This window comes from Culex quinquefasciatus, chromosome 2, assembly GCF_015732765.1.
Source record: "Culex quinquefasciatus strain JHB chromosome 2, VPISU_Cqui_1.0_pri_paternal, whole genome shotgun sequence".
NCBI lineage: Eukaryota > Metazoa > Arthropoda > Insecta > Diptera > Culicidae > Culex > Culex quinquefasciatus.
In genome coordinates this window covers 123940908-124085086 of record NC_051862.1, presented here as the reverse complement: position 1 = coordinate 124085086, position 144179 = coordinate 123940908, and the positions used below count along the sequence as shown (strand labels likewise).

The window sequence follows — 144179 nt, the reverse complement described above, 5'->3', positions numbered from 1 at the left end:
AATATAAACAAATTTTAGCTCTTTAAAGTTCGATGTCATGTACCAATGCACAGTAGGGTGCCCAGAATATGGGACTTTTTTTCAAAACCTCGCTCCACAAGCTGAATATTGTTCCTTGACCTATTTTAGGACTCTGGGCCAAATATGGGCAAAATCGGTCATCATTTACCCATTGATACTTAGAGGTGAAGTTTGTATGGGAAAAATCGAAAAAATGTATGGAAAATCCAAGTTTCTTACGGTTAGGTCTACACGTTGCGCTACTTCCATCCAAATATTCCCAAAAGTGAGATTCTTATTGAAAATTTAATGCTCTACAACTTTGTAGAACATACCAGTACTGTAATACTCGATCCTGAAAAGTTATTAGCGATTTAAAAAAGTCATTTTTTCATGAAAAACACTTTTTTCGCCAAATTTAGGCTCGGGTTTCAATGGATTAATCTCATCCAATGTGGTTCAAAATTTACACAGATGCTTAAAATAACCCAATAAACAGTTTTCCGCTTGTGGAGCAGGGGGTCATTTTTTCTGGGCACCCTAATGCACAGTGGTCCGAAACCAAAATCTAGCGCGACAAAATTGATAGTGGCCACACGTTATGATTTAGAGCTCTGGTGTCTTCGGGACAAATGATCAGTATCTTTAGGGGCATCTTTTGGTGTGGTGGACATTAGGGTGGTCCCAATTTTAGGGTGGTTCAGAATTTTTATTTCGGCGGAATGACAAGATAGCGCTTTGGTGTCTTAAGAAAAAATGTAGGGAACACCATTTTGAGCCACTTTGCTCAAGAGCACAAAGCTCTATCTTCAAACGGAAAGTTTAGAGCCATTTTTGTAATTTAGGTTGAGATGCTTATGAGAAAAAAATAGTTTTTTGAATTTATCAACTCAGGCTAGGGTAATGTCGTAGCAAGATGGTGTCTTCTAGACATTTGTAGATTTTATCAAAACACACATTTATCTTCCAAGAGAGCAAGAATCGGACATTTTAAACGAAAGTTATAGCCAAAATATGACGAAAAAAACGCCATTTTGAAATGTGAATAACTTGACAAGGTGGCGGAGTTTGACTTTGCTCGTAGAAGCATCTGAAAGTACATATTCTAGAGTACATTTGCTGAAAATATCTCGGAGGTATTTTTTGTTTAACTAATTAAATCTCAATTTGAAAATGAGAATTTTTATATCGTTTGTTGCCCATAACTTTTGATAGAATTGGGTACTAAAGCCCTATATCAATTTTTATGTACAACGGTAAAAAACACGATTAAAAACCATTTCTGATCACTTATTTTCATTTTAATGCAAAAAAATATTTGACAAGACAACATTTTTTCGATGGATCAACTATGGTTCCCTTGGAAAGAGCTGTCAAGAAGGAGCTTTTCTGTCAAGACCGCGAGGTTAATTTTTCCAAATTGATTTAAAAATCCGTCTTAAACTCTTTGTGGTCGTACAAAGGGTCATTGTACTCAGAAAAATAAGCTTTATCGCTGTAAACAATAATATCAGCAATCTAAGCTTTATTTTAGGACCCAATTGACCAAAATTCGTGTTTCAAGAATAAAATTGTTCATTTTGTCAAAATCTACAATTGTCTAGAAGGGCCCAAAAATGTACAAAATGATCAAGTTGTTGTATTTAAACGAAGAAACAAGTTTTAGCTTAAACTTTTCAGGAATAAATTTAATTATTTTGTTGTTGAATCCTTTGGCGGTGGAAAGATATACGGTCCAATCGGCACCAAACTTAGGATTTCTGTAAACTATCGATGAACGTTATCTCCAAGTTTGGTCTAAATTGGTGAAGGTCGAGTCCAAAAGTGTACCCTGTTGACCTGGAATGACATATATGCCTAATCTTGGCAAGGATCGCAAAATTGGCTTCCTCATTTTTAATGAATTATTTGTCGATTGTAACTTTTGATAAAATTTTCAATCTCAATAAATGATAAAGGGGATATTGAGCATGAGTAATGCGACCATTTTGATATTAAGATGATTTATACATTTAAAATCGTAGCTCTTTTCAAAAAAAAAAAAAAACATTAGATTTGCTGAAAATTAAACCAAGTATCCAAAAACTTTCTAAAATTCGAAAATTCTGGAGTTTTTTTTTTTTTGAAAAGGTCCATTAAACCAAATTTCCAGTTTTCGCTTTTTGGGTGTTTTTAAAACCGCCTTGAGTCAATGGTATTGAAAAACACCCAAAAAGCAAAAACTGAAAATTTGGTTTATTGGACCTTTTAAAAAAAACTCCAGAATTTATTCTGAACTGGTTCAGGATTAGCACACCAGCTTCAAATAAGTTATAATTACAAATGTTTACGGTAATCTAGCCCTTTGACCTTTGTCGTTTACATCAATTCAGGGTGTGTCAAGATAGCACGACAAGATTGAAACTTCACACGACAGCGACGGATTGGTGTTTTTGCAACAACAAAAAACTAAATCATTGCAAAACATCATAATTTTAGAAAATATCTTAAATCATAATCAAATCTAAGTTAACAAGATGATTTTTATTGATTAAGGTTTTAATTTGATTTAATCATTTTAATTAGAGAGCCTATATGGAGAGGCGAAATGTCACTCTCAGGGTTCCAATCGAACTGTCAAATCGGGGTTCCAATCGAGCAACAAGGTCATGTAAGAACAAGGTCGGAATCAATTTAAAATCATTTTGGCAAAAAAACGAGACTTATTACAATCAAAAGTATTGTAAAACTGTTGTTGATAATAATCTGATAGTTTTTGTTATGTTTGTGCTTGTTCGGTACAAGAAAAGTGCCAGCACCAAAGAAAAACTACAAGTTTTTCAACCTTAAATTTGAATGACTTTGAGTGTTTAAAATTTCTCCCAGAACATTTCATTTCCCTATGTAGGTCCCTAATTTTAATTTGTCCAACGGTGTAACCTTAAACATAAATCCGCTAACCTTCTCCACTTATCGCCCTGCCACAGCGCGAGACCGGCTTTTTCGGCTCTCAGCTGTTGTGTTTTGCCGTGTGTTTGTTTTGATGACATAACATTCTGGTGCAAGACTGAAGGAGGGCTTGGCAGTCTGCTGTTTTTGTGTGTCGTCCGGCGGTGTTTTAGTCTAATTTAGGACATTTTAAACAACAATGATGGAGAAAATATTGTTACGATCAAAGTTCCGAGGAAGTTTGCTGGGTGCCCTGGTGGGCGATTGCTGTGGAGCACCCTTTGAGGGTCAGCTGATGGACAGTGGAACTAAGATTGTGCTGCGAAATAATTTGAACAAATTGGAGGGTCCATTCTTTAAAGGTAGTTTGGTTGATTTATTGCAAGTCATTAACTAATAAAGCTTCGTTAACAGCTCCTTTCAAGAAATACACCGATGACACGGCAATGACCAAGTGTGTGGCTAACACCCTGTTGGATCCAAACGGATATTCGCAAAAGCTGCTCGCTAAAAATTTCGTCTTGGAATACTTCAAAGACCCTCGGCGTGGCTACGGCGCAGCCGTCGGAGATGTGTTTGACAAACTTCGAAAGACAAAAATAGCCAATCCAGTTGGTCCCGCCGCAGAACAATTTGGTGGCAATGGCTCGTACGGAAATGGTGCCGCCATGAGGATAGCTCCGATTGCCCTCTATTGCGCGAATCGGGACAAGAGCGAGTTGATAAAGCTGGTCCAGGAGTCTTCCCTTGTAACTCACAGCAATACTCTGGCCATTCATGGAGCGGTTTTACAAGCCCTGGCGATCCGACAGTCACTGCTGTGCGATCCAAAGGAAAAGTTTGATGGTTTGAGCTTCTTGCAACAATTAAAAACCGACATTGTTGAGCTGGAAAAGAGTAACGATCCCGATTTGGATGCCCACCACAACGCGTACGAAATCCAGTTGAGTCGCCTTCAGAACCTGCTGGAAGGTAAAATCGAACCCAGCGATGAAAACGTACTCAACATGCTGGGGCACAGCGTTGAAGCGTTGCACTCAGTTCCAACTGCGTTGTTTTGCTTCCTGAAAAATACCTCTCAGGAAGCGGAGAAGCCATTCCGTGCCACGCTGGAATACGCCATATCGCTGGGCGGTGACACCGATACGATTGCCAGCATGGCGTGTGCGATAAGCGGCGCGTACTACGGGGAGGAAGTTATTTCCGAAAGTCTTATCAAGCACTGTGAGGATGCGGAAACTATTGGCCAGCTGGCCGCTAAGCTCAGTGAGATGTGATTGCCTTTGGCAGATTAGTGTCGTTTGTAATCCTGTTTTTGTCGAAGTCTTTAAAGTCAAAATATAACTCCAAATTTAAATTCCAAAAAAGCCACTATTTTTTGACTCTCCAAACTATGTAAACAAACGCTTTTATCGAAAATAAACAATTCTTAAATGTTTTAAGAGGCAGTTTATCTAAGTTTTCAATTTAGTGGTTCCTGTTTTTCAGTACTAATGTCACAAATCGCTCAATCGGTGCCGATCAAATCGCTTGAATCTTCAACTCTCAATCAATCGTGAGCGACAACGATTCCAGAGCTATCACAATCTTCATGATTTGCTAGGCCTACTCCGCTCGTCAACGACACTCTCACAAGAACATGCTCAGGAGGGAGAGAATGGGAGAGAAGCAAGCAAAATACTCGCGCGTCACTCCGCAGCCGCAGCAAAAGCAAGCCAGAGGGGGTATAGACAAGATCCCAAGCCATTTCTTGACCCCTTTTCTTGGGAGGTGCGTATTAGCCCTTAGCCGTCAATTTGAAGTTGGGATGGTGTATGTGGGCGTTACATAAGGGTTATCCGCTTGGCAGAAATTTACTTTGATGGTTCTGGTCATTTGTTGGTCAATTTTGCATGCAAAAGTGGCCGAAATTTGAGCCAAATCCACGGAGGAGTGCTTTGTGTTAAAATCGGGTTTCTATTAGGATAAAGATTATGACAGTTTGAACTATTTGCTAATTCTCAGGAAAACATTAATTTTTCACAAATCCCGAATTCTCCCCTGCTACCTTTCAACACTGCAGGTTTTATTGAATAGTTACCTGTTGTCTCCAGGGTGTTTTTTGTCAAAGAAATTTGGTCGTTTAAAATGAGCGCAGCTAAATTCACACTATTACATTTTATTGACACAAAATCCATTCACATTTTAAAGTGTTATGCAGTGCGGATTCTCCTTTTCAAATTTGCATTCAAATGTCAAAAACAGAACAGAGTGGATTCGCTAATTCGAAAGGAACTGCTTTCGAATGACCGAATCCGAATTCGCTAATTATAAAAAACTGACAGCTGTCAAAAGCTTGGAAATCGTTAAACAATAAGGTTAAAATGTCATTAACAGTTTGGCAACTGGTTTTGACGTTCGAGCGTATTTTAGGTAGAAAACGTTCCTTATTATTATTCGAATTAATGGACAATGTCCACTGGACATACGAAGCAGCGACTTTCGAATTAATGAATCCGCTCTGTAGCCAAATGTTGATTACATTTCAACCCCATTGGAAAAATAGTGAAGTAATTTAAAAAGATTTCAGTAGTGCATTATGTGGCTTGTAACTTTTAGATAGAATCAACTTAGAATCCCTGCACACATCCCTGTTATGATCAAAATATCTGAGATCAGGCCTTTAAAAAGTAAACAAATAAAAACTTAAAGACTTATGACTTTTGTTAGGATTATTAGATCTTCAATCTTTTGGAAGGGACTTTTACCTTTCTTAAAAGGTATAACATGACGGGTTTTCATACAAAAATTACTCTTTTAGCATAACTTTTGAAGTACTTTCCAAAACTTTATAATTTTTAATATGGAATTATGGGACCTCAAGACGGATCGAATGAAATCAAAACAGTCAAAATCGGTGAAGTCAGTGCCGAGAAAATCTAGTGACAATTTTTGAGGTGAGTCTAAGAAATCGTATTAAGAAGTTCATTTTTCGTGGGATTTTATAGCCTTTCCCCAATAAGATGAGGAAGGCAAAAAGGATTGAACATTGCCTTCTTCAGCTAATGAGAACTCGTCAAAACTTTCTGCAAAGTTTTCCACGACACTGTCCCAAAACTGATACCGATAGCCCGCGGATCAGGCACTCGCTTCTGTTCGATGTTGACTCTTTTTTGTCGCTATTTGATTTCCAGGAAAACTGCTGAAATCCACGAATACAGGACAAACAGTTGGAGAGAAAAGCTTAAAGGTGACTCAGGGTCGTTTGATAGCATAATCTGTCTTTTAATTTACGACATCCCATCAGAGTTTCCAAAGAGAAGGGGAAGGGGAAGAGTTGACTGATTTTGTCTGGTTCGCTGGTTGGTTGGTTGGATGGTAATGAACGAGTTGTGGATAAAGCAAGATCAAAGGGAGCACCGGCAGCCCTTTTTAAATGCCGGTTGGCGCCGTGTTATAACGATAATGATGATGGGGCGATAGCGGAGATTATGGATACTAACTCGGATAGTAATGTTTTTAGTGCGATTCCGAACCAAAAGTGGTTCACGTTTCATTGGATCCCTTTGATGGAGCAGCAGCTGAAAAGGGCAAAAATGTTGAAAAGATGAAGAAAAATCCTGGTTGCATATAGTGTTGACATGTCTCACCTTTTTCTCATTGCATTAGGAAAATAGATTTTATTGACGTGTTAGAAGAAAACAATGAAGCAAAACGCAGAAAAATATAATTGTACTCTCATCTGTTATCATACACATAAAACCATGAATAAACAACCCAAGATATAAAATGACATTGTAGGATACGACTAAAATAATCCGATTAAAATCGTTGAGAACATCATGAACACATTAAACGCTAAATCTACAGCCCAGTTGAGCTTGAGTTGACGATAAAAAGAATAAAAAATGAATGTACAAGTGTTTATTCCATGACATATGATGTGCGAAAAATATATTTGTACAATAAAATAGTTAAAATCTTGTGTGGTTTTCTTTACAAATCCAAAATTCTTTCCCCCTAAACTGTGTAAAGAGATTCTTTATTCGGAACTATTTAGTACATGTATTTTAGGCACTTCATGGCTCTGGACGGATTCGATTCTACATCAAAATTGTGCACTCAATTTGGTGCAATGTTTCGTTACAGTGTTAAAAATAGAGTTCATAGTCTTACGGCTAAAAAACAATGGAATGTTTCGAGATGAAATGTTAAAAAAAAGCTCAACCTCATCTTCACACGAGGTATCGTTTCATCGCTAGGAAGCTGGCCCCCAGCAGGCACAGCAGACTGCTGGTCGCAATCGATACCGATCGGGGAGCGGAATTGCACCCGTTCTCGCCGCAGTAGCACTCCTCCCAGTAGACACCGTTCTCGTACACACCCCAGCTGCACACACCCGTGACGGCCGTCTTGGCCACCGAGCCGCACTTCCGGATCACCTGGCGCCATCGGCCGTCCCCTAGAAAAAAAAGGATTATGATTTGAAGTGCTTATTTTAATTTTCAGCATATTAGCCATCTTTAAATAACACTGAAGTTTGATGATGAGTTGTAACTTGATGTTCTGTGACTTTTCTTATCAAAACTGTCGAAATATTGTGTTTTACATAGCTAGAACATCGCTAATAACTTTTTAGGATCGAAATTAACAGCTTTGGTATGTTTCACATAGTTGTAAAGCATTAAATTTTCAATGTGAATCTTAATTTTAGGAATATTGGGATGAAAGTAGCACTACAATATTCAACTTGTTTTGCGAGGTTTTGAGAAAAAGTCTCATATTCTGGGCATCTTACTGTACATACATAGTCCGTAAAAGCTCGTGTTTGGACAAGGCAGGGCTGTTTAGGGAGAAAAAATTGTACTTTATTGTGATTTTTTAAATCCCTCCGCAAAATTAGCCAACAAAATTTTAAACCAAAACTACCAAAAAACTGCATGTTTTGTTTTGACCACATTATTGTTATTATTATTTTTTTTGTGGGACGCCCTATTGATCACGCTCCATAAAAAAAATGATTGTATACAGGGCTGCGGAATCGGGTCATATTTCAAGCGACTCCAACTCCGACTCTAACTCCAGCTTTCTGAGTTTATCCGACTCCGACTCCGGCTCTGGCTTTCAGCTCCAACCGACTCCAACTCCGGCCTACCAACTCCAGCCGACTCCGACTCCACATATTTTAAATATTTCAGTTAACTATTACGTTAAGTTAGTTAACTATTATTTTGATTAAAAATGATAAATAGGATTATTTTATTACTCTCTAAGCGTCAAGTTTTTCTCAAGGAAAATAAGTTCGAATCAAAAAACGGAAAAAAATTACGTTGATTAAAACAGAAATTACAAAAAAAGTTTGAAGGCATTTTTATAAGAACGATATTGTAAGTAAATTTGAATTTATTCACATAAACTCAAATTTACATTAAGTTAACAAAAAACTAATGCATTTAAAAATTAATTGATATTTTTTATTAATTTTAAAAAGAAACCTTAATGATCAATTTAACAAATAAATTCAATTTGCTCACTTTTAGGCTGCATTTACAAGAAGCACAGGAACTATCAAAGTCACATTGGATTTTTAAATACAATTTTAAACGAAACAATTTTTTAAAGCTCCATTGAGTTTTAATTAAGACATCACGCCATGGCTGAAGGAGATTATTATTGTAAATCAATGTACCCAAAAATGTTTCGTGACCTAGAAAGTTTTTTCCCAGGGATTTTTTATTTATTTTAATTTTAAATTTTCTATATATTTAGAAGGAAGCGCACGATAATTTTTGAATCTTCACCTATAACGAAGCTTTTTGAGAGATCGTGCGCCTCAGGTAAAATATTTTCTAGGACCCCTTAAGCTACCTTTCCAAAAAGATTTTTTAGGTACATTGATTTGCAATATAACGTCATATTGGCGTGGCACATATACATTATGAAAAAAATCTTACCGGTTGAATAATATTTTAAAAAATTAAAACATTTATGGGTAATTCTCTACCAACTCACACGAAATCGGGAAAAGTTGCCCCGACCCCTCTTCGATTTGCGTGAAACTTTGTCCTAAGGGGTAACTTTTGTCCCTGATCACGAATCCGAGGTCCGTTTTTTGATATCTCGTGACGGAGGGCGGTACGACCCCTTCCATTTTTGAACATGCGAAAAAGAGGTGTTTTCAATAATTTGCAGCCTGAAACGGTGATGAGATAGAAATTTGGCATCAAAGGGACTTTTATGTAAAATTAGACGCCCGATTTGATGACGTACTCAGAATTCCGAAAAACGTATTTTCATCGAAAAAACACTAAAAAGTTTTAAAATTCTCCCATTTTCCGTTACTCGACTGTAAAAATTTTGGAACATGTCATTTTATGGGAAATTTAATGTACTTTTCGAATCTACATTGTCCCAGAAGGGTCATTTTTCATTTAGAACAAAATTTTTCATTTTAAAATTTCGTGTTTTCTAACTTTGCAGGGTTATTTTTAGAGTGTAACAATGTTCTACAAAGTTGTAGAGCAGACAATTACAAAAATTTTGATATATAGACATTAGGATTTGCTTATAAACATCACAAGTTATCGCGATTTTACGAAAAAAAGTTTTGAAAAAGTTACTTTTTGCGTTTCTCTTTGTTTCGTCGTCCGTGTCTGTCGCGGGTGACCATGAACGGCCATGATCGATGACGACCAACTTTTTTAAAACTTTTTTTCGTAAAATCGTGATAACTTGTGATGTTTATAAGCAAACCCCTTATGTATATATATCAAAAATTTTGTAATTGTCTGCTCTACAACTTTGTAGAACATTGTTACACTCTAAAAAATAACCCTGCAAAGTTAGAAAAAACACGAAATTTTAAAATGAAAAATTTTGTTCTAAATGAAAAATGACCCTTCTGGGACAATGTAGATTCGAAAAGTACATTAAATTTCCCATAAAATGACATGTTCCAAAATTTTTACAGTCGAGTAACGGAAAATGGGAGAATTTTTAAAACTTTTTAGTGTTTTTTCGATGAAAATACGTTTTTTCGAATTCTGATTACGCCATCAAATCGGGCGTCTAATTTTACATAAAAGTCCCTTTGACACCAAATTTCTATCTCATCACCGTTTCAGGCTGCAAATTATTGAAAAACACCTCTTTTTTCGCATGTGCAAAAATGGAAGGGGTCGTACCGCCCCTCCGTCACGAGATATCAAAAAACGGACCTCGGATTCGTGATCAGGGACAAAAGTTACCCCTTAGGACAAAGTTTCACGCAAATCGAAGAGGGGTCGGGGCAACTGCTGTGTGAGTTGGCGGAGAATTACCCTTATATATTTTATAATTTTGTCTTTTGGAACTGAAATCTTGAGATTTGTTCAACGATAACACAGCGTAACAAAATATTTTTTTTATTTTTTGGCAGCACGAAAAAAAATGCTCCTCTAGGGATCGGCTTCCTGAACAAAATGCAACCTGGCGCATATTTTTATTGTTATCCTAACTCGAGATATTCAATGCAGAAGTTTTGCATATGAATCACCCCCCGTCGGAATATATTTTTAATTTTGTTTTCTCTGTAACTTCTGATCAATTAGGTCTTTTGGACGCTTCCGGTGTCATTCGACGGTAAATTGTTAGAAAAACTCAAGATTTGGTCCCATTGGCCGGTTCCGTAACCGGTTCCGGAGGAAATCCGAATATTGACCAAAACTGTGAAAAACTTCAAAATTTGAAGTTTTTGCTCTTAATGCGAAGTGAACGCACTATAGCATGAAACAATCCATACAAACTAAAAAAATGTTGGTCCCAGCATGTTTGAAGGTGTTTAATTGAAAAGGTGGCCATTGAGAACCGGTTCCGGTCAATCCGGATCCGGAAACTCCGGAAAAATTAAGCAATATTTTCACAATTCCAATGTGTCAGACAGATATAAATAAAAGTGTTGTTGAAGCATTCTTTGCTACTTCATATTCATATTACCACAAAAACATGGCCAAGTGGCCAACGGGAACCTGCTCTGAATGTTCTGGATCATGGAACCAGTGGACACTTGACATTTTTTAATTTAAAAGGCAGATTTTTATTAAGAAATTTTCAAGGTTTCTGGAAAAAATATGAATTAATCCGAAATCAGAATCAGAAATGTGGCCAAGTGGCCAACGGGAACTCGTTCTGAATATTCCAGATCAGAGAACCAATGGTCACTTGATATGTGTATTAATTTAAAATAGCATAATTTAATTAGGAAATTTTCTAGTTTTCTAGAAAAATCAGAATCAGAAATATGGCCAGGTAACCAACAGGAACCCGTTTTAAATGTTCTGGATTAGGGAACCAGTGAACATTTGAAGTTTTTATCAAGTTTTCAAAAAAAATATTTAGATTAATTAAATTTAAAAATTCCTGTAAAAATTAAGAACATATTCGATATCAGAATTAGAAATATTGCCAAGTGGCCTACGGGAACTCGTTCTGAATGTTTCGGATCATGTTACCAGAGGAAACTTGAATTTTTAATTTATTTTAAAATTGCATATTTTAATTAATGAAATTTTTAAATCCCTGGAAAAATCTGAATGTATTTAAAATAAGAAATAAAAATGTTGCCAAGAGGCCGACTGTTCCGGATCAGGGAGCCAGTGGTCACTTGGCATATTTTAATTAGGAATTTTCTAGATTTCTAGAAAAATCTGAATTAATTTGAAATCAGAATTGAAAATGTTGTCAAGTGGCCAACGAGAACCTGTTCTGACTGGTCACAATTTTTATTAATTTAAAAAATATATATTTATTTTACTGATTTTTTTTAAAGTTTTGGAAAAAATCACAGTTTATTTAAAATCAGATTTGAACATATAGCCAAGTGGCCAACGGAAACCCATTCTAAATGTTCCGGTTCTGGGAACCAGTGGTTATTTTTAAATGTTTATTAATTAAAAAAGCATATTTTAATAAGGAAATTTTCTAGTTGTCTAGAAAAATCTGAATTTATTCAAAATCAGAATCAGAAATGTGGCCAGGAACCCGCTTTAAATAATCCGGATTAGGGAACCAGTGAACATTTGAAGTTTTTAACAAGTTTTCAAAAAACATATTTAGATTAATTAAATTTAAAATTCCTGTAAAAATTAAGAACATATTCGATATCAGAATTATAAATATTGCCAAGTGGCCTACGGGAACTCGTTCTGAATGTTTCGGATCATGTTACCAGAGGAAACTTGAATTTTTAATTAATTTTAAAAACTTTACTTTTTTTTTGTTTATTTTATAAAGCATATTTTCATTAAGATTTTTTTTAGATTTCTAGAAAAATCTAAATTTATTTGAAATCAGCATTAGAAATGTTGCCAAGTGGCCAAGTGACTGATCACAATTTTTATTAATTTAAAAAAATATAGTGGTTTATTTGAAATCAGAATAAGAAATGTTTCCAAATGGCCAACGGGAACCCGTTCAGAATGTTCCGGATCAGGGAACCAGTGGTCACTTGAAATGTTTATTAATTTAGAAAAAAGCATATATTAATTAAGAAATTTTCTAGTTTTCTAGAAAAATCAGAATTAATTCAAAAGAGCGAGTTGTGGCGCTATAACCACGGCAAATAGTGTCCAGGGCATTCGTGGAAATACAATGTCCCATCCCAGAGGGTCCCGGAGTACCAAACCTTCTTAGCATGGTGCTCCCAACGAATACAACCAAAATCTCGGAGCGTATGGTGGTGTTTCCCCACGCTTCTTCCTCCCCTGTCGATTCAGAATTGTGTTGTTGTTCGAACACTCAGTGCTCAAACTCAACCCAATTACGGATCATCTCTGCGATACGGCTTTACGCAGTAGGCCTGTCCGCTATTACGCTTGTGATGTTTCAATGCATTCCGATGCAATGGTGCACTACAAATGTTAATAAATGACAAGAAGAGTGCTAGGCGTCATCTAACCTAAGGCACTCTCCAGGATCCCTTCGAAAGATTGGCTGCGCTAGGGTCTGATTAGATTAGATTAGATTAGAAATCAGAATTAATTCAAAATCAGAATCAGAAATGTGGCCAGGTGACAAACAGTAACCCGTTTTAATTGATCCGGATTAGGGAACAAGTGAATATTTGAAATTTTTATCAGGTTTTCAAAATCATATTTTGATTAATCAAATTTTAAAATTCCTGTAAAAATTCAGAATTTATTTAAAATCAGAATTAAATATGTTGCTAAGTGGTCAACTGGAACCCGTTCAGACTGATCCGGATCAGGGAAACAGAAGACACTTGATTTTTTTTTATTAATATTAATGAAGCATATTTCAATAAATGACATTCAAAAATTCCACTTATAATCTTAAAATTTTTATATTCCTTTAAAAATTCAGAACATATTTGAAATCAGAATTAGGCAAGTGGCCGACGGAATCCGTTCTGAATGATTTGGATCAGGGAACCAGTGTTCACTTGACTTTTTTATTTTATAAAGCATATTCTAATTATGAAATTTTCTAGATTTCTAGAAAAATCTAAATTTATTTGAAATCAGAATTGAAAATGTTGTCAGGTGACCAACGAGAACCTGTTCTGACTAGTCACAATTTTAATTAATTAAAAAAAATATATTTATTTTGCTGATTTTTTTTTTTAATTTTTGGAAAAAAATCACAGTTAATTTGAAATCAGAATTAAAAATATTTCCAAGTAGCCAACGGGAACCCGTTCTGAAAGTTCCGGATCAGGGAACCAGTGGTCACTTGAAGTGTTTATTGATTAAAAAAAAGCATATTTTAATTAAAAAATTTTCAAGTTTTTTAGAAAAATCAGAATTAATTCAAAATCAGAATCAGAAATGTGGCCAGGTGACCAACAGGAACCCGCTTTTAACAATCCGGATTAGGGAACCAGAGAACATTTGAAATTTTTATCATGTTTTCAAAAACATATTTTGATAAATGAAATTTTAAAATTCCTTTAAAAATTCAGAATTTACTTGAAATCAGAATTAGATGTTGCCAAGTGGCCAACGGGAATCCGTTCTGACTGTTCCGGATTGTAATATCTCAAACGTTCGACAGTGCGAGGCGTAAGAACCGCGGGGAAACCTGCAGGGACTTTCTTTGCATTAAGAGCTATCCAAGGTGTGGTAGACTGCGAGGAGCAGTAACCAGCTCGGAGCTCGAAATAAAGTAGACAAGTCGCCTTGATGTTCCAGCCGAAAAGACTCCTCTTTGTTTATTTGAACTCGGGTATTTATACTAGTCAAATTTGTTGCATCACATGTAATTTGAGTGGTGACACTTACGTGCTACAGTATAGACTTCTGGAGTTGGCTTGTACTGGGTTGAACCCTTGCGCTGGCTCAGCAGGAGTCAGCGTCCCGGCCAATTGTCGATGAACCGAAATATGGTTCGAAAAGGCTATACGCAAGCATCAGCAATTATGCTTGCGCCAAGTGGTTCTAACTGTGTGTGGGCTCTACAGCCAGGCAGGGTTTGTGTTTTGAAAGACAAAACCTGGTCTTGTTGTGCGAGGTCCGGGCATGGTAATAAAAATGGAAATTAAGTGTGAATGGGTATGTTGGGAATGCAGTGGTGTTCAGACTATTACAGGATCAAGAAACCAGTGGACATCGCAGGGTTGTTACGGGAAAGTCGAAAGAAAATCCGCGCCAAATCCGCGCTGACCGAAACCTCAATCCGCGCGAAATTCACGCCATATAAAAAAAATCGCGACAAACATTCAAGAAACATAATTTCCAAAGAAAAACCTAATTAAGAAAGTATTTGATAAAAAAATTAAACTCGTTTTATGTTTGAAGGAATGATAGCAAAAATCCTTTTAAAAATACCTAAAGAGACATCAAGAAAAGTGTCACCAAAAATTATTTTTGCAAATCAGAAAAACACTACAATAATTTCGACTAATATAAATGAAATAGAAAATTATAAACCAATATAAACAAAATTTAAAAATCTAATAAATGAAATTTAACTTCAAAAATATAAGCTCAAAAACCAAAATCTAAAATTTTAATATAATTGAATTTTAGATTTAGAAATCTAAACATTCAAAATCTTTAAATTTTAATACAGATTGTATTCCATATTCCACACTTAATTTCGAATAATTCCGAAACAAATTGCATTTCCAATATTTGACATATTTTCTTCCAAAAATTAAAGATTTTAAGATTTTAAGAATTTAAGAATTTAAGAATTTAAGAATTTAAGAATTTAAGAATTTAAGAATTTAAGAATTTAAGAATTTAAGAATTTAAGAATTTAAGAATTTAAGAATTTAAGAATTTAAGAATTTAAGAATTTAAGAATTTAAGAATTTAAGAATTTAAGAATTTAAGAATTTAAGAATTTAAGAATTTAAGAATTTAAGAATTTAAGAATTTAAGAATTTAAGAATTTAAGAATTTAAGAATTTAAGAATTTAAGAATTTAAGAATTTAAGAATTTAAGAATTTAAGAATTTAAGAATTTAAGAATTTAAGAATTTAAGAATTTAAGAATTTAAGAATTTAAGAATTTAAGAATTTAAGAATTTAAGAATTTAAGAATTTAAGAATTTAAGAATTTAAGAATTTAAGAATTTAAGAATTTAAGAATTTAAGAATTTAAGAATTTAAGAATTTAAGAATTTAAGAATTTAAGAATTTAAGAATTTAAGAATTTAAGAATTTAAGAATTTAAGAATTTAAGAATTTAAGAATTTAAGAATTTAAGAATTTAAGAATTTAAGAATTTAAGAATTTAAGAATTTAAGAATTTAAGAATTTAAGAATTTAAGAATTTAAGAATTTAAGAATTTAAGAATTTAAGAATTTAAGAATTTAAGAATTTAAGAATTTAAGAATTTAAGAATTTAAGAATTTAAGAATTTAAGAATTTAAGAATTTAAGAATTTAAGAATTTAAGAATTTAAGAATTTAAGAATTTAAGAATTTAAGAATTTAAGAATTTAAGAATTTAAGAATTTAAGAATTTAAGAATTTAAGAATTTAAGAATTTAAAATTTAAGAATTTAAGAATTTAAGAATTTAAGAATTTAAGAATTTAAGAATTTAAGAATTTAAGAATTTAAGAATTTAAGAATTTAAGAATTTAAGAATTTAAGAATTTAAGAATTTAAGAATTTAAGAATTTAAGAATTTAAGAATTTAAGAATTTAAGAATTTAAGAATTTAAGAATTTAAGAATTTAAGAATTTAAGAATTTAAGAATTTAAGAATTTAAGAATTTAAGAATTTAAGAATTTAAGAATTTAAGAATTTAAGAATTTAAGAATTTAAGAATTTAAGAATTTAAGAATTTAAGAATTTAAGAATTTAAGAATTTAAGAATTTAAGAATTTAAGAATTTAAGAATTTTAGAATTTAAGAATTTAAGAATTTAAGAATTTAAGAATTTAAGAATTTTAGAATTTAAGAATTTAAGAATTTAAGAATTTAAGAATTTAAGAATTTAAGAATTTAAGAATTTAAGAATTTAAGAATTTAAGAATTTAAGAATTTAGAATTTAAGAATTTAAGAATTTAAGAATTTAAGAATTTAAGAATTTAAGAATTTAAGAATTTAAGAATTTAAGAATTTAAGAATTTAAGAATTTAAGAATTTAAGAATTTAAGAATTTAAGAATTTAAGAATTTAAGAATTTAAGAATTTAAGAATTTAAGAATTTAAGAATTTAAGAATTTAAGAATTTAAGAATTTAAGAATTTAAGAATTTAAGAATTTAAGAATTTAAGAATTTAAGAATTTAAGAATTTAAGAATTTAAGAATTTAAGAATTTAAGAATTTAAGAATTTAAGAATTTAAGAATTTAAGAATTTAAGAATTTAAGAATTTAAGAATTTAAGAATTTAAGAATTTAAGAATTTAAGAATTTAAGAATTTAAGAATTTAAGAATTTAAGAATTTAAGAATTTAAGAATTTAAGAATTTAAGAATTTAAGAATTTAAAATTTAAAGAATTTAAGAATTTAAGAATTTAAGAATTTAAGAATTTAAGAATTTAAGAATTTAAGAATTTAAGAATTTAAGAATTTAAGAATTTAAGAATTTAAGAATTTAAGAATTTAAGAATTTAAGAATTTAAGAATTTAAGAATTTAAGAATTTAAGAATTTAAGAATTTAAGAATTTAAGAATTTAAGAATTTAAGAATTTAAGAATTTAAGAATTTAAGAATTTAAGAATTTAAGAATTTAAGAATTTAAGAATTTAAGAATTTAAGAATTTAAGAATTTAAGAATTTAAGAATTTAAGAATTTAAGAATTTAAGAATTTAAGAATTTAAGAATTTAAGAATTTAAGAATTTAAGAATTTAAGAATTTAAGAATTTAAGAATTTAAGAATTTAAGAATTTAAGAATTTAAGAATTTAAGAATTTAAGAATTTAAGAATTTAAGAATTTAAGAATTTAAGAATTTAAGAATTTAAGAATTTAAGAATTTAAGAATTTAAGAATTTAAGAATTTAAGAATTTAAGAATTTAAGAATTTAAGAATTTAAGAATTTAAGAATTTAAGAATTTAAGAATTTAAGAATTTAAGAATTTAAGAATTTAAGAATTTAAGAATTTAAGAATTTAAGAATTTAAGAATTTAAGAATTTAAGAATTTAAGAATTTAAGAATTTAAGAATTTAAGAATTTAAGAATTTAAGAATTTAAGAATTTAAGAATTTAAGAATTTAAGAATTTAAGAATTTAAGAATTTAAGAATTTAAGAATTTAAGAATTTAAGAATTTAAGAATTTAAGAATTTAAGAATTTAAGAATTTAAGAATTTAAGAATTTAAGAATTTAAGAATTTAAGAATTTAAGAATTTAAGAATTTAAGAATTTAAGAATTTAAGAATTTAAGAATTTAAGAATTTAAGAATTTAAGAATTTAAGAATTTAAAATTTAAGAATTTAAGAATTTAAGAATTTAAGAATTTAAGAATTTAAGAATTTAAGAATTTAAGAATTTAAGAATTTAAGAATTTAAGAATTTAAGAATTTAAGAATTTAAGAATTTAAGAATTTAAGAATTTAAGAATTTAAGAATTTAAGAATTTAAGAATTTAAGAATTTAAGAATTTAAGAATTTAAGAATTTAAGAATTTAAGAATTTAAGAATTTAAGAATTTAAGAATTTAAGAATTTAAGAATTTAAGAATTTAAGAATTTAAGAATTTAAGAATTTAAGAATTTAAGAATTTAAGAATTTAAGAATTTAAGAATTTAAGAATTTAAGAATTTAAGAATTTAAGAATTTAAGAATTTAAGAATTTAAGAATTTAAGAATTTAAGAATTTAAGAATTTAAGAATTTAAGAATTTAAGAATTTAAGAATTTAAGAATTTAAGAATTTAAGAATTTAAGAATTTAAGAATTTAAGAATTTAAGAATTTAAGAATTTAAGAATTTAAGAATTTAAGTATTTAAGAATTTAAGAATTTAAGAAAAATGTTTAAATTTAGAAAAAAAAACATTACTCAAAACTCAAAAGAAATTACATATTCAGAGGCAGACATATTAAGAAATGAGTTAAGTGTAGTACTAATTTTATTTGAGAAATTCTCAACCATACATTTAAAAAATAATCTCTACATAATCTTCATCTTAATTTTTCGACGGTTCGTATTAAGAAAATACAAACATTTTCAGAAAAAAAATCTATTAATGAGAAATTTACATTGCAATCAATAGAAAAAAACAAATTCGCGTAATTCTTGATAATATTTTTCATAATATCTTGAAAGTAATTCTATATATTAAATTAATAAACATTGTGACCAGTTAGAACAGGATCTCGTTGGCTACTTAGCAACATTTTTAATTCTGATTTCGAATATGTTCTGAATTTTAACAGGAATTTTAAAATTTCATTAATCAAAATATGTTTTTGAAAACTTGATAGTAATTTCAGATGATAACTGGTTCCCCAATCCAGAAGATTTAAAACGGGTTCCTGTTGGTCACCTGGCCACATTTATGATTCTGATTTCAAATAAATTGTGATTTTTTTGCAAAAATTAATAAAAAAAAAAATCAGTTTTTTTTAAATTTATAAAAAATGTGACCAGTCAGAACAGGTTTTCGTTGGCCCCTTGACAACATTTATATTTCTAATTTTAAATAAATTTAGATTTTCCAGCAATTAAAAAAAATAAAATATGCTTTATTAAAATTAATAAAAAAACAAATGTTCTGGGACTGGTTCCCTAATCCAGAACATTTAATACGGGTTTTTTTTTGATCACCTGGCCACATTTCTGATTCTGATTTTGAATAAATTCAGATTTTTCTAGACAACTAGAAAATTTCCTTATTAAAATATGCTTTTTTTAATTAATAAACATTTCAAGTAACCACTGGTTCCCTGAACCGGAACATTCAGAATGGGTTTCCGTTGGCCACTTGGCTATATTTTCAAATCTGATTTTAAATAAACTGTGATTTTTCCAAATCTTTAAAAAAATCAGTAAAATAAATATATATTTTTAAATTAATAAAAATTGTGACCAGTCAGAACAGGTTCTCGTTGGCCACTTGACAACATTTTCAATTCTGATTTCAAATAAATTCAGATTTTTCTAGAAATCTAGAAAATTCCTAATTAAAATATGCCAAGTGACCACTGGCTCCTGATCCGGAACAGTCGGCCTCTTGGCAACATTTTTATTTCTTATTTTAAATACATTCAGATTTTTCCAGGGATTTAAAAATTTCATTAATTAAAATATGCAATTTTAAAATAAATTAAAAATTCAAGTTTCCTCTGGTAACATGATCCGAAACATTCAGAACGAGTTCCCGTAGGCCACTTGGCAATATTTCTAATTCTGATATCGAATATGTTCTTAATTTTACAGGAATTTTTAAATTTAATTAATCTAAATATGTTTTTTGAAAACTTGATAAAAACTTCAAATGTTCACTGGTTCCCTAATCCAGAACATTTAAAACGGGTTCCTGTTGGTTACCTGGCCATATTTCTGATTCTGATTTTTCTAGAAAACTAGAAAATTTCCTAATTAAATTATGCTATTTTAAATTAATACACATATCAAGTGACCATTGGTTCTCTGATCTGGAATATTCAGAACGAGTTCCCGTTGGCCACTTGGCCACATTTCTGATTCTGATTTCGGATTAATTCATATTTTTCCAGAAACCTTGAAAATTTCTTAATAAAAATCTGCCTTTAAAATTAAAAATGTCAAGTGTCCACTGGTTCCATGATCCGGAACATTCAGAGCAGGTTCCCGTTGGCCACTTGGCCATGTTTTTGTGGTAATATGAATATGAAGTAGCAAAGAATGCTTCAACAACACTTTTATTTATATCTGTCTGACACATTGGAATTGTGAAAATATTGCTTAATTTTTCCGGAGTTTCCGGATCCGGATTGACCGGAACCGGTTCTCAATGGCCACCTTTTCAATTAAAAACCTTCAAACATGCTGGGACCAACATTTTTTAGTTTGTATGGATTGTTTCATGCTATAGTGCGTTCACTTCGCATTAAGAGCAAAAACTTCAAATTTTTGAAGTTTTTCACAGTTTTGGTCAATATTCCGGATTTCCTCCGGAACCGGTTACGGGAACCGGCCAATGGGACCAAATCTTGAGTTTTTCTAACAATTTACCGTCGAATGACACCGGAAGCGTCCAAAAGACCTAATTGATCAGAAGTTACAGAGAAAACAAAATTAAAAATATATTCCGACGGGGGGTGATTCATATGCAAAACTTCTGCATTGAATATCTCGAGTTAGGATAACAATAAAAATATGCGCCAGGTTGCATTTTGTTCAGGAAGCCGATCCCTAGAGGAGCATTTTTTTTCGTGCTGCCAAAAAATAAAAAAAATATTTTGTTACGCTGTGTAATTTGCAACGATATCAAAATAGTTTTCCCAAGGATCGACACTCTCCGATTTTAGTAGAGAAATAGTAAACATTAATATAGTCCTTATAGTTAACATATTCAATGATTACTTCAAAATCAGTTGCAACTCTTCTAATCTAATCTAATCTAATCTAATCTAATCTAATCTAATCTAATCTAATCTAATCTAATCTAATCTAATCTAATCTAATCTAATCTAATCTAATCTAATCTAATCTAATCTAATCTAATCTAATCAGACCCTAGCGCAGCCAATCTTTCAAAGGGATCCTGGAGAGTGCCTTAGGTTAGATGACGCTTAGCACCCTTCTTGTCATTTATTAACATTTGTAGTGCGCCATTGCATCAGAAGGCATTGAAACATCACAAGCGTTAAAGCGGCCAGGCCTACTGCGTAAAGCCGTTTTGCAGAGATGACTCGTAATTGGGTTGATTTTGAGCACAGAGTGTTCGAACAACAACACAATTTTGAATCGACAGGGGAGGAAGAAGCGTGGGGACACACTACCATACGCTCCAAGATTTGGTTGTATTCGTTGGGAGCACCATGCTAAGAAGGTTTGGTACTCCGGGACCCTCTGGGATGGGACATTGTATTTCCACGAATGCCCTGGACACTATTTGCCGTGGTTATAGCGCCACAACTCGCTCTCAAAATCAGTTGCAACTTTTCTGATATTTATTTTCAGTTTCAAATGTTTTAAATGCAACACTCTGTTTTTTTGTACTTAGTTATAAACAAAATGCGCATGTTGAGTTCTAAGTAGTAGATTGTTATAATTGTTGATTATTTGATAAAAGAGTGTTTTTTCAGATTTCCAAAAACAGTGGTTATTATTTTTGGTCTTTTTATGTATCTCGTAAATTTTTCCTGAAAAAATGATTTACATAAAACCTCTACGAAATACGCTATCGGGGTAAAAAAGACTATGTGTGTACTTTTTTAAAGAAAGATCTGGATTGAATTTTGTCAAATTTGAATTGAAAGGGTACATAAATATAGGCATAAGGGTGCAGTCAAGAATTGAATATTTCTGACTACAAAACCAATATTGTCAATTAATTTTTCAAGTTATGATACTATATATTTGGGTAAGAGAGAAATAACAGGTGAGTATTGAATGATCATAGTGATATTAATTAAAGCTTTTCAATCACAACAAAAATGCTTCAAAACATAATGGCATCTGATGAATCTCTTAAAAAAAATGAAAAATGGCAACACAGTGCAACCGACTTAAACAACAATTTAAAATATAAGAAGTTTTGTGAATTAACATGCATTTTAACAAATACTGAACGATTAAAAAATATTTTTTTGTTGAATTTTAGATAACTCCGACTCCAACTCCTACTCAGGGTTATCTGAAATTTTTGACTCCAACTCCGACTCCAGCTCATAAAATTTAGCCGACTCCGACTCCAGCTGTTCGAGTTTGTACGACTCCGACTCTGGGTCCCCAAAAAGACCCAACTCCACCGACTCCGGCTCCGACTCCGACTCCATAGCCCTGGACAATTGTCCCATGGGGAGGGGTCTAGAATTGTCTAAAAAGCTTTTAAGAATTCAGAAAGTAATTTTGAAAATATTTTGATAAGGGATTTGAAAAACTGTTCGTACAGTCGACTCTCTGGTTATCAATATCAAACAGACCACCGAGGGAGAGAAGCATCAGGTCACAGATCGATGACTTATGAAGACTCGATTGAAAATATTTTTTTCAGAGGCAACGTCCAGCAAACAAAAACAATAATATTATATTGACAAATTCCTGTCAAAGCTACGTTTGGCAATGACAAATGTCAGTGATAAAGAGAAAATGTTGACAACTGGTGAGTATTTTTGGAGCAAATGAAATCCAAGGAATTATCAAGGAAAGTATGCAGTTTGGCACTGAAACCCCTAATAGGTCATATCTACATAGGATACCCGTTGGCGGATAAGATATTTTGAAAAAGAAATCTAAAAAACATCAATAGATACAACACAATTGAGATAGCGAAGATCGCCACAGAGTATTTTTGCAATGTATTAGAGCAAAGTTTATGAAATATACTTAAGTTCCTTGTGGAACAATATTTTTATTTTCAAAATGATTCATTCAAAAAGTGTCAAACCATTAAACGCATAAATGTCTCCTAGGCATTTTCATCAATTTTGAGTTATTGATGCAGTTTGGTTCAAAAACGTGTGGCACTTTGTTCTAGAAATTGGGAGGAAATCCAGTTTCCAGAAAACTTAACACGTAGCATTATGTGTGGGACAAACATCAAATGCGTTTTTCTCAGCTTGCTGTTTTTGCATATGGGACATTTGTGCGAACATGGGCAGTTTAATAATTTTCTAGAAAATCGCTTTCTAAAGTTTGATGGTAAATATTTTCAAAACTATGAATGATGGAGTCAAACTTGTTGAAGCAATCGGTTCACTAAACAGACGCTCCATGTTTCAACTCGAACTCTAGACGACCAAAAACTGTTATAACAACAATAAATTTTATTAACAAAAATCGAAAAAAAAACAACTCATCTAACACACCTCTCCCACCAACGACTTTGCGTACTTCTGCACCAACCCAAGCGTCGGCACGATATCCACCAAACAATTCCGGAAAATGTAGTACAACCGCGTGGCATGATCCTCATCGCAGTGTTCCCTGGCGGATCGCTCGCAACACTCCCGCGTTTGCTGGCTCAAAATCTCCCGGTTACCAAACTGTGCGTAGAACGTTCCCAGGTTCACCCCCGTCTGCAAACTGTAATACCCCAGCCGTACACATCCAATCAGAAAGCCCCGCGGGAAACTCGCTCCGTCGATGATGTTCCCCCGGCTGTACTGGATCAGTTCATCGCGTGGAATACTAGCCAGCGTGAAGCAGTCTTGAATGAGTTGGTCGAACTCAAGGTGCTCGTTTGGAACGAATTTGGCTTCATGGACGAGGTCACCATAGTGGCGGAGGTAACACTTGAACACTGCGTACGCACGGCTGTTATGGGCTTCTGGGCTTAGAGGTAGCAACGATTCTTGTATACAGTTTTGGGTGACCTTCAGGAAGCAAGTGTCGTTGGGATGCGGTGCGAAGAAGCCTTCCATTACGTGCTCCTTTATTCCGGTGGTATCGTTCCAAGCACACAGATTAACCATAGCACAGTGGATTAACTTGTGGACAACGGCGCAGTCCGGGTATGAATCGTCCACGTACTGCTTCAGAGTAGTTTCGGGAATTTCCAAGTATTCTGCACATTCTCCAAGCGCGTTTGGAAAGCTCTTATATAAAATGTAGTGCAGCAATGTTCCCTGAACAATTGCAACGGAAGTTAGTCCAACTAGCAGATGCAGAGCTAAGCAACGCATCGTCGTATTTTTTGTATTGTACTAAGACGCGCTAGGAAATCCAGCTTGTTTTATGCTGGTAACAGTTGTTTAGATTTAGCTCTACGCACAAATACGTAACAACAAAGATAAGAAAGAAAGTTTGTCCAACCCTTTAAAAAAACATTTCTTGTTACTCAATTCCCCCCTCCAATCACTTACAAATGAATCCCCGCGGACTTTGCTGGACGATCTTGACGCAGAACGTTCCGGGCATATGCGACTCATCACTGTTGCAGTCGATGGCGATGTTCTGCGATACGTTGAACGGCTTGTACGCCCCACAGTTGTCCACCCCCTTGGGGTCAGTCTGCGAGGAACACTGGTAACAGCGGACCGCCAACGCTAAAATCAGTCAGGAAGAAAGCATCAATTAACGAACTCATTTGCATTTGTCTCGACGAAAACTAGATTCTTTGGAGTGTAGTGCAAAGGGAGTGGCACCTTCGCGTACCAACTACCTGTTTGTGTTGCAGTTTAGGGTGAAGGTGACTCACACCTCAACTTGGTAGACATACCTGAGCTGAACAGGGCCGACAGGATGACAAGGGATACTGTAGGATTCATTTCTGCTACCGAATTGTGATTTTAAAGCAGGTCAAATGAAGGAAAATGAAATTCTTGGTCGGAGATTCAAAACAAAATGCTACGCCATGGATGTTTGCAGTAAAACTAAGGCCAAACTAAGGAGATGGAGGAAACGTCAAGTATTCAAACATCAAACGCCGTTACGTCACTGTGTGCCATAAAACGGACTGATGGAGAAGGAATTGATGAAATTGCAGTTTGGAATGGAAATAAGCCCATACCGATTTATGGTGTATTGTTAGAGTGACCTGAGTTGTTGAAAGATTTTTTTATAATTAAATTATATTGTTCGACAAAAACGTGTTCGCAACACCCACTCCTGTCCACTATCCTTAAAATAAGTTACAACATGATTGCATAGCCTGATTACAAGGGAATATTGTGTCTAAGAAAAATAACATACTTGAAAAGCTGACTGATTAAGGCAAAAATTACATACATTATTGAGAACAAGATTATTTATATTTGAATAATTTCAAACTTCATAATATAAAAAGAAACGGAAAGGCCATCAAGAAAAGGTTCAGCTTCTGACTTTCTCTTTACTTAGCTATCGAATGCAGAAACGACCACAGTCATTTGATATGGATCGCAAGAAAGCTCAAGCCTCACAAGTAAATTTAAAATGACAACTTTAAAATTTAACAAAAACCTCGTTTCTTTGGGGTTTTAACAGGTTTAATGTGACTTTGCCAATGTTTTATTAACACTCAAACGCTCGGGTAGTCATTTGACCCCTATTTTTTTTCTTAAAAATCTCATAACTTTTGATAGAATTGACCAATTTGGATGCTTCCGGGTGCAAAAGATCCAGATTTGTCTATATTTTCAACTGTCAGACGGAGGACAAATGTGGTCCATTTTTACCGAAGATATTCCGGATTCTGTTGGGGTACCTCGGCCCTCCTAAATGGATATTTGGCCAATATAATAAAAACTTTTCAACAGAATAAAATCGGTAATGATGCAAAACTTCAAGGAATCATCCTAAAACATCATCCTGCATAAATACATGACATGCTGAAGACCTTCCGACACCGGAACAGGTTCTATCCGGAAACGGTTCACTGAGCTGATGTCAATTGTTGCCCAACTGGAACCGGCTCCGTTGCCCCGTAGGACTTAACCATGTCAATTATTTTTGCAGGATGATGTATTAGGATGATGCCTTGTAGTTTTGCATCATTTCCGAATTTTTTCTGTTGAAAAGTTTTTATTATATTGGCCAAATACCCATATAGGAGGGCCGAGGTACCCCAACAGAATCCGGAATATCTCCGGTAAAAATAGACCACATTTGTCCCCCATCTGGCAGTTCAAAATATAGACAAATCTGGATCTTTTGCACCCGGAAGCATCCAAATTGGTCAATTCTATCAAAAGTTATGAGATTTTTAGGAAAAAAAATAGGAGTCAAATGACTACCCGAGCGTTTCTTTTTTTTAATTTAACTTTTGCTCAGTTTTCTAATCATTGCCTACATTTTATGTCAAAATAAGTATGAGTATGCGACTGTTAATTTTACGTTGCAGACTAATTTGAAGATTTTTTGCAGATAAATAAACTAAATAATTAGTACTTCATATAAAAAGTGTAGAAACATGTGAAATAAATACATAAACAAGGATGATGATAAATTGATCAGAGGATGAAGATTATACAAATATTTTTTTTTGGTTCAATTGAAAAAAAAAACTAGGCAAATACAAACTTTTCCGTTTTTCTCGATCTATGGAGTTTATGTGTTTGAATAATTATAGTTTACCTTATTGGCCGATATTGTCCTTGAGAGAGATGATCGAAAATTTTCGATTTCGACGCTGTTGTGCATTTGGCCCAAAATGCACGTGCGTCAAGTTAGCACGAAAGCGATGATTTGGCAGTTTCACATGTTTAATTTGACTTATCCAATTTATAAAAATATATATTTTTTCATGGTTCATTTTTTGGTGTGTTTTCCAAACATTTACTTTATAATTAGTAAAAATAGGGGAAATATACCCATTTTAATCACTCTAAGCCGTTCGACCAATTCTCATCACTTTTGCCGTTTTCCGCTATTAAATCAACATTTTCAGATGAATCAATAATGGAAAGTTGCTTTCTCACTTTTATTTGAGCTATTTATTACTTTGGAACAGTCAAAAACACTTCATGAAAGCTGTTATTCATGATCAAAGTACTGATAGGCCGATAATAGAAATAGGCTGAAAAGGGTATAGTTCCCCTTAGTCTGCAGTATTTTTTGTTATATATAGAAATGGTACTGTACAATTATTTTTTTACATTTCCGTGGTGAAACTATTTATTGTACTGTAATTCTTGAACGACAAAATGGCCTACTTTTCTGCACCAAAAAAAACAGAATTTAATAGCAACAATTTTCAAAATAAATGCTTCAAAGTTATACTTTTAAGCACTGCAATGAGTTTTGGGACTTTTCAGCATTTGTTTCGAAAGGTATTACTTTTCATTTTTTTTTTAATTTAAAACGATTTATTGACAAAATACTTGAACATTTGATTTATAATTTCAATCAAAGGGTGTTTTTTGGAATTGCAAAAAAACTCAATGCAAAACTTGATTTTTTCAGCACTCGTCGTATTTATCCAACTCGGTGAACCTCGTTTGATAAATGTACGATTCGTGCTGAAAAAATCTTTTTGCAATTCCGTCGTGAAACTATTTACTTTTCATGTCATGCTTGAACGACGAAATAGCCTACTTTTCTATACCAATAATAACAGAATCGAATAGCAACACTTTTCAAAATAAATGCTGAAAAGTTCTACTTTTCAGCACTCAAATGAGTGCTGAAAAGTTGAACTTTTTAGCACTTGTTTTGAAAAGTAACACTTTTCAACATTTTTTTTTATTTAAACGATTTATTGACAAAATACATGAAAATTTGACATAAAATTTCACTCAGTGTGTGTTTTTTGGAATTGTAAAAAATGTTGTATGGAACTCTTTGCAAAACTTGATTTTTTCAGCACTCTTCGTATTTATCCAACTCGGTGAACCTCGTTGGATAAATGTACGACTCGTGCTGAAAAAATCCTCTTTTTGCAACTTGTTGCATAAACTACTATCTCGTTCCTAGAACAAATTCTATCATTTTGGCAGCTGTCTAAGTTTGAGGTATGTTTTTGGCCAAAAATTACCTCTCGAAACATCATCTTTTTTTAATATTTATGTTGGAATTGACGGTAGTTAGTTAATTCTCGCTTACTTACTTTTCAAAAGGTCCTATGTACATAGGAAACCCATGGCGCATTGGTGGTTTTGAAAAAGTAATCTAGAATTATTCTTCATAAAGTATTTAAAGATGATACTCACTTATTTTTGAACTGTTGAATTACAACCAGGAAGAACTGCAGGTTTAAATTTATGTGAATTTCTGCTTTTATAAAGTCCAACAAACGCATACTATTCCAGAAAAATTTACACAACATTTGAGTGAAAAAATACAATATTTGTTGAGCAATCTACAATACGGTTCTTTTAAAAGTCGTTTATTTTGTCATTTCATTGATTTTGTTGCTTTAAAAATAATATTGATGCAATTGTGGTCCTTAGCAGAGATTTGGATTAACAGTTTTCGATTGTTTCAGGATTGCTTGATGGTAGACATATAAAACATCACTTTTAGAATTTTCTCAATTTATTTAAGGCACTACAATAAATGCACTACGAATACATTATGTACACATTTAGATGGACGTTACAAAGAGTTTGTGCATTTTAGCTCAGGTTTCCAGTGTGGAAACAGCACATATTGCAAAAAAAAATGCTTAAGATCACTTTAGGACGGAATCGTGACATTAAAAAGGCTTCTTAACGTATAAAATTGCTTGCAAAATACCTTACACGAATAGCGCGCATCGATCGCGGAATGATCAGCAGAGATACTGTTGAGTGTTGTTTTAGGAGATTAGTAAAAGTTTGGAATGAGATTGAGAGGTGAAAGATTGTTTCGGATTTTAAAAGGCACGCCTCAATACGTAACCAACGGCAGCCAGGAAGCCCACAGTGAGTAGCTTAGGTGCAAATTGCGCTCCAGTGTTGCAACCATCCTTGCTATTGCAGGTGCAGTACTCCATGAAGATGTTATAGGTGCCACTTCGCATCAGACAGAACCGCTCATCACCCTCGATTCCGGGCTCTCCCATAAAGGCACAGCTGCGGAAGTAACGCCACTCACCATGGACTAAAAAGAACCATTGTTAAGTTGCTTATTTTTGAGAAAACTGGTGAATTTCTTACCCTTTTGCCTAATTTTACGACACATGGTCGCCCTAACTCCCGGTAGATGCTCCTTCGATTCAACCTGTCTGCAATCCGTAATCGAAAGGGTACTGTTGTCGAAGGGATCGGCACATTTGGGATCGGAATCTGATCGACATTCCCAGCATTTGATACTGAAAGCTGCAAAGAGATAAACAGAGTCAAGCAAAGTGAGCCCATAGCGATCGCTGCTCTCACGATCAATGCTCTTTACAGTCGGCTCACGAAGACACTTAAGCATAACCTAACATGCCCCGCAAATAAATCAGCTTTAATTAATCATGAATCATTTTTGTACTAGTTTTATGTTGTTTTGATTTGAAGCATGATAAGTATCTTTAGCATTCCAACGAGTAAACAGGAAAAATCATTCAAAAGTTATGAGCCCTCAAATGATTGAAGATCATTCGATCATCAAGCCATACACACCCATTTGTACGGCGAAGGTGATAAACACTAGCCCAAAAGCCAACCAATACGTTGAATTGTTGGCCATTTCGAATCGCTTTAACAACTTTAGCACGAAACTTATCTAAATCAACCACAAAAGTACATGAAAAACACAGAATTCAAGTGAAAATCTTAATTTTTAAAAACTTTAAAGCAAGCGACAAGCGCCCAGCGACTTTGCACACACAGTCACTTCAGTCTATAGCTTCTCGTCTAGCATCAACTTAAGCCACATGTTTGTGTGAGACGATGATCATCCGTACGAGGGTTGCCATAAAATAAACGTCAAAGTTTGGCTTGAAATGCGGCTCACTGGCTGGTGGTGTTTGTGCTATCGCGAAACGTGTTGGTAAACCTAAACCAAACCCAAACCGCACCCTCTTTACCCACATCGACGAAGTGCGGACTTGTCGACTGAAAGAAACAGGCAGAGCGACAAAGCAACAGGTTGTTTTAAGTTAGAGTGGTTAACAAGCAAATGAGCTGATGGTTCGTGTCTGGAATACGATGAAAAGGCCTTTATGCAGGGATAGAGTTAATTTAAGTTGTGGTGCAATTATTACTTTAATTTTTTAAATATTATTATATTAACTGGTAAAAAAATATTTTTAACATACTTGAAATTTCCGAGAGAATCCTTCAATAAACTTCAACTTTGTTTCAAAAACAATTTCACAACTATTTATAAAAAATGCCTTATATTCAATAAAAAAAACGTTACTTAATCCACTTATAGGTAGTTGGTGCCTTCCCCATATTCATAAAGTCAATACATTCAGTAAAAATAGCAACATGTTTAACAAATCAACTTTATTTCTCATTTCTTTTGATAGGGTTCACAGACCTGAAATATTTCTGGCTCATCGGCAAGGTCTGATAAAAAACCTATCCAACGATAGTTCGCATGGATGATTCAGGCAATATTTCTATCACAATATCTGAAATCCGGCCTCCAAAAAGTGTAGAAATAACATTTAAGTGCTAATAACTTTTGATAGGGTTGTCAGATCCTCGATGTTTTAGGCTCATTTGAAAGGTTATTCAATTATTTAACTTACGACAGGTCAAATGATAGGCCCGGACATCATTTTTCTTCAAATATCTGAGATCCAGCCTCCGAAAAGTGTATAAATAACACTTAAGTGCTAATAACTTTTGATAGGGTTGTCAGATCCTCGATGTTTTAGGCTCATTTGAAAGATAATTCAATTATCTAACTTACGACAGGTCAAATGATAGGCCCGGACATCATTTTCAACAAAATATCTGAGATCCGGCCTCCGAAAAGTGTATAAATAACACTTAAGTGCTAATCACTTTTGATAGGGTTGTCAGATTTTCAATGTTTTGGACTCATTAGAAAGGTCTTTTTAATACCTTTCTGAAAATGTATAACATGATAGTTTTTCTTGCAAAAAACACCCTTTTTACAATCTTCCGGACATCGTTGTTTAGCATAACTTTTGAAGTACTTAACTAAACATGCTGATTTTAAATAGAGCTGGGACCCCAAGATGGATCGAATGAGACTAATACGGTCAAAATCCGTTCATCCAGTCTGGAGATAATCGAGTAAAAATTTTTTTGTCCACCCACCTACACACATCCACACAGACATTTGCTCAGAACATGATTCTTAGTCGATATGTATACGTGAAGGGGGTCTACGAGGTCAAACTAATAAGTTCATTTTTCAAGTGATTTTATAGCCTTTCCTCAGTAAGGCGAGGAAGGCAAAAATACACACGACTTGAAATGGTCGTCGTAGTTTACCGAGTTGGATGAAAATAAAGAGTTTCGCTGCCAATTGCATAATATTTTTTCAATTAAAAAACCGTTTGGATGGGATTTTTTAAATAAAACAGCTGGCATTTCATCGCGTTGTGTACAAATTCATTTCGATTCATTTCCAAATTTGAAGCATTTAACTGCTCTTGAACGTGCTGTCCCTATTCATACTGTAGTCCCGATTCACCCTAGATGACGGTACGCATTATTATTACTATTATGACTGAAGATTATTCCTATCAAATGGTTTTGGTTATATAAGTCGCATTATATTAAAATACATTGAAAATGGCATTTTAATGGTTCATTAAAAAAACATCTAACGTTGCTTGAACCACCATGCATTTCCATGCATATGTTCAGCATTAACATAAAACACAATTATCTTAATTTTTTCATATTATTATTATTATTTTTTTTTTTTTTTGATATTGAAAATGAACCCAAAATTATGTCGATTGAAACGATTTTGGGGTTCCTGATTCTCACAGAGTTTTACCAAAAATGAACAATTGTCAACATTTATTTTCGAATTGTGCAATGCTTTGATTTTTTATAAATTAAAACTTTGGCCTAAAATCATAAGCTGTAAAATACCTTAAAGTATGTATGTATGCATATATTTGAACCCCCGTCTTGGCAGGACTTGGCCATGACCATAGTATGTTTCAACTGAGACGGTTTGGGTAGTAACCGGCATATATCTTAAGGACCGTAAAAGAATCTCATTCTCATTCCAACCATTTCTTCTAAGCTTCTATCCTTTTATTTTTGAAAATGCAATGAAGTTGGAAAATAATATTATTCAAAAAAATAATACTAATTATACTTGCTTTTATTTCTATACCATTACATCAGTTTCAATATTATGTACCGATTTTGACAGCAATAATAGTATTTTTTTAATTTGAAAATAAGAACGACTGATTAAATGAACAAAATACGTTTCAATTGGCAATAAAAAAGCGCAATTCATATAAATTATTATTTTTATTTTTTTAAATAACATTAAAAATATTATTGATACCAAACTTGAAAGATAACAAAAGAAATATAATATTTGGAGTCATCCACATGTTCCAATCTTGGGCCTGAATTCAATGTTATATAAATTTTACATTGAACCAAACAGAGATCTTCAAAATAACCATTAAATGAAGACATTAGATGGATCCGAAAACCGACAAGTAAAACAACTATTTAAAGAGTAAAATATCTTAAAGTGCAACTAAAAAAATTAAGATTTCGTACGATTACGGTTTGAATCCAATTCTTCTTAAAATTTCTGATTTTAGCAATATTTTTGGCACCTTATTTTTAATTTAGTTCTTTGGTTTTAAAAATTTCAAAGCGGTTGGGTAAATCAGTTCACTAAAATGGTAAACATTAATTATTATTAATCTGAAAATCGCTAAAAATCTTTTTTTTTTATTCAGGCCATTGTAAATTTTATGTTAAGTTATTGCCCCCCCAAACATTTTAAATAAAATGTGTACAAGCCTTATCGAAAAAAAGAAAACACATATTATGAAATCAAAATCAAAATCATAACTAACTCAAATTTGTTTTAAAACTGTTTTCACAATGTTGTGTTTCTAACCGCATTAAAGAATTGATGAATTGAAGAGTAGCATTTGAGATATTTTTTTGATTTTTAAAAAAGCAATTGTCTATGATTTCGGTCAATTCTTTTTCTGTAATTTTTTGATTGGATGAATCTTTGTATTTACTTTTCCTATAAAAAAACATATTTTGGATCATTGGTTCGTTCATACAAGTCTCCATACAATTTTGTTCATTGGGGGACTTTTTACAAAACCTTTCTCCTCAATCTAAATATTGCTCCATGAGCTATTTTCAGACTCTGAGCCAAATATAAGCAACAATAATAACCCATAAATCCGTTATCCACTTAATTTTTTCTGTATTTTGAGAACGGATTATCTGATCGATTTGGTGCCTCCGGCAAAGTTGTAGGTATTGCTCAGAACTTCTAAAAAAAGTTTTGCATCTTCTACAACTTTTCAAAATATAGTTTTTTAGAAAATTGGTAAGTAAGTAAGTAGCATTACTCTTGTCTATTCCATAGTTAAAAGTAATAATTTTTCGATTGAATTATGATGTAAAACATAGCTGAAAGGAACACCAAAACTCTGTTATGTACCTAAATGAACTCATTGTAACTTGATTATTCACAAATAAAACCGAATTGAATTGAATTGAAAAGTAAGTAGCATTTTTGCATGGACAATGCACAGAAAAAAAAATCATGATAATATTAAATATGGGAAGGGGTACACCTTTTATGTCAGAAAAAAGGTGTAATTTTACCTCTGGAAATGTGTAATTTTACCACATTTATGGTGTAATGTCACTTTTTCAGTCTAAATTGAGGTAAAATTACATCATAAAAGAGGTAATATTCAACCTTCCAAAATTACAGCTTCCAAATTTACATAATTTTTTACTGTGTGGTCAAAATTATACGGAGACTTGGGTTCTAGAAACTCACAAACAACCTAAATAGGCTTTTATTGCCTACTTAAAACCAAAAATGTTACTATGGTATGGACGAACTCAATACAAAATGTCTTCTTTGTCTTCATAGAAAAAGTACACACAAATACTCATTCAAATAAATGAATACATACAGTATGGCCCATAAAAAAATGCGACATTGTTATTAGGTGTAAATCAGGACTATTTTTACTATTTATGATGTATGTAGCATGTGTACATGTTGAATAGGTTCAAAACAAACAACCAATGCATTTAAAACTATTCCCTTGGCATACAATAAGTTATAGCTCATTGAAAATTATAAATTTGCCAATTTGCTCTACTCCCAGGCCATATAAAGAAAAACATACTTTTTTTCATGTTGGTCGATCTGGATAGCCTATTATGGTATTTTTATGGACTAAAAAGTATACAGCCTTCAAGGTTACTGTTTTTGAGAGTTGTAAGAGTTAGTTCCACCGAATTTTACGTATTCTATTTACCAGTTATAGTAAAATAGTGAACTTTTATAAAAAATCCCGATTCTGAAAATGCATCATTTTTTGGGATTTTTTGGAGCCTGCAATGTTTCAACGCAAAAAATAAATGCTACTAATGATTGTAATTGATACTAACAGATGCTCTGATGTGACTTTTAACAATATAAAGCCGCTGGGTACGCTTTTGAGCCATCGACAACGGTTTTAAGTTATTGATTTATTTCGACAGAATCACACAAAATAATAACCAAAATGGCATTTTTCACACAAATTACCAATTTTAACAAAATTAAAAAACTTCTTGATTGGGCGTATTTTAGAAGGACTTCTAATGATGCTTTCGGCACATAGTTGGATATTTTAAACTGTTTCGTTTTTGAAATAAAAATTATTTAATTAGGGTAAATATTGTTCCAAAAATACATTCATAATTGTAGACCGCCTGTACACAGTTTTGGTGAACTGCAAAAAACTATCATGACGATATCTTCAAAACATACTAAACTAACACCATAATACATAAAAAAATCTGATTGTTAAATAAATTTAAGAATGGCACCACTTTTTCTGTGAAAAAATGCACACGTCGCATTTTTTTATGGGCCATACTGTACATCAAATTTACAGAAAAATGACCATTTCAAGTCTCAAGCCAAGCCGAATAGTATTTGCAGAGATTGCCTCTGGTTCAATCAGTCTTTTAACAGCCTAAAGAATTGCTAGGCCTAAAATTAGTTTTACATGAATCAAGAAATTGAAATAAACTCCTAAATCATGCAGAAATCTGTTTTAAAATTTAAACAATATCTTGGCAATGCATTGCTTTAACGAGCCTTCTTTATCCAAAACTAATAATTGCAAATTTCAAAGCTTTTCTAGTTTGCATATCGAAAATCGATATTTTTTCAATGAAAAGAGCATTAGCATCAATTGCTCAATTCTATTAGCATCCTTTCAAATTTCCTTCTTTATATATGATTGCTGCCCCGATCCCGTTAAGGGTTCGAGGACGGATAAAAATTTACTTTAGACTCATTAGAGTATCCCTCTCCACGGAAATCTTTAGTAAAAGGCGAAAGATTTATTCGACAATTGAAGAGAGATCAGAGTGACGATTGCAGTTTTCGTCAGGTGAGGTCTTTTCGCTGGATCTGGGTTAAGCAGCGATGGATTTGGGAGATGTTTGGCACACCTTGAATTTACCTGAGAAGCTGTTTTTACCTGAGCTGGATCTTATAAGACGTAAGACTTAGAACATTTGTGGGCTTTCTTTCGTGCGAAAAGAAACCATTCCTGTTGGTATATTAGAAACGATGATTCACTTTATTTATCTTCAATATTATTACAATTATTATGTACATGGGAGATTCTTATGCTACATAACCACCGGACGAAATTTTGTGTAAAGTATATTTTCTGTGAAACATTTCATTTACGATATAATTTTGATATCGCGTTTTATCATGTGCCTAGAAAATTACTAAGTTCGATTGGTTAGTTTGCAGCAGAGATAGCTTATGAACGTTGGCATGTCTACTACTCGAATGAATGGAAATTGTGTCACGTATATGTACTATTCAACAGAAAACAAAAACAACGGTCATCTTTCATCGTTTTATAATTTAAAGAGGGGTGTGCTCTCCAATTGGGGACAACGGGGACAGGTGTTTCTAATATAACTGCTTATGAAATCGCGTGTGATGTAACATTATTTGTACATTTGCATCTTCGGTTTTGCGGACTCTGTATGAATGACAATCACTGATCTTGATAAACATGTTCTATTTATTAAGGTTGAGATGTGATCTTCGCCCTAGAATGGGGCTGTTTTTTTAAACTCAATAAATATTCTTTATTCGTATAATAGTTCGTATAAAACGTTCGAAACAATTAAGGCATCAACGGTACGTTTTGCTCCATACTAGGGTGGCTCTCGGCCAATTTTGATCCGATTTGCTTATCTGATGGTGACTGTGTTAAAGCTAATGAGATTTCAAAAAAGGGAGTTCGTCGAAGGTGATGAAGGTGGCGTTACGAGGGGGAAGGGAAGTTCGGTGGGAACAAACTACCAGGCCAGCAGCTTGGCGACGAGGGCCGTCAGGAGCACCATCAGGGCGGCCGGACCGTACTGGGACGCACCGTTGCAGCCGTCGGTCGTACAGGTCTCGCAGAACTCGGTCTTGATGTACGACGGCGTCTGGGCGTTGATGCAGCTGTTGGGCTGAGCGTTGACGTCCTCCCAGGCGCACGAGCGGGAAATCACCACGCGGTCGTTAACTGGAATGAGAGAAAGAAATGGTAAGACATTAGAACCAAAAGGACATTCTTATTTGAATTGTAGAAAATAAAAGACCAGGTAAATTCCAGGTGTGCATAAATTGAACAGAAATCCATCACTGGTGAAACCAACTGAAACAAAAAGACCCCACCTGGCAAATGCTGATATCGTCACTCTGATCTCTCTTCAATTGTCGAATAAATCTTTCGCCTTTTACTAAAGATTTCCGTGGAGAGGGATACTCTAATGAGTCTAAAGTAAATTTTTATCCGTCCTCGAACCCTTAAAGGGATCGGGGCAGCAATCTAACACACAAAAAACTATAAGATGTTGAAATAAATCTTTCTTGTCTCAGTTTTAAAAAATATATAGAACTGTCAACTGCGGTGAATCGGGACTACAGTCTGATTTGGGATGCTCTTAAATGCTCCAAACCTGAAAAACGATGCACTTTTTCGGTTGTTATGTGTCTGTTTCATTCGAAACCAGACAAACATAACCTAATATTGCGCAGTAATAAGGCTAAAACAGCTGTCCTAATTTACCCCATGTGTCCCGATTTACCCCAGACATTGGCATTTTTCTTATAAATTTTAGGCCTAACCTACAATCATCATTCGTTAAATTTTGCTTATTCCGAGGTTTTCCATTCACTGTTATGATTTTCTTCATATTTGTCGTTTAAAACCGATCCAAATTGGAAAATTTGATTCAATCCAATTCCCCAAAACCTTAATCCCCACAAATCTATTCGCAAAAATGGACCATTCCCCGGAATCTAGTTCTCAGAATGATCAATCCCTCAGAATAAACTATTCCCTAGAATTAACCTTTTCCCAGAATGTGTTATTGTCTTACCATAAGAAAAGTGATTTTTTCCGTGAATTTTGAAATTCACCGAGATTTCTTCCTTTAAAAAAAATCATGATTTCAAAAAAGAAGAGTTAATGTTTGCGAAATCTAAGAAATTCACAGAGATTTGCTCTTTTGTTTAGTAAGATTTGGTGGTTTGGAGTTTTTAATGTACCGAAATGAGTTAAATCCTATGAGTTACATCATTCTCATAACAATTACTATTCAATGAGAGAGAAAAAAAATAACAAGTGATATTCATGAATAAATCCAAGGGGCCACCGTCAATTTTCTGCAGCCTATTTACAATTCTGGAGTATCGTTTGAAAAGTCCTATAATCATATAAAACTCTAGAATTCTTCCAAGATGCTAAAAACTATGTCTATTGTACAGATGTTTGCTCAGTTCTTATTTAGACAAGTTTTTTTTTTCTTCACTTATTTTTATTAGGTCCTTTTAGGTGCTGTGACCAGGTTGGGACCGAGGATCAGTAAAACAATATATAAAAACAGAAAAAAAACTCCTTAATTTAAACAAGTATATGTTGTGAATTTTCATTATATTTTTCATTATAAGAGTGACTCATTTGAATTGATTAAAAGTTTGTTAAATAAGTTGTAAGAGTTTGTTAAATAAGTTGTCATACATGCAGTATTCCTCGAGCAATCAAGGATTCGTGGAAAGAAAAGTTTCGGTGTATGCAGTTTGGAAAAACTTAAGAAATAATCAATAGAAGGAGAAATATTAAGATCGAGTAGATCGACACACAGCGACTTGACTATTTTATCAAACGAAAGAGCACATAATTTTTTGAAGTAATTACAAATAATCTCTATTTAAAAATGATGGAGTGGTGAGGGGTGTACCCCATTTGGCATAATGGACATTTGGCATAACGGGTTTTCAAGAAGGACGTTTGGCATAATTGGTCCAAGACATCAGGGACGTTTGGCATAATGGACATTTGGCATAATGGACGTTTGGCATAACTTGTTTAAAAACCATCAAGGACGTTTGGCATAACTCGTTCAAAAACCATCAAGGACGTTTGGCATAATTATTGCTATCTTTTTTTGTTTTATTAAATTAGTATTTATTTTCTGTAAAGTATAATAATTTATAGCTTTTTTCCTATTTTCTACACAGATAATTTTACTTTAAAAGATGATTTTTTCTAAAGACATCATGTATCTATTTTCTTTCAATAGATGTTATATTTCCCCTTTTTGGAATATTTGTTTATAAAGCTTTAAAATGCATTTTTTTCATAAATTTATTTAAAATATTTTTTTAGAAAGATTCTAAATAATATTAAAAATTTTCTCCTTTTGAATAACTTTGCAGCTAATTTTTTGTATGATATTTTTCCTTCTTTCATTTTAAATTCAACTATCAATGAGATGGCAGTTTTGCCAGTCTTTAAATATTTTGCAATCAAGATTTTATACTATTTTCCCTTTTCCCTCCTTTTTAGAATTCAACCTGAAGAATGTATGAATATTTTGCTCTGCTTTAAAGAAATGCAATTAAGATTTTCAAAGCAATTTTCTCTTCTTTTATTTTAAAACTAAAAGAAGGCAAAATCTCTCATAAGATCTGCAGTTTGTTTTTTTTTTTCAATATTTTGCAATTTTTTTTTATGCAATTTTCCCTTCTTAAATAATCAACCTAAATAAGGGAAGTACATTTTTTCTTACTTTAAATATCTGACAAATAAGTACCGTTATGAAATTTTCCCTTCTTTTATTTTAAATTCAACTTTTAGAAGGGAAAATCTCTAAAAAAAACTTTTTGAATATTTGACAATTGAGTTTGTTTATGAAATGTTCCCTTCTTTTATATAAAATTCAACTTATAGAAGAAAAAGTTTCTTTACAGATTCACAATTTGCTACTCTTTAAACGTTTGATAATCGCTTTATTTTTATGTTTTCACCTACCTCTACTCAAAATATCAATTTAATTGAACAATTATCCCTTCTTTAAGATTAGTTTTAAATATATACAAGAAGGGAAAAATTGCATAAACAACTTTATTGCAAAAAAATAAAGCAACAGAGAAAAAATGTGCAAAAATGATAGAAATGTTTAAAGAGAACATCTATAAGAGAATTTCTCTTCTTAAAGTTGAATATAAAAAAGATGGGAAAATTGCATAAAAAACTTAATTGAAAATATTTAAAGAATAGCAAAATCGACATCCCTTCACCCAAAATACAGGGTCAAGAGTATTGTTCCATCAACATTTATAGGAGTTCAATGCTAAACTCGATAGAATTTATAATTGATAGAATAATTGATTAAAACAGTAAATCTTCAACAAGAGTCATACATCGACATCTGACTACTCTTGTGTCACCAAGCTGTTGTGGCCAAGGCAGTTTAGTCATTGAGTTATTATATTAAATGTCCCTGGTTCAATTCCCGTAGACAACACTTCTGGAGTTTTTTTTTTTTTTTTTTTGATAAGGTCCAATAAACCAAATTTCCAGTTTTGCTTTTTGGGTGTTTTTGAAACCGCCTTGAGTCATGATTATTTAAGAACACTCAAAAAGCAAAAACTGAAAATTTGGTTTATTGAATTTTAAAAAGCTTCAGACTTTGTTTTGAAGGATGAACTTTTTCTTAGAATGGACTCGAGGGCATAATTCTCTCAGTCATCTAGAACTGTGTTCTCTGTGTCTGTAAATTTTATCGCTACTCTCGTGTCGGACGAATGCTGCCCAGTTCTGGGTGTTCTTTAGGTTGAATTCGAAAAAAAGAAGGGACAAATGTGAATTTATCTACAGATTTTTCCTTCTTCTAGTTAAATTATGATCAAAAGAAGGGAAAATTGCATTATAACAGCTCAATTGTCGAAGATTTGAAGAGGTTTTTTGATCTTTTAGTTGAATTTCATAAAAAAGAAGGGAAGATTTTATTTAAAAAATATTATTGCTAATTATACTGAAAGGGGAAAAATGTAAAGCTAACAAGAGATATTTCCTTCATTAAACTAAATTTTCAATAAAATATCGCGATTTCATGAAAAAATTTATTGTGAATAATAATCAAAAGGAAAGAAATACTATTTGGGAAATAATATAGAGATACCAAATTTTCGAAAAAAATAATAATCTCTTAAAGATATAAAAAAGGTAAATAAACAATACATTTTCATTCGTGAAAATAAGAAATACTCATAAAAAAAAAACAAAAAAAATCTAGAAATAACTATGCCCAACGTCCATTATGTCAAACGTCCTACATGATTTTTGAACGAGTTATGCCAAACGTCCATTATGCCAAATGTCCATTATGCCAAACGTCCTCGATGGTTTTTGAACAAGTTATGCCAAACGTCCATTATGCCAAATGTCCATTATGCCAAACGTCCCTAATGTCTTGGAGCAATTATGCCAAACGTCCATTATGCCAAACGTCCTTCTTGAAAACCCGTTATGCCAAATGTCCATTATGCCAAATGGCCCAAGTAGCAAGCTAAACATCGCTTTTTATTTTTTTGTTGATTAATTGCTGCACAAGCGTTTTTATACGTTAATTATTGAACAAGTGTCATAAAATTTGGTCCATTGTTCTCATATTGATCAAAAAACCATTGTTCAACATGGTTGTGTAACACAAATGCCAAATCTAGCAACAGATTACGAATAGTTCATTTTGAAGTTTTTTCTGACTCAAATGGAACATGCTTGAAGAACTTGAAAAGCAAAATGACATTTGCAGACATGATGTTCCATTTCAGTTTGCTAAACATGATAAAAGAGTAGAATGGATCTCTGGCTTCGGATGGGATTTCACGTAAACAAGTTGTTTATGTGTAGTTCGCGTTCGTGTTTTAAAAACCGAACAAGAACATGTTGAAGAAAGAAGCACAGATAGTTCTAAAAATAGAAACAGCTGATGTTCAAAAGAAGTTTTGGCAAACTGTTAGTGAACTTGGTAAAACTTAGATGACCGCAGACTTCTTATTGACGTTTAGGCCTGCTCATCCAAATAACCCCCCGTGGATGAAGCAGACGCGCGCCCGGACTTGACATTTAGAATGATCTTGGGTTCGATACTTGCCCTGAGCTTTCTTCATCAAAAAGGAAAACTGAAAATGCAGCCCCAGGAACCAGCAGCAGTATTTAGAGCAAGCGATGTTAATTAACACTCAAACATAATTGAAAAAAAAATCCCCAAAGGCATAATTAGGAAATTGAATGATTTTTTATGGTTGATATTTTTGTATTATCCATCATTCATATTATTATTATTCATAAATCGACGTCGTCGTGCTATCTTGTCGCACCCGCCATTTTGACGTTCCGAGAAAAACGCGTTTTAATGTTTGACCTTGAATATTCAAAAACGAGAGCACGCAATGTAAACAATAACAAACACGTTTTGTTTGGCTCACCATTCTGTGCATTGTCCCAAAGTTTGGTTGAAGTTGGTTGCTGGAATCCCGAGTTATAATTACAAATGTTTACGGTAGTCTAGCTTGTACGTGCGACAAACGCATCCTGACTTTCCTGGCCTGAAATCCCTTTGGCCTTTTGTCGCACTTACATCAATTTTCATGGAGTGACAAGATAGCACTACAAGATTTAAACTACTTTCATATGTAAAGTGACAAAAATGCACGGAGTTTTTTCGGTTTTTGTTGAATATCTCAGGATTGAAATCGAATTTTGGGGATCTGTGAAGGTCAAAAGGTGAGGCATTGTGAGCTGCACAAAATGGCGTTCTTAACTCAATTTGGCCCAAAATGCACGTACGACAAGTTAGCACGATGGCGACGAAATGGCGTATCCCTGTCCAAACTAATAAATAACAAAAAACTAGTAGTTAAAGTGTCGTAAAGCGGCTTTACTCACAAATAAAGGATTAAATCAAGAAAAAAAAACTTTTGAGCGAACACCTTAGACGTATTTTATGAAAAGCCTGTTTAACAGTCTTGTCTGCCACGATATGTTTTGAACGGTTATAAAAACGTTTTCCTAACTCCCTCCTGAATCTTAAAGGCAGAATGTTGTTAAACGGTTCTAACGACGTTATCCAACCCGGTTCAGAATCTTATAGTCAAGAGTTCTTATGACATGTTCAACAAACGTTCTCTATGCAAGTAGGACGTGCGCTGGGAAAACTTAATTAAACCACGCACATTTCTAACGGGTTAAGAGATGTTCAACAACAGAAAAACGTGCGCTTTTTCCAGCGTTCAAGAGTTCTCAGGGACGTTGGGAAAACATAGTAAATGAGTTCAACAACAAGTTCGGAAATCTTTTGGCGAGTGTGCTACTTGGGGATAGATTGGAGGGATGTTTTAGTGAAGTTCAAAGCTTGTTTGTTTGCACTCATTCCAAACGTTCACAATAGGGGATGTGGGAATGATGTTACATCTCAGTCGTAGTGGTGTTTTTCGAACAACTGGCATGACTTTGGATTATTTTGAGGGTTGAGAAGTGAACATTGTTTCAATTTATACGTTTTATAAGTTTTCAAAACTTTTGTCGAACTTATTGAGAGAGTAGAGCGAGTAAATGTTTTTCATAAGAATGTGAAGTTTAAATAAAGCTTTTAGCCGAGCCTCAGTATCTTTTCTTCATAGGTACATGCACTAGCGCGCCGGAATCTCATCAAGCAATGTAGCAGCAGCGGGGAGTCTAGGATCGAATCTCGTCAAAGGCAATGAAATTAAAAAAAATATTCCAATAATTATTCCTAATAAATTGCTTCTAGAATACATAAATAAAAAAAAATATGGCAAATAAAAATTTCAAAATTGTTAATTTTTTTTACAGCGATTTTTAACTTTGTTGTTGTGCTGTTTTCTCAACAGCGATAATATTTATATAAGAACATGACATCACAAAAATATTCGTTTCAACATTTTCGACTTGTTCATCAAGAATTTTTTTGGGGTTTTGCTGTCATCAGTTATTAAACATGACTGAACAGAATATTCTTAACATGTTTCAATAGCGTTCTTATCATGTTTTCATAACATTTACCCAATACATCGTGAGAAGTTCAAACGAAGTGTTCAACTAATGTTTTGATGACTAAATTTTGATTAGTTGTCAGTCATGATGAATTTTAGTAATTTGAAGCTTGTTGTATACGAGTCTGGCAAGACGTTCCAAGATTATTACTAGAACATATAAAAAAACAAGCTGTACTTTAACATGTTCAACAACAGAGAAACGTGCGCTAAATCCGTCGTAATAGAGTTCGCGGGGAAGTTTGGAAAACATACTAAATGAGTTCAACAATCAGTTCGGAACTCTTTTAGTGAACAAAGTGTGCTACTTGGGGGGGGTACACCCAGTGGTGAGTGTTTTTATTTAATTAAAAATACTTTAAACGGCTGCATTTAGAGATTCCTCTATTTTTATGAACATTAAGAATAGAAAGAAGATTTAGTGGCAATTTAAATTTCAGATGATGCGCAATTTGGTTGGTACGTTGGAAATGTAAAGCGCCATAGAAAAAAAAACAATGTCCATTGAGAGGCTAAGAAATTTATATTTCCAGATTTTTATTTTTGACAAATTTTATTTTTTTGCTTTTAAGGTGTTTTCGAATACCCCTGACTCAAGACGGTTCTAAAATTACCCAAAAAGCAAAATTTGAGTTTCAAAAAAAACTCCAGATTTTTTCTATAAAATTTCCAATTTTCACTGCACAGCAATGCGATTCGAAAAAAAGAGGCTCAATACCATCAGAGTTAGGGTCATTAAATTTGACCTACGCCGTGTTAGGGTTGCAGAAAATGGTAATTTTTATCAATTTTTACAAAAACGTATTTAAAAAAAACAATCATAATTTTGCGCCAATTCAACCAGTTCTCTTGGACAAAAATGAAAGGTAACTGATTGGAGAAAAATAGTTAAGAGGTTCACAAAATTTACACCAAAAATTGGGCAGCGTTTGTCCTAGAGAATATTGACCTCGAATCGTGAGAATAGCGGTACCATGTACGATCAGAGAGATTAGAGCGTCCAATTTCCCGGAGTTACAAAATTCCAGGGAAACGGAATATTTTCAACAAATTTTCCGGGAATTCCCGGGATATTTTTTGTTGAGAAATATTTTTTTTAATTCAAGTGTTTGGATAGTGAAAATCTATGCTCCACAACAATAAAATTGCTTTTAAATTAGTATCAGTAACCATAAAGTTAAAATGAAAAAAAAAATCATGCAGAAATAATGTTTTTCATGGCAAATTACTTATTTCAGGACAAGTATTTTCAACTTGTCAATAAATAGATTATCATTGAATTTGCCTAAAAAATCTAATGTCTAGCGCTGTTAAACATGAAACACTATTTCATGAAATCACAACTCAAAGTTTTACAATATTTGAAGCGAGTTTTTGAAATATGGTTGCATTCTTTGGGTAAATTTTATATGATACGAAGTTGTTTTTTCATGATTTTTCATGGTTCCATTTATGGTATGATTTAAGTTATTTGGTTATATGGCCCAATAAATTAATAAGATTAAAATAATTGTCACAGTGTAAAAGTGATTGAAACTAAACCATATTTTTTTCATATTTAAAATTTATAAACTAAAACATATTTAAACTTTTAAACAAACAACCCTTTTTGAAAAAAATAATTATACCTATTCAATTTTCATCCAATTTGGTCAAGGTTAACAAAAAATGGTGTACATCTTATTTTCAAACAAGTTGATTAGTTTAATTTGAATTGAGATTGAAATGAATAAAATTAAATCAGATCATCAGATTTTCGCTAAAATTTCTCCAATAAAAATATTTTCAAACAGAGGCTCTTTTGTCCCGAGCAAATCAAACAGCATTTAATGTTTTCATACTCTCTTTTCAAATGTTTGGCTAGGTTTTTGAACATCAAACTATTTTTTGTTAAAATTAAACCAGCAAAAACTAGATCCATTATAATCATTATAACTAGCTCATAGTTTCATCAACCCTACCTTAAATCATAACCCAATTACCATTTGGTTTCCCACCCACAAATCACCGTGACTAAACGCATCAAAAATTCAAAATCAAATATCAATAAAATACCGATCTGCCATCAACGCGCTCCAACGATCCGTGTCGTAATGCTCGCTCGCGCACGTTCCACCGATCGAGATCGGTTGGCAACATTGAACTTGACTCTGATGCGCTTCTACACAACATTACTCACAGTGCTCGTTTGAATATCTCTCTACCGTAGATACATTCCGCAAGTGCGGTGCCAAGTTCTGCGCGTGGAGCGTTACTTGACACAAGGTCACCACCGACTGTTAAACATGCTGTGGAAGGTAGAGGCCTCCCCCCAAAGGGGGAGAGAGATGCAATTCTTAGTCTATGCACCGCGTGCATCGGTAATGAGCGTTGATCGAGGCGGTTTCAGCACAACTGGTGCGAGCAGAATTCAAACGATTCCAAACGATTAATCTCTGGGTCAGCAGCGACGATGATCGTGCTGACCAGACCGTTGAGGTTGGTTGAGGTGGGAGTTTTGAGAGCTTAGATGCCTCGACCCAGTTACGGCTCGAGGACGGACAAAAATTTACTTTAGACTCATTAGAGTATCCCTCTCCACGGAAATCTTTAGTAAAAGGCGAAAGATTTATTCGACAATTGAAGAGAGATCAGAGTGCCGACTGCAGCGATTCGGGGGTCAAGTCAATCCGGCGGAACCTAGTTCACTAGCGATGATTTTTCGTAGCTTGTCGGTAGTCAGACATGAAATCTGCAAAATCCAACAAGAATTAACTGTAATTACAATTCCAATTTAAATCCCTCCCAAATGTCACATGCAGTGATTGATTCCGCTAATCGCCCCCTACTTTAGAATACCAATTACTCACAGACTGTCCCGACTGTAAATCTCACCATAGCACTCACGTGTCAATCAACGACGAGGTTGAGCCCATAATAATTCATAATGCACACAACAGTTTGCACTCCAGAACAGCTAATGGTAATTATTTTCCATTCTTGTTGGCAACTGATAACAGTGTCCAACAGGTAACTTCCGTCCCTTCCAACCTGGTGGGCAAAAACATGGTTCTCCCCCTTTGTCACATGGGTGCATTATGGCAACTTCCTCTGGGTACATGAACAAAAACACAATGACGGTGTAAGTAGTAGAGTGACTGATAGTTATCAGGAATAACCTGAAACATGCATTCTTGTAGCAAGCTCAAATTGAAACGTTTAAAACACGTTTTATGAACATCATTAAACGTTCTAATAAGATCAAGTCAGATAAAATTAGGTTGGACAAAAACGAGACTTGTGACTTGTGAGTAATACTTGAAACATTTCAACACAAAAATAAAATAATCTTTTGAAACCTTTTTACTTGCACATGCACTTACACACGAAGCAGTATTAGAATTGCAAATGAGTGTAAGTAATTTGTCGTTTACCACGCGACACAACCGTAATTATTATATCCACAACAATGGATGCACTACGGGTGATGACTATAATGATGGGTAGCTAATACTGCTACTGATGTTGACTAATTTGGAGTATGGTGAGTTAAGACATTGTTGCATAACTCTACTTCATCTTTAAAAAGACGATTTCTACTGAACACAAACATATACATTCTATATCGAAACACAACACTTGTAATGTTGAAACGGTACCGTAAACCGGAGTGGCATTGATAGGATTTCAATTCATTTTTATTTTCTATTTTTTCTATTTTTGAAAAAATGTTTTTTTTGCAATTCCGTCGTGAAACTACTTACTTTTCCTGTCATTCTTGAACGACAAAATAGCCTACTTTTCTGTACCAAAAATAACAGAATCGAATAGCAACACTTTTCAAAATAAATGCTGAAAAGTTCTACTTTTCAGCACTGAAATGGGTGCTGAAATGTTGAACTTTTCAGGACTTGTTTCGAAAAGTAACACTTTTCAACATTTTTTTGATTTAAATGATTTATTGACAAAATACAAGAAAATTCGACTTAAAATTTCACTCAATGGGTGTTTTTCGAAATTGCAAAAAATGTTGTATGGAACTCGTTGCAAAACTAGATTTTTTCAGCACTCGTCGTATTTATCCAACTCGTTGAACCTCATTGGATAAATGTACGACTCGTGCTGAAAAAATCCTCTTTTTACAACTTGTTGCATAAACTACTATTTCAATGCTGTTTTAAAAAAAGCTGCGTTTAAAAATATTATTTTGATTTCCGGGGGGACTTTGATAATCATAATTTTTCTTGTTAAAATCAGATTTATGGTGTTCAAATATTATTTTTACGTCAAATGTACCATCGCGAAGGCTGCTAGTACAGGTTTAAGAAAAAAAATCAATCTCTATATTTAGTTAACTAAGTTTAATAGACAAAATACAGATAAATTGCAGATAAAATTGCTAAAAAGTCAGAATTCGGCATTAAATTCGTTGAAAACAATTTTTTTTAATCAAATTTCGATTCATATTGAATTTTAAACTGAATTTGAAGTACGAATCATTCACATTTTATATCAAATCTGTTTTTTTAAATGCCTATAAATTTGGAGATGTTTCAAAAACACATAATATTCATTTTTTAAAAATTTATGTTAACTTTTTTAATGGAAAATTGTCCAAAGCAGCCGAAAATGCATTCCGTTTTCCGATTCAAATTCATGTTCATGGAGAAATAAATGACACTTTGAGAAGATTAAAATAATACTATTATTTTTATTATCGTAGTTACTTCTTTTTTTAACTTTTCAAAATTCTATGAACACTTTTTCTACAAGTACTTTGAACACTACTACGGTCAGTATGATTCCATACCATTCCGTACGTATTTAATTTGCACTCTTCATTTTGCGGAAAAATCACAAACCTATCAAAGTCACCCCGGCTATCAAAGTCACTCCAGTTAACGGTACCGGGTGACATGGATGGGTCGAAGATTTTCAAGGCCAAATAAAACTTCTCATTGAATACAAGCGGAATAATGTGGACCCATGCGAACCTTGTTGAAGAAATGTTCAAAGTACTACTAGCAGAAGTTTTCCAAAAAAATGAATTGTTTTGAAAATAAATTAATCATGAAAAACTCAACTAATCTCAAATTGTCGTGTTATTCTTATTTAAATTGAGTTTGAATCAGAAAACTAACTGCATCGGAATCGGCATCTGTTTGACTACGGTTATTATAACCCGCTCGATGTTTGTCTCCGTAAATTCAACGAAGTCTGTACTTGTTTCGATTATGCTGTCACCAAATCTGTGTTTAAAATTAGAATTAGTTAGTGTTAAGATACAGTGAATAAATAAATAAAAGGAACAACTCGTCTCTTTGTATTCATAGTAATACATTCTGCTAACCAAACCGCACAACCAAACCACAATTAAGATTTAAGTTTGGATGCCATTCAATCACTCGAATGTTTAGTTTTGAATGTTTTTTTGCGACTTTGGCCAAAGTTGAGGGACATTAACTTCAAAAAATATTTGGTACGGCCTAATTTATAAAAGTCCACTGTGAAATAACTTATAAAATCACACGATTCTTGAAAAAACCCTTTTCATCCAAATTTTGAAAATGAACGAAAGAGCCGTTCAAAAAAGCGGCTCTTTTTAAAGAGCGAACGAAAATGAGCGGCTCCTAAAAAAGAGCGGTTTTGCCCACCTCTAAGCAAAATTAAAAACCTAGTTCTACGCTCAACTCATGTCTGTGTGTATGTGTGTGTATGTAACCCAGAAATGTCAGATGGTTTTTCAAATGTCTGTAGAAAAGTCTGTGTATGTGCATTTGTCTGAAATTCAAATACATTCAAATACATTCATAGAAATCCACCAGAAATTGCGATTTTAAGCATTTGAAGTAGAGGTAGGCAAAACAACTCTTTTTTAGGAGCCGCTCATTTTCGTTCGCTTTTATAAATTATGCCGTACCAAATATTTTTTGAAGTTAATGTCCCTCAACTCTGGCCAAAGTCGCAAAAAAAAAAACATTCAAAACTAAACATTCGAGTGATTGAATGGCATCCAAACTTAAATCTAAGATTCTGGAAAAAAAATCTATCAATTTTAAAATTGCGTTTATTTCTGCAAGAATTGAACTAATACTGATATTTCATTTGTAGAAAATATTCTGTGAACTCTTCTCTAAATTATGATAAAGTCTATAAACGCTAAAGTTTAATCGGACAAAATGATTAATTTTTTTTCCGAAATCTCTCAAATATTCAGTAAATTTTTGGTAATATTCGACAAATTATGCTATTTGAAAATCAAAAATTTGTATTCCGGTATTACTTTAACCCTTTCAGGCCTGAATTTTCAAAAAAATATTTTTTTAGTCAATGATGGGAAAATGATTCTTATGACCATACGAAAATTATAGGCTAGTTTTGGAAATTTTGATATTTGGGTCATATATGACCCATCAGGCTCGAAAGGGTTAATGTACACTCAGTTGTACAATGAAAAGTTTATTTTATTTTGTTTAGAAAAACATTTATCATTTGGGATTAATTTTTATAAGCATTAAAATTTTTTAAATTGCATTTTCAATTCTAAAAAACAAATTTAATACTTTTTTTTGGAAATTCAATAAATTATATTTATAACAAAAAAATGCCATATTGAAACGGTTCTTTCAAAAGACCTGAGTTAAAAAAGAACCGCGGTTCTTTTTTTGTAAGCCACGGTTCGTTCGCTCTTTTCAGTGAACCGGCTCTTTGAGTGGTTTGCTCTTTTTTGCCCACCTCTAATTTGAAGACTAACGAAATAAGTTCCGGTTGATATTTTTACAAAATATTAATTAAATGTTTTTTTTTTAGTCTGTGCACTTCACAAAATGACACTGGCCCAACCGATTTTGACCAAACCAGTCGCATCCATCGCGACTTGGTTTAGGGTCCCATTCATTGCTATTGATTTGTTTGAAGTTTCGATAAGTAGTTCAATACTTATGTATAAAAATGTGTTTTTGCATATTTTCGGAAGTTGAATAAAGGGAAGGAAATCGCAGCAAATATCATCATGTTATATTTCGTTTGATAGGTAATGGAAAGACATTTAAACGAGTAAAAACTATTGACAAAAATGTCATGTTATGAAATTGAATAATCTCTCTGGGTTTTTAAAGATTCAAATAGTTCACAAAAAAAACCTAACTACGATTTAAAGCCGTTTTAAAAGTGATTTTTAACTATTGCTGAAGAAAATAATTGAGTTTGAGTATGCCAACGAACGTCCAATTAAAAGATCCTTGACACGAAATGTTCTATCTTTTCATGGTTTCGAGCAAGAAATCATTTGAAAACGTGCCTTAGTAGAATCCACAAAACTGATAATGATATCATTGAATATTTAAATATGTAGAAAAAATATCTCAAACTATGGACAAAATCCGGAACACCCTGCTCAAGCGACTCCCCCGTAAGGGACTGGTGATGCTGACGTTGATCGTGAACGCATGTCTCAGGATTTCGTACTTTCCGTCCAGCTGGAAGCACGCCATCGTCACTGCAATCCCAAAGCCGGGCAAGGACATCACAAATCCCACCAACTACCGTCCGATCAGCCTGCTTCCCGTGATGAGCAAGATCCTCGAGCGTGTGGTGCTTTCCCGGATCGTAAACTTCGTCGAGCAACGAAATGTTCTTCCACCGCAGCAGTTCGGCTTCAAACGGGGCCACTCCACAAACCATCAGCTCGCCAGACTAACGCGCAATGTCAGGAACTCGCTCGCGCGGGGCGAGTCAGCTGGCATGGTTCTTCTGGACGTGGAGAAGGCGTACGATTCGGTGTGGCAGGACGCGATCCTGCACAAGATGAAGCTGGCCGGGTTCCCGGCGTACATTCTGAAGCTGCTCAACTCATTCCTGAAGCAGCGCAGCTTCCAAGTTGCCGTCGATGGTGCGCTCTCGCGCCGTCATGAAATTCCTTTCGGCGTCCCGCAAGGAGCTGTCCTGAGTCCGGCGCTGTATAACATTTTCACCTCAGATCTCGTCATGGTGGACGGGGTCGAATACTATCTTTTCGCTGACGACACTGGATACGTTGCTGCTGACAAAAGCGCGGAAGTAATCATCGAGAAGCTGCAGGCGGCCCAAGACTCGCTCGAAAGCTATCAGCGGAAGTGGCGAATCAAGATTAACCCAGCGAAGACGCAGGCGATCTTCTTCACCCGGCGGCGTGCTGAAAGATTCCTTCCCCAGTCGCAAGTGAGTACGTTGGGCCATGAAGTTCCCTGGTCGGACGAGGTCAAGTACCTTGGCCTTGCGCTCGACCCGAAGCTGAAGTACGACAAGCACATCGACGCCACGCTGCAGAAATGTGACAAGCTGACGAGGATGCTGTACCCACTGGTGAGCCGAAGATCAAGATTGAGCAATGCCAACAAACTCCTGCTCTACAAGCTCATCTTCCGTCCTACGCTCACGTACGGATTTCCAGCCTGGCACAGCTGTGCTTCTACTCGCAGGAAAAAGCTGCAGACGCGCCAAAACAAGATCCTAAAAATGATGCTGGACTTGCCGTTCAACTTCCCGACGGACGAGCTCGAGGAGGCGGCTAACACGGAACCGCTGGATGTCTGGACCAGCAAGCTGCTACAACGGTTTTGGACGAGTTGCTCGATGTCAGAGAACGATCTGATCTCGAATTTGGTGCCGTAAAATTGTGATATATGTAGCTTTTAAGAATCCCTTTCCTCTACCTATCCCCCTTCTATCCCAGCAATAGTGACAGGTTTTTTGCAAATTGTTTTCCTGTCCGTGTCAATCCCAACATAATTGTTTTATTGTATCCATTAAGATAGAAGTTTTAGTCACAGCTGAAAGGACCTCCAAAACTCTGTCCAGACCCTAAAGAAACTATCTATTTGTCGATAAATTAGAGAAATAAACTGAATTGAATTGAATATCTCAAACTACCCTAGTTGAACCAAAAACAACCAGCATATTCGAAAAGTGCACGAACACCGTCATATTTTGCAGACCTTGAACAGCATCGTTCAAAAAACCTCCACAACATCTCAATATCAACGCAATTTTCCTCCACAACAGCGTTGCGCTCACCATTCCAAACTGTGTGTAGCTTGTATAGATTCGTGTGTAAATGTCCAAACCAAACACGTGAACAGCTGTTCAACAGATCGCGCGGGCCCAATTGCGAAGCAGCCGATGTAAATTAAATGCAAAGAAAAAAGCACAAACACACAAATCGTCACGTACCAGCACAAGCTACAAACGGTAGAGTGTCACAAATGCAAGCCAAGTTATTAAAACCGATTAATCAACTAGTGGTAATGGCCGAGAGCCGGTCGAGTGCCGGTCGAGTGCCGGTCGCGAGCCTGACTATAAATTGTGATTTATGGGCTTGATATTGTCCTCAGATTGACGTAGTGCCCTTGAAATGATAATAGTTGCCAGATTTGTTGTTGTTTTTTTTTAAGTTTAAATATTGAGAAAAAGATACAAAAGACCATGAAAAACAACTTCCTCTCTTCTGAAGTACTTTGTTGATTTAAATTTAATTCAGTTGGTACACCAATATTGAAACAAAATCTTTAAAACCACTCAACAAAATCAAGTTGCAAACAAAACCAGATTTCCACTGAACGGTTCTGCTGCTTGCCGTCAGCTGAAACGTCCTCACGTGACAGGTAATTAATCTGGCCAATAAAAGTCCTGTGCAAACACAATGTTGGCAGAATGAGGAACACCCACCCACGCACGCAAACAAACACACATATGGACACAATCGCGTGGTGATATCCTTTTTCGAGCACACTTCAGCAAAGGTAATGACATTGCTGGAAACTCATTTTACGATACCACGTTCCGAAGTGGCTCTTCTTCTACGAAGGAACGACGCATACGGTGACACAGTTGCTCGTTTTACCCTATAGGTAGAAGGTGATAATGGCATCATTAGCTAATTGATTTCCAACTGCCTTTGGCCTTTTGGAGTGTAGAAGTGCGGACGTAACGACTGAACATGTGAACGCCCCAGCATGGTATCATAATAAATTTTAGATTATGTTTTAATTACATTGGCGGATCATTGACTTGCTTATTATTATCTCGATGCAGCGATAGGAATAACGAATGAGTAATTATCTGTTCATTGAAGGGGATACTATGAGACTCGTTATGTTTGTTGTTCACAATAACATTTAATCTCTGCTTTAAACATTAACGCATTTCTGTTACTTATACACCCAAAGGAAGAATATAGATCAAAATCTGCAACAGTGGATTTGCTGCAGAAAATGTTACATTTTATAACCATATAACTAGGGTTAGTGAAATTTCACGATTTCGCGGACAGCGTGAAATCCGCGAAATTTGGATTTATCCGCGAAATCCCGTGAAATTTTATGTTTGTGTGAAAATGTAACGATTTTTCTCGAAATAATTCATCAAACTCAAAAAGGAATAAAAATAATTTTATGAACTACTGTAGAACTAAGCGAGTGAATACCCTGGTTTAATTACTAACATAGAAAAAATGATTTTTGACATTTTCGTGGACGGCGTGAAATTCCAAATTTTTATCAATTTTCTCAAATATTTTTTATAAGCAACAACTTAACAAACAATTCATCCATAAAGACTATTTAATAAAATTTTATTAGTTTTCAGATAAAAAGCTTGTGTTGCCGCACCAACTGTGCGACTTTTACGTTGTTGTTTAGCACCAGCCGATCCCTCGATTGTTTACTTAAACCCGAGCAGGGGTAAATAACACGGGAATACCAAATTTTGGTATTACTTGGGCAAATAACAGCGACCAAAATGTGCCCTTGGTTGCCCAGTAATAGATGGTAAAATACCATGAAATCATCCCAAAATCTTGTATGTGGCAGGGCACAACAATACCAAACCATGTTATTCCAAGGGTAAAATAATACCTCAAAATAAAACCATTTCAATACCAAGTTGAGGTCTTCTGGATTTTTGAACATTGATTGAATACCAAAACTTGTTATTGCCATGGTTTTATTTTTAGGTATTCCCGCGCCCTTGGAAAATCATATTTTGGTATTTCTGTGGTCTTTCACATACATGATTTTGGTATGATTTCATGGTATTTTACCATCTATTACTGGGCAACCAAGAGCACATTATGGTCGCTGGTATTTGAACAAGTAATACCAAACTTTGGTATTTTCATACCATTTTTAGTGCAGCAGTTGCAGTTAGTGAAAAAACGGAAATTATTCATATACAACAGCAAAAATCTACTCACCTGATGATTCCATGTTGTTATTAGTGATATTCTTCACCACACCGAATGCATTTGTCATTGATGAACGGCCTGTGCTTGAAGTTCTTGAAGCTTCTGAAAAATAACAAGATTGAAAAATAAGTATTATTAAAATGAAACTGAATTGAAATTCACCAAAATTCATTAATCTGTCGATTGACTCGTTTTTCAAAGTATTTGGTTATCCCGACTTTGAGATATTTCAACGTTTTTGAAAAAAATATTAGTGGGTATATCACACTAATTTTTAAAATCATCTTTAACATTTTTTGGTTTCAAGTCATTTTAGCGCAAAATTAATTAACTCGTAAATTTTTTTAACAAATTTCCCATAGTTTCAGAGAAAATTGATGAAACCTTTCAATATTCAAATAATACCAAAATGTGCCATCCTGACTTAGAAAATTTTCCACAATTTCAAGTCATTTCTGTAGGGGGTATATCAAAAATGTTTAAAATCAAGTTTGAAATTTCCGGTTTTGAATGAAAGCATTCGCTTTGAGACATCATTTTAGCGCAAAATTAATTATTTTGTCAAAATTGGTCAAAATTTTCCCATAGTTTCAGAGGAATTTGATAAAACACTTTAATACCAAAATAATACCAAAATGTGGTGTTCGATCATTGACAAATTCTGCAATTTTGCAATATCAAAACAATACCTTAAATTGGTATTATACCACATTTTGCTCTTGCATAATCCTTAAGACAAATTTTAAAGGGTCCAGGAATACCAAAATTTGGTATTGATACCAGAGAAAGGTATTATTACGCATTTCCCTTGTTATTTACCCATGCTCGGGAAGGAGAGAGAAGCAGTGTCAAATAACTTTGTTAAGTGGAAGATTAGCCAACGTGCGTTTAAACTAATCACCAACTTGGTGTCTAAGCCAATCAATAAAGGCGTTTATCAGGTTGCGGTTAAGATTTAAAGAATATTAATGGAACACTGAAATTGTAAGTCAAGTTAAACATATTATACTTCTTCAACGACTAATCGCAATAAAATGCAGCTTTAAAGCTGCTCAATTTTCAGCTGCTATTAAAACGGTGTTTTAATTCTAACCCACCGCAACAGCTTGAATATACATGTGTGTTAAGTTGATAAGAACCATTTGAAAAAATGTTCAGATATTTGAGTTTTTTTAAACTAACTAAATTTAGTTATATTTTCATTCGCTGTGATGAAAATTTCACTGCTTTTTTATTTGAAAGGTATTATTTCAAAAAGTTTAAAAGAATCAAATTTGTTTTATTCAAAATAAAATGAAGAGTATTTAATTTAATTTTAATTTAATTTAATCACATATTGAAACACATGATTTTTTCTGAGTCCTGTTTAAGTTTAACGATATTTGATTACGTGGGTGGATTATTCCCGTGAAAGTTAAAAATACTTTTTTTTGTTTTCTTTTCTCATTTAGAATAAAAATTTCGATTTTTTAAAAACATAAATCATTTTTGCAAATTGATTTCAAGTTGAGTTTTTGAAAAGTGAGCTAAAAACTTTAAAAATATGTTTAATGGGCTAAATGTCGCAGGAAATTCAATTTATTCTAACTCATTTGGCTTGAAAAGATTGTTAAATCTTGCTTTGATAAAATATAAAATGATATGTATAACAGAAATAAATAAGCGAAAACTTTTTAGCTATATTACTCGCATATTAAAAAAGCAGTTCAGTAAATGAGTATACAAGTGCCCTACGTTTTGCTTCAAAATATATATAGAGCCCATCTATAAACCAGGTGGAAACTTTTATGAAAATTAGGAGATTTCTCAAATTTAGTGTTTTTTTTAGTTTATTGAAGATATTAGCATAAAAAGTAGTTTCTGTGATTTTAACATAGGATTTTCAGAGTTATTTTAACATTTTTTACGTTCCGCGAAATTTACGTGAAATTTGGTGTTTTGAAATTGAGGTCCCCGTGAAATTTGCAATTTTCGAGCGTGAAAAATCACTAAGCCTACATATAACCATATAAAAACAATCAAAAGTTATGAAATTTTGGTAAAATGGATTATGTCGCTCCTGGTAGGTTTACAAATCACGTTTAATGCAACATTAGTTCATTTTTTAGTTGTTTTGATGCTTATTTGTAAAAATAGTGTCTTATTTCAACATATTAAAACTAATTTCAAAAATGTTTGTTTTGGTAAGTGACTGTTTTCATAAAAGTGGTCTAACTTCATGGAACTATGTTAGAAACCCAAGCAACACACTTTGTCAGATAAACGTATTTCCTAACTGGTTGTATAACCAATCCGCCTCGTTTTCACAACTTGTTCTACAACTCCTGTGAACTGGAAAAAGTGCACTTTTTTCTGTTGTATAACTTGCCAGGAAAAGATGCAAGTTATCAGAGTAAGTTGTACAATTGTATTTGACAACACTGTGCCATCTAACAAGAGATTCAACGAAAAAAAGGGGCGTGGTTTACGGCTGTGCTGTCAAATCAAAGCGCACACTGGAAAGGAAAGTTAGATTGAAAACAGCTATCTAACCGTCGACTAACTTACATGTAAACAAACGTTTCTTATTAGAATTTCAATCAACGACGAAGCCAATAAAAAAAAGTACGCTTGTTTCTACAAGATTCATTTAAAATAATTCGAAATTGAATTAAAAAAAAGAAAAACAATCATGGCGCGCATGTGATAAGTGTGAATTTCCTTCAAGGCGAACTTTTAGATTTTCCTTTTTTGATGAACTTCCTCTGTCCCAAGATTCGATCCGATGACTTCGACGATTTGTTGTTATCTCCACGGCAGGTTCAGGCGCGCTTCCACATCTCTCCACGGGGCTTCATAGTAAACAAGCTGGCCAAAGCGTCAATAAGAAGGCTGCTGTCTGTTTTGTTAGCTAAAGAACTTAACTCCAACGAAGGCTGTCATCGGAATTGAAGTTATATAAGGTTGTTTCGAATCAGTTTTTAAAACTCCACTATATAACTTTGTTATAACAAACCGTTTCAACTGTCATTTCGATTACCGTACCACGGGGTACTATTGAAAATCGGTATGATTGATTTGTTGTTTTCTCTATCATAAACTCTATAAGCTGATGATTTTTGTAGCTTTTATCAGCGATATGTTTACAAATTAATCGGTCAACAATCAAAACTATTGTAATCTACAATAAATAAACATGTACAAATTTACACCACCTAACAACACGCAATGTCGAGTTGAATATGTATGTTGAGCATCAGTTATATTATATATTCTCCGATAACATTTGTGTAACAAAGCGAGAAAACCTAAGGTTATTTATAAAATGGTTGGCCACGCACATTTTTTTCAGAAGATGCCGTCACATGACAATGTTAGATAATCAGTGAAAAAAACAATGCAATATTGTTTTTATTCAACAAACTGTTTTCGAGTAAAACGTTTCAGATGAGGGAACAGCATCTTGGCATATCAGCACTTTGACGTTCAATTACAGTTCATAAAACGTGTTTTCGAGTGAATTAAGTGATAAATAGCTCAATAGGAAGTGAGCAAGTAAGTTTCCATTAAAAGTTTTCCAAAATAAATTGTTTTAATAGTGAAAATCAGCTAATTGGATGGAGTAAGGAGCGAGTCAAGGGGTTAGACTCTCCGCACCGTTTTTGGAAAACGGTTTGTGTTCAAGAGTGAAATTGGTGCACCGCGGTGTTCGTGGGTGCTGGCGATGTGCGCGCACACAAATCACGCTTGGGGAACTGTCATAGCACTTTTTCGCACAACTGGCATCACTTCGCTTTGAAATGTCAAATTCAAAGTTGTTTACTAATAAACGCGTTATGAAAACGTTCTGAAGGCGTGAAGTTCGAGGCAGCGCAGATTCCGGTGATTTATAGTCAGTTTGTGAGCGGTCAAGGGATTTTCCGGAGTGACCTTGATACCGGCGGTTGATCCAGCTGAAGGAGGAGCAGGGCCACGACATCCGCGCTATGAGCAAACGTCAGCACAGATCCGAGCAAGTTCTTTCCCGTGTTTGGAAGTCCGTCGAAGGAGATTGGAACCGATGTCACGGTGGCCGCTCGTTCCACCGGTAAGGACATCAGTGACGAGGAGTATGAGGCTAAGAAGGACGGTGGCAGCAAGGAAGCAATCGCCGCCGCTGAATTGAACGAGACGGCCACCAGATGATGTATGCTCGGGAGTGACGAGGACGACAACCACTGGTGCAGCTGCGGCAAAACCTCGGGCAAAACCATTTAATTTTGGGTTAAGTGTTCCTCATCCGGGCAAGTTCAACACCCAAAACGGGTTTCAGTTTAACCAAAGTGGCCAAACCTGCCGAGGACAGCAGCAAAAAGACTGTCGAAAAGGGTGCTGATGACGAGGGCGGCGAATCGTTCAAGGTGGAGCTGGTTGAAGAGAAGGGCAGCATCGTCTGGAATGGGCTTCTCTGACAGCAGCACGACGGACGACGGCCCTGATAACCGGAATATCAAGAATATGTTTAAACAAATAAAGATTTTGAGAACAAAAGGTAGCAAAACCAGTTAAGTATTTATTTCATCAAATAGGAAGATGTCCTGTAACTGTTCCGATCCTTGCTCCGAGGCCAACATCGGACATCTATATGGGTGAAGTTAACCTCAAGGTCCTTTCCTAGATGTTCCTCAATATTCCACATGAATTTCGCCCCGTACAAACTCATCTGGATGTTTTCCACAATCGAAAACTGCTACCTCAAACCACCCACCGCAAGACAAGTGGAAACTCCAAGGGAAACTCCCTGGTAGGTCGCATCCTTCTTTATCACGATCACGTTTAACCGGTTCTGGGCCCGCTTCTTCAACCAGTACGCAATCAACGCACTCACGAAACCTCCTCCAATGGCCTCTCTCCGGTACCGTTTCAGATAGTTGTTCACACTCTCGACCGATTCCCGCTTCGGCAAGATAGAGTTCTCCATTCCCGAGAATCTTCATCGTATGCGACAGTGGGATGCGTTATTTCGCCTCGACCTCCTCCGGCCTCCGTCGACCTTACTCATTTGTCACCGTCGGATGCAAATTTCCGAGCACTTCCATAAGCGGCAGTAAAAAGGATCGCTCCCAGCACCACTAATCAGCTTGTTCCGCAGCTCTCCGGCGGCCGTTTACAGCACGACTTCAAAGTAGATTTCGTCCTCTTCTTCTACTGGGGCACCATGGATGAACGACATTCGGGGATGGTTTAATAGAGGAACCGGGCTGTTACTTTTGCAGCTTTTTGAGACTCAGAATCATTGAGTAGATTAGCCGGAACCAACGTCTCAAAAAAGGAATTAACCAGATTTTGCGTATTTTGACCAGACTTTATTAAAATTATAATAATGATTTCGATTTAACTTAAATTATGAAGACAAATAAAAAAATCTTCAGAAATTCAACGTATATTTCCATCGTTTGTTTGTAAACAAAGATGAACATGACATTTCTAGAAGTGTTGCCATGTTTTCCCGATTTTTTCTCTGATTAGAAACGTCTAAATGGTGCGCGATGGTGCGCGGGAGTGCGTGAAGTGTGCGCAGGTTGTAAAACGCCGTGCACGCACATCGTGCTGAGTGTCCAACTCCTGGAGCGAGTGCATATTCCCTATGGTGTGTAAAAGTTGGAAAAGAGTGAAGTTGACTGTGTTTTAACACTTGTATGGCACACATCTCATGAGTTACATAAGTCAGTTATACAAGTAGTGAAACAAACTGGAATTTAACTAACGTTGACATTTTTTCTCGTATGTTGATCCAAAACAGCTGTCTAACTATTATTCAACAGTCGACAAGTTATGAGTGCTACTTGGGAAGGTCCCTTCAATCATTTATTATCTCCCTTCAACGTTTTATTAGACAAAATGGCTTGTTTTCTAAGGTGGTCCATTCTGCCCCGCTATCCAGGAAAAGTAGTCGAAAAAAACTTTTTTTTAAGTGGCTCAAAAATTGTTCTAAGCTAAAAGTTTTCATCAACCAAGTATACAACATTGAAGGGAACATCCCAAAGCATAATCCTACTACAGTGAATTCATTAATTTGTATGTTTTTCTATGGTTTTTGGCGCATTTTACTTAGGCGGGCCATTCTGCCCCCCTCCCCCCTCTGCCCCTATGCTAGAGAATCTCAGAGAAACTGCTCAAAGTGAAGAATGTGCTTGTGCTCTATCCTTCTCACTTCATTAAGCGCACGGAAAGGGCCAAAACGCGACAAAGTTCGCTAAAACTAGCGAAAAGGTCGCTGATTTCTCAGCCTGCCGAAAAATTACCTGGAATCGCGATTTTTTTCGCTGGTTTGGAATTCAGTCAAATTTGATCGAACTATTCGCTAGAATCAGCGAATAGTTTTACTGGTTTAGAAGGAGCTATTGGATTCCAAAATCAACCAGAAGATTCTTCTGATGGTTTCGGGAGACTATGCGCGGATCCAGTGGATTTTTTCGCAGGCCCAGCGGTTTTTGGCACTGGATCAGTGTTTTGTTTCGCTGACGTATGTTTTTTTGGGGGTGGCAACCCTATTCCGACCAAAGCAAACTGACCACAGTCGACATTAGCACGGTTGTCAAATGAGAGCCCACAACAAAAGCACTAGCTGTCAAATGGTAGCCCATAACAAATCATTGTTTGGGTTTTTGATTTTCAAATTTTCCGCAATTTAAACGATAAATTCCTGAAAAAAACACGTGAATTGTGTTGCTGATGGCAAATTCTATCATATTCTTGTAGATTCCATCCCAATATTGGCTGAAAATTCATATCGAAAAAAGTGATTTTTCTGTTTACCTTTTTTTGTTTTTTTTTTTCTTTTGGTCGACAAAACAGTGCGCCCGTACACTCAGAATTGGCATTATACATTTTCCAGTTTGCTTTTACACATTTTCATGGGACTTTTGAGTTCAACCAGGATAACACACTTCGTATAACCATAGTAATATGTATAATACTGATTGGCAGTGTTTGTTTTCTGAACTTCCAAGATGGCGTCTTCTTCGCTACCCCCTGGTTTTTTTTCCGACGGCAGTAGCTTTCACAATTATTGAAAGTTTGTTGGAAACGTTTTCAAAACAAGTTTGCATTACTTTTAGAAAGTGTGTATCAACATAAATTTGTGAAAAACAAGAATTTTTTTCCACATTTCCCAACAACACAAGTGTGCACGATCATGTTGATGATAAATTGATCTATGTCACAAGTGTGTACTGCGATATTCTGGAAATGGAAGCGAGTTCCCAAAATCGGGTTTAAGCATCTTGTAGTGTTTGTTAAATATAGCAAAACGTCATCATTATCTCATTATAGCACACAGCAGATGAACTGCCATTTCTGCAGCTACCCCTTACACCCTTACCAAAAATCATGATTTTTTGAGTTCCAAATCCCACTTTTCATACAAAGTTTTTTGCAAAAATTAGCAAAATCAAACCAGGAAAATCCTTCTGCTGATTTGGCGATGGGTTCGTGTGGTTGCATGAGCGTCACGGCGCCTGCCTCAATCTTTTCTGCAGTTCAATTATAAATTTAAGTCTGAATCCCTAAATCCTTAGCAATAATCCTGACGGGTTAACGTTATTAACAATATTGTGAAATAATTCTGCATACCTTGAAAAAATAACTTCAATACGCTGATTTATAAATCAAAACCAATTCAAAAATCTTCAGATTCAACCAGGTCATCATCGAGGTTTTTATCAAAATGGATAAATGGAGCCCAACATTTCAAAAGGGCACAAAACTTTTGTAAACAGTGTATCTCTTTCACTCAAATGACAGTTTGCTTAAGGTGTGAGAGGGATATACTCTTGTTTACAAAAGTTTTGTGCCCTAATAAAATGGAAAGCACGAAATGCCCATGCTAACGTTCGTGCTAAAAGTCAAATTTCTAGCAAAACAATGCAAAAGGGCCGTTGTGGATTTGTAAACAAAGAGTGTATTGCTGTCATGCCAAATGTAAACATTCTCTAGTGTGAGCCAGATTTGTTTTGACACTCACGCTCGCACTATGTCGAGACTGCTGTCAGATTTTTCCAGCATCCTGGCGAGCTGGCGAAACCTGTACATGGTCCATTTCCCACTTATCTCATTTTTTAGAACGGTATATCATCTCCTAAAATAACGTTCCCAATCCTTCACGGGATCCAGCGCAACTGGTATTCAGTTTGTTTGGCGTTGCTACTGTTTTAAACCCGCCTTGACCAGTGAACAAAATTTCTAGCCCCGAAACGTGGAACGTGGAAATGGGAGCAAGTTTCAAGGAAGCTGGTTAGAATCAGGGCGGAAAGGTAGGCTAGGCCGATGAAACTGCAAATTTCGTATAAGGGATTCTAAGAACTACAAATTAGTGTTAGTAGCGTGAAGCGTGGTTAGCTCATATGTGTTGTTCGTGCACAAACCACGGGGCCGTTAAGACATTTTTAAATAAACAATTTATAAAATTAAAAAAAAAATCTTATGTGATAGTGAGTGATTTTAGATAAATTGCTTCAAAAGTATTGCTCATCTTCTACAGAAATGTCTTTCTTCATCAAGAAAGACAAAACACTGGAAATTTAAATGTGTTATTCTTGAAAATGTTTGCATTCCATGGAATCCCCCACCATTTCTCCCCTTGAATACTCACTGATTTGCTTCATCTTCTTGCAGACGGCACGCGTCTGGGCCAGCTGCTGGTTGAAAGGGTACGAGCCGGTGCCGGGCGGGTAGCTGCAGTCCACGAAGCTCCAGCGGCGCTGCTGCTCGGTGATGATGTCCTGGCTGAACGGATCGTCGCAGAAGGCCGCCGTCGACGCGTCCGACGAGCATCGCCAGCATCGCAGGGCACTCGCTGCAAGGAACAATAATTGAGGTTATGTTAGAAGAGAAATTCAGAGAAATTAAATTAAAAACTTTATTAAATCAGGCTCGGCTTTGCTTTCATTTGCTTTCCCATTGTCAACGAATCAGCTCGGTAATAAGACGAATTCCGCCGGTGATGTCTCAAATCAAGCGAAACGAAACCTTAGACAAGACAATTTTCAGAGAGGGGAGAGATGCCGGAATTGTGTGACAAAGGCATTAGATCAAAATTTGCCACCGCAGTTGACATTCCTTGTCTGCTCCGTTCCTCCCGATTTCAGAAAGAATAATGCATTTAAATTTGGAACACGAGACGCGAGAAGGCAAAACGTCGAAAACGACAGCCAAACGATGTCATGAGGGAGCAGGGTTCAATTTTCAACTTTGTGTGTGTTATTTTTATCTGATGGTGGCCGGCAAAAGAATTCTTCCTGCGACAAGTGCTGATGGCCTGTCGAATTGATTCCAAATGGGGATGGTTTTGCGAATAAAATTAATGTATGGTGTGGTGTTGCATTAAGTGTAGCAAAATTAAGTAACGTTTCTTTTTTAAGAAGCCACAATTATAGCTTTTGTATCATTTCAGTATTTTTAGATGATATATCCGGTTTAGAATCATAAAAATTATAATGAGTATCACAAATTCATCTCCCGACAGTGATTTGGAAATAACTCCAGCAAACAAGAAGTCAATAAAATATTCCATAAATCACTCCCCAAATCCAATCCCATCCTATTTATGACCCAACATTTCCCCAATTTCCCGCTCATATCCCACAACCCATTAAAATCTAAACCTTTGGCAGGTGATGAAATCGCTCACCTCCCACCGCCACACGACTCGACATGGTGGCCAAGCAAAACATTGAATTTTTCCGCCCAGATCTTGATCACCACCCACTGCCGCCGTGCCTTGGCAATGGGTGGTGTAAAGGTGTGAAAAATTCCCACAACACATATATGTACTGTGCACTAGCCTAGGAGACACACACTCAGTCACTTCACGCCGCACAGTGGATCCAGGTGTGACAAAAATCAAAAAATGAAAGCTAAATTTCAGTAGTGTTAGTATTTTTCTATTTTTTCTCATACCTTCAAAAACACTTTCCCAAATTTTGAGCAAGATTGAATGGAAATTGATTTTTTGGCGGCTTTGAGAGTGCAGACATTTTTGTTATTTCTAGTAGCTGAAACTTCAAAATTCGCAAAAAATATTTTTTCTTAAAACTTGCATAACTCAGCCAATTTTAAACCTAATTTGATTCTTCTGGCTGCATTCGAAAGGTATTTAAAAGTTGTTAATTTTACTGTTCTTGGAATTTTGATTGACCCCTCCCCCCTTTTTAGCTATTCAAACGAAAGAAAGTATTAACTATTTTCAAGATTTTTTCGAATTTCAACCCTTCAGGAACAATTTTATACGGGTGTGACCAAAGTCTCGTATGCAGTTTCTGTCATGAAATTTAATGTACTTTCAGACTGTGTATAGCAAATTTTGCTCATACTTGCTCGAAAGATCAAAATTTGCATGTTTCGAAAAAAGGTCAAAGGGGATCTTTTCTTCTCTATTCACGAATCGGATCAAAAATTCAGATATGGCAATCGCCTTATGATTTTTCTTCATATTCAAGAATTGAACAAATGTACTAAAATAATACTGTATTTTGGATTTCTTAGTGTACCAAGATAAACCCCCCCTCCTCCCCTCTCCCTCGTCTTTTTTTATTTTTTGGTTAAATATTCCTTTTGGAATGACTGAAAACTTCAACGGTGAAAATACTTTCTATCGTAAAATTTCACATGTCCTTGAGTGTTATCTTGGGACCCGTCTGCTGAAAAAGATAGGCCGTGTCACAAGATAGTACACAAGCTACGAAGTCTATCTGCGTGGAGAATTATTGGAAAAAAATGATGCGGGCAGTGATAAACATATTAGTTAATGAGCAATTGCAAACATGTTAATGAACTGTCATCAGGGGTGACATTGGGTCTGGTGGGTGAGATAGAATCATACAAAATTGCTAAAATGTTTATGACCCAATCTCTCCCCCAGACCTAATGTCACCCCTGATGACAGTACATACTTTTTTTTGGTACGATGGATTTTCTTGTGGGAATCCTAACCATGCAAGATTTTTTTTCAAGTGTCCCAAAAAGTCTTCCTAAAAGCAGTTTTTAACCTACATATTTTTATGTGTAGCTTAGTACATAAAAAGCAGAGCAGACCTTGGCTCTAGTCGTGAATGAAGAGAGGAGGAATGATGGGAAATAAAAAAAAATGAAATTTTTATTCTCAACTTTTCAAATTAAATTGTATCACAAATTTAATTAAGAGCGAGTTTTTCACCAATGTGTAACAGGTCGTATCGAGGTGCTCCGATTTGGATGAAACTTTCAGTGTTTGTTTGTCTATACATGAGATGAACTCATGCCAAATATGAGCCCTCTGCGACAAAGGGAAGTGGGGTAAAACGGGCTTTGAAGTTTGAGGTCCAAAAAACCTAAAAAATCTTAAAATTGCTCGCATTTCCGTAAAACTTTATCAATTCTAACTATTGTAGATGCATTTGGAAGGTCTTTTGAAGCACTCCAAAATGTGCCATAGACATCCAGGATCGGTTTGACTTTTTCTCATAACTTTTGCTAATCACTGTTAAAAATTGACTTTTTTAAAACCTCAATATCTTTTTGCAACAGCCTCCAACACCCATACTTCCATAGATCAAAAGATAGGTAATTTCATGGACTGTAAGCCTACGGTAATAAATTTTTGGCCAATCGCAGTTTTTCTCATCGTTTTTCGATTTTTCTACAACAAACATTTTACAACGTTAGTTTTTGCCCTGTAGGCCTCCAAGCGGCACTTTTTGGTCTCAATTTTGTCATATTCGGAATCCTCGGAAAATTTCACATTAGTTAGAAGTATAAGAGTGGTAAATTTGTTCAAAAAAATAATTAAATAAAACATTTTTGAAAAAAGAAATTGATTTTATTTACAATACGATCAATGCGTCAAATGCTGTATCAAGTAGGCGAAAACCTGTTTCACCCCTAATCCAACAAATTGTTAAAAAATATTTGAATTCATTCTAAATGACATTTTTTTCAATCAAATTTACAACTCCAATACTTCTAACAACCGTGAAATTTTCCGAGGATTCTGAATATGACAAAATTGAGACCAAAAAGTGCAGCTATGGAGGCCTACAGGGCAAAAACTAAAGTTGTAAAATGTTTGTTGTAGAAAAATCGAAAAACTATGAGAAAAACTGCGATTGGCCAAAAAGTTAATACCGTAGGCTTATAGTCCATATAATTAGCTATCTTTTGACCTATGGAAGTATGGGTGTTGGAGGCTGTTGCAAAAAAATATTAAGGTTTTAAAAATATCAATTTTTAACAGTAATTTGCAAAAGCTATGAGAAGAAATCAAACCAATCCTGGATGTCTATGGCACATTTTGAAGTGCTTCAAAAGACCTTTCAAATGCATCTACGAAAGTTGGAATTGATGAAGTTTTACGGAAATGCGAGCAATTTTAAGATTTTTTTCGTTTTTTTGGACCTCAAACTTCGAAGCCCGTTTTACCCCACTTCCCCTTGTCGTAGAGGGCTCATATTTGGCATGAGTTCATCTCATGTACAGACAAACAAACGCAGAAAGTTTCATCCAAATCGGAGCACCTCGATACGACCTCTAGAACAAACCGAGCAGAATTTACAAATACTGCCTCTTAAAATTTAAAGTTAATGATTTATTAATTTTGTAGGTGCACCCTAGTATTTGGAGAATATTAGGAAGGGGAAGGAGCTAAAAACTTTAAATGAAATTTTCGTTGGCCTCAACAATAATCTAGAGTTTTTTAAGGGTTCTTTAATTTATTTTGTTTCATATATTTATAGGAGTTTAAAAAAACTCTAGAAATGTCTTCTGATCTTTTTCTACCTAAACTACAGATACTACTAAAATGTGCACAGTTAATCTCATAGAACCCAAAAAACACTTTTCCTCAAATATACAAATTTTGGAACACCCTATTAACTGGACCACCCTAACGTTACTACTGTACTGACCCTGATCAATTTTTCGGAAGATAACAAAGCTGTTATTTAAAAGTGTGGTATTGGTGTGGTATCGATGAATTTCGTTTAATAAAATTTCGGTTATGGATCATTGTGATATGGTACCACCCTAACATTTTATTTGTTAAGATTTACACACACACACACACACACACAATCAAAATTCCATGCTTCTATTGAATGAAAAAATACAATTTCAGCAGTTAAAAAAAATATTTAAAAAATAATAATTTATGAACCACCCTAATGTACTAAGATTTTATTTAATGAAAAAATAAATGTATTTTTTGAATTCAGCTGCCCAAAATTACCCTAATAAAACATATTTGGTAGAATACCTGACATTTTTTAATTTTGTCACACCTTTGTTCGGAGAGGATCCACTGTGCGCCGAGTTGGTTGTAAAAGTGTTATAAATATCAATCACCGGCTGCAAAGTTTGGTTCCCCTCGACTGAACTTCCCTTACCCTCTAACGTGTGACCAACGTCAACAAATCGGCAGGTGTTTTAGGAGAAAGGGAAATTGTCAAAAAATATTTAAAATTCAATCTTATTTAAACATATTGAAAATTTACATTATAATTGAAATATATTTAAAATATAAAATGGAATGTCAACAATTTGACATATTACCCTACCCGTACTCGACAACAATCTCAAGAGGGTACCCAACCGAAAGGGAAAATAAAGAACACGGTACCCAAGTGTTCATTTTTCTTCATCGACAGCAATATAAGCAACAATTTCATTTTCTTTCCTTTGTTCTCCCCGCAAACTATAGGGGAGCTGGGGGTAAGACGGCCAGGCGGGGTAAGACGGCCACCCCACTGTTTTAATAAGTATACTAATGAATATTACTAAAATGTTCAGCAATACTGTTCCTCATGCTAAATAATGCATATGGAGTCACCTTTGCCAGAAATATTGTTTGAAATGGTATAAAAATAGCTCAAAATAAACAAATAATTTTTGAACTTGAAACTGGATGTAATTTTCATGAATTACAACTTAGGCATTTTTGTTAAATAACAATATGTTTTTCTGTCTTCAAATATTTTTTCATGTTAAATTGAAGTTTTCCCTAGATTATGTCCCTCGAAAAAGTGAGCAGTTCTCTAGGATTTCGGTCATTCGATTTTTTTTGTATTTTTTAATCCTGCTGAAACTTTTTTGGTGCCTTCGGTATGCCCAAAGAAGCCATTTTGCATCATTAGTTTGTCCATATAATTTTCCATACAAATTTGGCAGCTGTCCATACAAAAATAATATGTGAAAATTCTAAAATCTGTATCTTTTGAAGGAATTTTTTGATCGATTTGGTGTCTTCGGCAAAGTTGTAGGTATGGATATGGACTACACTGGAAAAAATGATACACAGTAAAAAAAAATTGGTGATTTTTTTATTTAACTTTTTATCACTAAAACTTGATTTGCAAAAAAACACTATTTTTATTTTTTTAATTTTTTGATATGTTTTAGAGGACATAAAATGCCAACTTTTCAGAAATTTCCAGGTTGTGCAAAAAATCATTGAGCGAGTTATGAATTTTTGAATCAATACTGATTTTTTCAAAAAATCGAAATATTGGTCGCAAAAATTTTTCAACTTCATTTTTCGATATAAAATCAAATTTGCAATCAAAAAGTACTTTAGTGAAATTTTGATAAAGTGCACCGTTTTCATGTTAAATCCATTTTTAGGTGACTTTTTTGAAAATAGTCGCAGTTTTTCATTTTTTAAAATTAGTGCACATGTTTGCCCACTTTTCAAAAAAATATTTTTGAAAAGCTGAGAAAATTCTCTATATTTTGCTTCTTCGGACTTTGTTGATACGACCTTTAGTTGCTGAGATATTGCAATGCAATGGTTTAAAAACAGGAAAATTGATGTTTTCTAAGTCTCACCCAAACAGCCCACCATTTTTTAATGTCGATATCTCAGCAACTAATGGTCCGATTTTCAATGTTAATATATGAAAAATTTGTGAAATTTTCCGATCTTTTTGAAAACAATATTTTCAAAATTTTCAAATCAAGACTAACATTTTAAAATGGCCAAACATTCAATATTACGCCCTTTTGAAATGTTAGTCTTGATTTGAAAATTTTGAAAATATTGTTTTCGGAAAGATCGGAAAATTTCACAAATTTTTCATATATTAACATTGAAAATCCGACCATTAGTTGCTGAGATATCGACATTGAAAAATGGTGGGCTGTTTGGGTTAGACTTAGAAAACATCAATTTTTCTGTTTTTAAACCATTGCATTGCAATATCTCAGCAACTAAAGGTCGTATCAACAAAGTCCGAAGAAGCAAAATATAGAGAATTTTCTCAGCTTTTCAAAAATATTGTTTTTTGAAAAAATCAGTATTGATTCAAAAATTCATAACTCGCTCAATGATTTTTTGCACAACCTGGAAATTTCTGAAAAGTTGGCATTTTAAGTCCTCTAAAACATATCAAAAAATTAAAAAAATTAAAAATAGTGTTTTTTTGCAAATCAAGTTTTAGTGATAAAAAGTTAAATAAAAAAATCACCAATTTTTTTTTACTGTGTATCATTTTTTTCCAGTGTAGTCCATATCCATACCTACAACTTTGCCGAAGACACCAAATCGATCAAAAAATTCCTTCATAAGATACAGATTTTAGAATTTTCACATATCATGGACAAACTAATGATGCAAAATGGCTTCTTTGGGCATACCGAAGGCACCAAAAAAGTTTCAGCCGGATTAAAAAATACAAAAATTAAAATTGAAGAAAAAAGACCGATTTCGTAGAGAATTGCTCAAGTTCAAAAAATGCGATGAACTGTTTACAAAAAATGTTTAAAAAAATAATTTATTTGGGGGCAAGACGGCCACCTCCTCCGGGGGTAAGACGGCCACCCGTAATTTGTTGATTTTATTTGATATAGGTTATATTTTTGACGGTTTTTGACGATTAGGACATATTGTTAGAAAAAGGAAAAGCATTTTCAATAAAACTGTCCATTTTTAATCAAAATGCTGTTAACTACCGTTTTGACAACATTCTTTACTGTGATATAGCAAAACTCATTGAATAGTATCCTATCAAACTTTTCATTGAATATATCCTATCAAACTTTTCAAAAAAATCGCTAATTTAATATTGTTTACATTATTTTGATTTACTTATTCTAATCAAAATACACAAACTATTTTTTTTTTGTATCAAATTGTGTTTGTTTTGTAGTAAAAATTCATAGTTTTTTATAAAATGTGGTCGCAATAATATGAAATTCACTGAGCCAAAATATGAAATTTTTTAAACAGCATTTTTCTTCACATTTGAAACCTGATTTTTTTTTCAACCAAAATAGTTATGATGTTCAGAGAAGTCTGTTGAACTAACCATGTAGGTGTTTGGGTGGATTTAGCAAAGCTATTAAGTTAATTTATAGCATTGGCCGTCTTACCCCACATGGGTGGCCGTCTTACCCCGCGTATTGAGCATGAGCATGAGAGCATGAGAGATCACCCATGGTTGCCCCTCCGTTGCTGAACAGAACCGTAATATCCTTTCAGCACTAATGATCATAGGCTTCGACGATCTAGTGGTGTTTCCCTTATCAACAGCATGTATGAATGCGCTGAAAAGATAAAACACCATGATTGCTAAAGCAAGATCAGTTGCGAATAGGTAACAGTCATTGGCCACCAACGGCGCCCGCCATGTCAGTTTGTAGATCTCGATTTTAAGGGACGGGAATGTTAGTTAGCGCAGGTTGCTACTAGGGCAGCTGATTTACTCTGTGCTTACACCCCACAAGCGCCAGGATCCTGAAAATTGGTTAGTAGGATAGGGTGTTTGGTCAGGATTCATCATAGAAGATGATGATGCGACCCAAAATCATAGTGTTTGTTGAAAGGTATTATGTTTTATTCTCAAGGCAAGCAATCGGATGCTGCGGATGAGACATTTCCCGTTTAACTGTTGTTAAATTTTTAATGAAATGGTTTAATCTTAGACAGCCGGCTGTGGAAAGATAAAACCAAATAATATTTGTTTATAGTATGAGGTGTTAAACGCAATGCTGCAATGATAGCGTAGTCTGATTTTTAATTATATAATCATTTAGTTCATGAATTTGTTACGGAATAGACGCGACGAACTCAATCATCAAGTGCCTTCCTATCTTCTTTCTATTAGCTAGATAAGGTATTGATTTTCGTTGCCTCTCGAGCTACGATGCTATGGAGAGGGCTTAACACACAAACAACCGACGTCGAGCCCTCCGAGCTACGGAGCTATGGGAAGGTCTTTTCAACACAAAAAAGACTAGCGCACCACACGACGTTCTTGATGAATCAAAATAATTTTGTTACGCGATAAACCTAACGAACTCGGATCGTTTTTATCGAAAACTATATCACAATTCACGACAAAAATGCGAAACAAAAGGCACACACAAAAAAAATCACTTTTCACTCCGAATATTTTTTACGGCCACGCGCTCCCTTTGCCAATTATGCACTCACTCCAAAAAATACGTTGCATAGTAACCGCGAAGTCCCGCTACTCACAATCGAATCCGAAAGATAGCTATCTAGAATTTTAAATATAGTATTAATTCGACCGCGATCCTCCAGAAATTCTTCGTCGGCGTGCCTTCCGATCAACGGTGATGTAAGAAGGGCTTTATTCATTAAAATGATTTTATATCATAAGCCTTAAAAACATATTCGTCGGCGTGCCTTCCGATCATCGATGATATAGAAAGGACTTAATCCAGCAATACGACTTGCTTGTCTCGAAAAAAGAATTCTGATCGTTTCTATCGAAAACTATGTAAAGAGAACAAAAATAAACCCATTGGCCAACGAACGCGCGAACTAAAAATATAGAAAAAAGAAGAAGAAGAAGACCAATCACCCCATGCACACAAACAGCGTCACAAAAGAGATGAAAACAACACGAATCAGAAGAAATCCAATCACCCCATGTACACAAATAGCGACACAAAAGAGATGGAAAATAACACGAAAAAACAGGACTGCGCGTCCACACTGGCACCGCACTACTGATGCCATTATTTAATTATAATGACCAATCACCCCATGCACTCGAACAGCGACATAAAAGAGACGGAGAAAAAACACGAAAAAACAGGACTGCGCGTCCACACAGGCACCGCACTACTGATGCCATTATTTTATTATAATGACCAATCACCCCATGCACTCGAACAGCGACACAAAAGAGACGGAAAATAACACGAAAAAACAGGACTGAGCGTCCACACAGGCACCGCACTACTGATGCCATTATTTAATTATAATGACCAATCACCCCATGCACTCGAACAGCGACATAAAAGAGACGGAAAATAACACGAAAAACAGGACTGAGCGTCCACACAGGCACCGCACTACTGATGCCATTATTTTATTATAATGACCAATCACCCCATGCACTCGAACAGCGACACAAAAGAGACGGAAAATAACACGAAAAACAGGACTGAGCGTCCACACAGGCACCGCACTACTGATGCCATTATTTAATTATAATGACCAATCACCCCATGCACTCGAACAGCGACATAAAAGAGACGGAAAATAACACGAAAAAACAGGACTGAGCGTCCACACAGGCACCGCACTACTGATCAATTATAATGACCAATGACCAATCACCCCATGCACTCGAACAGCGACACAAAAGAGACGGAAAATAACACGAAAAACAGGACTGAGCGTCCACACAGGCACCGCACTACTGATGCCATTATTTAATTATAATGACCAATCCCATGCACTCGAACAGCGACATAAAAGAGACGGAAAATAACACGAAAAAAAGGACTGAGCGTCCACACAGGCACCGCACTACTGATGCCATTATTTTATTATAATGACCAATCACCCCATGCACTCGAACAGCGACATAAAAGAGACGGAAAATAACACGAAAAAACAGGACTGAGCGTCCACACAGGCACCGCACTACTGATCAATTATAATGACCAATGACCAATCACCCCATGCACTCGAACAGCGACACAAAAGAGACGGAAAATAACACGAAAAACAGGACTGAGCGTCCACACAGGCACCGCACTACTGATGCCATTATTTAATTATAATGACCAATCCCATGCACTCGAACAGCGACATAAAAGAGACGGAAAATAACACGAAAAACAGGACTGAGCGTCCACACAGGCACCGCACTACTGATGCCATTATTTAATTATAATGACCAATCACCCCATGCACTCGAACAGCGACACAAAAGAGACGGAAAATAACACGAAAAAACAGGACTGAGCGTCCACACAGGCACCGCACTACTGATGCCATTATTTTATTATAATGACCAATCACCCCATGCACTCGAACAGCGACATAAAAGAGACGGAAAATAACACGAAAAACAGGACTGAGCGTCCACACAGGCACCGCACTACTGATCAATTATAATGACCAATGACCAATCACCCCATGCACTCGAACAGCGACACAAAAGAGACGGAAAATAACACGAAAAAACAGGACTGAGCGTCCACACAGGCACCGCACTACTGATGCCATTATTTAATTATAATGACCAATCACCCCATGCACTCGAACAGCGACACAAAAGAGACGGAAAATAACACGAAAAAACAGGACTGAGCGTCCACACAGGCACCGCACTACTGATCAATTATAATGACCAATGACCAATCACCCCATGCACTCGAACAGCGACACAAAAGAGACGGAAAATAACACGAAAAAACAGGACTGAGCGTCCACACAGGCACCGCACTACTGATGCCATTATTTTATTATAATGACCAATCACCCCATGCACTCGAACAGCGACATAAAAGAGACGGAAAATAACACGAAAAAACAGGACTGAGCGTCCACACAGGCACCGCACTACTGATCAATTATAATGACCAATGACCAATCACCCCATGCACTCGAACAGCGACACAAAAGAGACGGAAAATAACACGAAAAAACAGGACTGAGCGTCCACACAGGCACCGCACTACTGATGCCATTATTTAATTATAATGACCAATCCCATGCACTCGAACAGCGACATAAAAGAGACGGAAAATAACACGAAAAAACAGGACTGAGCGTCCACACAGGCACCGCACTACTGATGCCATTATTTTATTATAATGACCAATCACCCCATGCACTCGAACAGCGACATAAAAGAGACGGAAAATAACACGAAAAACAGGACTGAGCGTCCACACAGGCACCGCACTACTGATGCCATTATTTTATTATAATGACCAATCACCCCATGCACTCGAACAGCGACATAAAAGAGACGGAAAATAACACGAAAAACAGGACTGAGCGTCCACACAGGCACCGCACTACTGATCAATTATAATGACCAATGACCAATCACCCCATGCACTCGAACAGCGACACAAAAGAGACGGAAAATAACACGAAAAAACAGGACTGAGCGTCCACACAGGCACCGCACTACTGATGCCATTATTTAATTATAATGACCAATCCCATGCACTCGAACAGCGACATAAAAGAGACGGAAAATAACACGAAAAAACAGGACTGAGCGTCCACACAGGCACCGCACTACTGATGCCATTATTTTATTATAATGACCAATCACCCCATGCACTCGAACAGCGACATAAAAGAGACGGAAAATAACACGAAAAAACAGGACTGAGCGTCCACACAGGCACCGCACTACTGATCAATTATAATGACCAATGACCAATCACCCCATGCACTCGAACAGCGACACAAAAGAGACGGAAAATAACACGAAAAACAGGACTGAGCGTCCACACAGGCACCGCACTACTGATGCCATTATTTAATTATAATGACCAATCCCATGCACTCGAACAGCGACATAAAAGAGACGGAAAATAACACGAAAAAACAGGACTGAGCGTCCACACAGGCACCGCACTACTGATGCCATTATTTAATTATAATGACCAATCACCCCATGCACTCGAACAGCGACACAAAAGAGACGGAAAATAACACGAAAAAACAGGACTGAGCGTCCACACAGGCACCGCACTACTGATGCCATTATTTTATTATAATGACCAATCACCCCATGCACTCGAACAGCGACATAAAAGAGACGGAAAATAACACGAAAAAACAGGACTGAGCGTCCACACAGGCACCGCACTACTGATCAATTATAATGACCAATGACCAATCACCCCATGCACTCGAACAGCGACACAAAAGAGACGGAAAATAACACGAAAAAACAGGACTGAGCGTCCACACAGGCACCGCACTACTGATGCCATTATTTAATTATAATGACCAATCACCCCATGCACTCGAACAGCGACACAAAAGAGACGGAAAATAACACGAAAAAACAGGACTGAGCGTCCACACAGGCACCGCACTACTCTGGGTGGCCGTCTTACCCCGCGTATTTCATATATATACGATTTCAATTATTTTTTTAAAATTGCTGAAAAGTATTGAAGATTGGTTTTTAGACCAACTAATTTATGTCATTTCTATAATGGAGTAGTAGTAGAACAATATGTACGTAATTTGAGATCAAAATAATCTGTTGTGTAAATTTTATTAGACTTCTCCCTTAGGGTGGCCGTCTTACCCCCATCTCCCCTATGCAACACAACGACGTAGTGAAAAGTGCTCGCGGGAAAATTCTCATTCATAGTGATCTAAATATATTCTTCCGTGGCTTAAACGGTTTCACGAAAATGATTTACTGTGGGTGGCGATGGGTAATGCATAGCAGTTTTGAGTATAAAGCATGATTAATAAAATCATGGTCTGTTGGTGGATGAGGAATTAATTATTTATTATTATTGGAAAGAACATAATAATAAAGCCCGTCAAAAGAAATTATTTTTTGAGATTACATCAATCAAGTCTGTCTTATAAAAATTGTCAAAAACCACAAAAAAACATTTTTTCAACATTTTTATTTTTAAACCCGCTGTAACTTCACAAGGATTGAACTTAGGACAGTGGTCAATTTGGAGACTTTTATGTAAAATTGTCTGGAGAATCGATTCCCGTATTCGGATTTTCAAAATTTAAACGCTTTGAGCACTATAACAAAAATAGTTTCAGTAAATGATTTTTGTATTTTTTTTTTGCGTGAGTTGCTCCATTCTCAATTTTTCGTAAGACTTTTTGTAACATTTTAGGCTATTTTCACAAAAAAAAAATGAGCGAAAACAAATCGTGGGCTCACCACCTAATTTGACTTTTAAACATAAGATCAAAAATTCTCATAAAAGTCATGTGTTTTTTTTTGTGTGTTTTTTTTCGGAAATTTTCTACAAGTTTGTCATTAACAACTTTTTGATACGATGCAACGACTTTGAGCTATATTCAAATTACGAAACACAAAAATATTTAAAACACTTACGCCCTTCTCAAATGTCATTATCGAGTGAAACAAGCTCAATATACACAAAAATTTTAACGTTTAACAAAAAAAATTAAGTACATAATGATTTGATTCAAATCACGGTTTATTTTATGAATACTTTTAAACGTGCAAATCATAAGCACTCTGATAGCATTTTGTGAAATTTGTTAGCTTATTGTTTATTTTTTTAATTCTCAAATTTATTAAATTTAATATATCTAAATAATTCATTGACAGTTTTTGTTATACCATGGTGTCATATCGGCAAAGTGTACGGATTTTTGCTCAGCAAGAGTTGGTAGCCTTATAAAAGAGTAATTTTGCTATATAATTCCGTTTAGAATGAATAAATAACTGCACTCCATTTATTTGAGCAGTTTGAAAAAAAATCTGGCGAATTTTGAAATTTCCATCATTCATTTATTTTACAACTTCTGCTCACAGAAACGAAACCTTAAGAGGCAGTATTTGTAGATTTTACTCGGTTTGTTCTAGAGGCCATATTGAGCAGCTCCGATTTGGATGAAACATTCAGCATTTGTTTGTCTATACATGATATGAACTCAATCCAAATATGAGCCCTCTACGATAAAGGGAAGTGGGGTAAAGCAGGCATTGAACTTTGAGGTCCAAAATACAAAAAAAAAAATCTTAAAATTGCTCGCATTTTCGTGAATTTTCATCAATTTCAACTCTATTAGATGCATTCGAAAGGTCTTTTGAAGCCCTTCAAAAGTGGGCCATAAACATCCTGATTGGTTTCATAGCTTTTGCAAATTGCTGTTAAAAATGGATTTTTTTAAAACCTTAATATCTTTTTGCAACAGCCTCCAACACCCATACCCCTATAGGTCAAAAGTTAGGGAATTTCATGGACCATAAGCCTACTGCATTAACTTTTTGCCAATCGCAGTTTTTCTCAAAGTCTTTCGATTTTTCTATTACAAATATTTTACAACGTTAGTTTTAGCCATGTAGGCCAACAAGGCTCTTTTTGGTCTCAATTTTGACATATTCGGAATCCAAATGCTGTATCAAGAAGACGAATGCCTCTTTTACCCCTAATCCGACAGAATGTTATTTATTTTAATTAATTCAAAATGGTATTTTTTCCAATAAAATTCATAAATCCAACACCTCAATCAAACGTGAAATTCCCGAGGATTCCGAATATGTCAAAAGTGAGACCAAAAAATATCGTCTTGTTGGCCTACAGGGCAAAAACTATCGTTGTAAAATATTTGTTAAAGAAAAATCGTAAAACTATGAGAAAAACTGCGATTGGCCAAAACCGTAGGCCTTTGGTCCATGAAATTCCCTAACTTTTGACCTAAAGGAGTATGGGGGTTGGAGGCTGTTGCAAAAAGATATTAAGGTTTAAAAAAATCAATTTTTAGCAGTACACAGAAAAAAAAATCAATTCTCGTAATCGTGAATTAAGTTCACAAATGTGAGAACCAAGAAGGAATTTATTCATGAGTATGGTGCATTTGCACTGTAAACGTGGTTCTCGCATTCGTGAATTTAATTCACGATTTTGAGAATTGTTTTTTTTTTGTGTAATTTGCAAAAGTCATGAAACCAATCAGGATGTTTATGGCACATTTTGAAGAGCTTAAAAAGTCCTTTCGAATGCAGCTAAAAGAGATGAAATTGATGCGAGCAATTTTAGGATTTTTTATGGTTTTTGGACCTCAAACTTCAATGCCCGTTTTACCTCACTTCCCATTGACGTAGAGGGCTCATCTTTGGCATGAGTTCATCTCATGAATAGACAAACAAACGTTGTAAGTTTCATCCTAATCGGAGCACCTAAATACGACCTGTTTCACATTGGAGAAAAACTCGCTCTTAAAAAGTTTTGAAATTAAATAAATTAGATTGTCAAATAGCTTTTGAAAAAATTGTTTATATAAAAGATTTTGATATTTGTTTCGAAAATAAAAAATAATCAAACTTAAATATTTTACGACTTGCTAATGCAATCATGAGGGAAAATAAACACTCAAATTCCGTTCCAGTAAACAACACCATGTGATGTTAATGTGTGTGCCATCACATAAATCCAATCCTGTGGATAGACGATGTAAATATTTCAACAGTTTGCATCGAATTTTATTTACTAGCAGGTTGTCATCCAGTTCGAAACGGAAATCGAATTATTACGCACCGTAGTGAATTGAGAGCCGGAAATTTTATTAGTTGTTTTGAAGTTGAGTCGTTTATTTATTTACAAATGTGGAAATACACTTGAGTGTGGTTTTAGGGTTAGGGTTAAGTTCGATTTGATTCATTGTTTGATTGCAATAAGCCAGGGGTGCCCAACCTTTTGACCCTGTGGGCCAAATTTGATTTTTCTGATGCAGTGGCGGGCCGGAACTAATGTTGGAAAAAGTAAACATTTTTTTCATAAAGTAAATTTTGTTAGGTTGTTTTAAGTAAACAAATAAATAAAGCAGTGTTGCAAATAAAATTCATGTATCCTGATTTTAAGAGAGAAAACCCAGGATATCTTTCAATTATGTGTATATTAAATTTATTTTCATTTGTTTTGGTTAAAATCGTATTGTAATAATTTTGTCTATTGAAATTAAATACGCTGATATTATTGACTTTAAAACAAATCTAATTTCGTCGTTGCAATTTTGCAATCAACGAAACAACATAAAATTTATTGAATTGAAATTTGGCTCTTCTTTGCGAAAAAAAACAGTTGTTGCGTTGTTGTGCATCTGTATTCAAATATGTTACAAAACATTTTAAAATGATATTTTTGCGATTCCGTCGTGAAACTACTTACTTTTCCTGTCATTCTTGAACGACGAAATAGCCTACTTTTCTGTACCAAAAATAACAGAATCGTATAGCAACACTTTTCAAAATAAATGCTGAAAAGTAACACTTTTCAGTACTCAAATGGGTGCAGAAAAGTTGAACTTTTCAGCACTTGTTTCGAAAAGTAACACTTTTTGAATTTTTTTTATTTAAACGATTTATTATATACATATATACATGATATACATGAAAATTTGACATAAAATTTCACTCAGTGTGTCTTTTGTGGAATTGCAAAAAATGTTGTATGGAACTCGTTGCAAAACTTGATTTTTTCAGCACTCTTCGTATTTATCCAACTCGGTGAACCTCGTTATATAAATGTACGACTCGTGCTGAAAAAATCCTCTTTTTGCAACTTGTTGCATAAACTACTATTAAAGCACGAAATTTAAAACAGTGTAGAATTTTTTTTTTCTGGTAGTTTTTTATTCGTCATTGTTAAAATTTCATATTATTTATTAATAAAATTCATGAAAAAAATCTATCGGATTTCTTGACGTATTTTGATTTTATTTTTGTATTTAAAAAAATAGCAACGATCTTTATTTTCGACATGATTAAATTGATTTTTTAAAGCTTTTTTGCCAGCAAACCTTTAACACTGAAAAGTTGCACTAAAAAAAACATTATTTTTGCTTATGAAAAAATAAATACATAAAATGATTTCGAGTAAAAACAGAAAAACTTTAAGAAATTTAAATTTAGTGTCTTTCAGTCTTTTTGCACATTTTTTAACTTAAATAATTGATTTTGAAAATATTAATAAAGAAATGATAAGAATTTTAAAAATTCAAACAAAAAGATTTTTTAAATTTGAAATTGAATAATTCAAAAAATACAAAGGCAAAATCCAAACAAAACAATGAATAAGCTAAATCTTATGAAGAAAGCAAAAATAGATCATATAAATGTTTTGTTCTATCTGAAAATTTAATCTCAAGATTATTTTTTTAATTTGAGACTCAATTTATTTATTGAGTGTTTCATGAACAGCCTTTAGGGCCAGTTATAGAACTATTTTCAAAATGCCATCGCGGGCCGGATAAAATGACCTCACGGGCCGGATACGGCCCGCGGGCCGGACGTTGGGCAGGCCTGCAATAAGCCATCAAAGAACTAATTAATTTCGTTATCGAGGTTCAAGTCCCTTCGAGGTCAAATTATCAGAAAATAGACCACACCTGGAAAGAAAACACAGGTTCACGTCAGCGTCGCTGAAGCAAATCGAATCTAATCATTCCTGCCAAAGTCGTCGCTTTTCGAAACTAGCTTATTCCATTACGGGAATTGTCTATTAAAACCAGGAGTGGTACACTAGAAAGGAAATCCACAGGAAATAGAGTCCCGGTTCTTTTCGGGGCGCATCCATTCTTTTTCCAGGATCTATTTTTGTACAAGTTCATGGCACGGGAAATGAGAAAGAACTTTGCTTCCAGAGGATTTTTGTTTGGTCGAATGGAAGTAATCAACTTTGCTGAAACATTACTGCTTTTTGCTAGCCAAAAACTGTGCAAACAATAGAAATAAACTGACTCTTTTTCGAGCATTCAAAGAATCGTCGATCATCGTACAATCATCCGAAACTGACCCGACTCAGTTCTGAAAACCATTTAAAATAAAATTCACTCGCAAAAGAGGGTTAGACTGTTGATTCCTGGTTGGTGATGATCAGTCTATGTTTACATTCCATTTGGGCCCAACACGGAACTGTTAGGGTGATCAATCATTTGATAAATTTAAGAATCCTTAAAATGTTTCGATGTTGATGACTGAAGTAGTCACTAAATTTAAAAGTTCAGACAATAAAAATAAAAATTTCTAAGCTATTTGATCACAACATTTCAAGTCACCCTAATGACAACCAAAAACTTACTAAAAAAAAGTATCAGCTCGGAAAAAACACGATGTGAATGCCGTACATACGACACTTTTATGTTCCTCCAAAACCCGCAAACAAGAATTACATCATCATGTTGGTTTGTTGAGCTGCTAAATAAACATGTAACGTCGGTCGTCGAGTCGATTCGACAACTGTTTTAGCTGGCTCAACTTTGATGGTGGTCGGATCACTAGAGAGAATCAACACAACCGACAAGAGCGGATATTTGAACGATACAATCATGCATCACCTTGAACGGGTTAGAATTCAGTTCTAACGTGGTTTATGTGCGATGTTTCTATTTCACGTGAAGGTGATTCCAGCGCGAAAATCATCGTCGTGAAAATGATTATGATATTGAAATTCCCCGACTTGAGTCGCACGGAAATGAGGGTAGCAATTCAATTGTTCTCCAACTACACCTAATAGCACTTTGTCTCAAAGTGACACCCACTGAGCTGTTGTTGATAAGCTCAGTGGGTGACACTGACTCCAGGGCACTACCGCACATCGTGACCTATAAAGTCTCCCTCCAAGACCTATTTAGCAAACATAGCCCCCCCCCAGGACTGAGCAGTAGCGGTCAAATCAAAACAAATCTTTCAAGTCACCACTTCAAAGCAAAATTGCCCACAAGATCTTGACGCGAAAAAGTGCAAACCAACACTATACAGACAGAGGCTGGGTCTGGGTCGAAACCGGTTCTGGTCAATTAATTCCCCTTCAAGACCACGCTAAACACCTTCAGCGTGGTCGGTTCGGTAAGGTACCTTAAGGAAGGGGTTGGGGGTTTGGGGAGGTCAGAGTGCTGAATGATCTACACGTAGATCGGGGTAGGAACGAGGGCCATTTGTGGGTTTTGTTTTGAGTTGTAAAATTGCGCGCGCTGACTTGGGCTTTTCCGAAGTTGGCAGGACAAAAACAACATCAACAAACCATCTTCGTCCCGTCCATCCGCTGGCAATGCCCTCGGACAGAAGAGATGACCCCAATTGATGGGCGCTAAGAATAGGTCTGAGGTCCACCCTCGAAGAGGATGTGGTGTGGTACGTGCCCTTTTGTTGTTATTGCTCTTGGCAGATGCATTGTTTGCGATAAAGTTTCAATTTAGGCTAATTCGGATGTCTGGAGCGATGAAAAAAGCCATGATTGGGGGCTTTATTGGTCACGGAGTTGTGACTGATCATTATTGCATATTTTTGTCCTTCCCTAAAAAACGCTGGTGAGTAGACTGAATTGCTCAGATAAATGAGGCAAAATTCACGACACAATAAATTGGCATTATGATTGTTGTATTTGAGCGTGAACAAAAAGCTGCATATAATTTCACGATTACGAAACAGAAGTAATCTTAATCCATACTACAGTCATCCCACATATTCGGAACGGTTTCCAGATCGGCCAATGTTCAAAAAATCATAGCAAATCGATAATTGAACTAAATGATTCGCTTTTACCTTCATTTGAAAGCTTTTCTTGCGATCTTTCGAATGCTGTATCGAACATCTGCAAATTTTAACTTTTATATGAAGTTTTTGAAGAATTACTTTGACCCTTGAAATCCACAAATTCGGAACACTTTTTTCTTACGAAAGTAAACAAAATTTGGATCTCTCCAGGAGTACATATTTATTACCAAATAATGACTTCACACACTGAAACCAATGAAACTCAAGCTTATGGATGTTTTATACATGGTTTGATAGCTTTTTTGTGAAAATATCAGTTAAATTCAGGTGTTCCACAATTGTGGGAGGCACAATAACATCCCACAATTATGAAACAGGCCATTTGGAGGCAGTGTTTTGCTGCTCTGAACAAAATAGTCTTGGAATGAAGTTTTTTGCTCAAAAAGTACTACTTTTACTAGTGAAATAGCAAGATAATGTCCAAATGAAGGCTCTAAAAATAGTAAGGTCGACAGAAAAGCTACTTTTGGCATGCTATTGACAAATCATCATCAAAGTGTTCCGAATTTGTGGGTGTTCCGAATATGTGGGATGACTGTACTTAGAATTGAAACAAACTTACAAGAAAAAATAGAACTATTTATCAAATCAAATGTTTAAATGCAGATAATCAAAGCATTCCTGTTGTAAAATTTTCTAATGATTTTAGAACTTTCTTAATCAATAAGAATAAATAATACAAACAACACATTTCAGATTTTAGCAGCGCCTTTTTTTGGCTTTTCATTCATATTCTTATTTAGTTTTTTTCTACTCTTTCATTAGAATTGGTGATTTTTAAATTTTTTGATTTGACTCCGCCAACTCACCCCAAATCGGAAAAATGTTGCCAGACCCCTCTTCGATTTCCGTGTAACTTAGCTCTAACTCTAACATATAACTTAGGCAAAAGTCAATTTATTTTCAAAATTCAAAATGCATCTGAAAGGGCTTAGAAAATGCAACAAAATGCAGGAAAAAGCATCCCAATTGGTTGAATCTGAAGGGAGTTATTGGCATTTTAGTGGAAAAATAGCATAATTTTCAAACTTAAATAAAAAAATGTTCCATCCAGATATAAACCCGCTTCGACCTGCAGCTTGTAGGGGACATCTGAGACTACCATTTGAGACTGAGAACGCTTTGGGTAAGGCAGTTTAACGTATTAAATAAACACTTTTTCTTTAAGTGATTTTTTTGGTTGTAATTTTTTGCTCGGGGGACCCCTTAGATCAAATTTTCCGGTAATAATTTCATGATATTCGTGTTCCTGAGACAATTTCACGATAGAAACATGCACAAAAATGTTTATTTTCATCCATTTTAACCCTTTAAAAAATAAAAGTTAAAAAATTTAAGAATCTGCCTTTTTTCTGGTGTCATCTAGTATCCTTGGAAACGAACTTGATTTTCAATAAATGTGAATCAAGGATTTTTTTTATTTTCATTTTTTAAATGGTTAAAATTGATGAAAATAACAATTTTTATGCATGTTTCTTATGTGAAATTGTCTCAGGAACACGAATATGATACAATAATCACCAGAAAATGGGATCTAAAGGGTCCTCCGAGCAAAAATTTACAACCCAAAAATTCACTAAAAGTAAAAGTGTTTATTTAATATGTTAAACTGCCTTACCCAAAGCATTCTCAGTCTCATATGGTAGTCCCAGATGTCCCCTACAAGCTGCAGGTTGAAGCGAGTTGATATCTGGATCGAACATTTTTTATTTTAGTTTGAAAATAATGCTATTTTTCCACTAAAATACCAATAACTCCCTTCAGATTCAACCAATTGGGATGCTTTTTCCTGCATTTTATTGCACTTTCTAAGCCCTTTCAGATGCATTTTGAATTTTGAAATTAAATTGAATTTTGCCTAAGTTATAGCCTTTTTAAGATTTTTGACGTTTTTGAACCACCAAACTTTGTGTCCCGATTTGCCCCACTTCCAGTTGACCTAGAGTGCTCATATTTTGGCCAGATGCTAGTTTTATATGTACAAACAACCCCTGAAAATTTCAGGCAGATTGGTGAGGTCGATGCGAGATGGGTATGCTTTGCTCGTGGACTCGCTCTTAAATCCGAGATAGGCTGCTCCCAAAAATTGCCTTTCCTCAAAAAGCACATTTTTCAATAGAGCAATTCTCTACGAAATCGGTCTTTTTTCTTAAATTTTAATTTTTATATTTTTTAATCCGACTTAAACTTTTTTTGTGCCTTCGTTATGCCCAAAGAAGCCATTTTGCATCATTAGTTTGTCCATATAATTTTCCATACAAATTTGGCAGATGGCCATACAAAAATGATGTACGAAAATTCAAAAATCTGTATCTTTTGCAGGAATTTTTTGATCGGTTTGGTGTCTTCGGCAAAGTTGTTTCATATTTTAACATTGAAAATCGGACCATTAGTTGCTGAGATATCTACATTAGAAAATGGTGTGTAGTTTGGGTGGGACTTAGAAAACAACAATATCTCAGCAACTAAGGGTTGTATCAACAAAGTTCAAAAGTGCAAAATATAGAGAATTTTCTCTTGATTTTCTCAGCTTTTCAAAAATATTTTTTCAAAAGTGGGCAAACATGTGCACTAATTTAAAAAAATGAAAAACTTCGACTATTTTCAAAAAAGTTACCTAAAAAAACGAAACTATTGGCACTACGCCCCCCCGGGGCATGGCCTTCTCAACGTGGGATTTCTGCTCCAGCGCCTCTGACGAGACAGGAGAAACCGGGACCGACGTTTTACTTCACCATCCGATAGAAGCTCAGTGGATAAGGCGGGAATCGAACCCGCGTCTCATAGCATCATCGGGATCGGCAGCCGAAGCCGCTACCCCTGCGCCGCGAGACCCACCTAAAAATGGATTTAACTTGAAAACGGTGCACTTTATCAAAATTTCACTGAAGTACTTTTTGATTGCAAATTTAATTTTACATCGAAAAATGAAGTTGAAAAATTTTTGCGACCAATTTTTCGATTTTAAAAAAAAAATAGTATTGACTCAAAGATTTTTTGCACAACCTCTAAATTTCTGAAAAGTTGGCATTTGATGTCCTCTAAAATACATCAAAAAATAAAAAAAAACAAAAATAGAGTTTTTTTGCAAATCAACTTTTAGTGACAAAAAATTAAATAAAAAAATCATCAAAAAATTTTTTTAACGTGTATCATTATTTTTCAGTAAAGTCCATATCCATACCTACAACTTTGCCGAAGACTCCAAATCGATCAAAAAATTCCTGCAAAAGATACAGATTTTTGAATTTTTATTCATCATTTTTGTATGGCCAGCTGCCAAATTTGTATGGAAAATTATATGGACAAACTAATGATGCAAAATGGCTTCTTTGGGCATACCGAAGGCACCAAAAAAGTTTCAGTCGGATTAAAAAATACAAAAAAAATCGACCGAAATCTGAGAGAACTGCTCAATAATCATATCTCAGGAACGGCTGGACCAATTTTAGACTGCCAAGTTTCAAAATAAAGATCATTAAGGGAGCGTTCTTTTATTACGTAACGCGAAAAATCGGACTTTTAGACCCCGTCCCCCCCCCCTCGTAACAAAATTTCCATACAAATTTTAAAAATTTTGTATGGAGCGTAACACGGCCTCCGAACCCCCCTCTCCCCCTCTACTGCGTTACGTAATAAAAGAACGCTCCCTTAGTTAGGTTTTAAGGGAAAAAATGTTGAGTTTAGAAGAAACTAGCTGAATATTTGAAAATATGCTTTTAAAATTTAATTTGCTGATTTTAAGGTCTCGGGATCAAAGAGTTCATATCAGAAAATATTTTTCCTTGTTTCTTTGTAATATTTTACATAAAATCATAGACAAGTCTGTGATAAAATATCCATTAACAGTATATGGAGATAACTATGATTTTTTGAACATAAAACCGGGTTTTTACATGCGCTACACGCTAAAAAATGTGAGTGAAGAAAACGAAAAAAAAATCAACCTGTTTCACTAAAAATTCAAAACCAAACATATAAGCGATAACCTTTACTTATTTGGGTATTCAAATTGAAATACAGTTAAACCACGCATAGTGCGCAGGCGTTACGCTTTGTATTTCTTCGTATATTTGCAATCATTTTGAAGAAAATCGTAGATTGAAACAAGACCAACAAATTGCAATTACTGCATAACTGTGAAAACGCTTTTTAGAAGTATTAATTTAACGTTGAAGTGCTGATATGCCAGCATTAGTTGTCCGATGGAATCACATGCTGTTCCCCGACTGAAATAAAAGTTCTCTATTTTTGCAATCATCTTTGACATTTAATAGTTGAGAATTACAGCAGTGTTAAAACAACCTTCCATTTGATTATTTTTACCATTTCGCTTATTCTACACTCAAAATCTGTCCTAGAGATGAAACGAAATTTCAATAGAACAATATTTTCAAAAGTCATATCTCCATGTTAGCTTTTCTCTCTACTAACGTTTGAACATCAGCACAAAGGGGATGCTAATCCAGCTGGCTGAACCAACCAGGACGCTACAACACAAAAAATAGACAACCCACCACATTCAAAGGTAAGCTGTCACATATTTAACCACACAGAAAATTGTTTTAGAAAAATCAATAATTTAAAACAACAACAAATAGATTTCAATAATCAGTTTATGTTGCGGTGAATCTTGTTTTAGTAACTATGTCCAACAACTGTTCACACACCCCTAACCCATGTGAATGTCTGTGCAATCGTGCTGAAACATTTTCCAGACCCAAATCGTGACATTGACTTTCCACACGCATTTTTTTTTTTTTTTCAACTCGTTTTGCAATATTCACTTTTTCGCCCGTCGCCGCGGCACGTCAACCGGCTCACTCACACGCGTTACGCTTCGCGCCATCTGTGAATATTATTTTTAAAACACTCTGGCGCATATTTTTGGCATCATCTGCTGCTGCTGCTGCGTGTGTGTTGGATGTCTTTTTTTATGTTTTTTTCCTAATACTATAGTGGCAGTAACCGCGTATGACGGATGAAATTTGTTTTGAGTAAAACCAGGACCCATACCAGCGAGGGGGACCCAGCTGGGCGTGGACTTTTAAAACCAAAGGAATGTTCGACCAGAATCGGGGTCATGGACTTCCGCATTGAATCTCAAATCGAAAATCGACAACTGTCCAAGAAAGTGAAATTCGCCGAGTATGAATTTGATAGGCATATTTGGGTAATTAAACCTTAAACTTCTTGTTTTTTGTGAAAAAAAGAAATCATTTTTCCAATTTTCAAATAACTTCTCAATTTATCTGTTAACAGAAACTTCCGGTAAAACCAGTGTGAAAAGCACCATGCGTTTCCTCTCCTCATGTTGATCCAAGCCGAGATCCAAACTCTATTTCGAAATCGAATCGCGACTCACTTAATCATTCGCATCACAGATTGTGAGTAATTCATTTTTAATCGCTGCGATTAATTATATTCCTACCCTCCGGAGACAGTGGCAGTTCACATTCTTGTGCGGACATCACATATCTAGAGGCGCTACTCACCAGAGTTCGAACGCTAATCAACACGCAAGTAGTCACGTTCAGCCAGTGACTATAGGGTGGTGTTGGAATTCGTACTAAGATTGACATCGTAAACCCGCCCAGTAGCAGCGCCATGTGACGTGAAGGTATATATGATATATCACAAAGTCACAATCGCACCTAGTGCTGTGTAATGAAAAAAATGTCTTGGAATAATTACACATTTAGTTCAGGGTGGGTACGTGAAATAATTATCCGGTGTGGCGCGAAAAATCACCGCGATTTCGTGGAGTGGTGATTCCCAAAGCATTTGTAGTTTGAAGGAACCATTGATTAAGATTGAACTGATTTACCGATGTAATAATAAAACTTTAAAAAGCAGCTTATTCTTTCACTTAAACTGCTTCCCCTATTAGAAACACCCTATTCAGGCTGTTGTCCCGATTTGCTTAAGTTTACGGTAGTTAAAAAAAAAGAAATCTAGATTTTTGTATGTTGTGTAACTTTTCCTAAACCAGCGTGAAATGTGGTTCGGTGTTGTGCATACTAAGCTTAAAACATGCAATTAAACTTGTTTCCTTTTACTCACCGCCATAATTAGGAACCTCTGGAAAAGTAGAATTAGTTTTATTGTAAACATGTCAATAATTGCTTTATTTTAAAGTAGATAGGAAAGAAAAATACTAATGGTTGATACAGAAATCCATTTATATCCCTTCAACACAACCTCATTGCTATTTTAAATGATTTTTTTTTCAATTTTTTTTCTAATTTTTTTTATAAAAACCAATGAGCTATATGGCCCTTGTACCATGGTTAACATTATTTGAAACATACCTGAATATAATTAAAAAATGAATCGAATTTTTAAACAGCAAAACTCACAGAATTTATAAAAATATTTATTATATTTTTATTTTTTTCAAAAAACTTAAAAAAACTTTCGCGGTTGAAATTTTTTAAAGTTTCCAGAAAAAATACAGCATGGCCGTTGCAAATATTTTTAAAAGAATATCAGTGTTGAAAAATCGAAGACTATAATTAAATTGGTTTATGTTCCCTCCTTCAAAATTGACTTCAAAAATCAGGGGCAACAATTTTTTTTCGAAATTTCTATGACACTCGCTTACATTTTATATAAATCAAAAAAGTTAAAAAAATTAAATTATAGGCCACGGATTACACATCTCCAAAATTAATACGTATTGACGAAAATGTTATTTTTGCGAGATAAAAAAGTTTTTGCGGTGATGTACATTGGAATAACAGATCAAAATATTTATAAACGAGCCCAAACATGCTAAAAATGATTATCAATGCTGAATTGGACATTTTAGACTGTTTTCAGTTGATTAGATTTCAATTTCCAATGAAATTCTCAAGTTTCTTGAAATAAAAAATTGCCGCCTGATTTTTCGGTTCAATTTTGAAGGAGAGGAGGGGGAGGTGACAAAAACTTAGTTTTTTTTTGCAACGGCCTTAACTATTTTTTCACTTAAATTCAAATTCCTAAAATTTGTTATTTAAACTATCGAAAATAGTGATTTTTGTAAAAAAAAATTAAATCTTGCACCTAAAATTGTTTTGACCTGATTTTTTATGTAAAATCGAATTTGCTATCGAAAAGTAATTCGCATTTTTTATTGATTGATTTCTTTTGACCAGTTTCAAAATACAGTCGACTCTCTGGTTGTCAATATCCAAGGGACCGTCGAGGAAGAGAATCATCAGTTTACAGAACGATGCAAAATGAAGACTCGATTGAAAATATTTTTTTCTTGATACCCAGCTATGGGAGAGAATCATGGCAACGTCCATCAAACAAAAACAAACTAATGTCAAACACCCTTCAAAGCTTCGTTTCGGCAAGAAAAATGTCTATGCAAGCCATGAGAAAGTGAAATTATTGACAACCGGAAGAGATTTTTAAAGCAAACAGAATCCAAGGGACCGTCGAGGAAGAGATCCTTCAAGCAAGGGAAAATATCGAGGAATGAAGATAATTGAAGTATGCAGATTGAAGGGACTGAAGAATTCATCGATAGATGGAGAATTATTGATATCGAGAAGATCGACAGCCAGAGAGTCGACTGTATAGCCATTCAAAGTTATATTTTATCCTATAAATTCCATTTTTTTACATTTTAAAATAGTGTAAATGATTGTTCACTCCTAAAAATATTTTTTTTCAAAAATTTCAGAAAATTTCTTTAAAAAAATTTAAAATATTATTTTCGAAGAGATCGGAAAATTTCACGAATGATTTATATTTTAACATTGAAAATCCGACCATTAGTTGCTGAGATATCGACATCAGAAAATGGTGGGTCCAATCTGCAATGTCTCTTAGACAATTTTATAGCAAATTTTCGGAGCTTTTAAAATAATATTTTTGGAAACGGTCCCTCATGGTCACTATTTCTAAAAATCAAAAAACTGCAAATATTTCGCTGAAATCGAACTTTCCGTGGCTATATCTTGAAAACGGGACCCTATATCAAAAAATAAAGCGCTTTTCGATTTTAAATTCAATTTTACATTAAAAAATTAAGTCAAATTTGTTTTTGCATGAAATTTCGATTTTTTCCGAAAATCACTATTTTTTAAAAAAATTATAACTCGGTGGCAGATTTTTTTTACCATACTTCTCTATGACTCAAAAGATCCGGGTTTATGGCTCCTAAAACGTATATAAAAATCTCGAAACCCAGAAATTACGTATTTTGCGAAATTGAGTTTTTGTGAAAAATATAAGTTGATAAAAAATCCTCAAATTTTGTTTCCATGTACCTATTTTTTCTCCCATAGTCCCCAACAATCCCTAAACTTTGCCGAAGACACCAAATTTGTTGGAGATTTAAGCTGTCCACTTGTCTGTGGTAGATTAGTAAACAAGAAGAAATGAGTAAACGCCCTTTAGCGTGTAGCTCAACTCCTGTCAGATATTTTCACTCTGCTGTAAACACTCTCGAATGTAACTTTGACAAACGTACACGCGGTTTATTCCACTGCCGCTCCACCTTTTACAGGTTATGGGCCTGTTCGAACGCGTTTGTTCGAGTTAAAAAAGTTTTTCGCCGCGAGTTTTCGGAAGTTTCGCGATCGAAATGTCCACGGGCGGAGACGGAGCTGATGCTCCCGGGCGCGCTGCCACAAAGCAAACCCTGTCGAATCTGCCGCCGATGGAGCTCCTGATGGGCCGTGAAAACTGGCCGGATTGGAAGTTCGCTGTGCAGACGATGTTGGAGGTTGAAGGCCTTTGGGACGCAGTTGAACCGGCAGCAGGCGCCGTGGTCGACCCGGTGATGGACAAGTCGGCCAAGGGGCGGATCATCCTCATGGTCCACAAATCGAACTTCCACCACCTCAGGGGGGTGCAAACGGCGAAGGAAGCTTGGACGAAGCTCGAAAATGTCTTCGAGGATTCCGGATTGACTCGACGGATGGCGTTAATCAACAAACTGACGTCGACGAGGCTGGACAACAGCGAGTCGATACAAGCGTTTGTGTCCGACATCCTGGATGCCGCACACCAGTTGCGCGGAATCGGCTTTGACGTGACGGACGAGTGGGTCGGATCGTTCCTGCTCAACGGATTGCCAGCATCGTATCGTCCAATGATTATGGCCTTGGAAAATTGCGGACAAGCAATCACAGGGGATCTAATCAAGACGAAGCTGCTGCAAGAGGTGTCTGTTCCGTCGGAGGGGGCCGCGTTCGCAAGCAACAAGCAGCACAAGAAGTCGACGAAAAGCCACCAGAGCAATCCACCCAGCAGTCACCCGAGCACATCCAAAGGACCGAAATGTCGGCGCTGCCACAACTACGGTCACATCGCTCGTGATTGCAAGATGAAGGAGCCTAAGAAGGACGGAAGTGCTTGGTGCACCGTGTTGTCGGCACTCAACGAGGAGGATGACAACTGGTACTTTGACTCCGGCGCATCGAACCATTTTTCGAAGTCGGACGCGATGCTGGAGGATCTTCAGCAGTATGGAGGAACCGTGGTTGCAGCCAACAGAGGGGCGATGAAGGTCGTGGCGAAGGGGCGGATGCAGCTCACCCCGAAAAGTTGCCCGGATTCCCCGATCGTCGTGAATGACGTGCAAGTCATCCCGGAGCTGTCATCGAACCTGCTGTCAGTCAACCAGATCGTGAAGCGAGGCTGCACGGTAATCTTCAACTCCGCTGGAGTGAAGGTGCTGAACTCGGACGGTGACGTCATGGCAACTGGAACTCGTTACCGGGAACTGTTCAAGCTCGATCTGCGATCGCAGGAAACAAAGAACGCACTCGCTTGCTCGTCTGCGGTTAGTCTCGAGGTCTGGCACCAGCGCCTGGGACACCTGAATTTGCCGAGCGTTCGAAAGCTAGCCAATGGACTCGCCAACGGGATCAAGATCGTCGGAACCGACAAGGAGGACTGCAAGGTGTGCCCGATGGGGAAGCACACACGACAGCCGTTCAACAAGAAGGGTTCGCGCGCTACCGGGATGCTCGATGTGGTTCACACCGACATCTGCGGACCGTTCGAAGTGCCATCGATGGGCGGAAGCAGATACTACATCCTGTTCGTGGACGACCGTTCCCGAAAGATGTGGGTGTTCTTCCTGAAGACGAAGTCGGAGGAGGAAGTCTTGAGAACCTTCAAGGAGTTTCACCGGATGGTCGAATGCCAGTCCGAGCGCAAGCTGAAGGTGCTACGAAGTGACAACGGGAAGGAGTACGTGAACAACGGTATGAGAAGCTACCTGAAACAGCACGGCATCGTGCACCAGACGACGAACCCCTACACCCCAGAACAAAACGGCATGTCCGAGCGCGGAAACCGCACAATTGTTGAGCGCGCTCGATGTCTACTGTTCGGAGCTGGACTGGAGAAGAAGTTCTGGGCGGAAGCCGTGGGAACAGCTGTTTACCTGCTCAACCGGTCTCCCACGCAAGGTCACGAATCGACGCCGGAAGAGGTTTGGACACGCAAGAAGCCGGATTTGTCGCACCTGAGAGTCTTCGGCACCAAAGCGATGGTCCAAATCCCCAAACAGAAGCGACGGAAGCTGGACCCGAAGTCGCACGAGTGCATTTTTGTCGGCTACGACGAACACGTGAAAGGGTATCGGTTCTACGACCCGCAGTCACGGAAAGTCTTCAGCAGCCGCGAGGTCCGCTTCATCAACGAAGGCGTACTGGAGAAGCAGGAGGATCAACGTCAAGAGCAAGTGGTACGGCTGGACATCGAATCGTACGTGCCGCCGACAGCAAGTGGTTCGCCGAATCGCTTTGTGGAAATCGACGACGCCGCCGAGAACGAGCTGGAGAATCCCGACACGGACCGAGTCCCGGATGTCGACAACAGCGAGGACGAGTTTCTCGGGTTCGAGGAAACAGCTGACTCAGTGACCGACGTGACCTCCGTGCTCCCACCGCAATCATCTTCAAATCCTCCGTTGTCACCGGAGTTGAGGCGCAGCGGTCGGGAGCACAAACTTCCAGGCAAGTACGATGATTTTCATGTTTCGCTCAGAGGTTTGCCGCGTCCCAATCCCTTACAGGAGGTCGAATCAACCGATACCAGCGACGACGACGCCAGCGAGGACAACTCGTCGGAGGAATCCGATGACCCGGTCCCGCCGAGTCGCGACACGAGCTGCGTGGTGGCCACAGCCAGGAGTCTGGCAGTCGACGGCGATCCCTTGTCTCACAAGGATGCGATGTCTCGAAAGGACTCTGCAAGCTGGAAGAAGGCCATGTTCGACGAGTACGAGGCGCTGATGGCGAACGACACCTGGACGCTGACGGAACTACCGAAGGGCAGAAAGGCCATCAAGTGTCGGTGGGTCTTCAAGACCAAGCACGACGCGAGTGGCAATGTAGATCGGCACAAGGCGCGGTTGGTTGTGAAAGGATTTTCGCAGCGAAAGGGGAAGACTATGACGAAACCTACTCGCCAGTCGTACGTCACAGTTCCCTGCGATATCTGTTCGCGCTCTCCGCCAGATATGACTTGTCGATGGACCAGATGGACGCCACAACCGCCTTCCTGCAGAGCGAGTTGGAAGAGGAAATTTTCATGGAGCAGCCACCTTGTTTCGAGGACCCGACCAGACGCAACCTGGTCTGCCGCTTGAACAAAGCGCTCTACGGATTGAAGCAGTCAAGCCGAGTGTGGAACGGAAAGTTGGACGCCGCACTGAAACGTTTTGGTCTGCATTCCTCGAAGTACGACCCGTGCCTGTACAACCGGATCGCCGACGGAAAGATACTGTTCGTCGCAATCTACGTCGACGACGTCGTGATCGTTTCCAATGACAAAGGGGTGAAGAACGAGATCAAGGCCAAGCTGAGCAGCACATTCCGGATGAAGGACTTGGGACCTGTCAGCAGCTGCCTGGGCATCCGCGTCACCCGCGAACAAGGCTGTGTCGCGCTGGACCAGCAAGCATACATTGAATCGATGCTCACCCGGTTCAACATGCAGAACGCCAAGCCCGTGTCGACATCATCGAACCCGTGCGTGAAGCTGATCAAGGAGATGGCGCCGAAAACGGCGGACGAGGCGGAGAAGATGAAACGAGTTCCATACCCCGAAGCCGTAGGAAGTCTGATGTACCTGGCCACCTGTACTCGGCCGGACATCATGCACGCAGTGAACCAACTGAGTCGTTTCAACGCAAATCCTGGGCCGAAGCACTGGGAAGCAGTCAAACACCTGTTCCGGTACCTACGAGGCACGTGTGGGTTGAAGCTGCGTTACAGGAAGCACGGCAACACAGAGCTAGTCGGGTACGCCGACGCAAGCTGGGCATCGGATTTGGACGACCGGAAGTCAACAAGTGGCTACATCTTCATGCTGCAAGGAGGTGCAGTTGCTTGGAGCTGCAAGCGACAGCCGACTGTCGCGCTGTCAACCTGTGAAGCCGAGTATATCGCTCTGGCTGCCACTGTTCAAGAAGCTTCGTGGTGGCACGGATTGTTGGCTCAACTGGGACGAAAGCAACCGATCGAGCTACGCTGTGATAACCAGAGCGCCATCTGCATCGCCAAGAATGGAGGTTACACGCCGCGTACCAAGCATATCGACATTCGTCACCATTATATCCGTGACGCCCTCGACAAGAAGATCGTGCAGCTGACCTACGTCAGCACGGACGAACAGACGGCGGACGGCCTGACAAAGTCTCTGGAACGGATCAAGCTGGAGCGCAACCGATCAGCGATGGGGATCAGCGGATCAGCTTAAGGAGGTGTGTTGGAGATTTAAGCTGTCCACTTGTCTGTGGTAGATTAGTAAACAAGAAGAAATGAGTAAACGCCCTTTAGCGTGTAGCTCAACTCCTGTCAGATATTTTCACTCTGCTGTAAACACTCTCGAATATAACTTTGACAAACGTACACGCGGTTTTATTTCCACTGCCGCTCCACCTTTTACAAAATTGATCAGAAAATTCACTCAAAATTTACATCTGTTTAAATATTAATTGTAGGACATTTTGTGAACCTTTCGAAAAAAAAAATATTTTCGCGAACACTATCTTAAAAAGTCAAAAACCGAAATTTATCGGACAAAATTAAACTTTGAATAGCTATATTTTGAAAACTGTGAACTTTTCATAAAAAGTGAGGTAAACAAATTTGAAGAACAAGATTTAAATTTTTACAAAAATCACTGCAGTGGGCTCTCTGGCTGTCTTCTCAATATTGCTCCAGCTGTCAAAAAATCTTTCAGTCCCTTCAAATAGATAATTTTGATTTTTCGTTCCATAATTTGATAGCACCTGATCTCGACGGTCCCTCAATATCGACAACGAGAGAGTCCACTGGATTGAAAAAAAATCATAGCTCGTCTGCAAAATTTTGGTCTATACTTCTGAATGGCTTAAAAGTTGCTGGGTTTTAACCCATAAAACATATGAAAAATATTTCAAAAACAAAAATTACGGATTATGAGAAATTGATTTTATGTGACAAAAAAGTAGTTAAAAAATCTTCAATTTTTTTCGTGTGCTCATTTGTTCTGAATAGTCCTCATCAATACCTACAAATTTGCCGAAGACACCAAATTGATTAATAAATTAACTTAAAAGTTACAGATTTTCGAATATTTACGTACCATTTGTATGGGTGACACAAAATGGCTTCTTTGGTGATAGGAAAGGCCTCACAAAGTTTGAGCCAAATCAGTAAATACAAAAAATAAAAATGGTCGAAATCGTAATGTTTTAACGGAGATAAACCCAGAACAATTTTAAGAACCCTGAACACAAAACAAAACTATGAAATTGCATCACGGAAATCGATGAAAGGTCGGGACATATTTTTCCAATGGCGTGTAAGTTGGCAGTGAATCTTGATCTTGATGACTAATTGAATGTATCTTCGATGAACTACGAAGTAATTTCCTCTTCCGTGGCATATGAGAGGTCAACCGAAGAAGGATGTTGTCAATTTTTCGGCTTATCGCGAACCGTAACGAACTAGTTTTAATTAGCATTTCTAAAGGAAGTAACGCATCAATCATGCTTCGAATGACGTATTAATTTTAACCCTCTGCTGTTCATTGGAATGGAATTCAATATCACTGTTGTAATTCCAAAAGTAATCCAAGAAACTACTTCAGAATGACCTTTGGCACGGCTCAAATCATTCCAAGCTCGTGTAATAACGTTCAATTTTCTCCGCGGTTGGCCACGCCGTAAATCATTCCCTTGCGTGATCGATGTTTTAGATGGAAAATTCCAGCAACTTATAAACTCCTACAAACACAAACACCTAGCTAGTGCGGGCCCCAGTGAGAACAATTCACATCACAACGACACGAGATCGTCCAACCGGGCAGCGGGTGGCATTTAGCAAAATTTCCCGCGCGATACTCCAAGAGGCAAATCAATGATTCACACTGCTGGGCGGTAGAACTTACACCACATATTTGCGATGAATGGGGCAACAGGTCCGAACTCGGCGGACTCTTGGCGGGTTTGACTGACTCCGGCCCTGATTGGAAACAAGTGTGCCTCAAACCGCGTCATTTGTTGGCCCATTAACGGCGGAGAATGAAGTTCCCTGTTGATTTTCTCACAGATTCTGAGCGGGCTGGACCGTGTCAAAACGTCCCGACAGGGGTCTTGAGGTGCCACGTGCATAAATCAATATAGGACTGCGGTGTGTGTTGTTATTACGATATTTATATTCAAAACAACGCGTCCAGCAATGATAGTAATTAATCTACGATCAACCGTTAGACCTCGTGTTGTACGGATTGGAAAATAAAAAAAAAATATGCAAAATGTGTTAAATTTCCAAATTTGACCATTCGTGAAATGATGACTTCACCAAGAATATATCACTGTCAGATCAGTCCCCTGTCAGTTACTGCATGGGGATGCTGGTCTAGAAGTGTCAGCCCCGTTGCTCAATGCAAGCCACATGCCGTACACGGAGTCAACTTGGCTGCTGAAGTGCACAAACCGTAGCCATAAAGGCGCGGTTTGTTTGAAGATCGGATCTGGGTAGTCGGGCGTGTGAAGTACATTTGACTACTACCAACTACTTGCTGGATACTTGAAGGGGGAGCAAAATATAGAGGTATCGCTATTCGTGACAGGGGATGATTAATTCGTTCGACTGGCAGCTGAGAGAGGTTATTTGAATTAGAGAAGAGATGTTACACAAGAGCAATTAGGTGGAGACGTACGTTATATGGAACTGGAATAAAACTCATAAATTGTGAACGATTTGTTTGTGCAAACAATACCGTCACAATCTAACAAAAAACTCAAATGTAAAATTCTGTTTATACTTTATAAATGAATCCCATAATCTCATTGATTAGAAAGCAAATGCTTGAAACTTCTTCATAACCTCGCAAAATGCAATAATATGAAAAAGGTTAACAAAAAAGCATACAATCGTTGTTTGTAGAAATGTATTTTTAATTTTTAATTGCTATTAGCACACAATTGTCAATTTTATTACAAAACTAATTATTTTAATGGAAGCAATTTATCTAAATGAACCACCAAATATACACAAAAAAATTCTTACAAATAAAGCGGTGATCAGCAAAGATAAACTGTTAAATTTATTTACAACCTTTCTACCACAATCTTTTGTGTAATTCTAGAGTGTAATTTTTTTAAATGGTCTTATGGAACTTTTTTGGCAGTACGTGGCCGAATGGTTACGCTGTCCACTTTGTAAGCGGATGATTCTGGGTTCGATTCCCATGCTGCAACCTTCCATCGGATGAGGAAGTAAAATGTCGGTCCCGGCCTTGGTTGTTTAGGCCGTTAAGTCATTCCAGGTGTAGGAGTCGTCTCCATGCCATAAGTACAAATAACACACCAAACCAAGCCTACTCCGGTGGAATCGCTGGCGGCGGGTGGACACACAATCCAAAGGTCGTCAGTTCAAACACTGGGGTGGAAGGTTCCTTGGAGTAAAATGAGGTTTGGGTGCTCTCCCCATTCAAGCCTTCGGACTCCTAGGTTCGAGCAGAAACTTGCAATAGAGACCACAAAAGACCCGGGGTCGTTAATGTGGATGGTTTGATTTTTGGAACTTTTTTTTATTCTGGTTTATGACAGTTTACTAATTCCCCTTTAATAAGGAGTGCATATTTGAAAACACTCAAAACAAAAATAGAACCAATAAATAAAACGAAGAAACAAAGAACGAATCGAAGAATCGAAAAATCCAAAAGTCGAAGAATCGAAGAATAGAAGAATCGAAGAATCGAAGAATCGAAGAGTCGAAGAATCGAAGAATCGAAGAATCGAAGAATCGAAGAATCGTAGAATCTGAGAATCGAAGAATCGAAGAATCGAAGAATCGAAAAATCAAAAAATCGAAGAATTGAAAAATCTAAGAATCAAAGAATTGAAAAATAGAAGAATCGAAAAATCAAAAAATCGTAGAATCGAAGAATCGAAGAATCGAAGAATCGAGGAATCGAAGAATCGAAGAATCGTAGAATCGAAGAATCCAAAAATCGAAGAATCGAAAAATCGAAGAATCATAGAATCTAAAAATAGAAGAATCGAAAAATCTTAGAATCAACGAATCGAAAAATAGAAGAATCAAAGAATCGAATAATAGAAGAATCAAAGAATCGAAAAAAAGAAGAATCGAAGAATCGAAGAATCGAAGAATCGAAGAATCGTAGAATCGGAGAATCGGAGAATCGAAGAATCGAAGAATGGAAGAATCGAAGAATCGAAGAATCGAAAAATCCAAAAATCGAAGAATCGAAGAATCGAAGAATCGAGGAATCGAGGAATCGAAGAATCGAAGAATCGAAGAATCGAAGAATCGTAGAATCGAAAAATCGAAGAATCCAAAAATCGAAGAATCCAAAAATCGAAGAATTGAAAAATCGAAGAATCATAGTATCTAAAAATAGAAGAATCGAAAAATCTTAAAATCGAAGAATCGAAGAATCGCAAAATCGAAAAATCCAAAAATCGAAGAATCGAAAAATCGAAGAATCATAGAATCTAAAAATAGAAGAATTGAACAATCTTAGAATCAAAGAATCGAAAATAGAAGAATCAAAGAATCGAAAAATCGAAAAATCGAAGAATCGAAGAATCGAAGAATCGAAGTATCGAAGAATCGAAAAATCTAAAAATCGAAGAATCGAAAAATCTAAAAATCGAAGAATCAAAGAATTGAAAACAAAAAGAATCGAAAAATCGAAAAATCGAAAAACCGAAGAATCGAAGAATCGAAGAATCGAAGAATCGAGGAATCGAGAAATCGAAGAATCGAAGAATCGAAGAAGAAACAAGAAACAAGAAACAAGAAACAAGAAACAAGAAACAAGAAACAAGAAACAAGAAACAAGAAACAAGAAACAAGAAACAAGAAACAAGAAACAAGAAACAAGAAACAAGAAACAAGAAACAAGAAACAAGAAACAAGAAACAAGAAACAAGAAACAAGAAACAAGAAACAAGAAACAAGAAACAAGAAACAAGAAACAAGAAACAAGAAACAAGAAACAAGAAACAAGAAACAAGAAACAAGAAACAAGAAACAAGAAACAAGAAACAAGAAACAAGAAACAAGTTTTTCAACGAGTTGATTACAACATTTTTTGATAATCTGAAAAACACCGTTTAAATAAAAAAATATTGAGAAATGTGACTAATCGATATTAATGCTGAAAATTTCAACTTTTCAGGACCCAGTTCCCTTTTTTTACTGATATTGAAAGGTATTAATTTTCTATTCTGTTATTTTTGGTATTTTATTTTTCGCAAAAAAAAAAACTTGAAAAATCGATTGTAGAATTCAGAAAAGGTCATTTATGAATTTAAATCAAATCAACACTTTTTAATCCAGGCCTGCCCAACGTCCGGTATTGTCTGAATTTAAAAAATAAGCTTGAGATCAAATTTTAACATATTATAAGCACATTGTTCATGTTAGAATTTAATTCTTATAATTTTTATATTGATATTTTTTAAATTGAAAAAAATTGCAGGAATACAAAATTATCCATTTCTTAACATTGTGAAATTTATGAAAAAACTTGGATTGTTGTCTTAAAATTTACAAAAAGAGACTAAATGTTATTTCTTTCGGTTTTAACTGTGTTAACTTCAAATGTGTTTACTTTTTCAACTTTTATCAAATATTAGTTTCGGCCCGCCACTGCTTCAGAAAAATTAGATCTGGCCCGCAGGGCCAAAAGGTTGGGCAACCCTGTTATAATCCTTTAACAAATTATTAATTTTGGGATCATAAATCGGTACAAAACTTAAAAGTTTATGAAAAAAATGTTTTCATAATTAAGGGGTTACATACATGTAGAAAATCACAAAATTTCATATTACAGAAAATTTATTAAATCCACTTAAAAGATGATTTTCAATCACTCCTGAAACTTTCATGAAGATATTTCATGATTTAACTGAGTTAGAGACGATTTAAGCTCAGAATTTTGCCATGCGCAAAGCCAACTGTCTGACTTTCTGAGCGTTATTCTCTGAACACCGAATTGATTTGTGGGTGCCACGATATCTCGAGATGGGACGGACCAAAATTTTGGGTGAAGACTCCCGTGTTCCGTGTGCATGACGAAGCCCGATTTTGAAATTTTTAATTTTCAAAAAATACTAAAACCAAAAACTGGAGATTTCTTATATGAAAAACAGAAAAATATTTTTATCTTTTGTTTAAATAAACTTTTTGAAAATCGGCCTTCGTCATGCACACGGGACCGGTTTAACGAGTCTTCACCAAAATTTTGAGCCGATTTGGTCGAAGCAATGTTGAGATATCGTGGCACCCGTTTTTTTGAAACTGCTAACTTCAAAAAGCTATATCTCGGCAATGATACAACCAAATGTCTTCAAATTTGTTTTGTTAATAGATGAAAATGTATTTTATAATGCCCTGAAAACAGATTTTGAAAAAAGTTTAAGTGTGTGCTCAAACCAACGTCTGACATTTTTGCCGATTTACATGTATGTAACTCCTTAATTAACTTTAGCATGAATGTAATAGTTGTATTTGTAGTTGTGAAACTTTCTGTTACAACATTTCAAAAATCTGGCCAATAATTTGATTTTTTTTCCAGAATGTCTGTATCAAATATTTGGGTGCACCGGGCTCTGGTTGATGATAAAAATATTAGCTAAGAACCAGAATACTGGTCAGTTTCATTTAGACATTTATGAACTATTTCATCAATTTGCAAACTGCTCATGCATAGCTTTCACACTGTATAATTATGATATTCAACTTCAAAACCTCATTCAATTACCTATCACATGTTGTGTCATAATAACAAAGTGCACTGCCCCTCTCAAAAATGTCCAACATTTCACGCCAGGTCTAATTAGATTAATAGCATTTGGTAATTAGCGTGTGGTTCCACTCGGTCCTCGTTGTCAGCAAGTTTGTGTACCTACGCTAGAACATCATGCACAACCCAACCTCCCCAGGTCAGGACACGACAGTATAGTGACACCAAAAACAGCTCTCCCAATCCCAAGCCCCACCACTAATAGGTCGTAAATTAGAGCACGGCAACGTGTTAGAACCATAAATCATGCACATCCAACAAGGTCCGGCCACCGTACAATCAGAATTCAACTGTACGCAGAACATACACGACGGTTTAATTTCTGCGAAAAGTTGTTGACACTGGCCAGCAACAAAACATCAAACGGAACGGAGTTTTTCACGCGTTTGCGAAAGCAAAAAAAAGCCTCAAACCAAATTGTTATCGCGAACGAAACGAAACGAAAGATTTTCCTCTGACAAAACCAGCATCCATCGGATCGTGAAAAACTGCCAAAACAACAATGCGGTGGCGTGCAACCCATCGAATCGTGCAAAATTTTCCGCAAAACAATCTCGCTTTTGAGATGGTAAAGTTACGCTGTATTGTAGGATGAGGAGCTCTGTGCTGGACTTTGATTAGCAACGCCGTTACGTAGTTACTCATTCAAATTAATCCCAAAACAGCGTCCAAAATAGGTCCAACGACCCTTCAACTTGCTAAGGTACACGCGCCTGCAGCTAGAAAATATCGTTCCAATTCAATTAAGTAATACGTTCCTGCCGGGTTTTGCATTCTGGGTATTACGCAATTAGAACGCTGCATTCCACGCCCGCGATGCTGTTGATGAAGTTGAAGAACTGGAGCACGCTTGATGGCAAGAAATTTTGCATCATTCGTGGGTGCGAACCCGCGATTCGGATTGTTTTGAAAAAAATCCCGGGGAAAGTTGGTTTCCGCTGGCAACAAAGTTGGCTCGCGGATGCATGCTGCTTCGTGCAACATAAAATTAGTTAGTGCTTGATCGTGCTCGGGATGAATAATTAGAACGAAATATTACATTTTTTTTTTTTTGGAAACAACAAAATGACTTTAATTGCGTTGCTCAATCCATCCGTAAGTGAGCAAGTAAGCCTTTACTAAGCAATTTTATCAGGAAGGGAAAAGAACACCAGTTCCGTTGGTCTGAACCGGGATTTGAACCCCGATATACTACTTACGAGGCGGAAGCGTTACCACTAGGCTACGAGGCTTCGCTTTTGACGTTTTTCTATCAAATAGAAACAGTTGATTTGCTGCAGAAAATGTTAAATTTTAAAACATTTTTTGCAGCAAGTTCTCACCAACATATACAGTATGTAAAAAAAGTATTTACACCCCTTGGGCACTATGCACATTTTGTGATGAAACATGGAAAAAAAATAAAGTTTGACAGGAACCTAGTACCGTAAACTGGGGTCAATCGGGACACATGGGGCGAATTGGGACAGCAGTTTTAACCATGTTGGAGCACAATATTTTGATTTTTCTGGTTGGTTTCGGTGAGAACAGAGTCAGGCCAACAAAATGTGTACATCCATTTTCAAATTTGAAAGCTTTAAGTGCTCTAAAAACTGCTGTCCCTATTCAGACTGTAGTCCCGATTCACCCCAGATTACGGTACTACGTTTTGTTCAGAAACTCATGCCGAACATTTTGCTACAAAAAGCTCATGAAAAGATGATTTCTATAAAAAGTTATATAACAAATACTACTACGAAAATAAAAAAGGTGCCAAAAAAATTTGTACACCTTTCGAAAAATTAACATAAATAATGTTATTTGTTGACAAATCACCATAAATCCAGTCTCCCAACTCCAAATAGGCATCCTTGACTGATTAAAAAAATAATTTGGATTGAATATAAAGTTTACTAACTACTTAGTATAAAAGTTTATATAACTCTGGAAATTCTATATAAAATTTATCTAAACTTAATTTTGCAAACTTTTAATTCAACTAAATGTCAATATATTACCATATAATTGCTAAATAAACATTTTGGAGTGGGTATAACACCGTTTTGGGGGTATTTGTATCGATAGAATAGATTTTTCGTTGGAATTTCGTACCAACCCGGAATTACGTCGTAGGAAAATCCGCCGGCATCCGAACCGGTCCACGATTCACAAGTCAACCTATGTGGAATCGGAAAGGGCATAATCCGATCTTTTGATACCCATACATCTAGGTTTTCTTTAAAACCTACGTTTTTAAACAACATCTTAACATCTTATTCAATAATACAGTAAAGTCGGTTTGCAATCATTTGTTTTCAAAAAATCAAGGTTAAAGATGTTTTTACATTTAAGTGCATTGAAAATTCACTAAAACTCAAAATATTTTTTTTTTTTTGCAATTCCGTCGTGAAACTACTTACTTTTCCTGTCATTCTTGAACGACGAAATAGCCTACTTTTCTGTACCAAAAATAACAGAATCGAATACCACACCCAAAACTGGCAGCGCTAGTCCGAGAGAATGATGGTCTCGAGTCGAGAGAATAGTGGTACCATTCACGGACGCAGAGAACACAGCTCGAGATGGTCGATAGAACTATTCTCTCGAGGTTCATTTGCAAAAAAAGTTCATCCGTCAAACAAAAAACCAAAAGTGTCGACAACGGGAATCGAACCAGAGACCTTTGACAAACCAATCCAATGACTTAGCTGCCTCGGCCACCACAGCTTGGTGACCAAGGAGAAGTCAGAAGTCGATGTATGACACTTGTTGGAGATTTATTGATTCATCTAACGAATGAACTCATTTGTTATGATGGTGTGAGTTGGTACCATTATTCTATCGATTTTGGCACTGAGCCCTCAATAAATTTTGAGAGAACGATTATCTCGACTCTGAATTTTGGGTGCAACACTTTTCAGCACTTGTTTCGAAAAGTAACACTTTTCACCTTTTTTTTTATCTAAACGATTTATTGACAAAATACATGAAAATTTTACATAAAATTTCACTCAGTGTGTGTTTTTTTGAATTGCAAAAAATGTTGTATGGAACTCGTTGCAAAACCTTGATTTTTTCAGCACTCTTCGTATTTATCCAACGAGGTTCACCGAGTACGACTCGTGCTGAAAAAATCCTTTTTTTGCAACTTGTTGCATAAACTACTATTAACTAACATCTCAAACATCTAAAAAATGACGCAAGGGAATGCATTTTAAATTGTTTTCCGCTGAATGCATTTAAAATTGTATTGAAATTTTTAGTTTTCTTGAAAAAAAAATGTTTTGCGACCTTATTTTTCGGGCCATTTTTGAAAGGGGGAACAAAAACTTTCAAAAATGATTGTAACAGTCATATATAAATAAATTAATTAATAACTGTCTAAAATTTGAAAGCCAGCAATACAAACGTAATTAATGGAAAACTCTTAGATCAAAATAAAGATAATCTTGATTCTTAATTTACGCAATTATTTTTTTTGATGATTTGATCATATGTTTCATTTTTTTTAACATTCCTCGACGTAACAAATCTGAAATTGTGTCCAATTTTGAAACATTTCATTGTAAAAAAGTCTAAGTTTAAATCTTTCGTTATTAACAGCTTGAAACTTTTCATGTTTTGAAGGTATTTGAAAAGTACATCAAAATATAATACCTTCTCGTTTTTTTATGAGTCTTGAGTTTGTGTTCATTCCATGTCTCATCATATGGCAATGTAAAGATCCCGGAATTTTTGCAAACTACTTAACTTTGTATATTTGAAAAAAAATTTAAAAATAGGACAAATTTATAGAAAACATAACTTTAAGTCAATTATTTTATAATTTGCCATACATCGGAAAATATTTCTTAATATTGAACTATTTGAAAATGTCTTTTATTTCGGACCAGTTAAATTATTCAAAATGCAGAAAATATATTTTGACATAAGAATTGTGCTTCGTTTGTCCAAAAATGTGATTAGTAAGGCAAACATTTAATATATTGTTGTCGCTCGAGAAAAAAAGGCCAAAAGTAAAAATAAACTTAATTTAACATTTCAAGCCTAATATTCTTTTCTTTTTATAAAAAGTATCACGAGATGTTTTCTACATAATTGGAATTGCGTAACTTAAAAAAAAAAATCAAAACGTCAATAAATCTATAAAAATATTAATTTCCATCTTTTTTGATCGCTGGTCCCAAAATTCATAGATTATAAAATGCTTAAAAAGTCCCTTTTTGATACTAAAAATAAAAGTTAATCGCTGTACTGTAAATGTTTTGCAATCGAATTTAAAAGTATTTTCAATGAAAATAAAGTTGTTTTGCATTTTTTATTGTTCCCTCATTTTTTAAAGAAATTTTAGAAAGGACACTTGAATTAAAATTTCCATTGCTGTGATATTTTGTGCTGAACTTTAGGTAATCGAGTCTGGTCCACTTTCAAGCAAGAAGTTTTCATGATGTTAATAGAAGATGCTAAATTTAAGAAAATACTCAAAAAAGGTTAATCATAACAAGTAAAACAAGATTGGAATAAGATACCAAAATCACATCAAGATCATGAAATTGCCTAAAAATGACTGTGACTCACATATTGATGGGAGTGCGTCAATGATCTTATAACACGTGTTAATAATAGTTAATTCTACGCGATTCAATATTAATTAACGTTCAAGTCTGATGTTGCAATAACTGTTTCAACTTTACACAATTAACACTTGATACCAATTTTGTGTTGTACTAGTGATTAAATTGAACACACAGAAGCTCTTAGTCAGAGTTAATTATCAATATACAGTAATTCCATTTGAAAAGATCATACACCAAAAAAAAGGTGCTAAGGCTCAAATTTTTTTCCTGGGGTTCCTTGGCCGAAGTAATTAGACCCGTATTTTTTGTTTGGCTTAGAGTGACCTACACTGTGCTAGGGTGGTCCCAAAATGGAAATTTTCGTCATTTTTTGCAAAAACCACATTTAAAAACTCTTTGCCATTTCAAAAGATTTTTGCTGTCTAGGGCGCAAATGAAAGTTGATTGATCAAAATTTGGTCTTTTATAGAAAATAGTTTGTGGATCGAAAAATCTCGCCTAACATTTAAAAAGGTCGAATGTAACTATAAAGTGCCGTTTTTACGATTTTTACGGTGTCTGAACACAAGAGCCTATGCCTGAAAATATTTTTATCGGATTCCTTTAATAATTTTACGTAACATACTCTCAAATGGGAGGTGTTCCTCAACAGGAGATATGAATTTTTGATTTTTTGTTCGATTTATGTTATTTTTAAATGGAATTGCTGCAAAGGCTTTCTAGGCCCAGTGAAAAAAATATAATTTAACTCAAAAATGACGAACTCCTCGTCACAGTGTCCTGATGCAAACAATGATCGAGCTGTAGCTGTCACAGCCCTGTGAAGTATGTTGGAGACTAATATCGGGCAGTCAGTCAAAAAAACCAGCTAGAAGTCGCCTGACAATTTTTTTTGCTAGAAAGAGATAGGAAACCTGATGCAAACAAACGTCCAGCTGTCATGTAAACATACTTTGAATGTGTTGGTAAATTTCTGACTAGAAAGCCTTATAGTTGTTTATTCTGCGAATAATCTAAGAAATAAAAAAAAATTTAAAGCAGGATTTTGTACAAAAATATGATTTAGCTCATTTAACGACTCGCCCTTATCAAAAGCAAGGCTCGATGTCCTACTTTGCTTCAAGCTTGTCGCTCACCAGCTGACGCACTAGGAATCCTGTAATAGCAGGTACTGCAACACAAAGTGCATCTTTCATGACGCACCGCTGCTACTAGAGAAGTGCAACCAGGAGTCATTAATTTACCACCCTCTTTGCCCGTTCATGTTCTTGGGATGCCGTCATCTAATCGTCCAATTAGTGCGCGCCCCGTTTGTTTGTTTACCTGTGAATGGAGGCGAGAGAGAAGAAAAAATAGTTGATCAGTTCAGATGTGCAAACACAATTTAAGTTGGAATCAATAGCATTATTTTCTGCGAAGCAATTAAGTTCAACTAGTTGATTGTGATGAGTAAGCTTAAAGCTCTTAAGTTTTAAAAGTTTTGATTATAAAGCTTTTGTAGTTGAGCATTTTTCATTTGTCACTATAAAAGCCAAATTGCCGTCGAATAATTTCAAATTATCACCCTGTATACTAATCACTTCCTTAGGATACTGTCTCGACTAACAATAAAAATGCCATATCAGTGCGTCTCAACAAACCCGACTAAAAACCTCTTAAAACCTCGTGCGTCAATTTTCCTCACGTCTCACTGCGTCCCAGTGAGACTCTTCCTCGTCGTCACTCGACTCGGTCAGACTAAAATTAAGTGTACATCACTTCCACTTTTCAAAACCTGACCCAGCCTGCCGGTACGAATTACCGGCATTTAGCTTGAAGGCTTGCAAAATGATGTCATTTTTGCCTATTTTGCTGTAAATAGATGGGACTAGATGGGACAAGTCGCGTCTTCTTGAAAAAAAACAGCGATGCGTCTCGCCTTTGCGAGACTTAATTTGACCGACCAATTTCACGAGGTAGTGGAAATTGTCACTACCACCCACTTGAGCCGCCCACTGGGCTTGTTGAGAAGTTGGCCTATTAAGTCTCGACAATGGGTTCAAAGAAAACGAAATTTGAATAAATGACGATTAATTTCGACCGTCAAGGGTTGGCTCAGCCGATTTGTTCAACATAGATCAAGACAATAGCGAGTGAAAGAGATGGAAAAACTAGCCATACAACATTGTTCCAACTCAAACTCATAAGGTTCAATTCTATTGTTTCAAACGTCACACGTGAGAGTGCAGCTTACAAACATACATCTGGCAGGTAGTTTGTGGTTTTGCTTCAAGGCGCACTGTAATTTCTCACCTGGCGACTTGACTTGGTTTGTAATTCAACAATTGTTCGGAGTCGTCACCGACTTTGTAGTCATTGATGAACTCACTTTTATTAGCGTGACCTTCGCCTCGGCGAGGTTCTGCTGGCAGTAAAGGTGTTCATGGGTTAGCAAGTTCGGTTGGGCGGATCCCTTATTCGATAGTGATCACTTGGATGACGTTTGTTTGAAGTTTCAAGGAGTCTCATATTAAAAATCTATTTCTCAACAAATTTAATTTTCTACTGCGCAATAAAAATGTGTTCGAACTATACTTTATGTTTACTGAATGAAATAAGTTCCAGCGAATGCAAATGATCTATTTGTAATCAACGATGATGTGTAGACAAGTGTCATGGTTGTGTAGCACACGGGCGATTTTTTATTACTCATTGAATTTTATGACTAGTAGAGTTTGCAAGTTAATGAGCTAATTTGTTTGGATACAGCTCACTTTTGGCTTGACAAACTATGCATTATTATTTGGTATTACCTGAAAATTTTCAACAACAAAAATCTTTATGAAAATGGAAAGAAAGTTTTTACCGATGATTTCGCCAAGCTTTTGAAAGATTGAAAACCAATGAAATGCCATTGCAAATATTTGTAACGAAAAAATTAACATATTGGCACTTTGTCAAACATTTTTTTTGCGAAAACTCGTTTACATGTGAAAAGTGAACTATATTTTTCATATCGCTTAAAAAGTGCTATACATAAATATACTTTTTAACAATAAAAGGCTTATCGAAAGCCTTCAGTTCCTTTTAATTTGAAACCAATTGTGTTAAAACATAGTACAAGTTCCGATCTAATACAAATCGTCCCTTGTATACTATCTAAAATATCAAACACAATTTTTTCAAACATGCTAATTTGACACACAAATTTAGGTACGGCAAGTTGACGTTTCGCTATCAAAGGTAAACAAACAACTACAAAGCAACGTATATCAGCCCAGCTAGTTTTCTAGGTTGATTGTAGATGATTACGGAATAGGCCGTCCCAAAAAAATGAAAAGTTGTCATATCTTCAAATAATCATAAATCAAAATTAATTTTCTTAAAGTTCATATCTCCAAGCTGTGAACGTGATTTTTTTTTGTATGTACTTACATTCGAATGAAACAAATATATTTATTAAAAAAAAAACTTATTTTATCAAAAAAAGTTACCCATTAGAGCTTTATTTGTTCATATCGAGAAGAGCACAGAGCAGTACTTATAAATATGTCAGTACGTCACATTGCGAGAAAATCTCATGATTTTTCATGAAATGTTATTAACAAATATCGTTTTTGAACGAGCAAAATAAAAATATCCAAAATATATACCTTTCCGTTTGTAATCATAGTAGCCAATGTTTTATGCTAAAAACGTACTTCCATCCCGGGAATTCCCGGGACAAAAATCCCGGGATTTTTCTAAATCCGGGAATTCCCGAATCCCGGGAATTTTCATAATTTGTCCCGGGAATTCCCGAAATTGAAAAAAATATCAAATTTCGGTCTGGATATTCAGATTTGGTTGTAGAAATAGATGAACATTTGAATACATAGTATTCGATCCGAATTTTAAAGCATATATCAGCTTTAATTTAGCTTATTAGGAAAAATGGTTTAAATTTTAGTTCACAGATCCGCAAAATGCCTGGCGCTTTGAATATTTTCTATTTAATTGTATGTTTTTTTAAAGACTGATTATTATAACCGGGAACCGTGGTGTAGGGGTAAGCGTGGTTGCCTCTCACCCAGTCGGCTTGGGTTCCACTATGAGCCATCTCCATACAAACAGGCGGCCAAATTATTTTTTTGCTTTTTAAATGTTTTTTTCATACAAATTTGGGTAATTGTATGATATGATAAAACGTAAATGTTCAAAATGGCATATCTCCGAAAACGCAAAAAATCGCAGGCTGGAAATTTCAGCAATGTTAGATTATAATCCAATCTTTCAAGTGATCTTAGTTTTATGTTTAGCATCGGTTAGCAAAAAAAGTACTCGATTAACAAACACAAAAAAATATGATTTGTCAACAAAATGCTCCAGTTATTCGATGAAAACTTCAGTTTTTGGTTTGGAAATAACATTTTATCTGTCAATAGTTTAAAAGCTTATCTCATTACCTTTCCAAAGATGTATAATTGTCCTAATAAAATATTTAAAATGGCTGAGCTTTGTTAAAATTAAACAATCAGCCTTTTTTACGAAAAACGCTAGTTTTTTACTCAATTTTTTGACTTTCAGCTTGCGTATCTCCGTAACGAACAAACTTACAGCTTTGAAAATTTGGATTTTTCTTAGTTAGAATGTTTACTTTCGAGAAAAAAATACCAAAAAATATTTGGAGAAGGTCACTTTTTTGAAACTTGGCCACCCAATGTACCATAGTGGGTTCGATCCCAGACGGTCCCGGTGGCATTTTTCGAGACGAGATTTGTCTGACTACGCCTTCCGTCGGATGGGGAAGTAAATGTTGGCCCCGGTCTAACCTAGAGGGTTAGGTCGTTAGCTCAATCCAGGTGTAGGAGTCGTCTCCCTGGGTCCTGCCTCGGTGGAATCGCTGGTAGGCAGTTGGACTCACAATCCAAAGGTCGTCAGTTCGAATCCCGGGGTGGATGGAAGCTAAGGTGTAAAAAGAGGTTTGCAGTTGCCTCAACAACCAATCCTTCGGACACCTAGTTTCGAGTAGGAATCTCGTAATCGAGAACGCCAATGCAATGCTGTAGAGCGAATAATTTGATTTTGATTATATTTATATTTAGGATTTTAATAGTAGACATCACATTGTCTTTTCAGACTGAATTTACTAACTAACGGGACAAACACGAACCCGGGCCCCTTAGCTGATTTTCCCAATTTGGCGGAAGTAACTTAAAGATAATTAGTAAAATATGTTTTATACAAAATAAGATATTCAAAACTTATCTAAAATGTTAGATTGACTGGTGTCATTTTATTTCTTGAGTTTTTTTAATCTCTGCAATTACTCTTAGCTTTAAAAAAAAATGTTATTACAAAAGCCGACTCGATCCTAGCCAGGTCCCAGTACCGAAAAGGACCTAATAAAAATAATTTTATGAAAAAAAGATTTTTTTTGAAAATAAAAGAAAATCACACCGTCTTTGCAGACGGTCGCTTCTCATTTTTGTAGACATTTTTGAAGAAATTTTTCAAGCTTTTCCAGTTATGGCATATAAAAAATATATATGAAAGAAATATATTTATAAAAAACTTATTTAATTTAAATCACATTGAAATTGAAATTTGTGGTTTTTTTTTCAAATCCTAAAAATATCATTTTTTATTTCTTTTATGTTATTTAAAAACTGTCGTCCTTAATTAGATTGAAGTGTAGATTGTCACCAATTATTATTCCCGGGATTTCAAAAATATTTTTCGGTTTCCCGGGAAATTCAAAACCCGGCAAAATTGGATATAGGGTAGGGTAGTCATCAATGAGACACTTTTGGTTTTCAACTTTCAACGATTTTTCTAATTTTTTCATCAGCATGTTTTAATGAGCTTTTAGTTGCATTATCATTCTTTTAATGTGTTCTAACATTGACAAAAATATGAGATCGATCCGACATCTACAGCCAGAGTTATTCAACTGTCTCATTGTAGACGCACTTGGCAGGAACAATGAGACAGGTGGGGAACAATGAGACACTCTACGAAAATCAACATTTTTCTAGCAAAACATCATGTTTTTGTATTGTTCCATTGCAGGTGACTTGCCTTGAACATTTTAGAGCAATTTTGCCAACATGAAACTTTTAATAACAAAAGTTACACTAAAAAGTATTTCAATTTTGTAAAATCCATATATTAATACCAAATAACTTTGTATTTTTGGTTTAATGAAGTTTAAACTCTATAAATATGCCAAAAATCACTTTTAATTCATGTTTTGAAAGATTTCCATCGATTTTGAAAAGTTTATTGAAGAAAAATCAAAGTGTCTCATTGTTACCCATGGGCTGAAATGAGTGGGGAACAATGAGACAGCCCTGGATTCTGAGTTTATTCTAAATTTTGGCCAAATCTAATGAAAGGACATTGTAGCCCAACTTAATCCCTATGGAACGTCGAAAGAAATTTGAAGAAATATTAGTTTTGGTGTAAATGGCAGCCTACGAGCGAAAAAGTAATTTTTGTCCATAATTTACTTTTACACCCCAGAATCAAACATTTATGAATAACTTTTCAAGGGAGCGTCCATAACCAAAGCCACTAATATGGCAGACGTGTATCCACACAGAAAAAAATCAATTCTCGTAGTCGTGAATTAAGTTCACGAATGTGAGAACCACGAAGGAATTTATTCATGAGTATGGTGCATTTGCACTATAAACGTGAATATATTCCTTCGTGGTTCTCGCATTCGTGAATTTAATTCACGATTTCAAGAATTGATTTTTTTTAGTGCAGTAGACACACCTTTCCCCCAAATATGAGCCTGATTGGTTGAAACTTCGACTTGTGAGAGCCATTTTATCATTGTTCCCCGTGTCTCATTGATGACTACTCTACCCTACCAAGAATTTTGAAAATTCGTCACTTTGTGTTCACTAAAATGCAAATATCTCGGCTGTGCGTGGACAAAAATTGAATGTTAAAAAAAGCAAAATGATCTCCGTAAAATTTTCTATAAGCTGAATGCATTTGTTTTGGCTGCAAAATTTGGTGGCTCGTTTTGGGGAGTGATTTTTGAATTTTTTTGTCTGAAAAATACAAATTTTTCTCCCTAAAACGCCCTGCTATGCCCAAACACAAGCTTTTATGGACTATGTTTGTGGAGGAATTTGTTCAGGGGACATTAAAATGTAACTTGAAGCTCAAGGCGACCCAATTTGAATGACTTTAATATGATTGTTACGCGCATTTCTGAATAATACTCAAAAAATGCACTTTTTTCATTCAAGCTCCGCACGCGAGTTGTAAACCATTTTTGGGAATTTTTTGTTGTATGAAAACATTTTTCCTGTTATCCTGACATATCATTCTAGAGGTGAGCACCGAAGATTTGACAACTTTTAATTTTTTTGGGACGGCCTATTGGGATCATTAAGAACACATCGGGCCGATGACCTCTTTTAAAGTTTCAACTTAACTACTGTATAATTCGACTTTTACTACAGTAATTCAGAATTTTTTTTACTAGAAAAAATATGATTAAAAAAATATTTTATTTATTGCACCTTTAAAAAACACTCCAGAAATGTATAACATGGTGGGTTTTCTAAAAAAAACACCTTTTTTACAATCTTCCGGACTTTTGTTAAACTCGCTTTTTAGCATAAATGTTGAAGTATAAAATACTGAAGTACTAAACTTTATCATTTTCAGTAGCGATACCAAAACAGACATAATCGGTTAAGTCAGGGCTGAGATAACAAAGTGCAATTATTTCGATCAACATCCAACCACCCGCACAGACATTTGCTGAGAATTTGATTCTGAGTCGATATGTTTACGTGAAGTTGGGTCTAAGAGGTCAAATTAAGAATTTAATTTTTTGAGTGATTTTCTAGCCTTTCCTCAACGAGGTGAAGAAGGCAAAAAGCAGTGATGATAGAAAATCTGCTCAGAAGAAAGCGAAGAACAAATCTTATGCGAAATAAAACTAGCTCGAGTTACTAGAGAGTTCAAGTAATCGACAAAATTCAAACCACCCTTTCAAATAAAAAAAAGATAAATACTATGTAAACAAAGTACACTCTCGATATTCGGAATATCTGGAATCAATAAACATTTTTCCATAAACGTCTGAGCTTATTCCGTTGTCAACGCAACAAAAGCATCATCCCATTCGAGAATGGGCCACTCAAAATCGACAATTTGTCATCAAAAATTGAAACCAGTAGTGGAGCGCGCTAACGGCATCATCCACTTGGTGAAGAATCCGTTGACACTCGACTCGGAAACATTCCAGATCGTAGACAGATGTACATCAATTAAGCGGATAAAGTGCGCGCGCGCTCGCATCGGCTATGTTCTTTCAAGAATAGGAGAGGGAGAAAAGTGATTCCATGTTCCAGTCGGAGAGTGTGACATTAATTAATAGCAAATCAAATCAATTCATTTACGGCGTGGTTTAAGTCCAGCTATAACCGTTTCGTACTGGGTTCCAACGGTAAAACCGCTTATTTTTGTTTGAATTACAAAACAACTAAAAAACAGTAGTGATCACATTCCACCCAGTTTGTGTGACACAGATAAGCGCATGTTTATTGATGACACTAGGTTGTACCGTTTAAACATGCCACCACACACACGAACATACATGAACTGAATTAGATTAGAATTCAAGATCAAAAGATCAACTCCAAACACAATCGGTGCTTCGCTGGTGCTGTCCGTAGCTCGGACAGTCCAAACTCCGAACAAACGCAGGCTACGCGCATTCTCGGAATCCAAGCTGGAAGCTGTCCCCCGAGTAGCAGGGTGGTGAATCATTGCCATGAATATTAATGGCTTGAAGACAATTAGGCAACGTGGTTGCACGACTGTAAGTCTCGGTTAATTTTGACCCATTAACCTTGCTTGAAGTGTGTTTGGAGTTGGTTCTTGGAAGTTACAAAAACGACACAAGTTTGGCCATTGTACCACAGAGACAAATGATAACAGCCATTGATGAAATTATCATGTACATTTGTCTTTGAAACTCACCCCAGAGGGGTTCATGTGATTAATGAACACACACCTTACCATCAACGCCCTCATTTGTGTCCCACATTTGTCGCACCATAATCGGCAAATATCGCGTTAATTACGGAAGCGCCGTTTGTGACGACGTGACCTGGTCGAAGGGTTGAAGTTTTGAACCAGAATTAACGAACTGCCATTCATGGGGAGCAGGGGCATAAAGCCGCGACTGTCCGATAAAAGTCTCGATAATTTGTTTAATAAATAAATTATACGGCTCGTGAGGTTTCTCCATTGTGAGCTCGTGCAAATGTATGTGTGTGTACAGAGTGTATGTGCCCTTTAATTAATCAGTTCACGGTACTCGCTAGTACATGTACAAAAACACACACACACACATACAAAAGAGACCGATGTGGGTCGCGTACCCCAAAAAAAAAGTGGGGGGAAAAGTGTTGATTGTTGACATGAAAACGAGCATAAAGCACTGCCGATCGACGACAATTTTCCATAATTTGTGTGTGACTGCGTACGCCGTGAATGTCCGTGTGTGTGTTTGAACTGCAGATATTGACAGGTGTGTCAGTATATGGGAAAAATAAAAATCACACACCAAATTTCCGACTAAATTTATTTTATTTTGTTTTATTTTATTTGTTATTTGAAAGCTGAGATGATGAAAATGCTTTTTTACTTCAAGCATGCTCGAACTTTTGAAACTTGAGAAAATCAAAGATAAGCAAATTTGAAGCAAACTGATGCAAAATTGTAAAAAATGTCTCACACAAAATTGAATGATATTGTGAAAATTTATCATTTATCTTCTGAATAACTTAATAACTACGCAGTACAATACATATTCCATTGTTAGTAAATATACACTGTATTTCATTAATTGTTCCTTTTGCCCCGCCTAGCTGTAGAACGTGCAAAAAACAATAAATTGGAAATCGTTTTTTTATCCCGGGCAGCTGGGAAAACCAAAACGGAGATCATTTCAATAACAATTAATATTAAAATATCTTATTTCGTTATCAGAAAGTCATGATCATCGGTAATGAGAAGAAAAAATAATAACATCCCCAACAATTAACCTAAAAATGTTATTGAACAGATCTTATGACTTAAGTAATATTTTAGGCTTTATCAAAGCTGTCACAACCGCTTTAAAACCTATCAGCCAGAACCAACATTAAAACCACTTAGTCGTAACAAACTCCCCAGAACCTTGATAAACCCCACATAAAACCCAAAAGGACCTCCGCAAAAGGTTGTTACGGCCTATTTATAAAACCCACATAGGAGTTCAAGGCTTTACAACGAAATCCTAACAACCTCCTTAAAGCACGGGTATGAATCTTCAAGCAATTTCAATAAGGCGACTTTTATCAGAAGAAAGTGAAGCATTTTCACTAGTTCTTACTGTTCTGTGTTCTGCGTGCACGTCCGCAAACATAGACCACACACATACTAACACAAAGCGCCACCAAGAGGCAAAAGGTGATTACGAATATTTTTGACACTTTCGTTAAAAATATACGGTTTTGCAAAAACAAATAACAAAACCAACTTTTAAGTGTAGTTTGACTGTCAAACTTGTAATTCGTTGCTGATTTGTTCGAAAATTTGTTAAAAATAATAAGTTTTTTTTGCAGCACCCATTTTGGACGGACATTTCTGTTGTCACCTTCTGGTTCCTTGGATTCGCCATGGATAATTTCACAGTGTAATAAACAGGGCAGCTACCACCACGTGGCGCCACTGTTTCGAATGAGAAAACGATACAGGTTTTTCAGACCAGTTTCAATCCCGTGCTTAAAGCCTTGATAAAACCTTTGTTAAAACCTTATTAGGAGTTAGGGAAAATGACATTTCATACGTCTTCATGCGTCTTAAGACAAACAGATTTTATTCTGGCAAAAAATAAGTCTTCGTCTTGCCAAATGCCAAATTATGGAGATGGTTGTCAAAAATGGAGATGATGATATGTAGGGTTAGTGAAATTTCACGATTTCGCGGACAGCGTGAAATCTGTGAAATTTGGCTTTTTCCGCAAAATCCCGTGAAATTTTATGTTTGTGTGAAACTGTAACGATTTTTCACAAAATGATTTATCAAACTCAAATAAGAATAAAAATAATCTTATGAAATACTGTAAAACTAAGCGAGTGAATACTCTTGCTTAATTACTAACATAGGGTTATTGATTATTGACGATTTCGAGTAGGGCGTCAAAATCGTAAAATTTATCAATTTTCTCAAATCTTTTTTTTTTTTCAAACTAACAACATAATAAATATTTCATCCATACAGACTATTTAAGTAAATTTTATTAGTTTACAATTGAAAAGCTTGGTATGAACCATTTGAAGAATTGTTCCATTTTTATTTATTATTTTTTTCGAAACTCACTAAGTTTAGTAATTTGTAATTAATTGGAAACGATAGCCTGTTAGAGTAACACATTGTATCAGATTAAGGAGGGACGTTGTGATTGTTACTTTAGGTTATTTTAGTAATATTTTCATTCGCTGTTATAAAATTTTTACTGATATTTTATTTGAAAGGTATAGTTTCATATGAAATTAAAAGAATTAAGCTTTGTTTTATTCAAATCAAAATGAAGGGTATTTTTTATCTTTGAAATCAACTTTTAAAAGCATTTCAGATTTTTTTGAGTTTTGTTTAATTTTAACGATATTTGATTATTTGATTGAATTTTGAATTTGTCTTTCAATTCAATTCGGTTTTATTGGTGAATAATCAAGATACAATCCGTTGTTTTGCAATTCATAACAGAGTTTTGGAATTCCTTTCAGCTGTGTGTTGCATCATAATCCATTTTGGAACAATTATTTCTATAACTAAAGCACTAGAAACAGCAAAAAATAAAAAATAAATTGCTTAAAGTTGAATAAAAATTTCGATTTCGTTACAAATATTTAATTTTTGCATTTCTAATTTAAATTTGAATAGAGAGATGAAAACCTTTAAAATTATTTTTAATATGCTTAAGGTCGCGAAAATTCAAATTATTGAATTCATTATGGCTGGACAAGATTGTTAAATCTGGCTTTGATATGAAATTCAATATAATGAAGCAAATTAACGAAAACTGTTTAGCTTTATTAGTCAAATATTAAATAAAAGCAGTTCAATCAATGAGAATACGCATGCCCTACATTTTTTTTCAAAATATATATGGAGCCCATCCATAAACCAGGTGGAATCTTTTTGGAAAAAAGGAGATTTTTTTTGTGTCTGGTTCAAATTTATTGAATTTGTTTTTAGTTTATTTAAATAATATATGATGAAGCATAAAAAGCTGTTTCTGTGATTTCAACATAAGCTTTCCAGATTTATTTTAAAATTTTTCACGTTCCGCGAAATTTGCGTGAAATTTGGTAGTTTGAAATTGAGTTCCCCGTGAAATTTGCAATTTTAGAGCGTGAAAAATCACTAAGCCTAATGATATGATAGATATTGGTAATTAAAATAATTTGAAACCATATTTCTCAAATTGGTGGCTGAAATTCAGCTGCGGTTAAAATTTTATTGATGATTGTAGGGGAGATAGAGCCAAAAAAATCAACTCGCTTAATCAAAAATCATTATTTTGTAATCATAGTTTTTAATGTGAAAAAATATTGTATTGCTAATCTTTGTAAAAAATGTTAAAATTATGTTTGAACTTCTGTGGCTATGCTAACGATGTCACAAATTCAACAAAATTGTGTGTTTTCATCAAATTTATGATTTTTCATTTTTTTTCTGCCAAGATGGCGGTCAATCATACTCAATCAGAGCACGCGTTTAGCGCCATATTTATGCACTGCTATTTGGCCGCGATAAATGCTCTTTTAGGAGCTTATGATTTTAAAACTTGGTGGTGGCTAGTTGGTTTATAAATGTTACTTGGGGAGAGAGTAAGACAATAACAACTCAAAGTATGGAATTTGGAAAATTATTGTTCATTAATATTCCAACTTTAATAATGAAATCATCAGTCATAACCTAATTTGTTATTATTTTTAATTGTCGAATTTCACATTAACTATGGGGAAATTTTTATCATTTTTTTTCAAGGTTATTTTGGTTATAAAATTTGGTCTTTATAAAAAAAATTAATGTGAAACATTTGAAAGTTGTTTTTATAAATTTAAAGGAATCAACAATTTATTCGAAAATTTTCAATGCGTCCATAACCAAATTATTTTTTTATGTTGCCAAATATGATCAGAACAATCGGAAAATTTTGACCAATTTTATCAAGGACATTATTTTGGTCATGAAATGGGGTCTTTATACCAACAAAATTTTTAAAAGTGACAAATTTTCAAGTTGTTTTTTTTTTAATTTTTGATATACCCCCTAAAGAATAAACCATAATCCAATTTGTTATCTATTACATTTTTTTTTTCAAATGTTGAATAAAATTTGTAAGGCGTCATCCATAAAGTATGTCACGCAAAAATCGGCCAAAATGTGATTAAATTATTCTAATTATTCATTTTTTAGAATAAACATTGTGATTTGTGATTTTTTTGTGATCCGGTACCGTGGTGTAGGGGTAAGCGTGGTTGCTCACCCAGTCGGCATGGGTTCGATCCCAGACGGTCCCGGTGGCATTTTTCGAGACGAGATTTGTCTGACCACGCCTTCCGTCGGACGGGGAAGTAAATGTTGGCCCCGGTCTAGCCTAGAAGGTTAGGTCGTTAGCTCAATCCAGGTGTAGGAGTCGTCTCCCTGGGTCCTGCCTCGGTGGAGTCGCTGGTAGGCAGTTGGACTAACAATCCAAAGGTCATCAGTTCGAATCCCGGGGTGGATGGAAGCTTAGGTGTAAAAAGAGGTTTGCAATTGCCTCAACAATCAAGCCTTCGGACACCTAGTTTCGAGTAGGAATCTCGCAATCGAGAACGCCAAGGCAATGCTGTAGAGCGAATAATTTGATTTTTTGATTGTGATTTAAAAAAACAGTTTAGTATCTTTTAAAAATTAGAAGACCTGGTATATTCAAGTATTAAAAAATCTTGAAATCTGTTTTTCACAGCTTTATAGCAGTTTTCTTATAAACACCCTGCTTTCAAAGCATTTATTTTTATCAAGCAAAAAGTTGCAAAATACCGCCATCAGGGGTGACATTGGGTCTGGGGTGGTGAGTTTGGGTCATGCAAAAATGCAGAAATTTGTAAGACCCAATCTCACCCCCCACACCCAATGTCACTCCTGATGACGGTACTTCTAAATAATAGTAAGCAACAATTTTAGAAAAGAGGATTTAATTTAGTTGTGTTCATTTCAAATAAATACTTTACTTTATGGATGATGCCTAAGCTGGTAGCTAATGTTTATCGATTTTAGTCTGAATTTGAAAATTTGTAATATTTACATGTATTTAGTACTCTCTTCAAGTACTCTTCCAAACTTCTGAAGAAGTTTTGAAGAGAATTTTATCCTACCACGGTCCAAACTGCTATGCTGTAGCTATCTTGAAGAGCTCTTGTAGAACTCCTGGAAAAAATGTTACTTGGGAATGCACATTTTGTGATGAAACATGTATACAATTTAAAGTTTGACAGAAACCTAGTACTACGTTAAGTTCAGAAACTCATGCCGAACATTTTGTTACAAAAAGCAAATGGAAAGATGATTTTTATAAAAAGTATATAACTTTGTTATGGTTTCGTTTGAGAAACCTGCCAATAATTTATGGAATTTCGTAATTTTCGTTCTCGTGGATAGGTTGACCACATAGGTTGACTTGTGAATTGTGGACCGGTTCGGTTCCCGCGGATTTCCCGACAACGTAATTCCGGGTTGGTACGAAATTCCAACGAAAAATCTATTCTATCGATACAAAGACCCCCAAAACTTGAAAACTTAAAAAATAAATTAAAAAAATGGTGATTCCAGAGAAAACCTCACATAAATTTGAACAGTTTTCGGAATGTTACGTCTGAACCAATTATTGCAAATTTCAGGGGGGGTTGTCTTAGACCAGTTCTGCATATCGATCCCCCCCCCCCCTTCTACCGTAATTCCGGGTTGGTACGAAATTCCAACGAAAAATCTATTCTATCGGTACAAAGACCCCCAAAACTTGAAAACCGAATCCGCGCCCTTATAACACATTGCCACCGAAATTGATCCCTAGAGGGAAGCACAGAAAAGCCATTCACGACAGCTCAACAGCAACAACATTGAGTTAGCAGCCTTCACCCACAAAGTGAACACCAGCTCAACCGAACCTACCAAACTCACCAAACAACCAACCATCAACAACAGCCGGTCAAACCACAACACCGTGGTGGACACGGGCACGAAATCGAATCGAATGTCCTGCGAATCAATAGGACCTCTCTCTCTCTCTCTGTGGTACAGATTGGTTCCAATCAAGTTGAGTTCTCCCTCGGGGCAACAACTTTCATGTTTGGTTTGGTTTGAATGTTTGGTTTTGATTTGGTTTTAAAGTACGAAGTTTTTGATTGCCGACAAATTTTGATTTTGAGAATTTTGTTTTTACAAGACTTTTGAGGAAAAAAGTTTTGTGGAAAACAGCTATCGATCTGAGGTATAAAGAATATTTCTTGATAATAAATAAGTAAATTTTGCAACTAAAATTATCGGCTTAGTTGCCGGCTTGGACTGACCTCACATTAGCATTTTCCAATTTAAGTTTCTTAACGCCCACTGGTGCAATTAAAACCCCTTCTTCCACCCAGTTTCGAGAATCATCAGGCGAGGTCAGCACCATATTCAAATTCAACTAATTGCCACTGATGTCCACGCTCGTACGCCCCTGGACATCGATCTTCACCGCCAAATTGTACCCCGTAAAAAAATTGTCACGATTCTAACGAGGAGATTTTTTTTCTAAAGATTGTAGTACCTTGTTGGAATGTGGCGGCCACCAGAAAGACCGAAACGATCAGCAGAGCTCCGTACTTGGCCATAGCTGTTATTTTTGATTTGATGATTCCAGTCAAAATTTCCTTCACGTTTTCCAAAAAGGATGTCTCGCTCAATTTGCACTGACTTTTCCGACAGGGTTTTTTTCCCTCGATTTCCTGAACACACTTCTCTGGATGCCAACAGAAACGGTTGCACTTTGCCTTCACCAACGGTAGGGTTATTTTCGTCACAATTTCAAATCGTTACTTTTGATCCTCAGTTAGATCGTAATAAAAGAAGATCGCGACGCGACGCGCTAATGTCTCTCTGCGTATAAGCACCACAACCGCGCAACACACAAAACTGCGAATTTGTCGTAATTTTCCCACGAAAAGCAGCAGACACAATTGTGCGGAAAATGCGGCGACACACCTACAAACAAGCTAGCACACACCCACGGCGGATTACGGAAAAACGAGGAAATAGCGAAATCAAGCGTCCAAACTGGCTGGCGTCTGATGCACGACTGAACTGGCTGTGAAAAGCAAAACAAACTGTCGACACGCGGCGCGTTGAGGCGTAAGCAGAAGAGGAGCGTCGCGACGCCAAGCACACTAGTTGCCTGTTTGTTGGTTCATTCGTTGTCTGGGTGAACACGGCGACGAGTTCACTGATGAAGACGACGCGGTAAACAAAAGCGATTTTCGCGAGAGCGGAAAGTAGAGAGGAAATTCGAGCTAAACTTTTCGTTTGGATGCAACTATAAATCCTAAATTAGTCTGGACACTCTGAAAATACCATTTTACATGGAAACAGCAATCCTACTACCAATAGTTGCGTAATACCTGAAAATTAATTAAAATATTGTCATCCCTAATATTCGGAGCCCTTTCGATAGGAAATGGATGGTAATAATTCTCCGTATTAGCTTTGGACAAAAACCAATCGACCATGTCCATTTTTTTTAATATTCAAAGTGCACTTGTATCTTGGGACCCAACATTTCATGCTTCCCCTCCTGTTGATCCTGCGCAGAAATAGTTTTGGTCAGTGTTAATGCCAAAAATATCTAGCCGAAGACAACTAAGCGACATTTCTTGCTGTTTTATCGTAACTCTCAGAATCAATGCAGTTAAACCTCGCATAGTGCGCAGGCGTTACGCTTTTTATTTATTTTTTTTTCGATTACTCTGAAATGACAAAATATTTTTGCAATCTTTTTGAAGCAAATTGTAGATTAAAATTAGACGAACAAATTGAATCAAAAAGACTGCAAAAATATAACGCCGTATTTGAGAAACCGATGAAATACAAATCGTAACGCCTGCGAACTATGCGAGGTTTAACTGTAGACGGAACTCAACAGTTTTTTGAAAAAAAAAAACAAATGACAAACAACATTTCGTCACTGTCGTGCTAACTTGTCGCACGTGCATTATGGGCCAAATTGAGTTAAAAACGCCATGTTATGCAGTTCTCAATGCCTCACCTTTTGAATTTAGCAGATCCTCAAAATTCGATTTCAATCCTGAGATAATCAATAAAAACCGAAAAAAAACTTCGTACATTTTTGTCACTTTTCATATGACAGAAGTTTCAATCCTATCGCCCGGGCAGACGGTAATAACAAAATTAATAATATTTCAATAACAAATCTTGTTAAAATAACAAAAAGTGTTATTATTTTATCCTGAAGTTCAACTTCAAGAAGAAAAAATAATAACAGTTTCTGATAAAATAACAAAATTTGGTATTGAAGGGATATTATATTGAAAATGTTTATTTCAAAAACTCTCCTAATAACAAAATTTGTTATTCGTTCGTTCGTTACTGACTTAGAAATAAAATTACCATAAATCGCACAAATGGAAAAGTTTTTAAGTGTCCATAACACAATCTGTTATTATTTTTTCTTTTGTTAAATATGTTTAGATCTTTGGGATAATTTTGTCTAATTTCATCGGGGCCATTATTTTGGCCATGAAATGGGGTCCTTAAGCTAAAATTATTCTAAAAAGTTGAAATTTTGGAAGTTGATCTTTTAATTATTTGATATACCCCCTAAAGGACTTTGCTAAAATTGACTAGAAATATAATTTTGACCAATTTCGTCAGGGTCATTATTTTGGCCATGAAATGGGGTCCTTAAGCTAAAATTATTCTAAAAAGTTGAAATTTTCAAAGTTGATTCTTTTAATTATTTGATATACCCCCTAAGGGATTTTACTAAAATTGGCTAAAACTATGAAATAATTTTGACCAATTTCATCGGGGTCATTTATTTCACCATAAAATGGGGTTTCAAGCTGAAATTAATCCGATAAAATTAACTTTTGAGAGTTCATTTTTTTTTTAATTTTGTTATATTCCCTAAAGGAATTGATTTATTTATTGAGAATTTTTGAAGTGTGAATAACAAAAACTGTTATTATTTTCACAGAGCCAGGAAGTCGGAGCTGACGTTGAAGTTCGAGCTGGAGTGAGACCTCGGAGACTGCATCGGATTCAGCAAATTTTCAGCAACTTTTACTTGGAGTCGGAATCTGTGAAGCCGGGAATTTTTGGAGAGCTGAACGTCATATCCTGCATCCAGAGTCGGAGTTGTCTTCAAAGTATGGATTCAAAGTCGCTTGGAGGTACCCGACTCTGCAGCCCTGACTAGTACAGATGAGTTATGGCAACTGCAGGTTTATTTGCAAATTACAAATAAAGCAAAACAATAACTTTTCTTGTTATGGAGACATACCAGTTCAATAACATTTTTTGTTATTATGCTGCTCCACCTCTCCGCACAAAATAACAAATCTTGTTATTCCTTCATGATTCCTTCTGTGTTATTGGTTTGTTATTGCAATAACAACATAATAACAGTTTAAGTTATTTTTCGAACAAATCTTTGTTATTGATTTTTGTTATTTTAACAACTAATCCGATCATTCCAATAACATATTTCGATCTTCTCACAATATCAAAAACTGACCTTCCCAAGTTATTTCCGTCTGTTCGGGTCGTGCTATCTTGACACACCCTGATATTCATGTAAGTGTGACAAATAGCAAAGGAAATAAAGATCAGAACGCGTTTGACCTAGCGTTTGACACAAGTACGAGCTCGACTGCCGTAAACATTTGAAGTCATAACTCGGGACTCCAGCAACCAAATTCAACCAAACTTCAGGACAATGCACAGAAACAAACAAAACGCGTTCGTTGTTGTCAAAAAGCAACGTGCGACCAAGGTATGTAGATTAGATAAGGTAAGGCGGGAATTCCCAGCTGTCAAAATAGTTAGCACGAAACCCGGATTTTATATAGAGATTTTCAGAAAAGTGAAAATTTTACCATTTTCCGGGCAAATTTCACCGGATTTTTTTGTTGGGTTGTTTAGCATGCCAAACTGAACCGGAAAACGTGTTTAGTTAAATTTATTTTTTTGAAAAAATATTTGTTTTTGAAAGGCGTATTTCGGTTCAGTTTGGCATGCTTAACAACCCCACAGAAAAAAGTCAGGTGAAATTTGCCTGGAAAATGATCAAATTTTCACTTTTCTGAAAATCGCCATATGAAGGTGCCTAAGGTGTCCACGTGGTTTATGGATGGCCCCTTCATAATATATATATTCATTTTTTTATTTAGAAACGAATTTAAATTATTCTTAGTGGAAAATAGTACCAAAAAACCCGATTTAATCCCACCTGGGGTGAGAAAGAGCCTTTCTTACTAAAGAATATAACAATGGTAGAACTTCTTCCAATTTTTAACATCGACTTTGTTTATTTATAACGTCAGCACAAAAGAAAGTCTAATGATGAAAGCTATGTATTATGATGATATGATTTCCAAAAGAAATAAAAAACGCAATTTTCACCAAAAGAATATGTTTAATCGTACAATATGTTTGTACGTTTCTAATCAAACAAGCGTTTATGACAAACGCGATCATACACCCAGAACTGGACATCGGCATACGAGAGGATAAAGAGCACGATTCGGTAGTAAAATGTTACTGTGTGCGGACTGAGAGGATAAATCCCGAAATTACCGAGATTACTTTACTCATGAGTTTATCTTCAAAAAAAGTTCATCTATAAAAAAAGTACCGGGTACCGAGACTCGAACCCAAGAAAAACGAAACTATTGGCACTACGCCCCCCGGGGCATGGCCTTCCTCTAACGTGGGATTTCTGCTCCAGCGCCTCTGACGAGACAGGAGAAACCGGGACCGACGTTTTACTTCACCATCCGATAGAAGCTCAGTGGATAAGGCGGGAATCGAACCCGCGTCTCATAGCATCATCGGGATCGGCAGCCGAAGCCGCTACCCCTGCGCCACGGAACCCAAGACCTTCGGCATATTGAACCGTGCCCTTGCTGTGTGGACCACCATGGTTCGGTGATTAAGTGGCGGTCATTTGTCCATATAAGCCACTCAATAGGATGAACTGTTCCAATGAACGAATGAACACACGAGAGGACTATACTCTCGCAAAATAGCACTTTCCTCACGTTTTTTTTCGTGAGGACTATCCCCTCGTTCTTTAACTTTGGGTGTAGCAAGCTTCCCAACAACGCACACCGCGGTTTTGGTTTTCTAGTTTCGGTACGAGCCCTTTTGTGTGACTGTGTTGGTGTTTTGGTTCATCGTACCAGCGCACCAAGACAAGCAAAACCGAGGTACAAGTGAACCGCGTGTGCCGCACGGTGTAGGGAAGCTAGCCATTCAGCTTCTACGAAAGTGACAGAGTCAGATATAGCTATTTTTAACAACCGCACCACTACACACACACATGAAAAGCTTAGAAAGCTCCTATTATCCTATCCAATGAACCCTGTTAAATAAACTTACGAAATCACGAAAAAATTAAGTCTACATTTAGGCGATTTAAGGAGCGCATGGGAAACAAAATGATTGTAGCCGGATGAATGTCACAAAGGTTTTTGCATAAACATTGGACAGTTATGCAAAAACGGACAGGGCAAAAGAAACCGAAAAGCTACGATATCTTACATATTGAAGGAAACATCGGTAGACAAGCTACTATAAAATGAGTATAAGTCGAGCCACACAATATATGCGCCAGCATTCTCGCGCCAGTATTCGAAGCTCAACTTGACAACTTGTCGACTTGGCGACGAAGCGTCAAAAATCGATGCAGTGTGATTTTTTGACGATTTTTACGATTAAAATTCATGCTGAATCGACATATTTACGAAGATGGAAATGACGACCTGCCTTAAAGTAAAACCTATACCTTTATTTAGTAAGAAAGGCAAAAAACGAAAATGCCGTCCGTTTCCCCTTTGTACTCATTGAGTAAAACATTTAACCTTTAGAAGAGTAAAATAATCCTATTCATCAAAATTTTCTTAATTGTAATAGTTAAGTTACAATTAACATAAAGTCACACACTTGCCACACAATTTTTCATTACTGAATTCAGTTAAATTGACTAAAATCTGCACACCTGATATTTTCAGTAAATGAAAACTTGCTGAAATTCTCGCAAACTTTGACAGCTCCATACAAATTTCAACTGAAGTTCAGTGAAAAACTAACTGAAAATTTCAGTAGTGCATATTTCAGTAAATATTAACTGAAAAAGAACATCAGAATTTGCTGTGCAGATTTATTACCGAATTTGGTTAATTTTACCGAGCAGTTCGGTGAATTACCGAATTCGGAATTTTTTTGTTCATTTTGACAGATGGTTTACCAATCTAAATTTTACCGATTTTTCAACTATCGAAACTATCGGTAAAAAAAATCTAAGTGTGCATAACTGTATAAAATACATATAATGTGATGAAATTTCAAGTATCGATAAACTAAATATGAAAAAAAAAACAGGATTTTTAAAAGTAAGGTCACAAAGAGTTATTCCTACTCGTATCTAATATACAAATTGAGATCGACAACAGCAATTGAATTTGGTTTAGCACAGTTTTCAAAGATCACCTCTTGCCATCAGTCTTCTTCTATCCATCCTATTGTGCACGTCCTACTGTTTGTCTGCCCCCCTTCGCGCAACAATGACCGCATCGTTCAATCCCGAAACAAAGATATGGAGCGGCCCGTTTCAACCCCCGATTCTGAACCCGGAGGCCAACTTTGGCCAGTCCGTGCTGGCCGTGATGAATCTCAACCCGACAAAGGTCATCCAAATCGACGCCGACACGGGACACTCGATGACCAACGGCGAGATGCGACTTCGGGCGATCCGCGCGGCGCAGAATCTAGCGGAACTTGGCCTCCGGAGGGGTGACATGGTGGCTATGGCCTGCGCCAACAGCGATGGAGTTGCGCCGATGATGCTGGGACTGCTGTTCAACGGACTGCCGGTGCACATGTTGGCCCCGAACTACGGCGTGGATGATTTGCGACACATGATGGGGATTACCCAGCCGAAGTTGATCTTCTGCGACGAGAGCAATTATGATAGCGTAGTGGAAGCAGCTGAGCTAGCTGTAGTGGATAAGCCTTTGGTGTACGCTTTCGAGTGTGATTTGGGAGGGGTCAAGAAGGCGGAAGAACTTTTCAAGGAAACAAAGCGTGAGGTCGAGTTCAGGTGAGTTTTTGAAACCGTAATTTAATAACAGCAAAGTTAAATCATTTCATCTTCACAGCCCTCCATACCTGGGAGATTCCAGCAAGCTGCTAGGTATCGTTCTGTGCTCCTCGGGGACAACAGGTCTCCCAAAAGCCGTTTGTCTGTCCCATGCCCACCTGATCGCCAACTTCGGAATATCGATCGGATCGTTAGGTCTCGAGGTGATCTTCAACTTTAGTCCACTGTTTTGGGCGTCCGGGCTTCACACCCTGATGACGTCCCTGTACAACGGCACAACACGGCTGATAACCCGCAAACCCTTCGGTGAAGATCTATGCTTCGACCTGCTGGAGCAATTCCACGTGGATGGCATCTTCACGCCACCTTCCTGTGCCCACCTGCTGCTGCAGCATCCTCGTATCGCTGACGTCTGCTGGGCAAACATCAAGCTGTGGTCATTCGGAGGTAGTCCGCTATCGGATAGGATTCGGGACTCAATAGCAGCACTACTACCCAGCGGGAAGACGGTCAACGGATACGGTTGCTCCGAGATCGGTAGCTTCACGTTTGACGCTGAAAAGCAAAAGCCGAATTCCGTCGGCGTCCTAATGCCGAACATCCGCGCGAAAATCATCGATGACAACGGCAACGCCCTCGGTAAAGGATCTCACGGAGAGCTGCTGGTCAAGTTCTCCGGGAAGTTTCTCGGATATTACAACGACCCGGAAGCCACCGCCCAGTGTTTCGGTGAAGATGGTTGGTTCAAAACCGGAGACGTTGCGTATTTCGATGAGGAGGGATTCCTGTTTCTGGTTGACCGGAAGAAGGATTTGTTAAAGTACCGTGGTCACCAGATTGCTCCAAGGGACCTGGAGGCGATCGTTGAAAAGATTCCTGGAGTTGGACAAGTTTGTGTGGTCGGAATTCCGGATGCGGATGGTGCCTCGGACTTGGCTACAGCAGTGATTGTCAAGGGGAAGGACGCTTGCCTTAGTGAGCAGGATGTTCTAAAGGAGGTGAATGAAACTGTCGCCGACTACAAGAAACTACGAGGTGGTGTGGTTTTCGTTGATGAATTTCCGATGACGGTTACGGGAAAACCGATGAGAAGAATGTTACGTGATGTGGTTTTAAAAATGGTGAACAAATATCAATAGTTTAAATAGATTTATTAAAGATTTCAACTTATAAATATTTGAAAAAAAAGCTACTAGTTACGTAAAAAGTTTGAACATCTGGCTCAAAAATATAGTCCAAATACCAATTGTTTTGCACAGATTTAACGTAAAGACTTTCATCATTGCCATGATTTTTCTTTCAAAGATATAAATTTTGCGTTGCTATCAATATTTTGACAAAATTCCTTATACAAGTTGTTTAGAATAGTGCCCTACACATGCTGATTCCTTTTGGTAACGATTATCCCAATTCTTGCAAAGTTATGGAAATCGTCATTAATCAATGATTGTCAACTAAGACGTCAATGATTGTACCACAAAAGTATATAAATTTTGAAACACATTTGATTTAGAACAAAAAATTCTTTCAGTGGCTTCAAGAAGGCAACAACCGGCACATGCTGATTCATTTTGGTGCAGAAATTCGTTTAATTGAATTCAATACAGAGCATTTTAGAATGATGATCAATTTTCTTCGAAAATGCTCAACGGCTTCACCTTAAAGAAAAACTGAAGTTTCAATCATACGCAGATATCAGAAACCATATTTTATAAACTTTCTAACTTTGAGTTGAGTTCAATGTTAACCAATGTTTAATCTTTTTTCAAATGTGGCATATCGTTTAACACCGTTAATGTAGTTTAAATTGCAGTTCGATTCTTTTATGTAAATCTTAAACTGAAAAACAAATCAAATTTTTGGAAGTGTCTCAATGTTTGGACAGACACAGCTGCTGTTTGCTAAAGACCTTCGTCATCAAGTTTTTTCAGACAAATCTAGAAATCTTCGTCAGTCAGTCGTGAATCTCCAACACGCCAACAATGTTTCCCACGTTCGATCCCGAGTCCAAAGTGTGGACCGGTCCACAGCTTCCTTCGGTGTTCAATCCGGAGGTGAACTTTGGAAAAATTCTCCTCGCCACTATGGGCCTCAACCCCGGCAAGGTGATCCAGTACGACGCGGACACGGGCCGAACCATGACCAACGGGGAGATGCAACTGCGCGCGATCCGTGCCTCGCAGAACTTGGCCGCCCTCGGACTGAAGCAAGGTGACATGGCCGCGTTGGCTTGTACGAACAGTGAAAACGTGATGCCCGTTGTGGTGGCGATGTTCTTCAACGGGATTCCGTTCAACACGCTGGCACCGGGCCACGAGGTGGACGATTTGGCCCACATGATGCGGATTACGCAGCCAAAGTTGGTGTTTTGTGACGTGGACAATTACGAACGGGTGAAAAAGGCTACCGAGGTGGCTGTGCGGGATAAACCGTTGTTGTACGTGTTTGAAAGTGACTTGGAGGGCGTGAACAAGGCAGAGGATCTTCTGAAGGAAACGGGTCGTGAAAGGATGTTCTTGTAAGTTGTGTCACCCGATGAAGTAGTTTTGTCCTAAGATGTGTTTCATTCCCAGACCGACGTCCAACGGAGATGCCCGCACGGAACAAAATCCGGTTTGCGGAATCGCAAACTTTGCTTCCGATTTGCTCTACCAATCGCAAACCTCCGTTTACACCCGTCAGCAGGAAGCATTGCTTCCAATATCGCAAACGGTGATTTTCGATATCGCAAACGTAACGCCGTAACGCATGCCTGCCAAAAGCACGCAGCACGCAGCCACTACAATATTTACTGTTTTGAATTGACCGTTGCTTTTAAAATTTTGGATGGAAATAAGAAGAAGAAGAGGTTTCAATGTTTTTATTTATTTAATCAGTATTCAAAACCAAATCAAAGCAATTTTGGGAATTTTATTTTTTCGATGTGTTTTGCCTTTGACTTGTGAAGGTTCGAACGAGTCGATTGTTCTGATCTGGCCGTCCTCGATGTCCGTGGGGCAGCAGGTTACCGCTGGGCGTCGATGCCGCCGTTGGAATGTTGCTCCCCGTGACGTGAATCCCGGTGCTAGCAGTAAGAAAAGAAGGTGGAGTGGCCGAAATGCACTCGTTGATGCTCCACTTGCCAAAGTCTTTGTGGCCGGCACCGCGGCAGCTATGTTTTTTGGTAATGTTTGTACAGGTCCTTCTCGTGCTCGGTGACGTCGGCGCGGGGCCACCCGGATAGAGGTGCTGAGACCGGTGCAGCGTTCTAGGGTCGTCGATCTGGATGATTTCCCACGTCGCGCAGCGAGCTGGCTCGTCCTGAAGGTTGACCGCCGATTTTCACTTCGAGAATCGACGAGCGGATTGGCCTCCACTAGAAGACCGTCCGCCCGGAACAAGTCCCCAGAATCTCCGTTAGCAGTTGGATCTGTGAAGGTGTTCACCGAACTCATGCTGCAATTGCGAGCCGTAGACTGCGAAAAAGAACACCAAATTAACCTCTAAAAAAATATCTACAATTCTCTACCAATATCTAAAATTCTTCAAAACTCTCAAAAATTCTCTCAAATTCTTCAAAATTCTCCAGAATTCTCTAAAATTTTCTAAAATCCTCTACAATTCACTAAAATTTTCTAATATCTCTTGAATCCTCTAAAGTTCTCTAAAATTATCTAATTATTTTTTAATAAATTATCAAAACTTCCCAAAAATTCTTTAAAACTCTCAAAAATTCTTAAAAGTTTTCAAAAATTCTCAAAAAATCTCAAAATTTTTCAAAAAGTTCTTTTAAAATCTAAAATTGTCAAAAATTGTAAAAAAAAATATCAAAATTCCAAATATCCAACAAAATTCAAAAATTCTCAAAAAAATTCAAAAGATCTCTAAAATTCTCAAAAAATTTTAATATTCTCAAAAATTCTAAAAAAATCTCTAAAGTTTTCTAAAATTCTCTAAAATTCTCTAAAATTCTCAGAAATTCTCTGAAAATCTCTAACATTCTCTAAAATTCTCTAAAATTCACTGAAATTCTCTGAAATTTTCTAAAATTCTCTAAAATTCTTCAAAATTCTCTAAAATTCTAAAAAATTCTCAAAAATTCTCAAAATTATTCTTAAATTCTGAAAAAAATCTCTTAAATTCTCTAAAATTCTCAAAAGTTCTTTAAAAATCTCAAAAAGTTCTCTTAAATTATCTAATTTTTTTAATAAATTCTCAAAAATTCTTAAAAACTTTCAAAAATTGTACAAAAAATCTAATTCTTTTCAAAAATTGTCAAAAAATTTCTAAAATTCTCAAAAATTATAACAATCCAAAAATTCAGGAAAATTCTCAATATATTTCAAATATTCTCAAATACTCTCAAAAAATTTCTCAAATTTCTAAAATTTCTAAAAAAATCTCAAAAGTTTTCAAAAATTCTTTAAAAATCTCAAAAATTCTCAAAAAATTTCAAAAAGTTCTCTGAAACTATCTTAAATTGTCAAAAATTCTCAAAAAAATATCAAAAATTCCAAATATCCAACAAATTTCTAAAATTCTCAATATTATCAATATTCTCAAAAATTCTCAAAAATTCTTTAATTTTCTCTAAAATTCTCTAAAAATCTCTGAAATTCTCTACAATTCACTAAAATTCTCTAAAATTCTCTAAAATTCTCTAAATTTCTCTAAAATTATCTAAAATTCTCTAAAATTCTCTAAAATTCTCTAAAATTCTTTAAAATTTTCAAAAATTCTCTAAAATTCTCTAAAATTCTTTAAAATACTCTAAAATTCTCTAAAATTTTCTAAAATTCTCAGAAATTCTCTAAAATTCTCAAGAATTCTCAAAATTATTCTAAAATTCTAAAAAAATCTCTTAAATTCTCTAAAATTCTCAAAAATTCTTTAAAAATCTCAAAAAGTTCTCTAAGATTATTTATTTTTTTTATTTAATTCTCAACAATTCTCAAAAAATTTCTAAAATTCTCAAAAGTTATAAAAAATCCAAAAAGTCAGGAAAATTCTCAAAAATTCTCAAATCATTTCGAATTTTCTCAAATTTTCTCAAATATTCTCAAATATTCTCAAATATTCTCAAATATTCTCAAATATTCTCAAATATTCTCAAATATTCTCAAATATTCTCAAATATTCTCAAATATTCTCAAATATTCTCAAATATTCTCAAATATTCTCAAATATTCTCAAATATTCTCAAATATTCTCAAATATTCTCAAATATTCTCAAATATTCTCAAATATTCTCAAATATTCTCAAATATTCTCAAATATTCTCAAATATTCTCAAAAAATTTCAAGAATTCTTTATAATGCTCAAAAATTCTTAAAACTTTTTTGAATTTCTCAAAAATTTTCAAAATTTCTCAAAATTTCTCAAAATTTCTCAAAATTTCTCAAAATTTCTCAAAATTTCTCAAAATTTCTCAAAATTTCTCAAAATTTTTCGAAATTTATAAATTTTAAGAAATTTTTGAAATTTTAGAAATTTTTGAAATTTTAGAAATTTTAGAAATTTTAAAAATTTTAGAAATTTTAGAAATTTTAGAAATTTTAGAAATTTTAGAAATTTTAGAAATTTTAGAAATTTTAGAAATTTTAGAAATTTTAGAAATTTTAGAAATTTTAGAAATTTTAGAAATTTTAGAAATTTTAGAAATTTTAGAAATTTTAGAAATTTTAGAAATTTTAGAAATTTTAGAAATTTTAGAAATTTTAGAAATTTTAGAAATTTTAGAAATTTTAGAAATTTTAGAAATTTTAGAAATTTTAGAAATTTTAGAAATTTTAGAAATTTTAGAAATTTTAGAAATTTTAGAAATTTTAGAATTTTAGAATTTTAGAATTTTAGAATTTTAGAATTTTAGAATTTTAGAATTTTAGAATTTTAGAATTTTAGAATTTTAGAATTTTAGAATTTTAGAATTTTAGAATTTTAGAATTTTAGAATTTTAGAATTTTAGAATTTAGAATTTTAGAATTTTAGAATTTTAGAATTTTAGAATTTTAGAATTTTAGAATTTTAGAATTTTAGAATTTTAGAATTTTAGAATTTTAGAATTTTAGAATTTTAGAATTTTAGAATTTTAGAATTTTAGAATTTTAGAATTTTAGAATTTTAGAATTTTAGAATTTTAGAATTTTAGAATTTTAGAATTTTAGAATTTTAGAATTTTAGAATTTTAGAATTTTAGAATTTTAGAATTTTAGAATTTTAGAATTTTAGAATTTTAGAATTTTAGAATTTTAGAATTTTAGAATTTTAGAATTTTAGAATTTTAGAATTTTAAATTTTAGAATTTTAGAATTTTAGAATTTTAGAATTTTAGAATTTTAGAATTTTAGAATTTTAGAATTTTAGAATTTTAGAATTTTAGAATTTTAGAATTTTAGAATTTTAGAATTTTAGAATTTTAGAATTTTAGAATTTTAGAATTTTAGAATTTTAGAATTTTAGAATTTTAGAATTTTAGAATTTTAGAATTTTAGAATTTTTGAATTTTAGAAGTTAAGAATTTTAGAATTTTAGAATTTTAGAATTTTACAATTTTAGAATTTTAGAATTTTAGAATTTTAGAATTTTAGAATTTTAGAATTTTAGAATTTTAGAATTTTAGAATTTTAGAATTTTAGAATTTTAGAATTTTAGAATTTTAGAATTTTAGAATTTTAGAATTTTAGAATTTTAGAATTTTAGAATTTTAGAATTTTAGAATTTTAGAATTTTAGAATTTTAGAATTTTAGAATTTTAGAATTTTAGAATTTTAGAATTTTAGAATTTTAGAATTTTAGAATTTTAGAATTTTAGAATTTTAGAATTTTAGAATTTTAGAATTTTAGAATTTTAGAATTTTAGAATTTTAGAATTTTAGAATTTTAGAATTTTAGAATTTTAGAATTTTAGAATTTTAGAATTTTAGAATTTTAGAATTTTAGAATTTTAGAATTTTAGAATTTTAGAATTTTAGAATTTTAGAATTTTAGAATTTTAGAATTCTGAAATCTCAAAAACTTTACATTTTAGAATTCTAAAATCTAAAATAAATTCTTAAATAGAAAATTTTCCAAAGCTCTATAATTCTAAAAAAAAAATAAAAAAAAACTTTCCAAAAATCATTGAAGTTTTTCAAAAATAATTGCAGTTTTCCAAAAACTCTAAAATTATTTAAAATTCTCTAACATTTTTTCAAAATTCTTTAAAATTCTATAAAATTCTCTAAAGTACTCTAAAATTTCCAAAATTTACCAAAATCATATAAAATTTATCAAAATCTCCAAATTTTCCAAAAAAATCGCTTAATTTCTTTAAATTGTTTTATTTTCTCTAAAATTCTACATAATATTCCAAAATTTTCTTAAAACCTTTTAAATTATATAAAATTTCTATCAAATTCTCTCAAAGTTCCCTAAAATTCTATAAAATTCTTAAAAAAAACTCTTTAAAATTCTCTAAAAATTTTTCAAAAATCTCTAAAATTATCTAAAAATCTCTGAAATTTTCTTAAATTTTCTTAACATTACCAAAATTTTCTAAAAATTTCGAAAATTCTTTAAAATTTTGTTCAGATCTCTAGTATTCTCTTATTTTTTCAAAATTCGATAAAATTGTTTAAAATTCTCTAAAATTTTTCAATATTCTATACAATATTTCCAAAATTCTTTAAAATTTTCCATTATTCTTATAAATTTTCAAATATTCTAAAATTAAAAAAAAAAATAAATTCTAAAATTCTTGACTTGAGCTACGGCGACGGCTTCTTTGGCCCACCGAATTTTGATTCGGTTGAATCGGTCGACGGGGCATTTGATTTTGATTTGCGTCTCAAAGAGTGTTCGTGTGGTCGCTGCACCGCCAAATTTGAACGAGAGTTTGTTTTTCTCGTGGTCGTACTAGATGAAAGTCGAGTTGGTTCCCGGGGATCGGGGCTTCTGGTATTCCGGGGCGCACGCCTTGCCGTTGCAGGGCTTCTTGTCCGGAGGTGTGTTGCTCGGGCACATTGACGTCGGCCATTCGACCTTGTGTTCCTGGGCCATGATTTGCTTGCACTCGACGCGACGCTCCTTGAGGCCGCCTGCACAGGGTCTGGAAGGTTAGAAGAATTGGTAAGTACCAATTGCCTGCAGATTAGTTCGTACTAGGATAATCACTTTGAGCACTTGCTCCACTCGGAAACCTACCACCGCACAAGGCAGTCGATGATGTTGTAGAACTGCGGGTCAAGCTGAGGCTTCGTGGTACACATGCTGTTAGGCACGTTCGTGGTGTTCTCACCGCATTCGTATACGCGCCTCAGGTTTCGTTTCCGGTGAGCACAGGAACGGGGACACGTTCTTGCCGGAATCTTCGCGGGTGCTGGCTGTCTGTCGTGTTGTTTTGGCCAATGACACCATCAGATGGTGTCAGTTTTCTCTCCGGGGAAAATCATCTGTGTAAACAAAGTGATTATTTATTTTCATTAATGTAATAAATGGTAAAAGGGCGTTGAAATTTCATCCAACTTTACCTTAACGAAGATTTCTACGCTGTGCATTCAGCTGCAGCCGTCCTTTGTTGTTTCCTCCTCCTGATTCCGGATCAGACCAAAATCGGCCTAGCCTGAGATCTGGGCCAAATGTGGTCAAGAATCCCCGATGGTGCTCGGTTCACTCGTGCGGACAAGACCGGACCGGTAACAAATTTCACTCCCGATTTTATAAACAAAAATCACAGCAGCACAGAAAAGAAACAAAACATCCGCGAGAAGGTTATGTTCGCACAATTTCTGTTTGTTTATTTGTGCGCGAGCAGCTGATCGTCGAGCTGTCAAAGTGTAACGCATTGGCTGCGTCGGACGACACAGAAATTCGTACCGCAATCATGGGGTTTGCGATTACGCAAACATTTTGTTTCAAAGACGAAAACAATTCTTTCAATATCGAAAACATTTGCCATGATTTCGCAAACATCGAATGTTTTCAAATTCGTCGCGAATTTTTTTCGGAACCGCCGACCGGATTTTGTTCCGTGCGGAATCTACCAGGTATCGTCCTCTGCTCATCGGGTATAACAGACCTACCGAAGGCTGTGACCTTGTCCCACGCACAGCTGGTTTCGATGTACGGAAGTCTAGTTGGAGTGTTCAAGTTCAGTCTGCTTTTCAACTTCAGTCCCCTGTACTGGATATCCGGACTACACTCGCTCGGTCTATCGCTAATCCACGGCATTCCACGAGTGATCACGCGGAAACCGTTCTCCGAGGATACTTTCTTCGACTTGTTTGAGAAATATCCAATCGATTACCTTTTCACGCCACCATCACATGCCCATCTGCTGTTGCAGCATCCCCGATTTAAGACCACCGACTTCAGTAGGGTTAGAACGTGGCTCGTTGGTGGTAGTCCCGTGCCGGATGCTTTGAGGGACTCTCTTGAAGCAAAACTTCCAAACGGAAAAACTGTAATAATCTTGGGCACCTCGGAAATCGGGTTCATAACGACGGATTTCTTCAAGCGAAAGTCACTCTCGGTTGGTACGGCAGCCTCAAATGTCCGGATCAAAATCGTGAACGAAGTGGGAAAAGCGCTGAACAATGGGGAACGTGGCGAGATCTGTATGACCTTCAGTGAAAAGTTCCTCGGGTATTACAACACTCCGGAGGTGACGGCTGCGGCGGTTGACGCCGACGGTTGGATCCGGACCGGGGATGTTGGGTACTTTGACGAGGAAGGTTACCTTTATTTGGAGGGTCGTCAGAAGGATATGCTCAAGTGGAGAGGTTATCAAATAGCTCCCGCGGATCTGGAAGCTATTTTGCGAGATATTGAGGGGGTAGATCAAGCGTACGTCGTTGGATTGTTGGATGAAGACGGGTCTTCCGATTTGGCCACGGCAGTCGTCGTGAAGGTGGAAGGCAGTGAGTTGACCGAAGCCGATATTCTGGAGGTGGTTAATGGCAAAGTGGCAGACTATAAGAAACTTCGTGGAGGAGTGTACTTTGTGGACGAAGTTCCCTTCACCAGCAATGGTAAAATTTTGAGGAAAAAGTTGATAGAACAAGTTAAAACAATGTCAATGACCCAGAAGAAAAACTAAATGTTTGATATGGTTCAACAAACATAATTTGAATTTCTATGTATTGTAAATAACAATAATAAACAAGCCTGACCCGACAAACTTCGTTCTGCCTTTTTTCGTTTGTTGACGTTTTTAACTTTTTGCATATTCAGCCTCCTGTGATCAAAATTTGATTTTACAGTCATCCCACATATTCGGAACGGTTTCCAGATCGGTCAATGTTAAAAAAATCATAGCAAATCGATAATTGAACTTAATGATTTGCTTTTACCTTCATTTGAAAGCTTTTCTTGCGATCTTTCGAATGCTGTATCGAACTTCTGCAAATTTTAACTTTTATATGAAGTTTTTGAAGAATTACTTTGACCCTTGAAATCCACAAATTCGGAACACTTTTTTCTTACGAATGTAAACAAACTTTGGATCTCTACAGGAGTACATATTTATTACCAAATAATGACTTCACACACTGAAACTAATGAAACTCAAGCTTAGTGATGTTTTGTACATGGTTTGATAACTTTTTATGTGAAAATATCAGTTAAATTCAGGTGTTCCACAATTGTGGGAGGCACAATAACATCCCACAATTATGAAACAGGCCATTTGGAGGCAGTGTTTTGCTGCTCTGGACAAAATAGTCTTCAAAAGAAGTTTTTGTTCAAAAAGTCCTACTTTTACTAGTGAAATAGCAAGATAATGTCCAAATGAAGGTTCTAAAAATAGTATGGTCGACAGAAAGGCTAATTTTGGCATGCTATTGACCAATTACCGCAAAAGTGTTCCGAATTTGTGGGTGTTCCGAATATGTGGGATGACTGTACGTAACTTTCTCCATACAATTTGCCGATGCTCTGGAATCGGTTCCAGAATGGCCAAAGTGTCAATTAGTTAGCGTATAAACCTTCCTTGGGCTTATACGAACTCAACGCAACAAAGAGCACCTCGATCCGACGCTCCGTATTGAACTGATTCACGTTCGAACAAAACCATCGAAATTTTTTATATATATAGAGATAATGCAAAAATCAAAAACATAATTAATAGAAAAACTTCGGTATGAAGAATCTCCAGAAGTCTTTTTTCCAGCTTATCTATCAATCTTGTACTGAAAGGCTGCACGCAAAAAAATGAGTTCGCGTAAACGTGAACAGAATTCATGCCAACGGGAACCAGGAAGAAAACTGTTCAACTTTTATGGTGAAAAATTCGAAATTGCAGCATGAACGTTGAACAATTTTCTTCCTGGTTCCCGTTGGCATGAACTCTGTTCACGTTTACGCAAACCATTTTTTTTTTTTTTTTGAGTGTGACTAATTGAATACAGGAAAGAATAATTTGTACAAACTAGGATTGACGCTGAGCTAAAATAGTAATTCAACCAGGAACGTATCATCGACTGCGCCAAATCTTTGAAAATTTGGAGAGAATTGGAACAGGTGTTTTAGCCAAGTTTAGTTAAATACCGTGCGGACTCGATTATCCAAAGTTCAATTGAGACTTCGGATAATCGAATCACGTTTTTTTTTCTTTTTCTTATTTTAAACATCAATTTCGAGTTCAGCGACCCCATTTTAGTCAAATTTGAATAGTTAATTGCCTATTAGGTCAATGCAAACAAAATAAAAAAAAAATATAAGAATTGAAATAACAAGCCAAAGTCTCAACATTTGAATGCAATAAGTGTTTAAAAATGTATTTTACACTAGTTCAGTTGTTTTGCAATCATTAATTTTCAAAAAATGTAAGATTTAATGAAAACCAAAATTTTAGAATAAAAAAACTTTTCGCGATACCAAACTTCAAAAATTTTCAAAAAATCTTTTTTTTAGCTTAACCCAAGCAGGCTAAAAATGATTCTAAGCGCAGGGGAGTACATTTTAAACTGATTTCAGCTGATTGCACTTAAATTTCCATTGAAATTGGGAAGTTTTTTGAAAAAATATTTGTTTTTCCCCCTGATTTTTCAGGTCAACTTTAAATAAAATTTGTACCAGCCTTATATACTAAAATGCATTTTTTCAATATTTTATCACCGCCATATTGGCTGCCATTTTGGATTCAAAACTTCATTTGAGAGTACTTCAGGGGTTGTACTTAAGCTCGACAATCAAAAATTAGAAAACGAAAAAAAATATTTTTTTCGTGATTCGATTAGCCGAAGTTTCGATTTTCCCAAGTGAAATTTTTCCGAGGCCTTCGGATAATCGAGTCTGGACTGTAGTTAACAAAACATCAAAATATCGCGATTTAGTGCTTCATTGTGCGCCCGCCGTAAAGCAAGATAAGGTCATTCTAGAATGCAAACTCATCGAACAGCGCCATCCCTTTTCATTCAAGATCCCGTATTTTGCTGTGTAATGAGCGTAACGAGCCAATATTCAGTTGAAAGATAACCATTTGTAGGAGAGTGTTTGTGACAAAAATGAATGTCATGTTAGTTTGTTTAGTTTTACTCCAGTTGATTCTGAATTTTACGATAACAGCCATTGAACGATGGATGAATCCCGTTTTGCTTTAATGAACAACCAGGTTCATCGCGGGACAATTGGGAGATTTAATCTTGACTTGCTCGTGGAACCTGATAAAGCTATAAATACACAGACTCAACGAATATTGCCTCCAATTGTGAGTCTCACTTCGTTTCGAGCCATCAGTCATGCTTTCCACGTTTGATTCAGCAACCAAAGTATGGAGCGGTCTTCACCGACCTCCACTTTTGAACCCCGAGGCAAGCCTCGGACAGGTATTGCTGCATACCTTCAGCCTAAATCCATCCAAAGTGATCCAAATCGACGCCGACACGGGACGATCGATGACCAACGGGGAGCTGCAGCTTCGTGCGATCCGAATGGCGCAGAACCTCAAGAAGCTGGGATTCTGCAAAGGGGACATGGTATCCATGGCCTGTGCCAACAGTGAGAATGTGACCCCGTTAGTCGTGGGACTGCTGATCAACGGAATGCCCTTCAATACACTCGCGCCAAACTACGGTGTGGATGACATGGTCCACATGATGAAGATTACACAACCCAAGTTGGTGTTCTGCGATGCAAACAACTATGAAACAGTCCAAAAGGCAGTCGAATTAGCCGTGAAAGATAAGCCACTTGTGTACGTTTTGGAGAGTGAGATGAATGGTGTTAACAAGATTGAAGATCTGTTCAAAGAAACTGGACGGGAACAACTTTTTGTGTGAGTATGATCACGACAAGACAGTGGCCATTTACTGACAATGCCTTTCAATTTACAGTGCACCTTATCTGGGAGATTCTCGTCAGCTGCTTGCCATGATCCTGTGCTCATCGGGAACTACCGGTCTTCCGAAAGGAGTTTGTGTATCCCATGCACATCTGATCACGATGTACGGAAATCGTTTTCCCGGGTACAACTTCCAGCTACTGTTCAATTTCAGCCCATTGTTTTGGGCTACTGGCGTATTCACACTAATGATATCACTTATAAGTGGCCTCACGAGGCTTATCACACGCAAACCGTTCAGCGAAGACTGGTGTTTTGAGCTTCTAGAACGATTCCAAGTAGATTGGATTTTCACGCCACCCTCGTACGCCCATCTGCTGTTGCAGCATCCTCGCGTGAAGACTGCCAACTGGTCCAACATCCGACTGTGGGCCATGGGAGGAAGTGCCGCATCTGAGCAGATCCGAGATTCTATCGAAGCGCTGCTACCGAACGGAAGAACTTCCAACGGTCTGGGAAACTCAGAGATTGGAGGTATTGCTTTCGATCTGATCAAACGCAAGCCTGGTTCCGTTGGAAACCTGTTGCCAAATATCAAGGGAAAGATCGTTGATGAAGATGGAACGGCTTTGGACAATGGAGTTCGGGGAGAGCTGATGCTTAAGTTTAGTGAGAAAATTCTTGGATATTACAAAAACCCGGAAGCCAACGCAAATTCTTTCGACGAAGAGGGTTGGTTGAGGACTGGTGATATTGCGTATTTTGACGAAGAAGGGTATTTGTTTCTGGTGGATCGCAAAAAGGACATGCTCAAGTATCGAAACTACCAGATATCCCCGACGGATCTTGAGTCGATAGTGGCAAAGATCGACGGAGTGAGTCAGGTGTGTGTTGTGGGAGTTCCGGATGAAGACGGATCATCCGATCTTGCCACGGCAGTTATTGTTAAGTCCCAAGGTAGTCGACTTACTGGGGATGATGTGCTAAAAGCAGTAAACGATCAGGTCGCGGACTTCAAAAGGTTACGCGGAGGAGTGTTCTTTGTGGAAGAATTTCCATTGACGGCTACGGGAAAACCCTTGAGAAGAAAGATCCGTGAAATTGTGCTGAGTTTGGTCAAGTCGAAATAAAAATGAAAACATTAAAATATGCTCGTTTATATAACCATCATCAGGGTGTCGAATTGTATTTTTTTTTTTTGTATTTTTTTTTATAATGATTCTCAGTTCTGTGTTGTGTCAGTTATTATTTTTTCAAATAGAAAAAAAAATCGTCATGCTTTTTTCTATGAATTACATTTTGAGTAGGAGTGTAGAAAGCATCAACCATGTACATATCTGGACAGGAGTTTTTTTCTTTTTTGTTCTTACAAAACCTACGCTAGCTTTCGGAAACTGTGTGTTATTTGAATGCTACTGTGCGCTATATAATTTAAAATTTATGAGCCAATTACTGATGCCAGTTACATTGTTAGACAACGATACAATTCATCAGCATATAACACTAACACCGAGCACAAAACCTTGTTAATTCAGTACATCACCAACTAAACGAACGAGGCGAACAATCTTATCGCATAGTTATGATAGTTTGAG

General features: G+C 35.7%; 8 protein-coding genes, 1 long non-coding RNA gene and 3 other non-coding genes across 13 annotated transcripts in view; 6 read left to right on the top strand and 6 right to left on the bottom strand.

Annotated features, from left to right (window-relative positions):
• Positions 1-2768: 2768 nt before the first annotated feature.
• On the top strand, positions 2769-6883 carry LOC6048786 (ADP-ribose glycohydrolase ARH3). Its single transcript, XM_001865616.2, has 2 exons — positions 2769-3290; positions 3343-6883. The coding sequence occupies exons 1-2, from the start codon at positions 3128-3130 to the stop codon at positions 4203-4205; spliced, it is 1026 nt and encodes a 341-aa protein (XP_001865651.2). The 5' UTR covers positions 2769-3127; the 3' UTR covers positions 4206-6883.
• A 45-nt stretch (positions 6884-6928) lies between these two features.
• LOC6048787 lies at positions 6929-24865 on the bottom strand. The gene is made up of 3 exons (XM_001865617.2): positions 24684-24865; positions 24328-24510; positions 6929-7369 (listed from the first exon to the last, which is right to left on the bottom strand). The coding sequence occupies exons 1-3, from the start codon at positions 24730-24732 to the stop codon at positions 7143-7145; spliced, it is 459 nt and encodes a 152-aa protein (XP_001865652.1). The 5' UTR covers positions 24733-24865; the 3' UTR covers positions 6929-7142.
• Positions 24866-28399: 3534 nt separating this feature from the next.
• On the bottom strand, positions 28400-29707 carry LOC6048782. The gene is made up of 3 exons (XM_001865618.2): positions 29470-29707; positions 29020-29181; positions 28400-28963 (listed from the first exon to the last, which is right to left on the bottom strand). The coding sequence occupies exons 1-3, from the start codon at positions 29534-29536 to the stop codon at positions 28737-28739; spliced, it is 456 nt and encodes a 151-aa protein (XP_001865653.1). The 5' UTR covers positions 29537-29707; the 3' UTR covers positions 28400-28736.
• Positions 29708-35264: 5557 nt separating this feature from the next.
• Positions 35265-35389, bottom strand: LOC119768209. The gene has a single exon (XR_005278021.1). It is a non-coding gene; the product is annotated as a U5 spliceosomal RNA (small nuclear RNA).
• Positions 35390-35573: 184 nt separating this feature from the next.
• LOC6048784 lies at positions 35574-123324 on the bottom strand. 2 transcript variants are annotated; one of them, XM_038253201.1, is made up of 4 exons: positions 122780-123324; positions 89165-89182; positions 63208-63411; positions 35574-36554 (listed from the first exon to the last, which is right to left on the bottom strand). In XM_038253201.1, exons 1-4 carry the CDS (start codon positions 122841-122843, stop codon positions 36343-36345), a joined length of 498 nt encoding a protein of 165 aa, XP_038109129.1. In that variant the 5' UTR covers positions 122844-123324; the 3' UTR covers positions 35574-36342. The 2 variants fall into 2 exon arrangements, with proteins under 2 accessions (XP_038109129.1, XP_038109130.1); XM_038253202.1 differs by lacking the exon at positions 89165-89182.
• Positions 36726-36850, top strand: LOC119768208. Its single transcript, XR_005278020.1, has one exon. It is a non-coding gene; the product is annotated as a U5 spliceosomal RNA (small nuclear RNA).
• LOC119768205 lies at positions 45912-46035 on the bottom strand. Its single transcript, XR_005278017.1, has one exon. It is a non-coding gene; the product is annotated as a U5 spliceosomal RNA (small nuclear RNA).
• Positions 123325-128729: 5405 nt separating the features above from the next.
• On the top strand, positions 128730-130534 carry LOC6048789 (luciferin 4-monooxygenase). The gene is made up of 2 exons (XM_001865621.2): positions 128730-129346; positions 129405-130534. Exons 1-2 carry the CDS (start codon positions 128811-128813, stop codon positions 130483-130485), a joined length of 1617 nt encoding a protein of 538 aa, XP_001865656.2. The 5' UTR covers positions 128730-128810; the 3' UTR covers positions 130486-130534.
• A 581-nt stretch (positions 130535-131115) lies between these two features.
• On the top strand, positions 131116-139459 carry LOC6048790 (4-coumarate--CoA ligase 1). The gene is made up of 3 exons (XM_038258006.1): positions 131116-131864; positions 131920-131941; positions 138337-139459. The coding sequence occupies exons 1-3, from the start codon at positions 131329-131331 to the stop codon at positions 139399-139401; spliced, it is 1623 nt and encodes a 540-aa protein (XP_038113934.1). The 5' UTR covers positions 131116-131328; the 3' UTR covers positions 139402-139459.
• Positions 137258-138113, bottom strand: LOC119767945. Its single transcript, XR_005277807.1, has 3 exons — positions 137834-138113; positions 137478-137755; positions 137258-137412 (listed from the first exon to the last, which is right to left on the bottom strand). It is a non-coding gene; the product is annotated as an uncharacterized LOC119767945 (long non-coding RNA).
• Positions 139460-141997: 2538 nt separating the features above from the next.
• Positions 141998-143731, top strand: LOC6048791 (4-coumarate--CoA ligase 4). Its single transcript, XM_001865623.2, has 2 exons — positions 141998-142578; positions 142637-143731. Exons 1-2 carry the CDS (start codon positions 142043-142045, stop codon positions 143712-143714), a joined length of 1614 nt encoding a protein of 537 aa, XP_001865658.2. The 5' UTR covers positions 141998-142042; the 3' UTR covers positions 143715-143731.
• A 26-nt stretch (positions 143732-143757) lies between these two features.
• The window catches only part of LOC6048792 (4-coumarate--CoA ligase 4), a 2695-nt gene continuing 2273 nt past the window's right edge, over positions 143758-144179 (top strand). Inside the window, exon 1 of the mRNA XM_001865624.2 lies at positions 143758-144179. This exon is cut by the window's right edge and continues 624 nt beyond it. The gene's annotated coding sequence lies outside the window, so the exon portion shown is untranslated.

Bases quoted from the DNA above. Each gene is read 5' to 3' on its own strand.
- LOC6048790 (XM_038258006.1), top strand. From the start codon at position 131,329: ATGTTTCCCACGTTCGATCCCGAGTCCAAAGTGTGGACCGGTCCACAG. The intron at 131,865-131,919 runs GTAAGTTGTGTC...TTTCATTCCCAG, and splicing joins GGTCGTGAAAGGATGTTCTT to ACCGACGTCCAACGGAGATG. The intron at 131,942-138,336 runs CGCACGGAACAA...TTTTGTTCCGTG, and splicing joins CGACGTCCAACGGAGATGCC to CGGAATCTACCAGGTATCGT.
- LOC6048787 (XM_001865617.2), bottom strand. From the start codon at position 24,732: ATGAATCCTACAGTATCCCTTGTCATCCTGTCGGCCCTGTTCAGCTCA. The intron at 24,511-24,683 runs GTATGTCTACCA...GACTGATTTTAG, and splicing joins GTCGGCCCTGTTCAGCTCAG to CGTTGGCGGTCCGCTGTTAC. The intron at 7,370-24,327 runs GTAAGTGATTGG...TTTTTTTTCTAG, and splicing joins AAGTCCGCGGGGATTCATTT to GGGACGGCCGATGGCGCCAG.
- LOC6048791 (XM_001865623.2), top strand. From the start codon at position 142,043: ATGCTTTCCACGTTTGATTCAGCAACCAAAGTATGGAGCGGTCTTCAC. The intron at 142,579-142,636 runs GTGAGTATGATC...TTCAATTTACAG, and splicing joins GGACGGGAACAACTTTTTGT to TGCACCTTATCTGGGAGATT.
- LOC6048784 (XM_038253201.1), bottom strand. From the start codon at position 122,843: ATGGCCAAGTACGGAGCTCTGCTGATCGTTTCGGTCTTTCTGGTGGCC. The intron at 36,555-63,207 runs GTGAGTATTCAA...CTCTCATTCCAG, and splicing joins CAAGAAGATGAAGCAAATCA to TTAACGACCGCGTGGTGATT.
- LOC6048786 (XM_001865616.2), top strand. From the start codon at position 3,128: ATGATGGAGAAAATATTGTTACGATCAAAGTTCCGAGGAAGTTTGCTG. The intron at 3,291-3,342 runs GTAGTTTGGTTG...CTTCGTTAACAG, and splicing joins GGAGGGTCCATTCTTTAAAG to CTCCTTTCAAGAAATACACC.
- LOC6048782 (XM_001865618.2), bottom strand. From the start codon at position 29,536: ATGGCCAACAATTCAACGTATTGGTTGGCTTTTGGGCTAGTGTTTATC. The intron at 29,182-29,469 runs GTGTGTATGGCT...ATCTCTTTGCAG, and splicing joins CACCTTCGCCGTACAAATGG to CTTTCAGTATCAAATGCTGG. The intron at 28,964-29,019 runs GTAAGAAATTCA...GGTTCTTTTTAG, and splicing joins TCGTAAAATTAGGCAAAAGG to TCCATGGTGAGTGGCGTTAC.
- LOC6048789 (XM_001865621.2), top strand. From the start codon at position 128,811: ATGACCGCATCGTTCAATCCCGAAACAAAGATATGGAGCGGCCCGTTT. The intron at 129,347-129,404 runs GTGAGTTTTTGA...TCATCTTCACAG, and splicing joins AAGCGTGAGGTCGAGTTCAG to CCCTCCATACCTGGGAGATT.